The sequence below is a fragment of the Nelumbo lutea genome, chromosome 4 (genome assembly GCF_056320005.1).
Source record: "Nelumbo lutea isolate HS-2025 chromosome 4, American lotus-T2T, whole genome shotgun sequence".
Lineage (NCBI taxonomy): Eukaryota > Viridiplantae > Streptophyta > Magnoliopsida > Proteales > Nelumbonaceae > Nelumbo > Nelumbo lutea.
Genome location: NC_142687.1, coordinates 17,517,383 through 17,649,732, shown reverse-complemented (window position 1 = coordinate 17,649,732; position 132,350 = coordinate 17,517,383). Strand labels below are relative to the sequence as shown.

Genomic DNA, 132,350 nt, shown 5'->3' with positions numbered 1-132,350 from the left:
TTATCTATGCATGGTTTAAATTAATTACCTATTATTAATTAAAAGCTAAAATAGATCCAAAGTCCTATGCTAATGTGGAATTGGCGAAATGACTATTTTGAAAAATGATTAATGAATAATTAATAATGAATCTAAGTTTTAATTAACTATTATTAATTGTTCAATGGAAAATATAATAATTAATCAACAAAAATATTAAATAAAACATTAATATCTAATATACTTAACTGAATAGCAGCATTAATTCGGTTTTCGATTGAAATTTTCAATCAAATCGAACCAAAACCAAAAACCAAATTAAAAAAAAAAAAAAGTAAAAATCTAATGAAACTGATAGTTGAATTAACCGAACAGAATTAGCTTATTCTGTTACTAAATTGCAGCAATGTGCCAAGTCAGCATATAGCAGCTTAATATATAAATATAGATTATTTGAGTAATAAATATTAGGTTTTTGAAAATCTAATAATAAATATTACGTCACTTTTTTCTCTGTCAGACCATCACTAGGTCAACTTGTGATGACATCATTATATTATAAAAATTTCAATAACAAAATAATACAAAAAAGGAAACCTATTAAATGGGTTAAACAGGTGAACCGCCCATATAAACAGATGATTGACCGAATCAACAGCTTTCTTTCTGTAATATAATTGATTAGGAGGTTAAACTCGAATATTCAGGAGATAGTCACCGGGTAAGCACCAATTCAGCCGTCCAAGTGACCAGTTGAATGACGGTTGAAAACCTAACATCAAAGAATGTAATCGCGCTTGTAAAACCTAATATAATATATAGATATATTAATGGAACATTATCAACAAATATGTTAGAGTTAAACGACCTAACCTAATCCAATCGTTTTGGAGCTTTGGGCCCCTCCAATCTCCAAATGAATATAAGTGGTAGGTGTCATGTCCACCCATCTAATCTTGCACCCTCTTTTTAATTTGCTTATATTTTGTAAAAGTCACGTGTTATACATGTAACACGTATGTAAATAAATTTATGAGATGCATCGTCAAAATCAAGACAAACATCCGTTGTAGTATAGCATTACCTACTGTAAAAACAAGATTTCAGCACAAACACGTACAAAGAACTCGGCAAAGGTGAAGTGAAGTTCATTAATATTAAAAAAAGCCAAACGTACGTATAAATGTCAGCAATGACGCTAGCTAGGAGAAAGGGGCAGGGGAAGGGGCTGTTGATTGTGAAAACGCATTTGTTGTATTGAGTTGTGTAAGTCCAAGCTTTCTGATGATCTCATCAGCAATCAACTCATTTGCTCTATCTGACGGGTGATACTCGTCCCAGAAAACATATTTGCTTCTATCTTTGCACAATCTTGACACGGGGATACATGTAAGAGAGGGCCGAATCCGTCCAATTGTGCAACATGGGGAGTCTGAGTTGTCAAATCCTGAAAACATGCATGATCAACCTCATTAGAATATGTGAACCCTTGGCCTTATTCTGATCCGATCCAAGTCATGATCCGATTCGAAGCTCATAAAAAATAATAAAATGGGTCACTCATAATTGAAAAGACAAAATTGCACGTCATGGTTGAAGTTTAAACAACGAAACCCAAATTTTATAATTTTATTTTGGATCAATTATCTGTCTGTCCGTTTGAATATGGGCCCTCGATCTGTGATTCTGAGGAGCCCACTAAATAAGGGTATATATATATATATGATGTGCTTTAATTTATTATAAGAGGAAAGCAAAGTTGGTTATACCCACCGTATTTATCAGGATTACTAATCACATCATTCACCATGTCGTAAGCATCTCCAAATCTGAAGCTTGTGTTGGGGAGATTGCCCGAAAGATCCTGTAAAAGCTTCTCAGCAGCTTTGTTAAAGTTGATAGCCAGATTGTTGGTTTTCTCTTGGCAGTCCCCTGATGAAGTTAGGACACGTTGGAGGGGAATACAACCCATGGGTCCTAACCCAAACACTATCAATCGCCGAGCCCCTAAGCCATGCAGTAGCTGTACATATATAATATACATAACCAATTTAATTAATCATCCAAATTTCATAAAGCTTGCTTTCTTCTGTTCTGTTCTGTAAACAAACTAGATCTCTCTGATACAAATTAACTAGTAGTGTGCAGCATTAGTACGTACCTTGAGCTGTTGTTCCAGAGTCATCATTAAGTACTCATTGAAGCCATCGTCTGAGTACTTCCATGAATCCCTGTATACTGGCAGTAAGTAGTTGTTAATGAAGTCATTGCTCCCTAAAGCCACTATGTAGAAGGATTGTTGGAAGAACTTATCTGTTGCTTCAGCACCAATTTTATTCCTTATCAGCTCTTGTGTTCCTCGAAACAAATCTATCTGCTTGTAGAGTGAAAATCTTTGCAGCTGCGCGCAGCAAATTAAATTAAATGAAACCCATATATATATATATATATATATGTATATATAATTTGATGAGAAAGCATAGCTTTGTTAATTTGCTTTGCTAGCTAGCTAATTGAACTAATAACTAACAACAAGCGCATGTAGCTTAACTAGCTATGATATGATATTAAGTAAGAAGAGTTGTTTAATTTGGATCGATCATCGATCGATGGTGCATGCATGCAATACAATATATAATAACTTACAAAAAGGCCACCGGTTTCATTCAAGATGCCACCACCACCAGAGGCATAATTAACTCCGCTCTCTAGTATGATGTCTTCGTTTAAAGATGGATCGAGGAATGCAAGCGGCCTGGGGAGACCGATTTTGTCACCTAAAAACACAAAATTTTAGTTGAAGGACATACGACGATGCATGCAGTTAATTATATATATTGGAAACTAACAATTACGTACTTAATATATATATAAAGAGAGAGAGAGAGAGAGAGAGAGATTATGTACGTACCGATTATATCTGCAACTGTTCGACCATTAGAAAACCTGCCGTTGGGCAATCCGTTGCCGAAGTCGATCCCATACCATGGCAGACTTGGTCTTGCCAGGCTCCTAGTGAGGTACATGTTATTTCCCACATCCGACAGGGAATCCCCAAATATGAACTGAACGACGTTGCAAGAGGCTTGCCTAGAGCCAGCTACCACAATCATCAACACTACCAATAACATCCTCGCGTCTGAACACTCCATATCTTGATCGGTCTAGCTAGCTTGCACAAGCACGGTGACGACTGACGACTACGGTGCCTCCCCTATTAGAAATCATCCATGAGAAATCAGAATTAAGCTTGTGGTTCAATATATATATATATATATATATATATATATATATATATATAGCAAGAAATTAATTAATATATTTACTTTTCTGGAGGGGCCACGCAATGCAACCCAGCTAGTTGTTGCTGTTGTTGTAATCAGCAAGGAAAATTTTGAATTTGTAATGTGTAAGAGGGGTTGGGCGTTGGCATGAATTGTAGACCAGGAGGATGCATGTTTTGAGGGAGAAGAGGAGTGTGGGAGTGGAGGGCGTTGGATGAACAAATCCTTGCGAATTCAACCTACCGGTACCCAGGCAACATAACTCCTGCATTTATTTATATAATACCTTACGTTTTCGGCAATTGTTATATTTAAGTTGGCCAGCCATCTTTAATTGTTATTTGATATTTGTTATGCATGGCAATTATAAATTAACAAGAGAAGAGTTGAATCCAAGCTAACTCTGTTGCTTGACTGGTCACAACTTACAATCTCAGTTTGTCTGACCTAAACGATCCACCAATCCATGGGTCCCCGCTTCGGAGCTGCAGTTGGGTGACAAATAATCATTTTATATTTGGTTCTGTACTGTTATCATCTTCCTTTTTCCTTCAAAGATATGATCAATAAGAAGTGCCCATGTCATATCCATTAATCTTTTTATTTATTTTTTACTTGCTTAGCTATTCAATTGTGGGTTAATTTTCAACTTTTGAATCTTTAAACAAGGGAAACGCGGCAAATTTTGTGTCCGATACCCACCTAAGAATAGGTCTGTCACGTCGATGGATTCTAAAGTCCAAAACCCAATCCAACATTAATGTTTGAGTATATTTCTTTAAAACTTTTTTAATTTATCTTTATTTTAAAGATAGTAAATTAAGGTCCGATGCAAATTCAATATTTTGGGTTTGGATCGGATTCCACTACAATAAACTCTTTATGTAGCGGATAGGGGTGCTCATGGTTTGGTTTTAGTTTTTTTTTTTTTTTTAAACTAAATCAATCTTATCGGTTTTTTAAATATTCAAATCGAAATTGAACTGATGCAATCGGGTGGACCGATTAATCGCGGTTTGGTTTCTTAGTTTTTTTTATGCATTTAAAATAATAAAAAAAAACTAAAATTGTTGGTGGTTGCTATCGGTGCCGGACTGGTTGGTGTCGGTGGTTGCTGATGGAGCCGTAGAGAGGAGAGGTGTGAGAAAGAGAAAATGATCGCAGATGCTTCAAAACCACAGCCCACCGGTGTTGCTGCTTGGTGCTAGTGGTTGGCACGGGCCGCGCGGTAGTCTGAGAAGAGAACGGAGAGACTAGAGAGATTGAGAAGAGAACAGAAAGACTAGAGAGACAAGAAAAAAGACAAAGAGTGAGAGAAGCTGATAAGAGAAAAAAGGCTTGAGTGGTTCCAAGTTTCAAAGAGAGTCTGGCAATGGCAGACTAGCAGAGTTTCGAAGAGAGTGATTGGCAGTGGCAGTTTGGCACTAAGGAAAGTTTCAATTAAAAAAATTCAGAACTATTTAAATGTTATAATGACGGATTATATACTAAATTTAAAATATTTGTTCAAAACAAAAAATAACATATTTAATAATATTCATATTATTAATAATTCAATATTTTTACAAAATTCATCATGAAATTATGTAGTAACAATATAAATTATAATTTTATGAATTATTCAATAATAAAAATTTAACATTAAAAAATAAAACATTATTTAAATATTTCAATAACTAGAAATATTAAATAAAAACATTAAAAATAGTTAAATAATATAAAACATATTTAATATTATGCAATACCATTAAAATAAATAAAATTCAAATAATGAAAATTTTTAAAATTTTTACATATTATTTAAATATTTAACATGACAAAATTTTTAATAGTTAAAATAATGAAATTATGTAATAAATTTTAAAAAAATCTTAAAACTAGAAAAATAATTATAATAGATTTATATTAGAAATTATAATTACATAATTTAAACAAATAATTACATAATTTATTAAGATAAATTAGTATGATATTGGAAAAAGGAAATTGTTGGTTAGTTTATATTAGAAATTATAAGATAAATTAGTATACTTCTGCAAGTAAACAATTTAAAATAAAATAAATTATTTTCATAAAATTACAGTTTTGAACATTAAAGACAATTTAGTGTACTTTTAGAAATTTAACATGTGATTGATACTCAATATATCATTTTGATCAATTCTATCATCAAATTGAATATTGGGTTGACGGGGACAATGCTTTTAAAACTGGATCATACTAGGTGGTTAGATAAGAAGAATTGGGAATCGGACACTGTTTCACCTTAAAACCGATTTTTGTCAAAAAAAAAAGTTTATTTGGTTAGTGAACCGCTGACTTGGGTGGTCGAACCGTCAATCTGGACAACAACTTTTGGCCTTTTTTGTTTTTCTAATTTTTTATTTTATTTTTTTATCAGAGCAGGTCATCCATTCGAACCTAACAGCCAGATTATTCAACCCCATAACGGTTTCTATTCGGTTCAGTTTTAAAAACCTTGGGATAGGGGAGTGGGTGCCTTGCCTTGAGCTTGGTTTGGTGCACGGCATGGCCTGGCCCAAGGCCCGACCCATGGCACAGCATGGGTCCATGTGGGCTCGAGCCATGGGTTGTGCTAAACCGACCCCCAAAATTATCCTAGAGGAGGGAGGAATGGCCCGGGATGCCTCATGGGCTAGCACGACACGACTCACACTTAGGGGTGTAAACAGTATTCTAAAATCCAATTTCAATTTCAATATTCGATATAATCAAATCGAATTCGGATAATTCAAATATCTAATTGATCGAATTCCGATATCCTATTCATACCGAATAGTTAATCATATTCAAATTTGGATATGACCTGATTCGATTTGATAAATATCCGAATTCGATCGATTATTTAATTCTTATATAATATATAAAATATTTATAATATATATATATAACAATTAATTTATATAAATAAAATATTTATTTTATATATTTATTAATTATCTAAAATAATTAATTAATCGAATCAAATATTCAAATAATTAATTGGATTTGAATTTGGATATTAATTTTCAATATTCATCGGATATCAAATCGAATCGGATATTGCCTGATCCGATTCGAATTCGATTCGTTTACACCCATACTCGCACTTTGTGCGGGCCACATGCGGGTCGTGTCATGTCGACCCAGCACGACCTAATTTACACCTTTACTTGAACCCACCCAATACTGAGGACGGGGCAGGGAAATTCAAGGATTCTCCATCCTTGATGAGGAGTAGGGTGCCTTGCCCTTGAACTCACCCAATATTGAAGAGTGGTTACCTTGCTCTGAACCCACATGGCACTAGGGACGAGGGCGGGATGAAGTAGAGTGTATTGACTATGGGGCAGGGAAAGGGATGGGGTGCCTTGCTCTGAACCCATCCCGTTGTCATTCTTATATAATTGTTAATTATTAATGGAATTAATAAAAGTGTTAGCTTTTATAATTATTTTTATCTATTTTAAATTAATAAAAAATTTATTTAAAAATAATAAAAAGAATAAAAATATTTAAAATTACTATAATATATTAATAAAACTAAATTTATTAAAAATTATTGTTCATATTCAATTATCAATAATTATATTTTTTATAAATCAATATTAAATGAAAAATAAAATTATTAAATCTTTTAGATTTTTCGTATATCGCATGGGTCCCTACTATATATATATATAATATTATATAAACATATCGGTCAATTCGGTTGACCGCCATTTTTTTTAAATGATTAATCGAAACCCAACCGAAATTATCAAATTTTCAAGAATATCGAATCAAAACCGAACCAACCGGTTCGGTTAACCGATTTTTCAATTCGATCGATTCGGTTTTTCGATTTTTTCTCACCCGGCACTAAGAAAAACGCCGCTATATATTCATTTTTTAGCGGCAAAGAGAGAAATCCGCTGCTTAGGTATGATTAATTACAGTGGCGGATGCATGTTTGCCGCCGGATAAGAGATAGACCGAAAAATAAAAAAAGAGCCAGTCCGGCCCGCTAAATCTTCTCTCCCGCGCAAACGAATCCCATAACTTCTTTCGTCTTCCCTCAAATCGCACCAGTAAAAACGCTTTCACATTCTCTTCTGAGCACCACCATTTCCCTGTTTTCTTCGGCAGCTGAGAAGCATCAAACGAATTAAGCGGTACGCCACGATTTCTCTCTCCCCCTTTCATCTTCTTCCTCTCATTCCCCCCCTCTCTCTCTCTCTCTTTCACTTTTTTTCTTTCATTAGTCCCTTTTCCTACAGCAGACCATCAAACCTTCTCTTTGCCGATTCTAGGTTTTTTCCAACCCTCTCTCCCTCATCTCTTGTCACTCCTTCGGCAGCTGGGAACCGAACTGAACTCATCTCTGGCGAGGTAAGTTTTTATGCATATGCATTATTTTTTTGTTTGTTCCTATTGGTGGCGTAACAATGGAGTAACACCGTCCCATTGGATTCCGATTTGAAGAACCTGTTGGAGGCGAACTCCAATGGATAAGACCTAACCCTTCTCTATTTTGGTCTGTAAAAATTATTCTTAATTTCAGTACTTTTTAGCATAGATTGTTCTCCTTATTTTTAATGCCAAAATGTCTCATTACTCTGGCTAGGCAGAAACAGCTCCTTCATGTTTGTATTAATGCTTGTGTGAAATAGCTGCTTTTATTTAGAGGTTAGTTCAATGCCTAAAGAATATGCAACCTTAGAGGATGTTTTCCAATGACAATTGTTGTTTTGTTGTTTTCTTTTTCTTTTTGTTTTGTTGTTGTTGTTGTTGTTTGCAAGTCCTATAAGGAAAACAAAACTAGTTGGTTTGGATCTATTACAGATTTTTTTTCTTAAAAGAAAAAATAAACTTTTTCTATTTTTTATTTTGGGAATTAGAGGAGCATTACAGAGGAGATCGGACTCGGTCCTCACAATATTGATAGTGACATCCCTATAGAGTACATAGATTCCTGAACGTAAATAGAAAACAAAACTAATTAATCATGGAACATGGCTGATCTTGCCACATTAACAAGTTAGTGAATAAGCACTTTGTTGTTTGAACTTAAAAGAAAAATCAGGACATTTCATACCCACCCCCCTCCCCCCAAGAAAAAAAAATATGGACACCCATTAGTTTCAGAGATCCTTTAGTTTGGATTTATATTAAAAGAGCATTTCATAAACCCAAAAGAAAAATATCATTACCATGAACTTGCTTCAGTAATAGTTTTCTTAAACAAAACTCACACACCATCCCCCCACCCCCCCACATCCAAAAGGGATAGTAGTTAAATTCATGATGTGCCAAAGAGGTAGGTAAGTTACATAATAAGGTGATTCAAAGACAGCCAAGCAAGCAAAGAAAGAAAAATTAACAAACTAGCTAGCCCAAGTTAGCTAAAGGAAGCTAACTAAAAGAAAGAAAAATTAACAAACTAGCCCAAGTAAAGAAAGAAAAATTAACAAACTAACTAGTCCAAGTTAGCTAAAGGAGCTAACTAAAAGAAAGAAAAATTAACAAACTATAAGAGATTGATATGTAATATATTAATCCTATGAAATATATCTTATAATATAAGCAAGCAAAAGTTTAAACTGAACCAAGGACAGCCAAGCTTGGCCCTTGAGGTTTGCATAGGTAAATGGACTTGGATTGACAGTTGCACTTGATTTGCAAGCATGAGAATTGAACTAAGGCCAGGTCATGAGCATAGCTCAAGGATGAGCTAAGCTAGCTTGTGTTATATAGAATTCTGATTGTTTTGTTAGTGCTCTGGGTAATTTATTTTGCAAGCCTTTCTTTGGGAAGGGGATGTAAATTGTTTTGGCAAGGCAAGGACGGGGATGGGGAATGAAGTCCCCACCCCGTCCCTACCTCAATTATATATATACTAACATAAGGCATAAAAAACCTAAGGTTTTGATATATATATATATATATATCAAAACCTTAGGTTTTTTATGCCTTATGTTAGTTTTCTTAATATAATGACTCTAAGTGTTAGTAGACATGTTAGAAGTTATATTCTATTTTTCTAGATTGAATGAGACCTGATATAAAAAATTTGAACCTTTGCTAACTTGGGCTAGGGACCAACTGTTAATTCCATAGCCCAAGTAAAGATTGGTAAAGCATGGCTTCTATCTATTTGCATAGGTTGAGCAATAGTGATAACAAGTCAGATAATAAATATAAGTTTTAATAGATGAATTTATTGGCATAATGTGTCAAATTTTCTCCTTTTTATGTCAATAATTTCATCCATCATAAAAATTTTAGAAAATAAATTGTTTGCTTGTATTGAACAGTCTTTTCCTTTTCTCCTTTACTTTCTGTTGGTTAAGAATATTTTGAAATGCAATTAAGCAAAATTTGAACATGATGAATTATTCTAAGTAGATGTTCTGTTCAAAAGGGTCAAGCTAGCTTTTGGGCCTGAGTTGCTTGGCAATGGAATTATCCTAGCTACCTGATGGATTATGGATCCCTCCAACTTTTCATTCAACTGTGACCAATACAATCTTATTAGGGTCAAGTCATCACTAGATACTCAACCAAATTACTCATTACTTCTTTATTCAGCTTTCATTCATTCGAAATTTCATTGCTGATTAAGGTTGCATTAGGTGCTTAAAATGGAATCTAGGTTGAACCCAATGATGTAGCAAGATTGATTAGTAGAGACCAAATTGAACATTAGGATTATAGTGTTGGATAAGTTTGCATCTAGAGCAAGTTCAGGTGTATCTCAATTATGAAACCCCAAAAGAGCTCATGGGTTCCCTCCACCTGCTCAAAATTGGCCTTTAGTGGCTACACTTTTGGCCTTGTGGGGTTGAGGGTTTATGGCTTCAGAACTGGGAAAATATCTGTTTGTGGTACTTGTCCAACTGAAGAAAGGGAATTTGTACGGCTGAGAATAGCTTCAGTTTCCAAGACACTACCCCTCCCTTGGGTGGAATTGGAATCCCATTCCTATTCTTGTTGGAATGGCATTCCCCCATTTGAGGGAATGACCATTCCCTACCCCTCCCTTGGGAATGAAATCTTATTCCTGCTGTTTCCAATTCTCATTCTCATTCCTGTTTGAACCAAACAGCAGACTATGGGAGTAAATCATTCTGATTTTGAACTAGTTGGTGAACCATATCTAATAATAATAGGATGTCTAGATCACTGGATGTGTTTGGGTCCAGTTGGGAACAAAGTAGCTAGGTCTGGGCCATGCCCCTTCATCATGAGCCCAACCCAGTCCTAAAGTAGATACCCTTTCTTCTAATCTAAATGTTGACCCCTAATGTGGCTTGTGTACTGGTGAGTTGTCATTGGGCCAACATAGCCCATTGATGATGGAGATAGGTTATGTATATGTTTGGCATCGATGCTGTAGATACAGCACCATTTTCTTAGAAAACTGTGCTGCTGATGTGTGGGTTGGAAGCATTGCTTTCTGATTAAACGGTGTCTTTTTTTTTTTGGAAACGTTGCTGCCATGTGGATGCTCAGATTTCAGTTTTCAGATTTGAGCATGTTTTGTAGCATGCTCAAATGGTTTGACGGATTTCAGATTTGAGCATGTTTTGTAGCCTGCTCAAATGGTTTGACAGATTTCAGATTTCGGATTTGAGCATGTTTTGTAGCATGCTCAAATGGTTTGACAGATTTCAGATTTGAGCATGATTTGTAGCATGCTCAAATGGTTTGACAGATTTCAGATTTCAGATTTGATCATGTTTTTTAGCATGCTCAAATGGTTTGACAAATTTCAGATTAAATATGTCATATACCCATTTGGTTTGACAGATTTCAGGTTAATTCTATAATACAATGTGCTTGCAAAGTCCTTGGGCAGAGTTTGAGATAGCTTAGAGAAGGGAGAAAAAACAGTTGTACCTCAGCAGCAGAAAAAGCAGATTTCAGATTAAATCCATATGCCACCATTGTTTCTTTCTAGCTTGAAGTTGGACCACTTCTTTGGACTGAATAGTTTAAGTTGGACCAAGCAATGGCCCCTAGCTACCACTTTTAGTTGAATTGTTAGTTTGAGGATGCATTTTGCTTGATGGATAGGAAAACAGATATAGATCAAAATGAAACACTTACAGTGGTGCTACAGGAGGCATTCTCTCGGATGGGTTTTTGTAGTGTGCTTCTGTAAAATAAACACTTCTTGTTCTGATCATCAACTAACATAGCATACAACTGCTTGGCCGAACAGAAAACTGAGAGCCTTGGTCTCACAGATGATCCATTAAACTGTGTTGACACATGGGAAGCATTAAATGGATCATGAAACATAATCCAGTCACAAGAAACCAAGGCCAAGTGACCATGACATTAAAAATGACATGCATGCAAGCAGATGGTACAACTGTACAATGTAATTGGCCAAAATAGATTACCATGGGTGCCTTAAAGAACCAGTTTAATGGGTCCAAAATATCAAAATCAAGGGGTAGGGATAAGCATAAATATATTAAAAATAAGAGAACAAAAAAACAAAGATGCCTTCAATCTGATATTCTGAGCAATCAAACAACAAGAATACAATCAAAGAAGAAGGTGCCAACCGACTCAGTTGGTAAGGTCTCTGGCTGGTTGTACAACACACACCCAATCGAGGAAGATTTCTAGAATCATACAGCCTGTGATTATCAGAGTGAGGACAAGACTTACTTTCCTTTGTAATCTCCTGTTTCGGACTTTGGCATTTTCCTTCCTAGTATTTGCCTTTGCTTCAATTACCAAATGCTTGACAGAGTAATCTGAACAGTTATAAGGAAAATAAGGTCAACCAATAGGTAAACCAGAGGAAGAAACATTCAAAGGAGAAAGAAAAATATGTTACTTGATCTATGTAGTTCTTATATTCATTTGTTCTTTTGTGGATTTGCCACATATTTGAATAGAGATTGAAAATAGCATGACTTTTGTGAAATTGTCTGATTAAAATTCTGTAAAAATTCTGATATGCAAGCTTAAATAAAAGACACTCAAGAGTGAAGAACGAAATTGCTCAGGTCCACTTACTTTGATTTGGTATGGGGAGGCAGATAGGATTTGGACAGGCATGGAGGAAGCCCATGACCCCGGACTGTATCGGATTGACTGTCACAAGAGATATTTTGGTTTACTCCTTGAATGAAAGAACCCTCAAATGAGCTTGATGTTGAGAAGATAACTTGGAGTTGGTGTGGGTTTCTCCTCATCACTCTCATCACTATCACTGAGTTTAGCAATGAAGGCGTTGACCTTCTTCCGCATGGGACACTCACTTGTCCAATGCATTTCATTGCAAATGAAGCGAGGTGCATGAGGTGTGGTTGTAGTCGTGGGAGTTATTAGAGTAGAAATCTGTTGAATTAAAAAATATGAACAGAAAAAGTAGTTTCTTGAAGAGAGAAGGAGAAGAAGAGAATAAGAGATCTTGAAAAGAAAAGAGAGCAATAATCTGGCCGCCCCCTTCACTTATTCTTTATACCAAAATTATAAGAACAGTACAAAGACAACTATGCCCTTATAGGGCGGCATAACATAAAACACAAAAACATAATAAAATTTGGACTCACATAACTATTATGGTCCCCACCACCTATCTAACAACTAACATAAAACATCTACTCATAAAACAACACAAAACTGATTAATCTTTAACACTCTTCAAGTTGGGATTAAATGTCACACATTCCCAATTCGCATAGATCATGTTCAAACTTGTTCTTTGCCACCTCTTTAGTGAGGACATCAGCCAACTGTAACTCCGAAGAGACATATGGCAAGCAGATTTCTCCGGTTGTTACCATTTCTCTTATGATGTGTTTGTCAACTTCAATGTGCTTTGTCATGTCATGCTGAATTTGATTGTGGGCAATATTGATTGCAACCTGATTGTCACAGTACAACATCATAGGTTCCTCTGCTTTCACCCCAATCTCACTCAAAAGAGATATAACCCAAAGAGATCAAGTTTCCACCTATAAAGGTACACACCCCTGATGTAGACCTGTCATCTAAGCACCCTACCCAATTTGCATCTGCATAGGATTCTAGCTTCAGATTTTCATGATTTGAGAAAAGAATCCCTCTGCCAGGGTGCTTTTTCAGATATGCAAGTATTCTCTCAATAGCTTTCCAGTACTGAACCCAAGGTGCATGCATATACTGACTCACAACACTGACAACATAGGAAATATCTAATCGTGACAAACACAAATATAGCAGTTGGCCCACCATTCTTTGATATCTCCCCACATCTTTTACCAGCTCACCATTCACATTTAATTTTATGATTTGGATCAATAGGAGTGTCTGTTGGTTCGGTCCCCAGTTTCCCAGTCTCTCGTAGTAGGTCAAGTACATACTTTCTCTTACAGATGAAGATCCCATGCTTGAATCTTGCAGCTTCAATCCCAGGAAGTATTTGAGCTCACCAAGATCTTTGATCTCAAATTCTTATTGCAATGATTTTTTGAGATCATCAATCTCCTTCAGATCATTTCTTGTAACCACTATATCATCCACATACACAATCAGAATTGACACTAGAGCATCTCTCCTCTTTATAAAGAGGGTATGATCAGACTAGGTTTGAGTGTACCCAAAACGGATAAGTGCCCCTCTAAACTTGTCAAACCAAGCCCTAGGTGACTGTTTCAGGCCATATAATGATTTTCTGAGTTTGCACACCTTTCCTTTACCAACATTTTCATAAAAACCTGTTGGAATGTCCATATATACCTCCTCCTGTAAATCACCATTGAGGAAAGCATTTTTAACATCAAGCTGAAACAAGGGCCATGAATAGGTGGTTGCCAGAGATAAAAGAACACGAACTGAACTCATTATAACTATTGGTACAAAGGTTTCCTGATAATCAACACCATAGGTCTGAGTATACCCTTTTGCTACCAACCTTGCCTTGTACCTCTCAATCTTGCCATCAGCTCTGTACTTTACAATGAATACCCATCTACATCTGACTGTCTCCTTGTCTGGAGGGAGATCAACTATTTCCCAAGTTCGGTTTTTAACCAAGGCTTCCATCACTTCTTGCATGGTTGTTTTCCACTCAGATTTGGAAAGAGCCTCAGTAACATTCCTGGGTATAGACACAGAATCCAGGGAAAAAAAGAAAGCTCGGTAGGAGGGTGATAAGGCACTATAGGAAAGATGGTGTGAAATGCAATGGGTTGTACACTTTCTCTTCCCTTTGCAAAGTGCAATGGGAAGATCAAGGTCAGTGGGATCAGTTGCAGCAATGGTGTTAGGTACATGAACATTATCATTAGAAAACATAACAGACTCAGGCTCAAGGGGAATACCTGGAACTGTATCTATTGAATCTGGAGCTTCAGAAGGACTGATAGAGAGTGATGTGGGTTAAGGATGTGTGGAGTCAACCATCGTCTATCGGCACTGATATTTCTGTGAGGTTGCCCGTAGTGGCTCAGGTAATGAAACTGATGGAGGTGCTGATGGAACTGATGAAGGCACAAAAGAAATAAGAAGAGGAACAAACTGTAAGTTCTCCTCCCCAAAACTCTCCCCTTGAGGAGAACCACAAAAGAAGAAGAATGTGGATTCAAAACAGGTAACATCCATAGTGACAAATCTGCTCGACACAGGATCATAACAGCAATACCCCTTTTGGTTTTGAGCATACCCAAGGAAAACACATTTCTTGAGCCGAGGATCAAATTTCTTGCGATGGGGGCCAAGAATGTGAACAAATGAAACACAACAAAAAATCCTCAGAGTATGTGAAATATCTCTCAATCTGGAAAAAGAAGGCTAAATGCACCTTAAACCCCGAAGTCCGTGAAGGAACACAGTTAATCAAATGCATGGTTGTAAGAACTGCATCTCCCAAAAAAAGCACAGGAATTGAAGCACACCATAAGACTTCTTGCCACCTCTACAATGTGTCTGCTTTTCCTCTCAACTACTCCATTCTGTTGCGGTGAATATGTACAACTGCTCTGATGAATTATACCATGCTCCAAGAAATATGTGGTCAAGTCCTTTCTCAAAATACTCTTTGGCATTATCCAATCTAAAGGCCTTAGTTCTCACTCCAAATTGTGTGAGAACCATCTGGTGGAACTGTTATACTAAGTTAGGAACCTCATCTCGTGATCTCATCAAATATATCCAAGAATACCGTGTATAATCATCCACGAACAAGAGAAAATTACGGTATCCTCCCATGGAAGGAATATGATATGGCCCTCATACATTAGTGTGAACAATATTAAAAGCAAAAGTATTTCTTTTATTACTTGGTTTAAAAGAATGTCTACAATGCTTGCCTAACTGACAATTCTCACACTCTAAGGTGGATAACTGAACATACTCAAATAACTTTGGGAAAAGAAATTTCAATGAACTAAAAGAAAGATGTTCCAAGCGATTGTGCCAAAGCATAATCTGGTATTGACTCTAACCCACTACTACCGCAGCTACTAACATGATGGTTTTGATATCTTGGAATCTCATCCAAAAGGTAGACTCCATTCACCTCACGACCACTCCCAATCATTTTCTTTGACTCTAGATCCTACAAAACACAATTGCCAGGAAGAAAAGTCACTGAACAATTCAAATTTTTTGTCAAAGAACTAATAGAAAGTAGGTTGGTATGAAGTTTAGGGACATGTGAGATAGAAGATAAAGTAATACCATTTGTCACTCTAACTGTCCCCTTCCCAACAATGGGGATATGTGAACCATTTGTTGTAGAGATTCTGTCTTTACCAGAGCACAACTGATAGGAACTGAAAAAGGGTAGGGACATTAGTCATGTGCTCAAATGCTCCTAAGTCTATAATCCAGGGAGGTCCCTCCTTACCTAAAGTGGATGCAAGATTTGCAGTTGCATATAAACTACCTGTATGTGTAAAAGAGGTGGTGTAGTTGGCTCCTGTACTTTGCTGTCCATCTGGAAGGGTAGAGCTAGTTGTAACTTTCCTACTCATAAGTTGTTCAAACCTTTCCAATTCTGTTCTCACTACTGCTACTGCAATGGATTCCCAATTAGTTTGGCAAAGAGGGGCCGAAGAGTCTCCTATAGTGGCCACATTTGTATTACCCTATTTTTCTATACCAGTTTTTGATAAGTTGCTGCATCATTTACACTTTCCCATACCACAGTTTCTAAGTGATCTATTTCTTGCCAAAGGGTTTTTAGCATGGAAAAATACATGGCAAGGGGTTTTTCTCCCTATTCTATACTAATCACCTGATTCCTTAACTGATAGGCTGTGGCTACATTTTGCTTCTGAGAGTAGGTTTCAACCACCCCATCCCAAATCTCCTTAGCAATATTAGCCCATAGGAATTTTTTTCCAATATGAGGTAACATAGAATTACACAGCCAGGACAGTACAATGCAATTCTCTTGCACCCATCAGGAAGAATCTATATCAGGTTTCTTTTTTTATCAATAACAAATTCATTATATTCATTGAAACATCATACTAATTACAGGAAGGAAGACAAACACTCTTATCTTCCAAATACAACTTAAACCCTCCAAAAAGGGAAAAGGAAAAAGGAAACAGTTAAATTACAACTTAGCTCAAAACATTGCTTCCATTTCTATCCCTTGCTTAGCTAACCCACCAGCAAAAGAATTAGCTGATCTCTTAACCCAACTCATCCTGATTTCCATCCCCTGCACCAGCCATCTGAATTTCCTCTTCTCATTTTTATAATTCCATAAGCCGCAGTTGTCTTTAATCAGCCACCCTATCACCACCTTCAAGTCCCCTTCAATTAAGAGTTTTCTAACACTCATCTCCTTGGCTTTCTAAACTCCTTCCATAACTGCCAAGATCTCATCTCTAAGAGAATCCCCCACACCAATTGGGCCTGAGAACAGGGCAGAGATGATCCCGTTCTCATCCCGAAAAATACCTTCAATCCCTGATTGTCCAGGATTCCCCCTACAACTCCCATCAAAATTTAATTTGAAGCCAGCAGGTGGGGGAGTCTAAGACACCCTTATTAATGGTTTGATCTGTGTGCAATTTGCAATATCACCCCACTTTCTCAACATGTCATCCACTGTGTAGTCTGTAAATAGCTCTAGTGATTTTAGCCAATGTACAATCCTTATATGGATCACGACCTTCAATTCTTCAGCCCCTCTCTCCTTTTCTGAGAAGATCCTAGAATTTCTTTCTTCCCATAATGACCAGCATACTACAACCCTCAGTCCTCTCCACATAGTCCTCCTTTTCATGTGCCACTTGAAAAAAGAAGGGGAAAAAAAAGGCTCTGCAAGTCTGATGGAGGGTTCCACCTACACCCAAAGAGAGAAAAAGCCCATTCCCAAATTGACTTTGCAAATTGGCAAGACACCAGTAAGTGAACACCAGTCTCCCCATCCGCTTTGCCAAGAACACACAAATTCCTGCAAGTATTGGGTCTCTTCTTTTGGAGCAAATCCCAGTGTTGATTCTTTCCAAATAGGCTTTTCAACAAAAACCACCAACCCTAGGAGGAATTGGTCTGCACCAAACCTCCTTAATCGGGAAAGGGGAGGTTGCAGGACTGGTGGACTGGCAAAGGACTTTGAAGAAGGAAGCACAAGAAAAAGACCCCATGGGGGTAGGGGTCCAAATTCTAGAGTCCACCTTAGAACGCTCTAAGAAAACATTATCAAGAAGTTCGAGGCTCAAAATACTATCAAGATCTGAATCTCTCACAACCCTCCTCAGACCTGGGTTCCACCCAAACCCCGAACTGGAAGAGGAATGGGTGATGAAAGAAGAAATTGGCTCATATTTAAAATAAAAAACAGCATACAAAGAAGGAAACTGGTCCTTAAGAGGAGCATCCCCCACCCAAATTTGTTCCCAAAATTTTATGGAATTACCTTTATTCAAATCATACTTGACAAGAGGGGAGAAAACTGGAAGCAGATCATGAATGGCTTTCCAAGGCGAAGTGCTTGTGGTCCTTGCTCTGATTCTAGCGTCCCATCCATTTTGCTCTAACCCATGTATTCTTGCCACTATTCTAGCCCATAGCTTCTCCTGCTCCAAAGGAAACCTCCACAACCACTTCCCCGAAAGGGCCGAATTCCTTTTCCCAATGTTTCCAAGCCCCAAACCACCATAATTTTTACTCCTAGTCACCACCTTCCAGCTAACTCTATGGTCCCTCATCTCCTCCCCCGGCTCCCAAAGGAAGTCTCTCATCAACCTCTCCAACCTACTACAAACCTTCCCTAGAATCTTAAACACTGAAAGGAATTAAATGGGTATATTTGCTTAAGAATTTCCAATCCACCATGTCATAAGCCTTCTCCATACCTAGCTTACAAAACACTCCCTTCTTTTTATCCTTCTTGAAACTTTCCACACTCTCATTAGCAATGAGGATTTGATCTATAATCTGCCTTCCACTTACAAAGGCACCTTGATTGTGTTCAATTATGTCTGGCAATACCTTCTTCAACCTCAAAGATAACACCTTTGCTATAATCTTGTACAGGTTGTTTACCAGACTAATTGGTCTGAAGTCCTTTGGATGTGAAGCTCTTTTCTTTTGGGGAATCAAAGCTATAAAAGTGGAATTCACCCCCGGATTAACAATTCCTCTCCTATGAAATTCCTCAAAAACCATCAGAAGGTCCTCTTTCAAAATATCCCAACAATCTTGATAAAAAGCCATTATGAACCCATCCGACCCTGTAGCTTTGTTCTGTCCATAGAAAACACAACCTCCTTAATCTCTTCTAAGTCAAAGTTCTTTTCCAAACTCCTTCTATTATCCCCCCCTACATCTGGCCAATCCAAACCTTCTACTCACACCCTTCCATTTACAGGCCTTCTTAGAATGGATTTAAAGTGTTCTACACATGCCCCGACTATCTCCTCTTGTTGAGTTAACTCAGTTCCATCCACAACCAATTTGGAGATGAAATTTCTCCTTCTTCCATCTGCCAAAGAATGAAAGTACCTGGTATTCCTGTCTCCCTTTTGCAACCATTGACATCTAGATTTTTGCCTCCAACTTATTTCCTCCTTATGTAGGCAATCCTCTAATTGTCTTCTCAAGACCTTTCTTAGTTCATTGTCTTCCTCTCCAAATTCTCCCCTTCCTTCTTTAGAGTCAAGACTTTCAAGTTAGTCCACCAAATCTCTCTTTCTTTCTTTTATCCTCCCAAACTCCAAGATATTCCACTCCTTGATCTTTATTTTCAAGAATTGTAGTTTCTTATGAAATCTCATCCCCTCCCGTTCCACCAATGGGTTACACTCATTCCACCACTCCTTTACTCTATTGGTAAACCCGGGATGGAGTAACCACATTTTTTCAAATCTAAACGGGGCAGGTCCTCCACTCCACATATTTTCAAATCTATATCAAGTTTCTTCTCCTCCCTCGTGATGTATCCTAATTTTCCATGGGCACCAATAGCCATCTTGGCTGATTGTGCCCACTCTAAATAATTTGTACCATCAAGTTTTACTGTAGTAATGATTCCAGACCCAAAAATAACACTACTACCTCCAACACCAGTCCCATGGTACCGGTGGATTTCACCTCGGTACTCGAACTCTCCATCTTACTTCAAACAGTTCAACAATAAGAAAAAATAGATTGGAGATCTTCCAAAAGCAATTCAATATCATACACATAGAAACCAACCCTTTTCGGAAGAAGAAAACCCTATTCGGAGAGAAATTCGTCTCCTCCTCACGCCTCCCAACAGAGAGGAGTGAATCGATTACTCCAAGAGGCTCAGAAAAATCCAGAAACTCAACTGCCCTCTTTAGAATGACAAAAGAAAACTAACAATACCTAGGCGCCCAAGATCAAATAAAAAACAAAGAGTCCAACTTTTCTGGGACTCTTCCCCGTACTCCAGTTCTTCCTGATTTTGATGTCGAACAATAAATCACCTTCCTAATGACTAGATCCCACCAAAAAATCCAAGAACTGGGCAATCTATAGCAGATCAATCAACCCTTTGTTACTTCATGTAGTCGGCCGATCTAGGGCTGCATGAGAATGCTTCAAGAAACCTTAGCTGATGGCTCTGATACCAAGTAAAAATCTGCTAAATTCAAAAATATGAATATAAAAAGTAGTTCTTGAAGAGAGAAGGAGAAGAAAAGAAAAGAAGAAGAGATCTTGAAAAGAAAAGAGAGCAATAATCTGGCCGCCCCCTTCACTTATTATTATTTATACTAAAAATATAAGAGCAGTACAAAGACAACTATGCCCTTATAGGGCAGCATAACATAAAACAGCATAAATAAGACAAAAAAACATAATACAATTTGGACTCACATAACTACTGTGGTCCCCACCACCTATCTAACAACTAACATAAAACATCTACTCATAAAACAACACAAAATTGATTAATCTTCAACAATTAGCTTTTTGTGGCTTCTTTCCTTGTTGATAAACTGGCTTGTTGGGGTATGGCTGTTTTTCTTTGCCGGGAGTTGACTGCGGGTCTCCCCCACTCAAGCTTGTGGTACGCGGGTTAGGTGGGCAGTGGTCCGCTTCATCAGGCTTCTTCAAATCAACAAGTTGTTTGGCCACGACCATGGCGGTTGCAAGGTCTTTTACCCCTCGTCGTTGTAGCTCAAGCTCGGCCCATGGATTGAGCCCACCCATGAAGTTGAACAAGAGATCCTTGTCCGACATGTCTGAGATCTCAAGTGTCAAGGCTGAGAATTCTTGGACATAGTCATCCAATGAGTCCCTGTGCTTCAAGTTCTTCATCTTCCTTCATGCAAGGTACTCAACATTCTCAGGGTAAATTTGGCATTTGATCTCCCACTTAAAGTTGGCACAGATATTGATGGTGTGTGTGTCACGGTCAATGTCCTAACAACACCAATGCCACCATAACATTGCAATATTATTCAAATACATTGTAGTTGTATGTACCTGGATTTGCTCGTCATGGATGCCAGTGGCGGAGAAGTATTATTCAAGTTGCCACAAGAAATTGCCTAGCTCACGAGCATCCCAAACACCTGAGTATCATAGTTTTCGAGGCGCCAAGGCGAGGCTAGGCGACTAGGGGGCGCCTTGTCGCCTAGGCGTTGGATTTTTTATGTTAGAAACATAGATCCTAGGGTAGTTCCCTAGGTACCATAACCATATTTCTTTAATAATTATTCATGATTTTCATAAGAAAAGTATAAATTTCATATTAAAGTATAGAAAATCAACATATTCATGAGAAGAAAAGGAAGAAGGAAAATGAAATTCAAAAAATATAGGGGCTGAACCCTTATTTTTGTTATAGGGAAAGAAGAAAATAATTCAAAAGTGTGCTCATTAGATACAATTTTTAGTTCTTCCTTACTTATTGGTTCATGTTTTTAAGCCTTTGAGGGTTCAATACAGCATTTAGCAATGTTTGTGTTGATTAAACCCTAATAAATAAGAAAATAATAAAAAGAAATTAGTATATAAACACAAAATTATTATTTTAGTTTAATAATGTCTATTTTATAATTATAATCTCAAAAAAGAATGAATAAAAAAGTATTTTATACTAGGAAGTAAAAAATTGTTAGGCAATTAGGTGAGGCGAGCCTCAAAGGGCGCCTTGTCACCTAGGCATCGCCTTGACAACTATGCTGAGTATGGTGTCGGTTGTCGTATCTTGATGTACGCCGAGGCTGAAGTAGATGAGGCACAAGAGGAGTTGGCCATGGCCATTTTTATGAGTGCCGTCTCGTCCCTCATTTCATCCAGTTGTGCTTGAAACCAATCCATCAAGCCTTGGAGGTTGCTTTGGGAAGGTCCCTCTTCCGAGCATTGTAATGTGTCACAGATCTCCCTGAAGTCACCATTGAATCATCCTTCTAGCTCCACCACAGCATTCCCCATTGTCTCCATGTTGAGGTGGAGTTCTTCAACCCAGTCTTGGATCTCACCTACTATCGCCTCGCAAAGTAGGACGCGTGTCCATGCTTGAGAATGATCAACGGATTTGTCCTGCTTGCTTGTTTTTGTTGTGTGGCCCTTTGGGGCATGATCTTTGGAAGGTACATCAATTGGTGTTTCATCGGTAACGTGGCCTTTAGACAACCCAAGCAATATGTAGTCGACGATGTCGCGGTTGCTCTTCATCGTTTGTGCTAATTGAGGGGTGATCGACAGGGTCCAATATGTGAAGGAGCTCCTTCTCTAATACCAACTGTCACAAGGCTAGCCGTTGGGGCCCCATGCGGCACTCGGTGTGTGTCGAGTAAGCCTACGAAACAAAGAAATAGCACAACAAAGGCAACAAAGATGGCACGCGAATTAGAAAAAGGCATTGTTGTATTGCAATAGATGGCAAGCACAAGCACACAAGTTTGTGTCGAGAGGACCTCGTGCTTAACCTTTACATGGTCTTGGCATCACTCAATTACGTACCTCCCCTCAAAGAGTAAGTCAACTTTTGGTGCTCTAACAAAATATTACATTAAAATGTTGAAAAATCATACTATATAATTACAATAATGCCATGGGCATTACCCCATACAAGATACATGTGTAACCCCACCCAAGACACACTTGATGGGGCTCTGATGGCAAGTTGCCTAGCCTCGCCTTGGCGCCTTGAAAACTATGGCAAGTTGCCTAGCATCCATGATGAACAAATCCATGTACATACAGATACAATGTATTTGAATGATATTGTAATGTTATGGTGGCATAGGTGTTGTTAGGACATTGACCGCGACACATGCACCATCAATATCTGTGCCGACTTTAAGTGGGAGATCAAATGCCAAATTTACCCCGAGAACGTTGAGTATCTTGCATGAAGGTAGATGAAGAACTTGAAGCACAAGGACTCATTGGACGACTATGTCCAAGAATTCTCAGCCTTGACACTTAAGATCTCAGACATGTCGGACAAGGATCTCTTGTTCAACTTCATGGATGGGCTCAATCAATGGGCCGAGCTTGAGTTACAACGACAAGGGTGAAAGACCTTGCAACCGCCATGGTCGTAGCCGAACAACTTGTTGATTTGAAGAAGCTCGATGAAGTAGACCACTTGCCACCTAGCCCATGTACCACAAGCTTGAGTAGGGGAGACCCGTAGTCAACTCCCATAAAAGAAAAGCAGCCTTATCCCAACAAGCCGGCTTATCAACAACAAGGAAAGAAGCCACAGGAAACTAATAACTCCCACGGCTACAAATACACCAAGAGACCCACCACACCTCATGCACTTTGCTTCATTTGCAATGAAATGCATTAGATAAGTGAGTGTCCCATGCAGAAGAAGGTCAACGCCTTCATTGCCAAATTCAATGATAGTGAGGAGAGTGATGAGGAGAAACCTACACCAATGCCAAGAGTAGGCGCTCACTAGCTCATCAATGCCATGGTCAAGAAAGACGCCACACCCAAACGACCTAACAAAGCTCACAAGGGGCTAAAGTATGTAGACATCACCCTCAACAGGAGGCGACTCAAGCCTTGGTAGATGTTGGGGCCACCCACAATTTTATCTCACTCGCTGAGGCACAACGACCCGGTTTGACCACCACCAAACAAACAGCTTGGCTCAAGGCAGTCAACTTAGGGTCCAAGGCAGTAGAAGGCATGGCTCGTGGAGTAGAGCTCCAAGTTGGGCCATGGAAGGGAATCATCAACCTGTCTGTGGTATCTTTGGATGATTTTCAGGTTGCCCTTGAAATGGAGTTTCTCACACAGGTAGAAGCAGCCCTCATGCCACACATCGATAGTCTACCAAAAAAATATGCTTTTCAACAATGTTGCAATAATACTATCACACACATTCTTTTCAATATGCATCACATCCAAATTGTGGCGCAATAGATTGTCCTTCCAGTATGGCAACTCAAAAACTATGCTTTTTTTTTCTTCCAATTATGGTACTCTTTCTCATTATCATCATCACTACCATCATCATTATCATCACGTTGCCTCTTTTTACTAGTAATGCCAGAATTTTTTCCCCAAAATTGTTAATAATACCCTCCAATTGGACTAGAATCTCAAACTCATGCAATATAGGTGGTGCATCTCTTAATTCCACTTCGCCATTAAATGATCTCCTATCTTTTCGGAACCTATGGTCAAATGGTAGGAATCACCGATGACCCATGTAACAGAATTTAAGGCCATTGTCCAAGTACTTAGAATTAATGTGCTTGTTGCAATAAGGACAGGCATAACGCCCCTTAGTGCTCCATCCAGATAGATTGGCATACACAAGGAAGTCGTTAATAATCCATAACACAGCTGGCATGCAATGGAAATCTCATTGGTTAATGCATCATAGGTGTCCACCCCAATATTTCATAATTCCTTCAAGTCCTCTATCAAAGGTTGTAAGTATATATCAATGCTATCACCTAGTGCAGAAAGACCAGGGATAAGTAAGTAGAGGATGAAATATGGTTGTTTCATACACAACCATGGTGGTAAATTATATGGCACCAAAATAATAGGCCATGTGCTATGCGAAATACTCGTCGTCTTAAATGGATTGAAACCATCTGCTGCCAACCCAAGTCTAGCATTACGGCTATTTGAAGCAAAATCTGGATGATGAATGTCAAAAGTCTTCCAAGCTAGGGAGTCAGCAGGATGCCTTAACGCTTCATCTTTGGTGTGGCCCTCCTTATGCCATCGCATGAGAGAATATGTACTTTTTGACATGAATAGCCTTTGAAGCCTTGGTTTTAATGGAAAATAACGCAATATCTTTTGTGGAATTTTTTTATTCTTTGAAGATGGAGATGTCTCATCATCATCTTTCCATCTAGAAGCACCACATTTAGGACATGACTGGTCATTGATAGCCTCTTTCCAAAACAACATACAATTATTTTTACAAGCATCAATTTTATGATATTTGAGTCCCAAGTGAGCTATGATCTTTTTGGTCTCATAGAAGGAGTTTGGTAAAGATTCACCAATAGGGAGTGCCTCTTTCAACAACTCAAACAACATTGTGAATGATTTATTACTCCATCTAGAAAGGCACTTTATATGATATAATTGACTAATGAATGATAGTTTGGTGAACTTCTTGCAACCAGGATATAATTCCTTATTGGCACCTTCCAATAACTTAAAAAAACTTCTCAACATCATGGCCACATCTAGGTCCATCCTCCGTACCACCTCCTTTATCACCAGAGTAAGAGAACCCAACTGCATCATGCAATAACTCATGCATATCATCGTCTATACTTGAATCATCGTTCAATGTATTATCAGATTCAGGCATAATAAAAGCTCTCTCTTCTCCATGAAATGTCCAATGAGTGTAATGACTACTAAATGTAATGACTTGCTAGGTCACATGCTTCCGTTCTAGTAACCCAAAAGCAGTTATTACATTTAGCCATAGGATTCCTAAACCTAGCAAGTCGCCTTATCCATACCACCCAAGTTCATGCTCGGGCCTTGGAAGTGAAGTTCGTGGACCAGTTGAAGAATTCCCCTTCACTGCAAACAAGACTCAAGCCGTAGGCAGGAGTAGGTCTTTGAGGACAATGACCGAATTGAGTGGGGAGACTCTCATGAGTGACCACTTTTTTTCGCGCCATCAAGTGCCTTCACCATGCCCGCGACATGCCATCAGAGCGTCATCAAGTGTGTTTTGGGTGGGGTTACACATGTATTTTGTATGGGGGAATGCCCATGGCATTATTGTAATCATGTAGTATGATTTTTCAACATTTTGATGTAATCTTTTGTTAGAGCACCAAAAGCTTAACTTACTCTTTGAGGGGAGGTAGGTAGTTGAGTGGTGCCAAGACCGTGTAAAGGTTAAGCACGTGGGCCCCTCGACACAAACTTGTGTGTTTGTGCTTTCCATCTATTGCAGTACAATAGTACCTTTTTCTAATTCGTGTACCATCTTTGTTGCATTTGTTGTGCTATTTCTTTGTTTTGTAGGCTTACTCGACACACACGGAGTGCCGCACGGGGCCCCAACGGCTAGCCCTGTGATGCCCCTTCATTTCACGAAAAACGAACACACCTTTAATTCCGCTGATGGGCATTCGAAGATGGATGGGTGGGAGGAATTTTTTGTTGCCTCTCCACTGGCAAAGGTCTCTGTTTTGACATTATGTTTTATGAGAAGTGTGACTAATATTAGTTTCCTCAAACTCATGGATCTCTGTGGTATACAATTCCATTAACATGTTCAGCTTAAGACCCAAGAAAGTTCGGTGTCTGTGAGAAGGCTGAGATAAAGCCGAAGCCTGAATCGTGCAAAACATATTGGCTTAGACGGCGAGTCATGAAATATATGTCATCAGTAGTATAATGGTGGTGATTTCTCTTTGTCAACGTACTTATCTAAAATCTATTTAACCATTTTGGCTTGTGCAACGTAAAGTGTAGCAAAGTTGTTTCAGGTCTCTTACACTCGTTCAGTTCATTGGAAAAGGTTTCTCTTAAAGGTGTACTCATTGAATGTTCGATCAATTGCCTCAGAGAAACTTCATTAGAGTTTCTTTGTTCCATAATACGGGTTTACAATGGCCTTCTTTGATGAGGAATTTAGAAATAGCAACGCTTTTTTAAATGTATTTAAATTACCTTTTCTTTTGTATGCTTTGATATGTTGAAGTTAGCTGATCCATAGAGTATAACGAAGCTGTTCTTTCTGTGCAGTGATTTACACTATGATTCTTCTTGCATGAAGATGTGTTCATATGTGCTTTGGAGCTGTATACTAGTGGTTTAATATAATTCCTAAATCAAACTATCTTAACCTGCCAAAATGTCATTTTCAGGGAGGATCCAAGTTATCTTCTCAACATCAAGCTCATTTGAGGGTTCTTTCATTCAAGGAGTAAACCAAAATGTCTCTTGTGACAGTCAATCCGATACAGTTCGGGGTCATGGGCTTCCTCCATACCTGTCCAAATCCTATCTGCCTCCCCATACCAAATCAAAGTAAGTGGACCTGAGCAATTTCGTTCTTCACTCTTGGGTGTTTTTTATTTAAGCTTGCATATCAGAATTTTTACAGAGTTTTAATCAGACAACTTCACAAAAGTCATGCTATTTGCAATCTCTATTCAAATCTGTCGCAAATCCACAAAAGAACAAATGAATATAAGAACTACATAGATCAAGTAACATATTTTTCTTTCTCCTTTGAATGTTTCTTCCTCTGGTTTACCTATTGGTTGACCTTATTTTCCTTATAACTGTTCAGATTACCCTGTTAAGCATTTGGTAATTGAAGCAAAGGCAAATACTAGGAAGGAAAATGCCAAAGTCCGAAACAGGAGATTACAAAGGAAAGTAAGTCTTGTCCTCACTCTGATAATCACAGGCTGTATGATTCTAGAAATCTTCCTCGATTGGGTGTGTGGTACAACCAGCCAGAGACCTTACCAACTGAGTCGGTTGGCACCTTCTTCTTTGATTGTATTCTTGTTGTTTGGTTGCTCAGAATATCAGATTGAAGGCATCTTTGATTTTTTGTTCTCTTATTTTTAATATATTTATGCTTATCCCTACCCCTTGATTTTGATATTTTGGACCCATTAAACTGGTTCTGGCACCTGTGGTAATCTATTTTGACCAATTACATTGTACAGTTGTACCATCTGCTTGCATGCATGTCATTTTTAATGTCATGGTCACTTGGCCTTGGTTTCTTGTGACTGGATTATGTTTCATGATCCATTTAATGCTTCCCATGTGTCATCACAGTTTAATGGATCGTCTGTGAGACCAAGGCTCTCAGTTTTCTGTTCGGCCAAGCAGTTGTATGCTATGCTAGTTGATGACCAGAACAAGAAGTGTTTATTTTACGGAAGCACACTACAAAAACCCATCCGAGAGAATGCCTCCTCTAGCACCATTGTAAGTGTTTCATTTTGATCTCCATCTGTTTTCCTATCCATCAAGCAAAATGCATCCTCAAACTAACAATTCAACTAAAAGTGGTAGCTAGGGGCCATTGCTTGGTGCAATGGTAAAATCTCGGGCTGACAGGTGTGAGAAAGTCTGGTAGCTACCACTTTATGCAAAAAAAAAAAAAGAAATAAAAATAAAATGCCGAAAGGTTTGCTCCATATCCAGTTCACCTCTCCCGAGACCCTGGATAGTCAACGCTGGGTGGTTTCCCTTTTTATATATAATTGGTAAATGAAACTTTTTGTAAAGAAATGATAAACATAGGTTGGTTTACATATACCTACACTACTCGCATGATTATGTTTGGCAGCATCCTTAGTTAACCTGGAATAAAATATGTTCTACTAGATAAAACAACTTGAATTAAAATTTTGTCAAAGAATATCACTGAGAAATATCTTCAGAGAATACATCCAACAATGTAATTGATCCTTTCTTCCTTCACCTCTTCCCATAATGGTTCAAATTAAAGAGTAATTAAAAATTGATTACAGATCTGAGCTGTGCCCCAGGGACTGTGGTACCACAAATGCACGCATTTTAAGTTGAACTAACCACTTTTGGCAAGGTAGCATCAGATACTTCTCCTGGATCCCAGTTAAACGAAGGAACTTCATAAATGTGGACATATTCCTTCATCTTTATTTTGCTTAATCGTCCATATGCTTGCCACTACTATATATATCAATGACAAACGAATATTCTCCATTCGAAGGGATCTGTTACAAGCAAAACAGGGTCTAGTGGGGTGATGTTTCTGCCCCGTCTGCACAGGAGTATTTTATTTTCAATATTTATTGTACAGTTGTACTGCATAAATATTTGCACTCAAATTTGGAATAGAAGCTAATTCAATGATAAAAACTAGCTTTTGTGTTAAGGTCGTAAATTTTGTTGAATTGAGAATATTTAAGTTTTGGAAATGTCCATTTGTGGACGTGGGCACAAATTGCCAAGCCATGTTAAATCTTGTATGTTTTCTGTACTAATGTTTCTCCTTTTTCTTCTTTTTTCATGATTTTCTGGTTTCTGGCACAACAAGAAACGTAATGACGATGAGGTCTTTGTAACCTAATTCACTGTTAGGGGTTCGTTTAATTATTGATTTGGTTTACATGTTCGTGTGGACCCATGAAGCCTATCTTAATAGTTGTTGTAGCATTAGTGCATTACCATGTGGTTATCTCTTAACCCTCCTTTTGTTTCTCCTTTAACTTAGAGACACCTATGTAACACTATGCTATTGAATTCTCATCTTTTTCATATTTGATTTAATCTCAGGAAGCTGCTCAAAGAGTTGGCGAAGAACTAGTTAAAGCATGTATTGCTCACAACATTAATGAAATATCATCTTATGATCGCAATGGTTTTGCTCGAGGGGATAGGATCCAAGCTTTTGAGATTGCAATTTCCCGTCATGGATTCTTGCCACGCTAAGCTTTCACGGTTTCACCTAGATGTGCATGAAGTCTACGTATTTAGTGGATTTGCATTTCAATTAAGGCTCTGTTGTTGCTATGCAACATTGGACCCAGTACGAATGCTTTCATCTGCTGCAGATCTCTTCATCTCTAGAGGCCAAAGCAAGTAAGCAACCATTCACCTTCGCGTTGTTACCGGTCTTCCTTGCATTCATATTGTCTTGTTCCCAAAGCAAAGCTCTCTAGACTCCCAAACACAGTTGGGTTGGCGATTTCAAAAACAAATAAAAACAAAAAGCATCCTTTTCTAGAACACACCCCTTGACGAGTCATATGTTGTATTTACTAAGATTCAACTAGTGGCATGATCTATCTTTAACCATATAAGATATACAAAAATAATCAAATAGATATGATTGATTTAGGCTATAATTTCTTATCTTTATCCACACTTCCACTGGAGAATCCTTCGATTGAGTAGGGCAGCAGGCCGATCTTCTCTCAACTTCCGTGGTTCCGGACGCATATCACATTTGGGCTTGAACACCTGTGTTTAGCTGGGTTTCGATAGGGCTTGAAAACTAATTGCACGTATAATCTCTAATACATACATAATTTATATTATGAAACCAGAAAGGAATGATGCCTAATAAACTTGTAACCAATCAGTCAGCATCATAAAAGTGGTGACCAATAATCTGGTAGACTGGTACTCATCAAAATCAAAATTTAAAAGAAGGCGTCCGTTGGTCGAAGTTCTTTCAGTGTGATACCGTTCCATTATCCTGGCCTTGAATAAGATAGCTATTTTCCAAACTTTTTAAAATCGGAATTTTATTTTTTACTCACAAACGGCACTTCACGCCGGCCGCATAGCACATTCCACCGTGAGAACATTTCCCATAATAAAAGCAAACAAGTATGGGAGATGCTCCTTAGGTTGGTGTGAGGAGCATGTTGAGGAGCAGGCTGGATTAGAAAAAAAAGGTTAATTATCAATAAATAATGTATAAATATATTTTAGATATGTTATATGTATTATTTTATATTTAATTAATTTTTTTAAATCAGTTTTTAATTTTTATTTATAAAAAATATTAAAAACTGTAATTTGAGGCCAAAAAAGTTTTTTTTTTTTTTGTGAAAATAGCGGGTCAAGGCACCTATGACTTCTTGGGACAGAGATCTTGAAAAGTTATTCAAAATAAAAAAATCACCTGAATCAGACATCATAGTGCAAAGTCATAGCCATCGAAAGTTTTGTATACATTGAGTGTGCAACTTGCGATTCAGTCACCAGGTCGAATGGGTTAATGGTTGAACTCTCTGAGTTGAGTGGTTCTTGATTAAGTCAATGATTTTTGACCGTCTAGTGGGTCTTGAGTGAAATGGATCCGGAATCCTGATTGGGTGACGATTCCAACCAGCTGATTCAATGGGTTGAAAACATTGATAATACCCTTTTACTAAATGTTAAAATACGTAAAATCGTCAAAAATATCCTTATTTAGTCATCTTCCAAAACAGCAAGGGACCGGGTTGACTAGTCTTTTCAGAATTACTTTGGTCACTAAAAATGCTTATTAGCTTAGACGGGCAACTTCTGTTAATGGTAATGAAAAGTAATTTTTAGATAAAAGGGTCTGTCGAGGATGTGAAATGTAAAAAAAATGCACCGTGCATGCACTCACTACAAAGAGACATGATGATTCCTATGTGCATTAGCGTGGAATACTGAGTAATGCTTCACAACTAAGTTTGCTTCCCACGTATACACGGAACCACAGTAGAATAGAATTGATTCAGTGCTAATCCACTCGACTCGTTTCCTATTTTAACTAGAATTTAAATGCAACTTTTCTCATTTCCTCTTGCTAGTTGCTAATACTAATATAAGTGACCCAGAGCATGCACCGGCAGAGTAGAAGAGCCAAAACAATGATGCCAAATTGCCAATATCCAACAGGAAAGCGGAACAAAATAAGATGGGCTTCCTCAGATTAACTTACGGCGTTTGCTCCTTGTACATACGTCACTCCCATTAGTTGGGCTTAAACAGAGGCAAACACTTTTTCTTCGCACCATCATAATTGCCATCACCTGATGGATATATACGTCGACCATTATCATTTTAACGTTAAAATAGGGATTGGTCATTTAAATAGTAGGCACACTTCTAGAGTAGGTGCTCGACTGCTCGTCCTCTGATCTTGCCAAATGTGCCCCAGCTAAATAGCAGTTCCTGATTGGCTGATTCTCGTCTTGCTTTAGGTAGGCAAATCAGAAAATGGTGGGCTAGCCCCCCAACTCCGGTGAAGACGGGATTCCTTTCTAGTCTCTGCTACGACCAGGCAGAGAGCCACCAGAAAGCTAGCTGACACTTTTAATTTGTCTTTGGTCGTATTAGAGTTAGAGCTCCTCTTACCGTTTGCCATCACCAACGTTTTCAATCCGCCATTGATCCAGTTGGTCAAACTGTTTGAACCATCACTCAGTCAGGATTCTAGGTCTGCTTCAGTCAAGACGTGTCATATAGTAAAAAACCGTTGACTTGATTAAGAACCATTTGAACTGATCTATTTGACCGTTGAACCATTCAACCCAGTGACCAGGTGACCTGCAACCTGGAGGCAAAAACAGTTTCTCTGGGTCGGTTTTTAAAACATTGGTCATCACCCATCCATATAGCCGATTGCCCATTAAATTGCAAGTTGAAAGGCTAGAAGATTTCGCTCCCAAGGCCGTTGCATTTAGTGCTCCATGTTCGTTGTACAGCAACTCATAAGAGTTCAAATCAGCCCCCCACAATATCCCACAGCACATTCTTACCATATATTGGAAATATCACCCATTGATAGTACAAAAAATGATGAAACATCATCGAGAAATATTCCCAATACACGGTAGAAATATACTGTGGGATGTTGTAAAAAATTATCTTGTGGGGCTGATTTCAACTCAACTTATAAAAGTTACACTGGAACAGATAGAAGTAAATTATCAGAGTCCGGATCACCTGCCAAGAAAACACCTTCCAACCTTCTACCAACTTGATCTAACACCACACATATATATGATAGGTCCCATTTTTACGGTGGGTTCCAGTCTCATGGTGAAATGTGAGGTGTTGGATCAAGTTATTAAAGGGTTGGAAGGTGTTCTATTGGCAGAAGATCCCAACTCATTATCACAACGAGGATATAAAGAATGCATGACTTGTCACTGCATAAAATTTAGAAAGAATACGGGGTAACACGCCCCAAACATCCCATAAGCAAATTAAATCAAGCTCCTTACAATCAAAGAATACAGCTAAGCCTTTGATAAACGTGCAATAAAATAATTTCCCTAGCAGAAGGAGAATATACAATTATACACTATAGACTATTTGGCTATACTATACACAACCATCTCTCTCTCTCTTTTTAATTACAAGTGAAGTGCCAGCTCCTCTGTATCATTTGTATGAAAGCTGCAGCATCTAAAAACGAATTATAGAATCGTGTGTACTGTATAAGAAAGTCCTAATTATCCCCCTCCCCTCCTTCCCCTCCCCCCGGTGGTTCTATTAGCCTGTGTACAACTCGAGTTAGTTGGATCTTCTACTACGAGTCTACGATATGAGTTAATCCACCTAATGTTTTTACTCGCTCTAAAGCCCAACTACTAATGTAGCTCTCTGTTTATCGATCTCCACAGCATTTAGCTTCTTTTCCCTCTTGCAACTTCTGCCACAGGCATAACATCTCCCTGGGGCCTTGGTAGTGAGCAACGATGTAACCATGTTTGCACCCTTCATTGTAGATCCTCTCTTCCTTTTCGTACCTGACCTCCAATCCTCCCTTCTTCATCTCTGCAATCCAGATGCCCATTGCCACATCCTCCAGCTTAAACATCTGCCACATCAAGGAACTGTAATTTTAGGGTTTGATGTATAATTTGCAAATAATATGCAAGTACAAAAGGACCCAATTTAATATTTCCCAAGCAGGTCTAGATGATTATTTATCATTAATGTGTATGTCACCAAATATTTCCCATTACACTTCAACATGCAGGCATAGCCCAACAATGAAGCTTCAAAAACGCATGCAAGCACTAACAGATTCAAGGAGACAAATGATCCTATCCTCAACAAACCTTGGTTCTCTTGACATAACAAGGAAAAGATGTCCATAAATTGTCTTCTCTACTAAAACATAATTTATAATTGTCTGCAATGCCTTACCCAAGAGTCATCCCACCAATGAACAGTCAATAACATCAATCAAGCTAACTCAATATTATATATTTGTAAAAACTTTTGGGTGAAAACTGTTCTGCTCTACTGCTTTTGCCTTCAAGCAGTGATACTTATCACATGGAAAGGTACCAATAGCAAATTTAGACATCTGTTTCATGATGGATGAACGAGTATGCTCAAGCATTGGATATCTTCAGATATCTAAAAAATGAGGCAAAACATTACTCCTACTACTCCTACTGTTGAGACAAGCTACAAATGTATGCCAGTCCACATTCATGAGGTACCTCTTGGTAGCTTGTACCTTGTCCACATCAGCCCATGCTCATGTGCTTCCCATATTTTGATATGCATATTAGCCTCATTTTCTTGAACTTTTTAAATACAATATGAGTCCAGAATTACTATAAGATTTAAAAAATTTTATAGTTCCAACTCTCACTTATTTTGGTGGATTCACCGTTTTGACTTTCAATTCTTGCTTGAAAGCATGAAGGCAAGGGTTGGAGGTTTCCAACTACATGCATATTGCACATTTTGGATGAACCAAAGTCACATAAAATAATACAAATTCAAAGCACATTTAGTATACCTTTAAACGGCCTTTTTTGTGTCTCTTGTAGACTGATTTTGCTACGTCTTGTGACACAACATAACCAGGACCATGTGCCCAAGGGGGATAAGTTTCTTCTGGCCATTCCTTCACAAACACAGACAAGAGGGAAAGATAAGAATCATAAGATAAGGTATTTGAGTAACAAATAGATACAAGGAATAGTAACAAATGATGATTAACATTCAGTCAGATAGAAATCCGATTCAAAATCCTACAGGCAACCAGGTTAATACCAGACTCTTCTAGCATAACATTCGCAAGAATGGAATTATGAGAAAGAAAAGTTTATGGAGTCTTGTACAAGATAGCAGTGCCAACACATTTTAACTAGTAAATCCAATTGCAAATTTTGACACAACCATGTTAATGACTTCAGAAAGTTGAAAAGTCCTGGATTTCCAGAAGTCAAATTGGATTACTTCTCAGTCCATCACTAGATGTCTAATAATTAATCTCTAATTTTATCATTGTTGCTCTTTTATTCATATCCAACCAACATAAACATTAGATGTAGTGGAGAAACTTACCTCTGGGCTAATATACCATTTGCTGTCAGTATTCCGATGAGGTTTGGAATCTGTGTTTATTAGACCATAAAGTAACCCACTGGCCACATTGATCCTATTCAAAGAAGCAAGCACCTCATCCACACGGACAAATGCATCATCATCTGTCTTCATAACATACTTTGCTGAAACCACCTTTGTCTGTTATAGGAAAAAGCATGGACTCAAAATTAAATGAGATGAATCCAGCAAAACAAAGGCAAAATCCGTCAGTGTTACACAGGGACAACAACTTACACCAAAAATGCAGATTGCAATGGTTTTCCAGGTGATAAGGTTGTAGTAGTCAACGAAAGGCATTAGCTGAATGTCTCCATATGTCCGTGCTTCATTCCAGAGTTCCTCATTCACCATCTGGTTTTTATGCTGCAACATAAAAAGGTTACCAATGTTCAGTTTCAGACTAAAATCTTTAGTCAAACCCATATGGAACTGTCAATTTGTGCATGGTAAAAGAAACTTATATCTGGGTATATTTTTTAAGGAAAATACAAACACAGAAAAAGCTGCAAGAAGCTCAATATAGCATATAACTATTATAGAACAAGTTTCGATTACAATAATTCTCTAGTGGTAGTCAATGATCTTTATTACATAAAGATGGCAACCATTTCAAAATATCCATATAACATAGTAAAATAAACGAAGGTATAGCTGGCACTCACCAGACCCACAAAAAAACGAACTGCAACTGCTCCCAATCGCACTGCAGGATACTGCATCCAAGTTCTCCGAACAGCCATCCTACGCTTGAAATTATTTGCTGTGGAGAATACACCAATGAAGAGATCCAATGTTTTGTGGAGGGGCAGAGGTGCTGATTTGAGGGATTCTAAATCAACAATATGCTCTAAATTCTCTGAAGTGGGTAAACCACTAGCTAAGACAGAAATTAACTTCATGTCTCCAGCTATCCTTACTTCACTGACAAGCCATGGTTCTAGATTCTATAAAAAAGGCAATAAAGTAAGTCAGAGAGAGAGAGAGAGAGAGAGAGAGAGAGAGAGAGAGAGAGAGAGAGAGAGGTTACTTCACGATAAGCAAAAGATGTTATATGCTTGCCATCTACTGTCATGTGGATCCCCTCAGCTCCCACCCTGAGAGTAGAAACAGACATATAACCTTGCTTGAAGGGAAAGTATCGTCTGGGTTTAGATCCATCTTGTGCCATTGAGGACTGGCTTGAACCATTAGAATATCTGCTGGTTATAAACCTCCAGCTATCATTCTTACCCACCATCACATTGCACTGGTCCAACTCATCAACTGAAAGGAAAAGATATTGTGATAGATTATACAAAGGGAAAAGTAAAAACAAAAAAAAAAAAGCAAAGACAACATATACTGCATGGGAAGGAAGCACAGGATTAATAATGACGGATATTATTATTATAAGAAAATAACACCAAGAATAAAAAAAAGATCATAAAGTAGCCATAAATCCTCTTGGTAAATGCAAGGCAAGGAGGCTGGCGAACAGTCATAGAGCACACCAAATCAAACATGCATATACATGATGAAAGCCAGTTGGCTTAGCCCTGACATTTGTCAAAATAGTTTGTTTTGGTTGCCACTCTACTTGTATTAATACATATCAGACACTTGGGCTGTGTTTGGTTTGAAGGAAAAGGTAGGGAAAGGAAGGGCCAAACACAGCCTTAAGAAAAATGTACTATATGTGAGCACTTCCTATATAAATATTGCATAAATTTTTTTTATCACCAACAGAATTTTTTTTTATTAAAATAGAAGCTTTACAATACAGAGAGTAGCCTTGGCTACCCCATGGTCACAAGACAGAAGCACACCCTTTTCTTACAGTTAACAAATGAGCCCAAAAACAATTCCCTCTATTGACCCCTTGCTTAGCAAAATGATCGGCTAAGCTGTTTGCTGAGACTTTGTCATTATCTTTTGAATATCTTTTAAACTTCTTAATCTCACTCCTGAAATACCATGAGACTTTGTCATTATCTTTCAGCCAGCTTATGATTACCTTTGAATCGCCTTCAATCAATAACTTCCTAAGCCCTGTCTCCCATGCCTTTTGGACCTCAAATACAGATGCCTTTAGTTCTGCACCGGTGGAGTTCCCTTGCCCTATAGACCCAGAATACAAGAACACCAATTTTCCTTTGCCATTTCTTATTACTCCTCCCATTCCAGCAGCACCCAGATTGCCAATACAGCTTCCATCAAAATTCAATTTGAAGAAACCATCCATTGGAGGTTCCCATTTTACCATATGTTTCTTCTTTGCTGAAGATGATGCAACAATTGTACCCCACTGTTTGATAATATCACCAAAGGTGAAATCAAGAAACAGGTTTGTTGTCTTCACCCAATGTGTCACCTTTACCATTATGATTTCAATCAGAGCCTCTTTGCTTCTTTTTTTTTTTACTAAAGAAATTCTCTTGTTTCTTTCTTCCACAATGCCCAGACCACTACAGCTCTTGTGCACTTTCAAAGTAGTCTTTCCCTCTTCCATGGCCAGCTGAAAGTCAAGGGAACATGCAATCTATCCAAGCTGACAGGAGTATTCCACCTGCAACCAATCAGGGAAAAAAACCATTCCCAAAGACAAACAGCAAGAGGACAAGCATATTCACCATTTGATTCACACAGAACATACCAGTTTGGAGAAAGGCACCAACCAAGCCGCCTCCTTTGTAATAAATCATGTGTGTTGATTGCACCAGTTTGGAGAAAGGCACCCACCTTAGGGGGGATTGGATGACAATAAAGGAAGGGCATAGGAAGTAATAGAGGGGAGACCAACATTTTGAAAAAGTACACATGTAAAATTACCGGAGGAATTACCCATCCATAGTTGGCTATCCACTGCTGTTATCTAGAAAGACTCCATCCAACAAAAGAAGCAATTGAGACACAAGAGCCATCTTAGAATCCTTCACATTCCTAAGGAAACCCTAATTCCAACCAAACCCAGACTGAGAAGGGGAATGGACCAAGAAATATGAGATAGAAAACAAGGAAAAGACTCCATTTAAGGAGTTTCTCCTACCCAAAGATCCTCCCAAAATTTGATTTTGTTTCCTGAATTGGCATCATACCTGGCATGGGACAAAAAAACTGGAAGAATTTTGTGGATAGCCTTCCAAGGAGAAGCACTAGAGGCCCTATTGGAAATTCCAGCATCCCAGCCGTTCTATGAAAGCCCATGAATGCTTACTATCACTCTATTCCATCCCTTGGAAACCTCCAAAGCCATTTCCCTAACAGAGCCCAATTCTTTTCCTTTAATCTTCCTAGCCCAAGACCACCACACTCTTTCCTCCACACCACCTTCCATCTAATTAGATGATCTTTCTTATCCTCCCTAGGATCCCAAAGAAAGTCCCTCATTATTTTATCAATTTTTTCACTATGGCCTAAGGCATGCAAAAGACTGATAGATAATAAATTGGAAGATTATCCAACGTGGATTTAGTAAGATTTATCCTACCTACCAAAGAGATGCAATTTCTCTTCCAACCCACTAATTTCCTTCAAATTTCTCCACCACTGGATCCCAAAAAGATGACACTTCAGGATTTGCTCCCAAGAGAAGCCCCAAGTATTTAAATGGCCATTCACTTGAAGTACACCCTAGCTCCCTAGCGCAAATTTCAGTCTTAGATTGACTCAAATTGACTCCAATAATCAAACTCTTGCAAATATTTACCTTTAAATTTGTCACTCTCTCAAAGATATTCACCAACAATCTCAAATTTCTCGCATCATGCTCTCCCCCATTTTCACAAAAGACTATGATGTCATCTGCAAACTGTAGGTGCGTCACTCTTACCCTGTCTCTTCCTATCCTCCATCCCTTTATTAGCCCACTCTCATCCGTTTTTAAGATTAATCTACTAAACACCTCCACAATGAGAGTAAACAGGAAGGGGAAAGTGGGTCCCCTTGCCTCACTCCTCTTAGGGTACTTAAAAAATCCCCCACTCTTCCATTCACCATCACTGAAAACTGGCCAGTCTTCAAGCATCCTCTTATCCATTTGCACCACCTTGCACCAAAGCCCCATTTATCCATAGTTTCAAGCAAGAACTCCCAATCTACATAATCATAAGCCTTCTCTAAATCCAATTTACACGCAATTCCTTTCCTGCCTGACTTTTTAAAATCCTTAACACATTCATTGTCAATAAGAATTTGATAACTAATCTGCCTCTCTTAAACGAAAGCCCCTTGGAAATGAGAAATGATTGAAGGAAGAACCTTTTTCAATCGCTTAGATAGCACTTTAGCCAATATTGCATACATAATGGGAAACAAAATAAATTCAAGCATGCCACTTTGGAAACAAAAACTGCAATACCAACAAATGCACAAATGAAATAAATTTTCTTTTTTACTTATCAAAAAAAATCTAGAATACAAAGAATAGTATGAATTAGTAGTACAAATAGCAGAAACTAGGAATATTATAGCTTTTGCAATTAATGTTGTGTTTGGTAGGAGTGCAAATGCAAATACGTTCAGTACAAATACAAATATATATGGTTCATGAAATTGCAAACTCGGTTTGGTATTGCAATGATAAATTATGTATTCTTACCAAACATATTTGGTTGTGATGGGTACAAACACCGAATTCCAAGACTGAAATCTACCATTCTTACATTGATCAACTTTGCTCCCATTTTGAAAGAAAAACATGTCAAAAAAATTGTTGTCATTTTCAGTACAAAAACATAGTCTTACAAAATGCCTGCAAACTTAACTGGAGTATAAATTTGCTTCAGTTCAGCATTTGCACTCTTTTTTTTGGATCAATAACATCAATTTTGTTAATCTGACCAGAAAGTGGTAGTACAGAAGGTTCAAAACAGTTAACGTTCATGAGAGATAAAACCTTTAATCTCTCCTCCAAGAAGCTCCAATGCCCTTACAATTGTGCCCAAAACAATGAGTCTCTCTCCACCCCTTGCTTAGCTAATGTATCAGCTATGGCATTTGCACTCCGCTTAACCCACCCTGTCCTTACTTCCATTTCTCTAGTTAACCATCTGCATATACACAAGCAGAAGAGCATACCTTAAACTATCAAACAAAATCAAATTTGTCCAATGATCCCAAATACAGGTAGAGGAGTGGACGTAAATGAAGAATAGGGGTATGATATCCAACGACAGATTACTTAGTTTTTTTATCCAGATAAGGGTATGATATTTTAATCTTTATGAAATGCCAATTTTAGCACCTGAAAAGATGCCACAAATACCCCTTTAGAGTATTTACATGCTTTATTGATATATAAATAACAATCAGTTACATGATAAAATAATTAATTTCGTAATAGGACTGAAAAAAAAATTGTATACAATACCAGCAATGCTGGTCCAGCATAGGATTGCATTGAGACCTCAACAAAAGGTAGTTTCAACCAACAACTGGAAAAAAAGGAAAATATATTGTTTATCAGACAGGCAAAAAAAAAAGAACAAAAAGAAAAGAAAGAAAGAAAGTTTAAACTTTTAACTATCAAAAGGAATTGCTACACCAAAGCAATTCTAGGATAATATTACCAGATTTCATTCAATGATCATGAATGCTGGATTAATGGCACATCAAGAAAAAGCAGAAGAAACAAAGGGGTAGATGAAGAAAAGAGAGTCACCAATATTTCAAAAAACAGATTTATAAAATAGTTTGCACTGAACAAGAACAAAAGTGAAATTATAGAACTACAAATGCATATGGTGGAGCCTATTTAAAAATAGATATAGTTCAAGAGGAAAATTTAATACCAGAGATAATGCACACATATCCATACCTTTCTTATTATTGTCAGAAACAGGGGAGGGACATCGCTCCTCTTCATCCCAGTCATGAGCTATTGTCCATGTATTTTGTACAATTACAGGATCTTCAGTTATCTTATCACCATGAAGCCGAACATTGTAATGCAATATAATGGGAGGATCTGGCTCCCCTGGAAGCGGTGTCCCTGTTAAATCAATTCGAAAATTGCCAAGAAGGCCATTTGGAGTACCAATAATGGTAATAGAAGAACCTTGAATAAGGCCACAAGGAATCAGTATCTTGAAACCACTATCACCAAATTCAGTGGCATTCATTTTATACAAAGAATAAGGACATTGTTTCTCTTTTGCCTTTTGATGTGAACTTTCATTTGAATAACTATGCTTTTCTTCTTCAACTGAAACCATAAGACTATCCCATGCAACTCCAGCTTCTTTGACAGCTTCTATTGCATTAGGTAGAGTCCCAGCATTATTTATTAAATGGTTCAAATGTTTCCATGTATGTAATGAACTTTGCTCTTCAGTAGAGAAATTCCTCCAAGAAAAAAGACTGGAAACTAAGGCATCAGTAGAAACTACTTGTGAGGCATTATCAGGATTTAAAGTTGCAGGTGGAACTCCAGCATTAACCCATTCAAGGGAATTAGATGCATTTATAAAGAATGGGCTGGAAAGTAAACTTTCACCAATAGGATTTTTCATTACACCATACCTAAGAACCAGCAACATAAACAAGGAAGCAATCAGAAGACCTCCAGACCACTTCTTCATTTTATAGATTATGCTTCTTACTCAATGTGCCAAACTAAATATCACAGGAACTGAGTTCATGATTAGAGTAAGTGAATAATGTGTCACTTTCTATTCACTTGTACATTTCCTGAAATTTCACTTTTTTCAGCTAAACACAGATAGTTGAGTATGTTTGGAGCAAGAAAACCTTGTTCTTCAGTGGGAATGAACTAGACAAAAAGTTACATAACATCATTTCACTTCTTCAAAATTATGAACGGGCATCTTCAAAATTTTAATGTCTGCCATTCGATGCATACAGCTTCTACATTTTACAGGTAACCATCATCCAAAAAAATCCTTCCAGATGAGAGGACTTCCATGCTAAACCTACATCTCAATTTGACACTTCTCCAAAAAAAAGATGTATATAGTTCCACTGTGATAACCTGTAAACAAGAGGTCATTTGGGAAAAACAGATAAGTGCCACAAAAATGAAGGATAGTCTGTTAGTTAAACAATAGGATACCTGGTGCACATGCATCATTAATAAGAAGAAATCTACAAATAAGAACTAAAGAAATAAAGAATATAGCTGAATCCACTGGATTTGAGATTAGGGGAACTCCTCCAAAATAATATAAATATTTTGAAGATACAACTGCAAACTTAGATTAACAACTGATCTTCCTTTTTCCTACTGATCTTCCTTTCAAGCAATTGAATGAAGGTCAGAAACTTTGGCTTGAGAGACCCTTCAGAGAAGAGGAAATATAGACAGCAGTCAAGAAGTGAGAAAGCGATAAATCGCCTGGGCCGGATGGCCTTACAAAACTTTTTTACTTAAAATGCTAGGATATTGTGAAGAAAGACTTGCTGAAGGTGTTCCAGGCGTTTCATACAAATGCATTGCTGCAAAGAAGTTTGAATGCTACATTCATTACTCTCATTCCAAAGATTGAGGGGCCTGTGAACATTAAGGATTTTAGACCTATCAGTCTTCGGCACAGCTTCTATAAAATTTTGGTTGAAGTTTTGGCAGAAAGAATGAAAGGTGTGCTAGGCAGTGTAATTTCCAGTAACCAAAGTGCATTTGTTCTGGGAAGGCAGATGGTTGATTCAATTCTCATTGCAAATGAGTTGATGGACTCTAGAAGAAGAGAGGGTACCCCGGGTGTAATTTGTAAACTTGATATTGAGAAAGCATACGATCATGTCAACTGGAATTGCATGGATTTGGTGCTGGAAAAAATGAATTTTGGGCAGAAATGGAGAAACTGGATCAGAGTATGTGTTAAGACCCCAAAATTTTCTTCTAATTAATGGCCAATCGACAGGGTTTTCGGAAGTTCTAGAGGTTTGAGGCAGGGAGATCCTCTTTCCCCCTTGCTATTTATTTGTGTCATGGAAATTCTAACTCTTTTTAGTAAGAAGGCTGCAGATCATGGGCATTGGAATGGATTTGCTATCTCTCCTGGAAAGGAAAAGGTTAATATCCCCCAGTTTGCAGATGATACCTTGTGTTTTGCTGATACATCTCTGACTTAGTTGGAATCAGTGCTTGGGATTCTGAGTTGGTTTGAAGTGGTGTTTGGTTTCAAAGTTAATTTGAGTAAGAGTCAGATCATACCAGTGGGTCTTGTCCCAAACTTAGAAGAATATGCAGAAGTGATGACTTGCCAAACTGACTCTCTCCCGGATAAGTATTTGGGGCTGCCTCTAGGGGCTAAATATTCTTCCTCCGCGACTTCGGTTTCAATTATTGAGAGAATGGAGAGAAGATTGGCTTTTTGGAAAGCAAAATATCTATCATTCGGGGGCAGAGTGACACTGATTAAGAGTACTCTTTCTAACCTCCCTACTTACTTCCTCTCTCTCTTCCCCATCCCAATCAAAATAGCAAATAGGCTGGAGCAAATCCAGAGAAATTTTTTATGGAGGGGATGGGATGAGGAAAAGAAGATTCATATTGTAAAATGGGAACAAGTATGTTTCCCAAAGGAAATTGGTGGGCTGGGAATAAGAAATTTGAAGAAATTTAATTCTGTTCTTCTTAGTAAATGGTTATGGAGATTTGCTACTCAAAGAAATGCATGGTGGAGAAACCTTATTGCAGTAAAGTATGGGGTGGAGTGGGGTGATTGGAGATCTAAGTGGCCTCAATCAAGAGGGGCTAGTTCCCTTTGGGCAGGTATTTTGAAGAATCTTCCTATCTTCTTGGATGGTATCAGATTTAAGGTGGGAAATGGGGATAGAATTAAGTTTAGAAAGGATCCCTGGTGTTCAGAGGTGTATTTGGAAGAAGCTTTCCCCCTCCTGTTCCAAATCTCTGTGAATCAGGATTCTTCTATAGCTGAGAATTTTATTGCTTCTGGTGATTCCATTATTTGGACTCCGCTTTGCAGGAGAAGCTTGTTTGATTGGGAGGTGGAAGAGTATGCGGCACCGTTGGGGTTGCTTCAAAATCATATGGTTGATTTAAGCTTGGAGGATGAATGGAACTGGAAATGGAATGCAGATGGTTGTTTCTCTGTTAAATCCATGGTTCTTAAGCTGTATTGTCCAGGTCAGGAGGATTTCCTTGCTAGGCAGATTTGGAATTCATCTAGTCCCTCTAAGATTAATTTTCTGGTTTGGACTATGGCTCTTGATAAATGTTTGACTAGAGTTAATCTGGAGAGACGTGGCATTCAGATTCTGGATCTTTCATGTGGCTTGTGTGGTACTCTTGCAGAATCTATTGAGCACTTGTGTATCCATTGCCCAATTTCTTCGTATGTCTGGGGGCACTTCCTTAAGGCCTTGGAGATTAGTTGGGTAATGCCAAATTCAATGAAGGAGCTGCTGAACTGTTGGAGAATTGAGGGCCTTAGCAAGAAAGGAAAGCTTGTTTGGAATTCCATTCCGGCAGCAGTGCTCTGGTCCATTTGGACTGAGAGAAATAACAGAATTTTCTGTTGTAAAGAAAAAAGCCCAGATGAAATAGTGCAGAGAGCTGTGGGCAAGTTGTTCTCTTGGGTGTCGGTGATGGAGGAATTTAAACATCAGAATTTGCATTTTTTTGTTTTGTTCAGTCTTGGATGACATTGTAGTCTGATTTGGGCCCAAGCAACCTTTATGGCCTGGGTTTTGTTGTTATTTTTCTATGATGAATAAATTTCCTTACCTTTTTCCAAAAAAAAAGATTAACAACTCACCCTCTTCCAAAACCAATCCCAGTAAGAGATGCTAAACAGTACACAAACAAATGATTTACTACAGAAAGTCCATAATTCACCCAAATAATCTGAATAGAGGAAAGAGAATGTTTACGTTTTATTTTATTTTTGACAAACAAGTCAAAAGGAGAACCAACTTAGTGGAGGGTGGCATAAATGTTTCACGAGGAAAATAAAAATTTAACCGATAATTGATGGAAACTGAACACCTATTTGGGAAGACATCAAACGGATGGCAAAGCCACATTACTCTAAGTGAATAATTTAAAGATATCTTGAAACCCTAACTCAACAAACTTACAAGTGAAACTGAGAAGCTGAGTTATCCAGCAGATAAATTCACTTCATTTGAACATAATAATGAGGTAACCACTTTGGGCCGACCGGGAAGGAAAAGCACCTCTAAAATAAAGTTCAGAGGCTAAGGAAAATAAAAATATTTAATCAGGAGAAAGAGAATTGAAACACAACGAATAAAACAGTCCGCAAACCGTTCATTCCACAAAATCATGAATCCTTCAGTTTCTTACATCAAACAAATCTTGAGAAAAAAAGAAACGGGAAAAAACAAAAACTCAAACAAGCAACACAAAAGCAAGTAAGATTTGCAGCCAAAGAACGGATCTATATGCACTATACTAGAATTTAGTAAGCTGAACTTAAAACATCTAAATTAAGTGAGCAAGAAGGAGAAATTGAGAAGACGGCGAAGAAACACCAAATATAACTCCACGAATTACGAAATTTCACTCAAAAACAAAGCCGTTGAAGATTATGAAGTTCAGCTAACAGCTGTAAGCCCGTAATTTAAATGAGTTTTAGTAAAGTGTGAAGTACCTTGGCCTTCGTCGGGCGAGAGAGAGAGAGAGGGAGAATAGGGAAAGCAAGGAGATTGTTTGAAGCTGTCGAGAGGTAAAGATTCGACGTTCTTCTTTTGAACTTGAAGCCTACGCTAAGCGGCAGCGGTGGGAAGAAATAAAAATAACTGTTCTCTTTTCTAGACTTTATTTATAGTTTGTTAGAAATACGAACTTAGGAAGAAGCTTTTAAAACGAAAAAAAAAAAAACTGTTAGCTTCCCGATTCCTCTTGAGTTCACACCTGCGTCGCACATAGGGCGCCCCACAATGCCCCACAGCACATCTCAGCGTGCACTAGGAACACCCTCGTACTTGTCTGGAAGACGTTCTCAATACACGGTTAAGATGTGTTATACGGCGTTTGTGGAGCGCAGATGTGAATTCTTTCCTCTTTGGCTCTTGCAGGCTACCGCCGGCTGCGGAGAAATGAAAAGAAAATCCATCGGTCAAACTGCTTTATTTAATCTTTCATTGGTAAAATCCAAGAAGAACGCCATAGAAACACCTAAATGACAAAATTATCCTCATAGTTAAGTTCCGATTACGGAAGCAAAAGTCACCAACCCGGGTACCATACGGGCATTGCGGCAATAAGGCAGCATGTGTTTTCACATTCTTCTATCCTTTCGTAGGAGTCGATGACTATTCATTGCGGCAATAAAGCAGCATGTGTTTTCACATTCTTCGACCCAATGCTTTATTTCATGGTTGGTTCTCATTCGACATTAAAACTATTTTGATTGTTCCCAATAATCAAATACTTTTTGTTTTAAATAGAGTAAAGTACAATTAGATCAATTTATTTGGGAATCAACATTAATATTATCAATTAGAATAATTTATGGTTAACTTTGTTGGACCAATAAAATGAAGTATCATTTAGAAAATACCAAATTGGTAATATATGTACAATTACCCCTTCTATTACAAATAATTCGTGATTAGCGTGGATTTGGCTCTCCAATGACATTATGATAAATGGCATTCCAAAATAACTGGATGACACCTACACATCACTTAGGCGATGATTTGGAGTCTCAGATCGTGGTTTGTCTTTGCCCCGACCTGGCGACCTGTCTTTACTACCAATCTAGCAACTTCAACAATAACTTAGGCCGACTAGAAGCACCTCATCTAGGGCTGACTTGTAGCACATCATCACTGGCCGATGTGACCTCAACGCGAGGAGTGACTTCCCTCGAGGGCTTGACGTCCAGGAGGTGACCTGCGAGTTGTTCTCGCCGAACAATTCGGTATGCATATCTTGACACTCCCAAGTTTCTTGGAAGTTGGCCCACGTATCGAGTGTTTCGGAGGATGGGCAGTGTACGTGGCGGTTACCTCTGGGGATCTCAGACTGGTTAGGCGACCTCCCAGAAATCTCGGATGCGGTGCGTAAACCCCACGCCAAACAAAGCCTATATAAAGGCACTAACCTAATGACACAAAAAGGTACGCGCAATTATTTGCTCACTAGCTCTCTCTACACTCAAGCTTTCAACTCTCAACCAAGACAACACAATACTGATAAGCATTGGAGCGACCTCGTCGTGTTAGCCACCTCGGGTCCTCTAACAATGATTCATTGCAGTTTTCTCTAAAGAATTACCCATCTTGGCAATCAACCTAGCTCGACACCCAATCTACCCCCAGCTCGGCATCCAAGTCCTCATCCAGCAAAAATCCTCCACTTCGGCCTCTGAGTCATCGGCCACCTGAAAGTAGTCTGAACAACAGGGTGCTACCAAAAAACATGCTTCATCAATTGGCACCATCTATGGGAAACACTACAAGAAGCTAAGTTCTCACCTTCTAAAAGGCTCTCATCTTCTAGAAAACTAAAGATCTCACCTTTTAGAAATTAAAGTTCTCACTTTCTAATTTCCATTTTTATGAACTCAAAGGAACTTTTGAGCAGCACCAACACCCAGAGCGAATACCGATTACTGGGGGGAAAAACATCTATGATGAACCTAGAGAACTCTCTCGTGACAATCAGACAAGTTTAGGCCGAGCTCAGCATCCCTAGTGCCCCAGATAAATACCCTGCTACCGCATGTGAACGCCCCTCTCCCCGCGGTAGAGCCATCAGTAGTTCCCGTCGGGATCGAAGTGCGGCAGTTCCATGAGATGAAGCATGAATTTTCAGATGTGAGCATGGGAGCAGCTTGACGTATTCATGTCAATGCAGAATAGGCAGCAATAGAACGACCTTAACAACTAGCAGCTTGGCGACAGACACTTCGGAGTAAGGCTGTCCCCACAGGTCGAGCCAGTCATGGTTCCCATAGGAAGTTGATGGCCAACAGACTAAGCAATTCTGTTGACTTTATTTTAGCTCGGATAAGCCTCATCAGTCCTCATTGCGAGGTCTCCCCTACAGATTGAACCCTTCGTGGCTCTTGCAGGAGTTAGCGACCTACGAACTATGCAAACGCCCTTGTGAGTTAAGCCCCTCAAGGTTCCCAAGCGAGTCGGAAACCTACGGTTATTAGAGCTGCCCCCGAAGGTCAAGCTCCTTTTGGCTTCTCGGAGTGGACGACCAACGTCATTACGAGGCTGATGTAGCGCAGTCGTGGCCCCGACCTTCCGACTCGCACTCACAACAACATTATGCCCTTGCAAGGGGGGGGGGGGCAGAACATGTATGTTGTGGTTTCATAAGCACTCATCCAGGAAGGTAATCCCATGGGATGACGTAGAAGCAACTATATGAGAAGTTACTACAAAATGACCACCTGCTTAGGCGGAAAGGTTAGGCCACACGTTGGCTAAATAAGGATAAGGAGAGTGGATCGTGAGTTGCTCCCAGAACTTAAGGGCTAAAGTGCCGAGTTGATAAAAGACCTCAACACCACATGAGACCTAGTTGCTTTTTTGGCAAGGGCAAGACTAAGGATAAGGAGTGAGGACTTTAAGTCACTCCCTAAGCCTAAGGGCTATGGTGTCGAGTTGACAAAAGACCTTGGCACAATACAAGACCTAGCCACCTCTTCGGCATGGGCAGATAAGTCCTAGTCGCCTCTTCGGCATGGGAAAATAAGTCTTAGTTGCCTCTTTAGCATAGGTGTGCTAAGACCTAATCACCTCTTCGACACAGGCAAAATCAAGGATAAGGAGAGTGGACCGCAAGTCGCTCTTAGAGCCTAAGGGATAAGGTGCTGAGTTGATAAAAGACCTCGACACCACATGAGACCTAGTTGCTTCTTTGGCATGTGCAAGACCAAGGATAAGGAGAGAGGACTATAAGTCACTCTCTGAGCCTAAGGGCTATGGTATCGAGCTGACAAAAGACCTCAGCACAATACAAGACCTAGTCGCCTCTTTGGCATAGGCGTGCTAAGTCCCAGTCGCTTCTTCGGCATGGGCAGATAAGTCCTAGTCGCCTCTTCGACATAGGCATGCTAAGACCTAGTCGCCTCTTCGGCATAGGCAAAATCAAGGATTAAGAGAGTGGACCGCAAGTCGCTCCCAGAGCCTAAGGGCTAAGGTGACGAGCTAATAAAAGACATCGACACCACATAAGACCCAGTCGCCACTTTTGCATGGGCAAAATAAAAAGTAGTTCGCATTTAGCACGAGAAAGATACTAAAGGAAAGACTACTTCACTTTCAGCACTATGACAGACACAAACTTAATCGATCACTTCGATTTCAGGCTCCACATCGAACTCGCTAACTACTCTTTTGAGAACTAGCTCGAAGTCGAAGTCTACCTAGGTGGAGCGACCTGATAAAGCAATCACACAGAACCCCCTCTTGAGGATGGCATGATAAACTTCACTCTTGAGGTAATGGTTGGATTGCAGAACCCCTTGACGGTTTCATCCCTAATAAGGTAGATGTCCTTGAGGTACGTGCTCCACCTCTCTTTGAGTAGATGAATTCGCTCTCGTGCCCCGATAATCAAGACGGTGAGGTCCTATGTAAGGTTGCAAACACTTGGAATCTTCTAACTTGAGAAGCAAATTAGGCCGATGCTTACGACAACGAGTTTATTGAATCAGTCATTCCAGGCCAAAAGGAGCGATCTACTCCCTTTGTCGAGCTACTTTCACCTCGGGAGGGGGGGGCAATTGATGATGGTGGATTTTGCCCTCTAATGACATTGTGACACATGGCATCCTAAAACAATTGGACGACACCCAAATGCCATGTAGGTGATGATTTGGAGTCCTAGACTGTAGTTCGTCTTCGCCCCAACTTGGCGACTTGCCTTTACCACCAACCTAGCGACTTCGACCACAACTTAGGCTGGGTAGGAGCACCTCGTCTAGGGCCGACCTATAGAACCTTGTCACTGGTCGATGTGACCTCGACACGAGGAGCGACCTCCCTTGAGGGCTTGCCGACTTGACTGAGGTCCAAGAGGTGACTTGCGAGTTGTGCTTGCCGACAAATTCGGTATGCATATCCTGACACTCCCAAGTTTCTCGAAAGTTGGTTCACGTACCGAGTGTTCCGAAGGATGGCCAACATGCGTGGTTATTACCTCTAGGGATCTCAGATCGGTTAGGCGACCTCCTGGAAATCTCGGATGCGGTGCGTAAAGCCCATGCCAAACAAAGCCTATATAAAGGCACCAACCCCAACGACACGAAAAGGTACGCGCGATTATTTGCTCACTAGCTCTCTCTACACTTAAGCTTTCAACTCACAACCATGACAACACAATACTGACTTAAGCATCGGAGTGACCTCACCGGGTTAGCCACCCTGGGTATTTTAACATTGATTCCTTGCAGGTTTCTCTGAACAGCTACCTAGCTCGGCACCCAATCTACCCCCAGCTTGGCATCCAAGTCCTCATCCAGCAAAAATCCTCCACTTCGGCCTTTGAGTCATCTGCCACCTGGAAGTAGTTCGAACAACAGGGTGCTGCTAAAAAATATGCTTCATCAATTCCTATTTATATCATGAGTGATCTCAAACTACCAATCAATTGAATAATATGATGAATACATCAAATATTTGATGGAAGAGGAAGACATGAACATGAAAATTGTATTAAAATATAATTTTATTAAGTATGTATTTAGAAATGCGAGCATTTATTTGCTAAATGTTTGTACTTGATTTGTTTGTAAACCCGAGAAAAGCAATAGTAAACCCATTTATGGACACTTAAGTGCCACTAGGCACCATTAGACACCACATCAATAAAATAGTGAATAAACGCCTATTTGTTGGGGGAAACGCTAAAATGAAGCTTCCCCCAATAGTAGGCATACATATAAATCAAGGCATTCTTTTGCAATTCTCTATGTGTATGGATTCACATAATGGAAAAATACTAAATTGGTGCCTATGTGGTAGCATTTATTCAATAAATACTTGTGCTTCCAAATACCATGTAAATCACTTTCAAAAGGATGATTCAATTGGTAGATTAGTCCAAATAAACAACAAACGCTAAAGTTGGGGTTGAACTTAAATTTTCCTATTAGTGGAAACACCATGTTTGAGCAATATGAAAAGTGAACCGTGTTTAACGTATATATTTATATTTAATTATTTAAAAAAAGGTAACACTTAGTTATAGAACAATTAAGCTGGAGTTTGGTATCGATGTAGCTTTCAAAGAAACGGTACCAGCTCAGCATTGGAGATGCGTTTAACAAAAAAACACCTAAATCTTAAAAATCGTGTGAACTGTTTATTAAAAAAAAACACTAGTTTTAACGTTTTCATTTTCAAGACCGATTTTTCACTATTTGACTTTTATGACGCGTATTGGCACTAATGTGTAAAAAAAAAAGTACAAAACATTTAAATCAGATTTGTCTCGTTTTTCAAGACAAATTCGTATAAACGTTTTATCTTATAAACGCCATCGGTTCAAGGTGCCAAGTAGCTCAATTGGTAAGGTGGCTGGTTCAAGTGAAAACTGGGATTCAAACTCATTCTTCACCGAATATGGGCTACCCCTGTTATTTAGCATCATGGAAAATAGAAAAAAAGAAAAAGTAAAGAAAGAGGTACAAGGAAAGATTCTATAGTATGAAAATTTAAGGGTAAAGGAAAAAGCCTCATCCACTCATGGGAAGCAGGCTAACTGGGGGGTGTTGTGGTTTTAAAAAATCCTTTTTTGCTTTGAAGTATTTGTCAAGAATGCCTGAAATCCTTGAGCTATTGAGATAACCCCATAAAAAAAAAAAGGAAAAAGAAAACCCTATCGGTGGAAACTGTTTGGTGAAACAAACAAAAGAAAAAAATATCAACATATTGAAATTAAAGGATGGATGTCCTTTACAAGGATGGCAAAGGACAAACTTTCTTTTATAGTTGATGGAAGGGTGTGATATAGGTTCATCACTTGTCAAGTAGGCCAAATGGGCTGGATTCTGGAGGCCCAGCTCATGAATGGACTAGAGAATATGGAATTATCAAGTTGACAAGGCGAGATTGAAGATAGGAATACTCGGGATAAGTTGGCAGGTGGAAGGGGCATCAAAATTCAAAAACTCCACAAAAAAAAAAAAAAAAAAAGAATCAATCAATCAACAACTATGAAAGGCAAACACGCGTTTTAAAAGAGCTTTCCGATTTTGACTTTTGGAAAAGACTTAGACTATGGGAATGGGATCCCTTTCTGTTGCAACTTGCAACGGTAACAGCAGCCACACAGGTGGAGGAGGAAACTGGAGAATTGACTGGACAGTCTGGACCTCAATGCCGAAGAATATCCAAGCTTGAGCCACCGCCCATCCGAAGGGCAACGCTACGATGCATGAAAATATTCTGCTTGAAATTCATTCCGAATTTGGGCGGTTCTATTTGTTCCCCTTTTTTTTAATTTACATTTTACATGTTTTATTGTTTATCAACTCGAAGAAGCGAAGAACGAGTCATCTGTGAAAATTACATGTTTATTAGCAAGTGTCATGTTATTGAGGACAAGGTATAATTAGTTGTGGGTCTATTTTATGTAGATTCATCGCATGCAAGACGTACAAGTCATAGAAACCTTAGAATTGATTTTTTTTTTTATTTGACTTAGTCATTGAATTAGGGGACCTGCTATCCACATAGTAAGCCCCAAAAGCTAGTTTAGACTTCAGATTTGATTTGTGATTAAATTTTCATTTTTTTGACTATCAGAATTAACATACTTCTGATGTTGGGAATTCGCAAGATTATTTCATTATCCGATTTGTTTGTTACACAAAAACATACAGTAGAGTAGAATTCCTAAGAATTTTTTAATTATTTGGTAAGGTAAACCACCCTTCCCTAAGGAAAGGGCTCTGCAACATGTTTCCAAGTCCAAGCCATAACAAGCCCTTTGAAGTTTGAACTTTTCAATTTAAATAAACTAATAAAAAGGGGAGGGGGGGGGGATCCTCGGTCATTTTATATCAATATCATAGCATCAATGCCCATGGTTTTAATCTGGAAGGAGAAGTTTGGGAGTCGACCAAACTCCCCCTTTTATGAGCTATTTAGATACATTGCAGTAATTAAGTGGGTAAAGGCATGGTGGGCTCCGTAGACAACAATGGCCAGACGCCAGACAGCACATGTATTATTTGTTAAGACAAAGCGTAACTCCAACTTCATTGCATAGTTGCAGACTTGCAATGGGCATTTTGTCAACGTTAGGGAATTTTGATGTTACATTTCAACCTTTCAATGCGAAGGTAGTTGAACTACCATTTTATAGTAGCTTCTAAGCTAAGTCACCGGTTGTATACGTAACCCTTCAACTGCTTCCATTTATACAGGTAATCTTTTACTGTTAGGCATAGATGACGGTACTTGGTACTTTAACCAATAAAAAATGAGGTTAGAGACCAACTAAATAGATCCCCCTAGAATATGTTTATATATATATATATATCAAAACATATTTAAAGTATTATTTATAATTTAAAATTTTTATTTATTTTAAATAAATTTATTTTTCAAAAAAATACTATAATCTAAAAAATTTTTGAGAATTCAAGTCCTCGTAAGGAACCCATCCCCATTGGGGATTGGGGATGGAGGACAAATTTTATCTCCAATGGGGATCAAGGACGGGGATGGGGTTAATTTCAGAATTGGGGGTGGGGACAGGGAATATGATCCCCGCCCCATTGCCATTCCTACTAAAGAACCTTAATAGGTACTAGCTACATCCGAACAGGCATATATCTATACTACTTTAAAAAGTACAAATAGCCTTAATAATATTTCTATAATTTTTTGAGGACAAAATTTACCCCTCCATATTTAAATTTATTGATAAAAAAAGAGAGCAAATAGGGTAAGTGGTTATTGATATTAAATGACTTGAAAATAGGTAATTTTAAGATATTCAATGCATTCAATTTCCTCTCATTAAATCCAACATTTAAGGTATTAATTTGCATTCACCTTCATTGAATCATATATTTAGGGCATTTTTGTTTCTTCTCATCATTAAATTCTATTAATTAAATCCATATATAATAAAATTAATAATTTCAATAATATAAAAAGTTATACTTTTAAAATATACCTTAAAAAAAGTGTTTTCATTAGGTGGTGGTAAGAAATTAAATAATTTTGGGTCAAATGGGACAATCCATGTTGTCACAATTAAATAATAAAATTCACAAATAAATAAAATGCAGACAAAATATAGAAATTAAATAAAATGAGAACATTTTTAACATCATATATCCGACATATTAAACAAGAATAAGTATGATAAACAAGAAATGATTTTATTAATGATGGAATTGGAATGTAAAATTTAAAACTAATTGGAAATAAAACTATTTTCCTATTTTCACTCATTAAATATCATATCTAAGGTATATTCTCTCATTAAATCCTATATTTAAGATATACTTTTCTCATCATTAAATTCTACTAATTAAATCCATAACATTAACTTTAATAGTATAAAAATAAATATTTAAAAAAAGGAATTAAAAAAAAAAACCATTTTCTTTCCTCCCGGTGGTGGGTAAGCAATTCTATCATATGGGGCCAAATGAGTTAATGAATAATGTCATAGTTAAATAATAAAATAAATAAAAATACACTAAATATATAATAAAAATAAAAAAGAATTGGACATATCTCTAATATTGTGTATTCATTATACTAAACAAAAATAAGTATGAAATGTAAGAAGTATTCTTATTAATGTTGAAAATGGAATGCCAAATTTAAAATCAACTTAGAAATGAAATGATGACATAGCCAAATAATAAAATTTTTAAAAATAAAAATTACAAAGAATCCCAAAAATAAAAAATAGAGAAACATTTGTATACATACCTATTGTTATATATTTATAAAAAGTAAAATATTGGGTACATATCTAATATTATGCATTCATTATATTGAACAAAAATAAATATTATACATAAGAAATAATTTTATCAATGATTGAAATGTAATACAAAATTTAATGTTAATACAGAAATCAAACTATTTTTCATTTTGGATGGTGAGTTAGTGCTTTAGGTCAAATGAATTAATTGATGATATGATAGCTAAATAGTAAATCTTTAAAAAATTAAAAAAAGTACAAGTAATCAAAAGAATATATAAAAATTATATATTAATTATTTCAAACAAAAATTAAGTATGATAAGTAAAAATTATTTATATAGTGTAGATAAAATATATAACTTAAAACTAATCCGAAAGCAAAGCTGTTTTCTTATTTAGATGGTGGGTCAATGGTCCAACTTTTCAAAGAAACTCATGATATCATAATTGAATAATAAATATTAAAAAAAGATAGAATACAAAAAATGAAGAAGTGCATAATTTTGTCGAAAACATTTCTAATGTTCTATATTCATCATACTAGGTAAACATAATTTTTAAAATAAAAATTATTTTTGTTTATGGTAGAAATGGAATACAAAAGTTAATAATAATAATAATAATAATAATAATAATAATAATAATAATAATAATAATAATAATAATAATAATAATAATAAGTGTTATTATAATTTAAAATTTTCATATACAATACATGTGCACATTTATAACAAGCATTTAAGTTTAGTTTTAATCATATTATTACTTTTGTTAATTTTTAATTTCTATCTTAATTATGATGTATTTAAAATTCAAGTAATAAATATGAAGAAAACAATTATCAAGTACAATGCATGTGCTTAATTACTAATTTCTCTAAAAGTAGAGACACCATGAACTCATGGGTATTGTTCTCAACTTAAAGTATGAAAGTTCAATTACCTGATGAAAAGAAGTTTAGGTCAAATAATTAAAAATTGAAATTTAATTTGTATATTGTTGGTTGAACATTCGATATCCAATAAATACAATAAAAATGGAGAAAATTAATATATCATAATTTTTGGCCCAGTTGCTTTTGTTTGTAAGACGTCATCCATGTTCTTCAGTGCTCAACACGTAGGACAGTTTCTTTTTAAGAAACTTTGCTCTTCCGAACACTTGATTTAAAAGAGTATTAATTTTCTCACTGGTCACTGCTAAGCTCTCTTGATGGGTAATTGGGTATTCCAATTTCCAAACGGTCAAGTTGTAAACTGATAATAAGTCAGAAAGATTTTTTTTTTTTTTTGCATACAAAAACAGCTTCAATTTAAGAAAAAAGATGGGCCATTGGATTTAACTGTGTATTTACATAAATAAGCGAGAAGGATTGAAAACTAAGCAGCAGCCTCCAGATGTGAACCCAGTGCATCTGTTCTACCCATGAACTTGGTCCGGTGTGAATTGTGAAGAGATTAACTAAGTTTTTAACAATCAGAAAGATTGGGCCAGTAATTTTATGTTATTTTTTAATTAATATAATATTGCAGGATGTGCCTAAATTCAAATCTCATTTGTTAATATTCGCGGACCAATTCCTCTCCATTAGATTTAGATAGGACTATGATCGGATTTAGATATTGAAACTATTAACAATGAATATGATATCAAGGTTCAACTATATGATATGGAAAAGCTTACACAGTCCATCAACCGGTATTGTAAAGGGTGATCAATCATATGGTATTCATCAAAATTCAAAATTTATGGGATATTTTGTTTGATCAAAGTTCTTCCAATATAATACAACAAATTCTATGTAACGAGATCTGCAACACCCTTCTTCAACGTCGTACAAATATGATGGAGCCCAAGTATATATATATATATATATATATTCCCAGCAGGCCGAAGTTTTGTAGGGTTCAACTTGAGATGGGGTTGGGCTGGTCAGTTCAATCGGGCTTTAGAATTTTAACGTGCTCACGATCTCTTTCTTTCTTGGGGGGATTAAGGTGTTGGGCCGTTGGGGATAGAGCAGGGTGGACTTGAGGTCTACTGACTCTTCCCCTTTCATGGAGAGCCCACAGCTTTGATCATCTACCAGTATTTTAGAGCCTGTTTGGTGTGTTTTTTTGAGAAGATTTTTTAGTAGTTTTGATAGTTAAAAGACGTATTGAGTTTTTGTATGAAGATTTGAACAGTCTAAATCACACTTGGTAGATGCACGTCTTTCTGTGTCTTTCCTCCAAGAATAAAATGTAAAAGATGTAAAAAACTTCATTTGGAACTTCCCGAAATCAGTTCAAAATGGACTTTTTGCATCTTTTCAATGCTCCAGCTTTTGACAACTAGATTTTATGTGCATCAAATAGAAATAGACCAAAAACCAATCTACCCGATTTATAAACAACTGAAAAACTGCATAGAGAGACACACTAAATGGCCCCTTAATTAAGATGCATGAGTAAATCATTATATATACCACTTTTTTTTGTTTCTTTAAATGGGTAATTTTCATTGAATTTACTTACTCCAATATTACATACCATTTGTTTAAGCTTGTTTGCATCTCCAATAATCATCCATTGTCGCATAAGCGTAAACAAGCCAGTTTCATTAATAATTTAATGGTTAATATAGGAAGAACAAACTCTACTAGATATTTTATTTAACATGCAAAATGATAAAGTAAAAATTATATATATGTACGGACGTGACTATAAAGTCACAGTTCAGTGTGTGTAGAGGGCGCCCTTGCATGATCATGATCATGTCCAGTGAAAGAAGGGAATTCAATAGACGAATCGCATCTGCTCCTAGGATACACAGGGCACTTGATGAGGTCAGACCCAGATTTGTCCACACACAAATAGACCTGGTAAAGCTGACTGTTACCCGACCCGTCCACATTGCACTCTATTCCAGGAGTATATCCAGTTGCTTCGCTTATGGCTACCTTTATATCACGCAAATTGTAAAAATTCCCGTCCGGGTTGATTCCTGCATATATATATATATATATATATATATATGCAACATTTGCCAGTAAGTACAAGTACAACAATAATATTATTGAAAAGAAAACGATACCAAAATCGATGATCTAAATCAGCTCGTTATCAAGTCCTTAATTAATTAGCAGTAAATTAAAGAAGAGCACAGAAGAGAAATGAGTGAAATCAGCCTGAACCCAAGACAACCATTCCCCATATTTACAGCCGATATATGCAAGCTCTTGATGAGCAAGTATTCCTTGGACGACATTACCTGCTTCAGCGAGGATTTGGAGGAGGTCCACTTTTTTCTTAAGGTTGAGAGCTGTTTCGAAGTATCCATGTTGGTCAAGGACAGACTCTGAACAGGTTCCATGCTTATTCCATTCATGAGACCAGAACTTGAGCATATCCTTGTTCGGACAGGCAAGTGATGGCCAACTCCTCTGCATTCTGTCAGTTAAGTCTGTTATCTACATCAAGATTGGAGATATTAATTAATCAGCAACAGGGTAGATAAAAGGGGGTTTAATTAATTATTTAGTGAAAGCAAACCATCCTATTTGTTTCTACTCTAACTAAACTCGTATTCTTGCTCTTGTTTTGAAACCAAAATCCGGGATTTGATTTGATACTTTTGATTCCCTTGACTTTCGACTATGGTTTTGAAAACCGGATCACACCAGATGGTCAGACCAGTTGCTTCTGCAATTGGCCATGGCTCATTCGCTCTGAATCCTACTTTGAACCCTAAGGCTGTCCAATCAGGATTTGGATCGGATGGTCAGACCATTTGATCCAAAAATCAGTGGTCAAAGCGTTCCATTTCCTGTCCAATTTTCAAAACCATATATGCTTTCGACAGAGTTAAATTAAGCAGTTAGTGCAGCGGATTGTCCAGTTACATCAAGTCGAGGTTTTGTTTAACGAAAAGAGAAACCGATATGGTGTCGGTGAATAGTTAGGACCACGAGAGAAATATTTTTATGTAATCAATTTGCAATCACCTAATCCAATTAATAGTATCTCCCCAAATTCTTAATTCCAGTCCTGACTTTTCTTTTTTTTTTTTTTCAAATCAAGTTTTCTTGTATGTGGTTTTAAATTAATAGTTTTTTGTTCTTTTTTTTTGTTAATTTGGTCTGGGGCAAATCTTATCCCTTGTACTTGGCCAAGGCCAATCTATACCATTTTCTAGACGTTGCTTGAGTTAAAAGGTTGAAGCGCCCACAGGCTAACTAAATATCATTTAAGGCTGCATTGGGTATTTCTTGTTTTAATTACTTATCTCCTGTTTCTAGTTGAAATGCCCCCTATGACTATTAAATTTTTAAATGCAAAAAGGAAATAAGTCTTTAAAACAAACAATACCGAATGCAGCCTAAAGCTGTCAATTGATCAGAGATGGATCCCAGATCGTTTTCAATCAAGATTGTAAACTTTTATATATGTAGATATGGAGTTGGAAGCTAGGGTTGTCAAGCGATCGGCTGAAATGGAGAGGCCTAGATGGTTTATCCATTTACTACCTTAAATGGTTGAGCTGTCGATTGCCACTACCTATTCCATGGTTGAAGCAAATTGTATGTATTTATGTGTACGATTCCTATTTTCTTTCTTATAATTAAAATTAATATTATAAGCATGCTTGTTGCAATCTCTTTCTTGCCTTTAAAACAAGGAATTGTGTTTGTTTGTTGCCTCACGTCTAAAAGTAGAGTTGGAATTTTTCTCAAGTCTCCATGTTTTAATATAATTGGAAAGAATGGGATGCTCCTCTTAAATCATCTTTGCATTTAATTTTCATCTTTTTATTGGTAATTAATAAAATAGAAAGACATTAACTTTCTAAGCATATTACAAGATTTTCTTGGCTTTCATGGCTTAGGCTTACCATTGTTTTCTGTGGTGGAAGAATATATATTAATAGGTTGGGCTCGAACTGACCAGAAAACTCTATATATCGCCAATATTTTATCTAGCCAACCACACACTAACCAGTTGGTGTGGGTCAGATTGGTGCTTGGTAGGATCTCTCGGCTTCGTTGTAGTGGGGACCTGGGAATGGGGGTTGGGGGATGATGGGCTACCCTCCGTTGTGGCCCCTAGTACAAACTTATCTAGTAGGAAATTAAGGCCATTACTCAATTCTGGTTCGATATGGGGATGGGAGATAATACACTCAACCTTTCTCCAAGATATTCGCACAAAATGGATGCTTTTGGATTACAAGTGTCCAAAACTAGTCTTCTTGGGCTTGTCAGTTCGAAATTTTCTCACTGCACAGAGCATTAAGCAAATAAGCATTGATCCCTTAATAGGGATTGATCCAAGGTCGAGTTCTTGAATATAAATCTATTCAGAGAGGGCTAGTATTAGTATTTTAAATGAAAACACATTAATCTTAGCTGTTTATATGTCAGATAATATACACTCCTTCAAATTAAATGTTTATTTGATTACTTGTTCAACTTCAATTTCTTCTCACTAATTAGTCAGTAAGCTGGTAAATTATTCTCAACGGGAAGAAAGAAAGGGAGGAAGAGAAGAAAAGAATAATACCTCCGATGGATCAAAAGGGTTCTGCTGGGAATCACAGTTTGATGGGTACGATCCGTCGTTGTAATTGGGCCAAAGGCCATGAATGCTAAAATCAGCTGCTGGCTTTCCGGTTTTGGGGTAGCAACAACCTCTCCTTGTATCACAGTAGGACCCTGGCCACTTAAAAAGTAAGAAGAAAAAAGTACTTTGAGTTTGGAAAACAACCAAAACTGAAATAAATGGCTTAATGTTTACCAAAAATAAATAAATAAATAAATGGCTTAGTATATACTAAGCATGGTATTCTGTTGAATGAGAGAGCTCGAGGAAGTCACCTGTTGAACAAAATAGAAGAAATCAAAATCCCTTGAAGCACATAAAGCTGCTAAATGTTGTACTGCAAGAACCCCAATGAACCATCCATGAATGCCCCTCATGATCTCTCTCTCTCTCTCTTTTGCAATGCTTGAATAAGCTATACATACTTATAGGCACAAGTAGATGCGAATATCCCTCTTTCGGTTGTATTAGTTTATACTTTATGCAGGGTTGCGTATAACCTATAAATATGTACACGTCGGACCCTCCATAAATTAATACAAGGGATTGCTTTAGGTTCATGTCAATAGTTCTGAAAAAAATTTAATTTGTAGATCCAACTAAATTTTTGTTTATATAATCAGGACAGGGTCTTGGGGAAGGAGAATTGACCCCATTGGCTTGGTCAATCACAAAGAGGAATTTAAATCTGTGCCCACAAACGCTCCACAGTACATCCCAATCGTGTATTGGGACCGATAACAAGTACGAGAGATATTCGCTGAGATGTGCTATGGGGTGTTTGTGGAGCACCCGGGCGCAGATGTGAATTCCACAAAGAAAACCTACTTCTGACAATGTTTAGAGTTTTATGCATAGTTAATGGTCATTTATTAAAAAAAAACAAAAAAACAAAAAAACAGCTAATCATATTGTGCACTATTTTCATTAAATGTATCTATTGCTTGTTAGAATGGTTGTTGGGATTGGTGGGAGATAATCATGCAAATCGTTTAGGCAAAACGGAGATCATAATTTATCCTCATCATGAAATTGGTATTCACACTTGCAAAAGGACGAGAAGATGTTCCCAATGCAACGCTGTAAAAGTTGTGAGTGAAATATATCAGTGTTTCTTATGCCATATGGATAAGGTAAGAGTCCCATGCCTATAATGTTCATTTGTGATAGGTTTTTCTAGCATATGTTGTGCTCCAGCACATTTGATCCCTTGGAATGAGTTTTAATTAACATTGATAATATAGAGTACCCAAATACATGCATAATGTATCTATCTATAATATATAAAATGGATAATTGCTTTGGCTCCATGCAAGTCATGAAAGTTAAATTTAGGCCTTGTTCTTTTACAATTTTGTAAATTACTAGGCTAAGTGAATTTATTCAGGTAAATGTTTTTAGAGTAACATTTTATTTGGATAAATTCATTTACGAATGTTCTTTTCATTCCCAGGTAAGTAATATAATTACCTTTTTACCCATAAAAAGTTAATGTCAAAATGAATAAACTTATCCCATTATGTTATATTGTTATGTTTGGTTTTAGTGCAAATTTATTTGCATTGATGCAAAATTCTAATAATGCAAATGTTTTAGGTGTAAATTTTGATACATTTTTGTTTCAAATTTTACCTTACTTTATTTAGTTGTTCGTACAAATACAAATGAAGTAAAAAAAAAAAAGACCTAAAGCAGAATCAAGTAAAGTACAAAACAAAATCAAACCAAAATTTGCATTTTTTTTTCATTTGCACTCCCATACATTTGTACTAGTACAATTAAAATTGCACTACAACCAAACACAACCTTATGTTTTATAATTTTTCCCCCAAGTGAGGAACTTATCCATCTGGGAAATGGGCAAGTTTTACCTGAATAAATGAGGCTTTCCTTACCATGGGCCCCGGTTGTTAATGCAAAAAGAGTGTTGTAAAGTTGGTTAATGGGTATCCCCCCTCGTTATTTTCCGGTAAACAAATGGGGCCTTAAGGGTAAATTGTTAAAATCTCCCCCGATACTTTTGGTTGTTGCCGAAACCTCCCTTGCAGTTTGATAATTACAATCATCTCTCCTCAACTTTTCGACATAGTTGCAACTTGCAAATAAACTCCCTTTATTAGAATCTTATAAACAAAAGCATGAATATGTCCAAAATACACATACAATTAGTTTTGATCAAAACGTTTATTTTCCAATTTTCTCTTCATATGAATCGCTAGCCCAAACCCTTTCAATCTCTTTTTTGAAATTGATGTATTTTCCAAATTTTCCTTTTATATTAATTATTCAAATGTAAAGCTGCAACTTTGAATTATCTATTTTTTATTCCTTATAAAGTCTGTATTGTTTTTTGTTTTCTGTGGAAATTAGCTTCAATAATAATTGCATGGGTATATGAGATATTTTGTGCCTTTTTTAGAAGATTCTAATAAAAGGGATCTAACTACAACTGTGTCAATAAAATTTAAGAAAGGTTTCAGCAACAGTCAAAAGCTTCATGGGAGATTTCAACAATTTATCCTTAATAATAAGATGCTAACTTATATTTTTAATCTTTACCCTTAATTCGCTAATATGCATATATCACGTGTTTATACTAATACTATATAAAAAATACTTGCCTTTTCGTTTTGTATATATAGTTAAATCCAAATAACACATGTGATACTTAAAAACTATAAAAAAGTTAAATCTAATTACCACTACTTGCACCAATCTATAAAGTATATATCATCTCATGAGATGATCGCACTGTTAGTGACCACTTATTAAAATGTGACCCATTTGGCTTAGCTTTCAAATTAATTGCCATATAAACCTCTCTTTTGATATTATTATCATTGCCTATTGTTTAATCGGTCAATGTCAGGCAAAATGAATTAAAAACCTTGGAGCTTTCCACTGGACTGGTTTAGTGATAGGATAAGGAAAAACCAACTGAAAATAAGCAAACTTGATGCAACTAAGATAAGTATATATATATATATATATAAAAGGACGAAGGGAAGAACAAGGAAAACTTGGACTGGGGAGATGAGGAATGATTAAAGTACTAATAACTAAATATTTAATATTTTACATAAGAAATTAAAGAGCCAGATAAAAGCATATGGTGGAACAGGATTCATATGGCTAACACCTAGAGGCGGAGCCAAAATTTTTTTGTGAGGGGCCAAAAACCTAAAGTAGAACGGGAGTTTGGCCCCACTATGGATGGACCCATAGTGGGGCCAACCATTGGGGTGGGGAGTTTGGGAGGGGGAGGGGGAATTGATTTTACATGGAAAATTCTATTCGAAATGGAGAATTCTGGACCATAAGGGGGCCATGGCTCCCCTGGTAACACCCAAAAAGCTTTAAGTTATCGTGACTGCTATTTTAACGTACTTTAATCAATAACGGTTGTACGTATAAACAGGGGAAATTTGATTTGCATATGTTCAAATTTGTTTATAATTTCTCAAATAAGATGACATGAAACTTCCTCCACTTTATTTTTATTTATACATTTTATTATCAGCATCAGCACAGAGGTCTAGTTATGATCGAGGATATGCATGATATTTGAATTTAATATAACAACGGTTACAACGTCGAAAGAGAAACCCCTCTGGCCTCTGCCGTTCCTTGCTCAGAAGGAAGGGAATTCGATTCTCGAACTGCACCTGCTGCTCGGGAGTATTGGGCACTCGATGAAGTTGGAGGCCGATGTGTCCACGCACAAGTATATCTGATATAGCTGACTATTTCCGGACTTATCAACGTTGCACTCTATTCCAGGAGTGTATCCAATTCCTTGTGTTAAGGCTTCGTTAATACTGTCCAAACTATAAAAGCCTCCGTTGGGCTGGATTCCTGCAATATTTAGTGCCATTCATTTAGTACACAGACATGAACTCAGGAAAGGTAATCGAACTGGTTGGAGCCCAAGACCATTGAATCCAATGGTACGCCCATACACCAATCAAATCAAAACCATGTATGCTCGATGTAACTAGGTGTAACAATCACCCAAGCCCAACTCAATAGAAGTAGAAGCCTAGCCCATAACTAGTATGGGCCAGGCTGCAGCTGGCTGGAAAAGTAGGTTTCCATGGACCATGATTGAAATTGTAATATGTCAAAGTACGTACGTGTAGGTGATGAGGGATGTGTATCATGAATCATGATGAATGGGGGCAGACCCATTACCCATTACCTGCATTTCGTAGGATTTGGAGGAGGTCGGCTTTGTTCTGGAGATTGAGAGTTGCCTGGAAGTATCCGTGTTGATCGAGGACAGACTCTGAGCAAGTCCCATGCTTCTGCCATTCATGCGACCAGAACTTGAGACCATCACTGCTTGGGCAGCTAAGCGATGGCCAACTCCTCTGCATTCTACTGGTCAAGTCTGAGATCTGAGCACCACCAAATAAAGCGAGCAAGTTTAATTTAGACAAATTGGCATCAAAAGAAACCTCTGCTGTTACCGTTCTATTTTCACAGCGGCGAGAGAAGCAGATCCCGACGACGAAACCCCAAGTTGAATCTTGGATGGATGTTTTGCGTGAGTGAGCTGTATACTTTTGTGGTCGTGGGATTGTTTTTGGCAATTAATTTGCATTGTCATTGATTGGGTGTTGGTGTTGCCTACACAACCTTTACTTGCAAGATTTTCTTGTCGGCGCTTCGCTTCCTTTGCAAGGACAAGCATTGTGGGTTGTGGCTTTCAATTCAAGTATCTAACAGCCGGTCCATTAATGGACTCGCGTCAATACAACGACCATCCCAAAATTTACACTCTCACAGTTGCTGAAATTTGTAAGAGAAACTGGTTTTATCATCGCCTGCTCGGTTGGTCCCAGCCTCCCAGCTATCAGCCTCAGGGGTGTGTGTAGGGACTAGGGAGGGGTCGACTCCACACCACTAGATACATATAGTAATACTACTGACCTAATCCTATCTAATGGGCCCAGTCGAGGTCACATCAGCGCCCCATAATGCCCCACGGCACATTCCTACCTTGTATTAGGCTTATCTCCTGGTGATGGTACCGGCGATTATAAGACTTGGTGGGGAGATGTCCACAATACAAGATTGGGATCTCCTCCCACGAGAACTCTGCCGATCCACAATATATTATCCTTGTGAATTGGAAACATTTTTCCTTATATAATCGTTCTTTATGTATACTTGTAATAAACATGAACACCCGTGGGCAGGAGATCCGGACTACTTATTAAAGGCCCGTTTCTAAATTACCAACCCCGTGTAGTGTATGTTTAAACTTGAAAGGGCCTGAGCTGATGATTCGGATCTTTTGTTTTCTGTTGCTTTCGTCATCAAAGACAATCGTTTACGTTAGTGGTTATAGGCTTCCAGCCTTGGGCTAAAACCGACCGTTATTGCTGTGGCTCCACCTAAACTGGATGAAATGACATTAAGGTGGGGGCCACAGCAACACACCGTATGCTATGATTTCACGGAAGCCCTAGTCTAAAACCATAAAAAAAAAGTTGGAAATCTTAAGAAAGGTCAAGCGAAAACCAATACTGAATAGGATGGACGGACCACCAAAGCACAAACCCCATATATGGCTGTGTTCGTCAGTTCCAAATCCCCTATTCTAAATCTTAACCCACAAAGAAAAAAAAAAAAAAAAAGAAGGGAGAACAAGTCGGCAACCTCATCGATCAGATTCAAATTCTCAATATCTTCCACTCAAATTTTCAATATTGTCTAACCAAAAAATAGTTTTTTTTTTTTTTTTTTACCTCCGATGAATCCAAAGGGCTGTTGGGATCACAGTTGGATGGGTACGATCCGTCATTGTAATTGGGCCAAAGTCCATGAATGCTGAAATCCGATGCAGGCTTCCCTGTAGCTGGGTAGCAGCAACTTTGCTTTGTATCACAGTACGAACCTGGCCACTAAAATTAATAAGTAGAGAATAAGAAGATGATGACGATGAAGTAGAGGAAGCCATTGCATAATGAGCTTTTAGAGAGCGACCGAAACAAGTGGGATTATAGAAAAAAGGAGGGAGGAATTGGTTGATCTTCTTTCTTCAACAACAGAAACTACTCACCTGTTGAACAAAATAGAAGAAGTCGAAATCCTGTGAAACGCATAGCGCTGCCAAAAATTGTATTATGAGAATCTGAACGAGGATTGGGTGAATGGATTTCATGGTTTCTCTATTTTTCCTTCTTACTTTAAGGGCTTTGTTTGCCTTTGTTTTGCAGTTGTGGTGACTGGTGAGGCTGCAACCTCGTCGGGATTTCTCTATATTTATAGGCAAAAAGCAAGAGCAGGCCGGATTTGATCGGAATATTCAATAACTTTTATACTTGATATCGTAGTCTTGCGCGATGGGCCTGCAATGCTCTGTGTCGATTTGCCTCTGCTAATTAATTGGCAATAACGCCCTTCTTTATTTGCCTTGTTGTTTTCTGGAATAATCTAATTAACCCGGCCAACTCCACAGATCCACTCCACTCACCCAGAAGTGAGAAAGGGAAAATAGGAAAGAAAGGCATACTCTTACCAGTTGCTTACACGTGTTGATAAGAAGTGAGCAGTTACAAAACCAAGGTTTCCCTCCAAAACAAACACCTTTCACGTGCGCGTGCATGTTATTGGCATTATTCATTGTCTTTAAAGTTTTAACTTTTAAACCATGCAAGAACGAACGAGACTCAGACAGAGACATCCGGCTTTTAAGGAGAAGAGAGAAGCTGACTTGCGGTGAGTCCAAACTCCAAATCCAAACACACGGACGGAAGGAAGAATTTGGCTTGGGACTTGGGAGATATATGTAAAATTAAATTAATTAGCAAAATGTTCAACCTGCTAAATACTAGACTGCGCAGTTAGCGATGTTTACCAGTTACTAGTTAGTACGTGATAGTATAGACGGATAGGGCTTTCAATATTTTATTCAAACCCTAATATGGAATTTTTTATTGGTCGGAATTGGTTTCCAAATCATAATGCATTAGTTCTGTTATCATGTGCTGTACTCCCCTGTCTTTTTCCTTTAAGCCCCTTCATCGTTTGAACACGGCAACCAAAAAGAGCGCTGATGCCCCAAATGTGTCGGCCTTTTGCGATTTTTTTTTTTAATTAAAAATGAATGCCATGGCCAACTTTCTTTGTTTCCCGGAAATTTGGTTTTGTAGATCTAGGGAGAGAGAGAGACACGGAAGTAAGTGTAGGTATATACATCGATAGTAACCCGGACCCGTTTAGTGGCGAGAGAAGGGATTAGCTGGACAATTTTGATAGGTGTGTTAAGTGAGAGGATGTGAAACCAATTATTGTGGTGCATGTGGGCCATATGAACTCTATATGGAGGCATTGTCTATACTATCACGTAAGTGGGGTGTATTGGATTTCATTTTTGGAAAAATGTATTGAAAAATTGGGGTCACCGAAATTTAAAATAGAAGCTCTGAGGTGTATATGTTATTTGCCCCTACTCACTTTTATTGATTTTTCTGTTGGGATACTGGCAAATCCATTCTCAGGATACAAACTGAGTTTTGGGCGATAATTTGCAATTAGTAAAATTGAAGATTTTTCGAAGAAAAAACTCCTTAAATAATTTTTGAAGAGTCATGGAACATAGGGTTGTTCATGGGTCGGGTTGCGTCGGTTTACTAGTTTTTTTTTTCAACCAACTCGACTTGGTTGGGTTACCTAAAGAGTAAACCAAAACCAACTTGGTCGGTTTGGGTTGGCTCTAGAAATATATTTAAAACTGAAATATACATTTTAGAATATATATATACATACATATTAAACTGGAATATAAATATTATATATAATATTTTAGAATATATTTTTTGGAAATATATTTAAAACCAATATATATATATATATATATATATATATATACAAATATATCGGAATAATATTTCGGAAATATATATCTGATATATTTTAGAATATATATATATATATATATATATATTTTAGATATATTTATTATTTATAACTGAAATATCTATATTTAACATATATTTTTTCAGAATATGTATTTTTCAGATATATATTTATTATTTAAAACTGAAGTAACTATATTTAACAGATATTTTTCATATATTTTGGTTTTGATGCAAAACAGAAATATCTATATTTAATAGTTTTAAATATAATATATATATTTAAATTAAAACCAAAATATATATACAAAACTGAAGTTTTTTGTGCAAATATATCACAAATAACCAGATTTTTTTTCAAAGCTTAAACAAAACACAAATAAAATATATCAACTATTAACATGCATTAAATTTTAAAAATATTAAATAAAAAAATACTAACCTGTGAATGTGATGCTTGAGTCTTGAGAAGTTGAAACTTGAGAGTTGAGATTTGACAAGATATGAGAGCAAGTGAATGAGTGATGTTGAAATTTGAAAATCTTGAGGGTGCTTAAGCCTTGAGGAGGCAGATCAAGAAAGAAAGAGTCAAAGAAGAATGAAATTTGGAAGAAAACTAGGACTTGTAGTGCTTACAGAATAGAAAACCTTTAGTTTAGGAAAGAAATGACTCCTATTTGCCTATTTGGTGTAAAAGATGGTAGGATACCTTAGGGAGTAGAGAACCTCTCTTTTAATCTTTTCAAAAATGCAAGAAGCCAATCTTTCTAAAGGTATAGGGACTAGTGATTTTGCTTACTTTGCAATGCTTGTCATTAATGCCAATCCTAAAGACTAGAAAGAATAAATAACTAAGTTAGTAAGTAACTAAAAAATTAATGCTAAAAATAAGTAACTAAGTTAGTAAGTAACTAAAAAAAAAGTAGGATAGAGATAACCTACTTAGATAACTCGGTTCAGTCGGGCTGGGTTAGTAACAAACCGAACTATCGATTTATCCATCTTTACAATTTGAAATCGACTAGTGGTGAAGAAAAACTGGCCAACACAGTCGGGTCGGGCTGGGTTGGTCGGTTTGGCATTGTTTGTAAATAGCCCTAATAGAACATAGGAAGGTGCTGGTTCAGAAATAGTGCTTTTTAATCACACTTGATGGAATTATGTGTGAGACTGAGCAAAGCCGCCATTCGCAAGCCACGTTGGTGCAAGCAAAGTGCACCTCATTGTTACGCACATACATGCAATATGGGACAAGTTTTATAATTTTCTAAAGAGTGTAAATAAGCTCCTATTTAAAAACTTAAAACAAGTTTTGCTAATTTTCAATATGGGACAAGTTAAAAATTAGTTTTAATAAAAAAAAAACTATTTTTCAAAATATATATACAAATATATATTTTTATATAATTAATTAATCAAATTCCATTAAATTTAATCTTTAATGAGATTAAAATCCAACAATATGTTGTTGGACGCCATACATCTAAGGAAGGGTGTCTTTCCTCAATTCCTTTGCTTGTTACTGTTTAGCACAGAAATTGAACACGGCTGATGGTCCCAGACAGGCAGGCTCCCAGCTGCTGTGCAAGTGCATGTGTGCCCATTGAATAATACAACCCGTAATAAAATGTAAAACCAGGGGTTCACATGGACTAGTGCTTAGTTTGGTAATTAGGCAAGTTTGAAAGTTGAAGAATCTCCAGACTTTATTCATAAGATTTACATAATAAATATGTAAATCTTATAATTAACATAATACAGTTAAATCAGTACTCTTGGCTCATTTATTGAGTATGAATAAAGTTCATTAACCAAGTAAGCTGACTCAATTATACATTAATATTTAATAAGAATTTCTATCACCAAATAATTAATTGTATGGATGATGCGTGGAAGATTATATATTCAGACCTTCAGAGGATCAGGACCTATTATTTTCTTTTTCTCCAACGGGGGTAGCCCATCTTCAACTCAGGTGCATGTCAATATCAAAGTCATTGTTACAATCAATGTTTTTGAATTGATTCGGACGGTCAGACCGTTTAGTCCGAAAATTGTCCAAACAACTATTTCTATTTTACCTCTAACCTGTATCTAATGCCAGCACTTTGCCGTTGCCGTCGCGGATGGCATTGAACCATTTTCTTCCTCTTGTTCTTCTTCGCTCTTTCCTTTTCTTTCTCTTCTTTTCTTTTTTTTTTTTTTCATTTATTCTTTCTTTTTCTTTTTTTTTTTTTCTTTCTCAGTCAATGTCTCTTCTCCACTCTAATTCTCCTTTCTCAAATCTCATATTAAATATTTGCCCTAATCCTAATATACAAACTGTTCAAACCATTTGACCCAAACAGTCGAATCGCTGACCCAGAAACCTATACCTAGAACAATTCTATTTCCAGATCGATTTTTAAAACCTTGGTTACAACCAATAGGATACTGGATACCTTATCATCTAAACAGTTGCACGTTGCAGGATCAGGGCCTACTATAGGATCAGGCTCCTATCAAAAATCTGACTGCTAAGATGACATTAATTTCTTATCTAATTTCAGAACTTGGAGAAAATAAGTTTTGATAAAACTGATTTGTGACATTCAAGTGCCTGCACCAAACTACTAGGAGAGACATGGTGGGCTCCAGGGTTTACGGGGATGTGCCAACAACTCATCAGACTTCCTCGTGGCAGAACAAACTAATCTGGTCTGGGATGCACAACGCAAGATGTAGCGCTATCGGCAAGTTCAATTTTGCTCTGAATCCGGCAGCTTGGCTTCAAGACGTCCACTGGGTTGGGTGGACTTGGACTCGGGTCCAGGCAGGCAGGCAGATTGTTAGATCTTGGATGCGGACAAATCCTTATGCTATGTTTGGTTTGAAGGAAAATGTAGGGAAAGGAAGGTGGTGGTGTGCGATGTGATGCTCCCTATTGGCGAAGAGTTTGGACAGCAGACTAGGTAGGTCGTTAGGTTGAGCTATAAAGAAAGAGAGAAAAGATCAGAGTACTCGAGTTATTTTGCCTGGTGTGAGTATTCCGATGCTTAATTTAGTGAAATGAAGTTTTTAGAAAGCTAGAGAGAGAGAGAGAGAGCTTGAGTGCTAAATTGCACGTCCCTTTCTTAGAAAATGTGGGTGCCTGGTGTGAGCTTCATGCACCGCGTCCGAGATCCCCAGGACAATGTGACTAGGGCTGCAAATAAGTTGGATTAGATCCGATCTGAATTTCATATCAATCCGTTAAGAGGCGGATTTGGTTATCCCTCTTGATCCTAACAAATAAGATCGGATCAGAAAAGTCGATTCGTTAACTTAACGGATCGAATTTGGATATTGGTCGATCCAATCTGTTGTGACACGATTTGATTTGTTAATTATGAATATTATATATCATATATTATTTACATATTATATATGTATATTCTATATATTATATATTATATATTTTAATATATTACAATATTATATAAATAATATAATATATTATTTTATAAATATAATTCTAATCGAATTGGATTCAAATCGAATATCCAATAATATATTCAAATTCGAATTCGAATCATACTTTTGAAAATCTATTGGATCCGTATGGGTTCAGATCAACCAAATTTTTTTAATGGGTCGGATTGGTATGCCCTTAAGGAATCTGATCCAATTCATTTATAGCCCTAGACGTGACTTATCAGACTGAAGTCCTCGGAGGTAGTTTCGCATGTGGGCTAGGCTTTCGTGCCTTATTTGGTTGCCTCCAGAACGATCGGTGTGGGAGCTAACTTTTGAAGGACCTAGGAGTGATAAGGCCCATGCAGGTCGGCAAGCACGTCTCGTAGGTCGCCACCTGGACTTTAGTCAGGTCGATAAATCCTTCGGGGGAGGTTGCTCCTCAAGTTGATGTCCCTTGGACCGGTACTGATGAGGTTCCACAGGTCAGCCCTAGATGAGGTGTTGCTAGCCGCTCCCACTAGGTGTCTGAGTTGTGTACGAGTTGCTTGGACTAGTTCTGTGGTGTGCCTCCTTAACTTAGTGAGATTTGCAATTGTTCGTGTGACACTAAAGTGCTATGTGATGGTCTATTGTGCCATGTGTTATGATATCATTGGAGGACTAAATTAACTTTATGAAGATAGAAAAATCTATGCAAGGTTTATAAAGGTTTCCTTACTTTTTCCTTCAAACCAAACAAAGCCCTACCGTAGAATGCTAGGGTTGGCTTAGTGTGCACTCGATAGTCTCGATTTGAAGATTTTACACTACATTATTTCCAGGCTTCCGAGCAAGGTTGGGCCCGTTCAACTTTTTAGAAAATCCCAACCCAAGCCGGCCCAAGTTGAACTACTAGGTTGGGGCAACGCCCCAGGCCCAAGCCTTGGTGCCGTTATCCAACACGGGATAGATTAAATTCCACTGTGGCTGCAAGAAAAGCTCGCCCCAGAAAACTTTTAAAAATCTTGGGGCGTTGGGAAGAATCCTCAAGGCTGCTGGGCGTTGGCTTACTTGCAAAAAATTAAATGGTATAATCTGTAATAGCCTTTTCAGTGGAGCAAATGAGACAAAGTGATGAGGAAGTAGTTTGTTTTCAGCGAAGCAGTGGAGCTGGGTGGTGCGGCTGATGAATGATGAGGAAGGAAGCCTATTACACTTTACACATCGGGAGGAGGGAGGTCCTATTTGCGGGCAATGCACAAATAGAAATGTTCATGCATGTTTGGGCCTTTCCTTTCTTGGATGGTGAGGATTGAGGAGCAGACTAGGGAAATTTCCAAGGAGTTGGAAGAAGCAGCCATTAGACCAAGACCATCCGAAGATTATCTGAGAAAGAGGGTAAAGAGGCAGTTGATGATGTGGATGCAGATCTTTGTTATTTTAGGAGTTTCTCTTGGCAACAGAAAGTTGAGGAATCTAGTGGGTTTAAGGTGGTTCAAGAGGGTTATAAAGGTCCAAAGAGCGTCAAGGGCTGAGAGAGAGGGAGAGAGAGAGAGAGAGAGAGAGAGAGAGAGAGAGAGAGAGAGAGAGAGAGGTAATCAAGGGATGAAAACGGCTTAATCTCAGAAATTGGTGTGATTAGGAGGCTTAATTAACACAAGAGCTGTGAGTTGGTAGCTTTATTGAAGTTTGTCTGTAAATTAAATATTGTATGTTTTGGCTTGGCTGATTGTAAATCATGTACATCTCTTCTTTACCACTGTTGCTTGTTGTTTTAGGTGGGCCGGCTGTTTCTCTCAAGCCTGTTTGTAGATGCTGTTGGACTAGATTTTTTTCGAGTGGGTTAAGGTTGTGGGCTTTTTTATTGGAATGGCTCTGTTTTGTTGGGGTGGGTTTATGAGCCTCTTTTGTTGGGTCGGGCTCTTTTTTATCTTTTCATTTCAATAATTTTTTTTTTTTTTGCTTTACTTTCAGAAAGGGAAAAAAACAACAACAATAATGGAGTATGAGAGGAAGCATAATTGGCTCCACTTTCTCCTTAAAAAATCTTTATTTTTCCCTTTATTTGGTTTATTTTCCTTATATATATTTTCTACCATTTTTTCTTGTATCGCACGTGAAAAGCCTTTCCACGCTAATGGGGGGCAATGGAAACAGTATCAACGAAGTCAACAGACGTGTCTTGTGTCTTACTGTAGAGGTAGAGGATGCGATATAATTCTCCATTACCCCCTTTTTCTTATGTATACTTGCACAGTTTTGGTTAATGCACAGGATCACAAACAGATGTAGAAAAATCTAATATATTTGATGACTACGATCATGTGATCATCACCCAAATTGATTTACACCCAAAAAGAGGGAGATTCAAGCTTCTGAACAAAGAATTAGTAACTTAAGATTAAATTAGCAGAACAAAAGATCATTGGTGCATAATATGAAAGTAAGAATTTGATGGATATATACCATTTTGTTATAAGCGGGATGGGTAACATATTTTTTATGAGCTTGATAGAATGATACCAGTTACATTGAACTTTGCCCTCTTTTTTGAGTTTGAATCTCTCCACAGAGAGAATCATAAGACTCCGGCCACGTATTGGTGGTTGACGAAGTGGGTAAATCAATCATCCCCATAAGTTTTCTCTTTTTGTAATTGGCCTTGAAACAGGCTTGTCTAAGCTTCTTCGTCTTTTCCTCAAGTTGCATATCAGGCATTTCCTCCATCAACTTTCTCTCCTGCTCCAGTATCTCCACTGCATTCCTGAGCTTTTCTCGACTCACATCTCGGTTTTCTTTACCCAGTTCCTGATTTAACCATGCCATTAAGAACAAAAAAAGGTTAACGCAGCCACTGTTACGTGTGCATGAGAGAGAGAGAGAGAAACGCTAGAGCTTAAGTACCTGAACGTTCTTGATGAGGGTCTGCAAGCTAATCAATTTCCTATGAGGCCATCTCCGAATTCCTAATTCCCTACACCTTTTCTTCAAGAGTGTTAACCCAATGTTTAGTTCTTTGGCAGCTTGTGTGATGGGCATGTAGAAGTAACGGGATATGGTACTACGGGTCAACTCATTCGAACCTAAACTTTTTTCTTCCCTGACCCTCTTTGGCTTCTCTCTTATCAAACTCTCACCAGCCTCTTTACTATTATCATTATACAAAATAATCTCTTTCCCTGTTTCAACTTCAAATCCAAAATTCAGGTCGTCCCAGATTCCGATTCCATTTCTATAACCAATGTAGAAATCCTCTACAGATGATTAAAAAAAGGGACCAATTGAAAACAATCAAATATAATTACAGCAAGGCAAAAATCAATCGTAATGGTGAGATTGAAATGGATACTCACCTTGGCATAGAAATGGGTTTTCAAATTCCTCAATCGATGTGTAAATAGGATCAGTTGGGAAGCTCTCCATTAGAGGTATAGGTTCAAAGATACTCTCGGGGATGGGAAACTCCCATTGCCAACTTAGTGGAATGGGGTATCCACTTGAGAAAAAGACAAAGAAAATTCGTTAAAATTTGCCGGTTTGCGTCTTTTAAATAAAAGATATAAAATAGAGCTGCAGCTCACAAACTCAAAATCAGAAAGGTAATCTTACCTAAAGTCAAGAGGAGTCAAGTATTTTGAAAATGCATCTTCTTCACACGCCATTTTCTCATATCCACACCAGTTGAGTGTCTTGGTTACCATGCTGGAGTAAGATGCAAACATACACTGTGAGAGAGAGAGAGAGAGAGGTTCTCTGGTATTGCAGGAGAGATCTAGTTAGGACCCAAAAAATAGTGGAGGGGAGATTAAAAGGAGGAAAGGAGCGAGAAGTGTATCTATGACTTGGAGATCGTGCGCCGTCCAAGGATAAAAACTGCCATGCATTAGCTTGATTAATGATGGACGTGTGAGAGTTACAAGATTATAGAGAAGGAGAAATTTGAGGAAGTTAATGATGATGAGAGAGAGAGAGAGAGACGATTGGATTAAGTTAAACCGAAACAGCCACACCTCCTCCCATGCATGGGCCACCTCTCCATTATTTCTTCATTACTTGAGAGAGAGATTTATTTGAGACTGGGCAATCAACTCATTTTCATGGAGATTGGAGAGAACCACAGGTTTCAGGCGTGCACGTTAATTAGTAGGACAATTTGGAGCGTTATTAGGCCAAAAATCATCAGATTGGAATCCATAACTATAAGCACAACCATAGACTCTTCCAAAGCAGCTCGAGTCCACATTTCCGCCCCACACCACATCTCCGCCGGAGATGTTCCCAATACAAGGCGGGGATGTGAACTCCCAAAGCCTTTTTTAATGCAAATGACACAATGACACACACACACACGAGGCTCATCGGGAGTGGTAGAATACTGCAATGTGTATGTCAGTATGTGGGCGTGGGCGGCTCTTAATAATAAAGTAAAATATTAATACGCTAAGATCGTAAACCAAGGCTCTCTCCCCCGGTTCAGCTTGCAAAATCATGACAAGTACAACAACTACTTCTCGTCGGTAAGAGTTCCAAATGATGTTTTTAGTTTAATGCAGAGCCAATCAATCAACTGTACTCTATTTTGTTTTGGCATATATCGTGCTGCCCCTCGCAATTTGTAAATTGTAAAACACACGTCTGGACTGTCAAGTATAATCACCATTTCTCCTTCAATCTCAAGGTTTGGCCACTGGAGTAAGCATGCGTGAGTGAGTGATGCACCATCAGGACTCTATGAGTATCCAGTGCTTCTCTGATCTCTGCAACTGCAAGGAAGTGGAACCACTGGATCGGGAAGAGCTCAATAAGTTACACTCAACTCAACACCCATTTCTAAAGTAACTCAAACCATTTCGTAACACCGATTAGCTCAATGACAAGTGTATATTTAGGACACTAGAAATTATAACATAAATGAAAAATATTGCAACTAATTAATTTACTTATTTGAGTTGTATGGTAATATAGGATTTACATAACTTATAATAATTTATTTGATTATGAAGAAATTAACAGTGTCATAAGTAAGGTATATGGGTAGTATTTCAATTTTCAAAGAAATGAATAAGCCTTCAAATCATGAAGTAGCAGTGCTTTAAAACTGGCTCGTCAGAGTGAAATGATTATCGGAACTATCTATTGTAGTCTTTACTACTAGATTAGAACAAAAGAAATACGCCTTGTTGAGGAGGGAAAAATTTAAAAGGAACGGAAATGATCAGTTAAACATCAAAGTTAGGCACCACATATCAGAAAGCTAAGATTTTCTCAGTTCTTAGGGGACTAACAGTAACAGGCTATTCACTATTGATTGGAGGCGAAATCAAGGGCCACTACATTCTTCAATTCTTATGGGTAATATATGTACATAATTTCTGGGCAACTCAATGCCAAAGTAACGCCACCATCATCGTTTCTACATTGTAACACTACCACTAGTAAAAATATTAATGATTGCTATAATACCTAGCAAAAGATTAGCTTCTTCATTGAACATAAGTAGGGGTGATGGTGTGCCTTAATCCAAGTTTTAATTGAGAGAAATAAAGCGGAAATTAATGAAGGGGGCGGGGAGGAGGTTACACCTTACACGAGTGACGAGTGGTTGGAATTTGGAAATATCTCGTCTCTCGTCGTCTGTGCAAATGGTGGAGGTCTTTCCTTCCTTAAAATTATATTACCCATGAAATTATATTTTACCAAATCAACATCTGGTCCTACTTTTTAAAGGTTGAATATCTATATCAACAATTCACCATCTGGTTGTAGACTAGTAGTAGTGCAATTTAGAGTTGGAATACACATTATTGTACAATATACAAACTCTAAAATCATTAAATTACGCACTTGCAGTCATCCAATCAAGTTCAATTTTGGCCCCGGTGATTTCCTACAAGAGACCCAATGTTTCTCACATGTTAAATACATCATGGTTCAGGGCTCGAGCTAAAAGAAAAAGTAATTAGTTTGGCTCTAGCATTTTTCCATAATTACTCTTGAAGCTTCGCTCCTTCTTTTGTTCCCTCTTTTTTAGAGCTTTTCACAATCCAAGCCAAATGAATACCAAAAACAAAAATTACTCTTGGTTTTCCCTTCGCATATCTCTTGGATGCTGGCGTTCAGCATTTTCAAGATGGCATGCATATTTTTTGCTAATTCAAACTTGGGTGGCAGAGGAAAACCAGAGATGAGCTCATAACCATCCAGTCCATTCAACAGCAAGACCATGTCATCTGATTAACAAAGCAGGGGACTCTAACCTTTCTATCACTATGAGTAAGAAATGCATAGCTCCATAAAACCAATCCGAAACTTGACATGCATGACTTTTGCTGCAACATGTGTACATACATAAGACCGATCCAATGCAATTGTAATATCCATAATAATTTGCCATGGACCATGGTAATGCCCTTGCTTACAGAAAAAATCACACAAACTGTAGCTGTAGGTATTATATCAACAACAGAATGTACATTCTATAATGAAATTTTATATTACCAAAAATCCCCACAAGAGCACTTTCCTTGCTTAAAATGATGGAAGCGGTGGAGGTCTCGGAGAATTATTTCTCTATTGAAGATCATGGATATAAATTTTGCAGCAGAATGGCAATCCCCACAAACACGAAGGTTCTTCACCACTCGTATGGTTGTTCCCGGGGGAGTGTTAATTAGACCAAAGGCAATTGCCAACTTCTCACTGTGATATCTAAGAGTAGCTTCTTTTTCTTTCTCTGTCATATCTGCGTGAAACACCAGAGAGGTATCAGGCACATATCCAACCATCTCCAATTCTTCAACCAACTCATCCAGTACCCTATACAACCCTCTAGATTCGGGATGTTTCCCATCCCCTGAGAAGAATTCATGCACCACATTGTCCACCTCAACCGAGCTACACCCAGGTACCTTGGTGACTCCCCTGTCTTTCATCAACTTCCTCACATAATTTACATCCTCCCATCTCCCTGCTCTTGCACACATGTTTGATAAAATCACATAGTCCCCACCATGTGAGTCGTCTAATTCGAAAATACGCTTGATCACGCGCTTGCCCAACTCTACATTGCCATGGCTGCTACAGGAAGATAACAATGTTCGCCAGAGTATGGGAGTGGGCTTGATTGGCAAACCCTCAATGAACTGGTAAGCCTCTTCCAGTCGTCCAGCTCGGCCTAGCAAATCCACCATACAACCATAATGTTTGATCCCTGGAGCAACACCATAAAGACCATTCATGGCACGGAAATATTTGTAACCTTCCTCCACCAAACCTGTATGACTACACGCGTATAAGATACCAAGAAATGTAACTTCATCTGGTTGAACTCCTGCGCTTTTCATCTCCTCAAACATGGATATGGCTTTATTACCATGCCCATGAATAGCATAAGCCACGATCATTGTTGACCACGCTTGCGTATCTCTATATCGCATATTCTCAAACACAGAAACAGCATCCTCCAAGCTGCCGCACTTGGCAAACATGTCAATAAGGGCGGTGTTGACCTTCACGTATTCATTGAACCCATTCCTTTTGACATAGTCATCTATCCACTTTCCTAATTCCAGAGCGCCTAACAAAGCACATGATAAAAGTATGCTGAGCATTGTTACATCCGTGGGCTTGAGATTACTTGCTTGCAATTCTCTAAACAAGGACAATGCTTCGTTTGGTCGACTATTCCTAACATAACCTGTGATCATGGCATTGTAGGTGACAACGCACGGTTTTAGAATCCTGTCAAAGACTCGGCGAGCTGCAAGCACATCGCCGCACTCCGTGTACATGTTAATAAGAGTGGGATGGACATAGATGTTACGATAAAACCCAAGCTTTATAGCAAGGCAGTGGATTTGTTTGCCTTCTTCCAAGGATTTAGAGTTGGCACATGCCTTGAGAAGAGAAGGAAAAGTGTAGTCATCCGGGAGAAGCCCCGACCTAAGAATGTGAATGAAAAGGGCCACGGCTCGAATGGATGTGCCTGTTCCAGCGTATCCACGAGCCATGGTATTGAAGAGGACAATATCTGGTTCGGGAATTTGGTCGAAGAGGTGCTGGGCGTAATCCATGGTTGTAGAGGGATTAAGGGTGCAGAAATTGATGAGCTTGGTGATGACGGAGAGGTCGTGCTGGAGGTGGGATTTTATTGTAGCGGCATGGATTTGCTTCAGTTCTCTCAGGGAGCTGCATTTGGGCAAGAGGGAGAGGGGAGATGGGCGTGTGTCCTTTGAGATGTCTGTCTTAGATGTAGAACTAGAAGAGTAAAGAGGACCTAAACTTAGAGGGAGAGTCGCCACAGACATTATAATAGTTCAGTTCAAATCAACCAGCCAAAGAGGGAAAAGGGAGATGAAGATGAAGATGAGGAATCCGGCTCTGCCGTGACAAATGTTTACCAGAATTGGACAGCTGTTTGCTCATGGAACTCCAAATTCCACAAGTTCAAATAGTTGTCTAGCGCTGATAGGCATGAGGCAATGCAAAATTGGCTACAATATCCGCTGATCGAATATCCCAAGATAGAATATAAGGACCACTTATCGGAATCTCATGAATGATGATAGGATAGGAGTAGCCGAGTAGGGCTACATAGGGGTGTCAATCGAATTGGTTTGAAATCTCATAAAATCGGATTTAGACAGGTTCATTATAAGATTGAATTGGTTTGAATTAGATCTGAATCAAATTTTTAATAGTCTGATCATTAGGTTAAATTTTTATTTAATTTGAAATCAATTAAACTGAAAATAGCATAAAATTAATTTTATGAAAATGTTTTTATGGAAACATTTTTATAAAAGTAATTTTATGAAAAGTATTTTTATAAAAGCACTTATAAAAATACTTACGAAAGTATTTTTACAAAAGTACTTTTATAGAAGTAGTTTTATAAAAGCACGCTTATAAAATCATTTTAATAAAAGCATGTTTACAAAATCATTTTAATAAAAGCACTTTTACAAATGTACTTTTATGAAAACACTTTTATAAAATTATTTTTATATGAAAGCATTTTTATGAAATCACTTCTACAAAAAAAAAACTTTTACGGAAGTACTTTTATGAAAGAACTTTTATAAAAACACTTTTACGAAAGCACTTTTATGGAAGCACTTTTAGAAAATCACTTTTATAAAAGTGCTTTTAAAAACACTTCTACGAAAATACTTTTACGAAAGCACTTTTATGAAAGTACTTTTACAAAAGCACTTTGTTTTTGTAAAAGCATTTTTATGAAAATATCTTTATCAAAGTACTTTTACAAAAGTGTTTTTTCAATGCTAAAAGTGCTTTTATATAATTTTTGATATTTCATTCAGTTTGGATTGGATTGGTCCAATCCATTTACATTTTAATGGATTGGATTGGATTTGGACTTCTGTCCATTTATAAGTGGACTCACATTGGACTAGATCGGGTTGGACCAAATTTGTCCAATTGATACCTCTAGGGCTGCATGTCGGGTTGAGGCCAAGCCAAGTCTAAGTTATAAACCTCCAACCGGACCTATTCAATTCCAACTCTATTTCAATCTAATCCAAAATCAACTTTTTAGACTTGGATTGAGTCTAAGTGTCCAATCCAACTTTCTTTCTATTTCTCAAAATCCTATAAAATTTTTTAATTTCAAATTTTAATTCAATTTTTATTATACATTAATTTTGTGTTTTATTAGTATTTGTTTGTTGGTGTTTTTATCGATTCTTTTAATATAAAATAAAAAAAAAAAGTGTTTGAAATAATTATAATTTATTGTGAGTTACGATTTATGATAAATCTTTTATGGGCAAAAAGTTATGGGTGGCAAACAACAAAGAGGAGATGAAGAATAAAATATATAAAAAACATAAAATATGTTATTAGGGTTTCATTAGTACTAAGTGAAGTGATTATATTAAAGAAATACATAATAGTATATGATGGGAGCTATACAACTATCATACATATAAACAAATCAATATATAATATATCATATATATAACATATATTTATATATGACATGTATTATAGAGTCGAGTTTGGGTTATGTCAGGTTGTTCGAGGGTGTCAACTCTAACCCAACCCAGAGTAAAGTCGGATTCATGAATTTCAACCCTAACCGTAATCCAAGCATCAACCCATCCCAATCCAATTCAACATTTTTGAGTTGAGTTTGTATTGGGTTTGGGCCAACCTAGCCCAAGTTGCAGCCTTAGATGGGAGGATGCAAGCAATGGGATTAAACCCAAACTAAACTCACATGTGTATACATAACTCTCATGCAAAAAGGGTTCGTATAGGCTTGACAATGATATGGGAAAAATTTGACATCCAATCCAATTATCTCATATTCGGATAATATATTTATGTAACTGGATTGGATTTGAATTTTGCAATCTGCGTAAATTAATAATTGGATTGGATTTAGATTTGACTCCATATAGTCCAATTAAATCTGAATTCAATTATATTATAATACTTATTAATTTTAATATATATGTTTTATATAGTTATTTTAAAATTATAAAGATATATTTTTATATTATATATATTCAATGCGTTATATTTATATTAATTTGTTATATATAAAAATTGAAAAATAATTAAAAAAGGTCGACTTGTCAGGTCAGTTTAGATAGGGTAAACCCTTAGACCTTGGAATCAGTTTGGGTGGGGATCAATTTCAAGAATTTGGAACCATACCCTATAGTATAATAGATTGGGTAGAGTCAGTTCCATTCGGTTTCGGGTAGAACCTACCCATTTGCTCACCCTTAATACATGGGACATGTGTGAATATTTTGATATTGGCCCCATTTGGTGCGTCTTTCTACGAGGTCTTTCGGCTATTTACAAGTTGAGCATACTGTGCCGTAGTCTTTTTCATTTGGTTCGTAACAGATTTAGCTGCCAAAAGTCAATGTGCCGAAAAGACGTGAGAAGCCCATTTTGGGCTGATTTCGGGAAGCTCCATATGGAGATTTTTGCGTCTTTCTCACTTTATTCTCATGCGAAAAGACATAGAAAGATGCACGATAGGCAAATTATCTTCAGGCTACTCAGATCTTCATGCAAAAGCTCAATGCGTCTTTTGACTGTCAGAGCTACCAGAAGATCTTCCCAAAAAGACTTGCCAAACGGCCCTATTGTCTTTTAATTAGCATGTTCACCTAGTATACTTATCAGATCAAGACTCAAAAGCTATAGAGAGTTTATCATGGTTTTCAAAAACAGACTGGACTAGATGGTTGGACTGGAAAAACCGAGAACCGGTCAAGTGACTGGTTCCATTTTTCTCCAAAACTGGATTTTCTCCAAAAATCGTTGATTTTGGTCAGCAAACTACTGACCCGGGCGGTTAACCATTCAAACCGTTTGAACGGTTTTGACCATTTTTTATTTTTGATTTTTATTATTTTTTTTTGTTAGAACGGGCCGACCGTTCAACCTAGAAACCAAATCCTAACGGGTTCATTCTCCAGGTTAGTTTTAAAAACCTTGGAGTTTATTGGACCAAGATAGGATCTACAATATAAGAATTAGAAAAATAAATAAAATAAGCTTATCCAAGTCTAATAAGCCAATCTTTGCTCAAAGTTGGCCAAGTAAGCCTTTTGGGCTTAGGCCTTGGACCAAGCTTGAGCCAGCCTTGACTTGTGACTCCAAACACTTTATAAGGCAACCCATATCTTTCAAACGTTTGTTACATGTTATGGGTAGGGTGGCAACGAGTCGAGCTTTTCACGAGTTGCTCGAGCTCGGCTTGATTTCAGTCGAGCTCGAGCCCAATTCAGTGGATCGATTATTAAGAGCTTGGCTCGTGAAGTTTGCTAGTTGACTCGAATATATATACATACATATATATATATATATATATATATATATATATATATATATATATATATATAAAATAAAATTATAGAAAATAATATATAATAAAAATATTATAATTATTAATTATTATAATTCTTAAAATTTTAAATATAAAATAATTTTTTTATATATAAATTTTATTTTTATAATTTTTTTCTAAATATTTTTATAATAAAATATTTTTATAAAATATAAAATGAGCTGAGTCGAGCCAAGCTCAAGCTTATGAACTTTTGACTCGAGTCGAGCTCAAGCTTATGAACTTTTGACTCGAGCCGAGCTCAAGTTCAAGGTTCTAGCTCGAATCGAGCTTGAGCCTTGTAGAATAGTCTTGAGTTGAGCTCAAGCTTATGAACTTTTGACTCGAGTCGAGCTCGAGTTTAATGTTTTAGCTAAAATCGAGCTTGAGCCTTGTAGAATAGTCTTGAGCCGAGCTTGAGTTTGGTACTATTTGGCTCAGCTCGACTCGAATCCACCCCTAGTTATGGGGACCCAACCAGGCAACCATCTAAGGGCTTGGAAGGGGTGGACTGGATACAAATCTAAACTTTGGCATTCTTTTAATACAAAGTGAAACCCGTATTCTCATGCTGGTCAGCCTGAGATGTTATCATAATGGCCCTTGGTTCCATGTTATGGAATCTGTGTCTTTTAATTCTTTTTCTTATGATTTTTAGGTTGTATTTGGCATTCTTTATTGTAAAGACTTATCTCCTTTTTACAATTAAAATATCCTTATTTACATTGAATTTTTAATAGTAAAAAGGAAAGGGAAATTGTCAAAAACTCACCTTGAGTTTTTAGTATTTCTCTTAAACAACTTTTCAAAATGTCTAAAATTCAGCATGTCACAAACTTGACGTTAAAGAGACTAAGGGCTGTTAATATATTACCATTTTAACTTTCATATAAAAATATAAAATATATACATATATTTTAATATTTAGAAACGAAAAAAGGAAAAGTTCAAAAAATATTTTCAAATATAAAATAAAAAAAAACACAGAAATTACAAAAAAATATAAAAAATTATAGAAATTACACACAAAATAAGAAATTATTTTCAAATTATAGGAACTATAGAAATTGAAAAACAAAAGTAGAAAATGTAAAAAAATACAAAAATGTTAAGAAACAGAAATTATAAAAAATATTAGAAATTATAACAAAACACTAAAATAAAAAAAAAAAGGAAATTTGAAAAAGACCCTTTTCCTCTAACTCGCCATTCAAGAGTGATTTGGTCATAAAAATTGTTATTTATGTTGATATGAACACTTCTGTTAAGAAACATTAATGGTGCACTAACGGAAGGTGAGTTTTAGAAAATAAAAACTTACTGACATGGTGAGTTTTAGACGTTTTAAAAAATTGTGGTGAGTTTAAGAGAAATGTTGAAAACTCATGATGCATTTTAGACAATTTTCCAAAAAGAAATAAAGTCCTAAAAATAAGAAATGCCAAATGCAGCCTTAAACAGCCTACGTTATGGCATCCTCAGCCTCTTGGCTGAAAACCAGAACCCTATCTCAGATACTGAAAACTCCAACTTGTTCCTTTTTTTGGAAGAAAGCTTTGACTTGGATTAGACTAAATTCAAACCAAATTAAACTTAGTTAATAAACTCCAAGCTTTTCTTCTCTTGGGTTAGGGGCAAGGCGGGTTAGGTTTTCCCCTATGCATCTTTCAAGTTTCAGCAATATTGACAATAGTTAATAAAATTTTAAGATTATCGCCCCTCAGGCCACCTAAAATTAAAAATAAAAAAAATTCGAGACATCAAGATATGGCTATTTTTAGAAACGACAACTGAATTGATATAAAATGGGTTAGCTTAGGATTGAGTTATAGGGCAACCCATTTCATTTTTCTTCTCAATTCAAAACCCTTAAACCCACACGTACACACACTGTTGAATAATAGAAGGTGAAGGGGCAATAGAAATAGTATAATGTCATACAGAATTCATAATCAATCATGATAGTATGATACTACGCTTGCGACGGAAATAGAGTTCACTATTGTAATTGCCTATAACACAAAACCGTCCACAAGGAATCAAGATAATGCAACTACATTAGGGAAGATCATAGGCTGGGCCGGGTTATGACAGCAATATTAGAGGACTCAGGGCTGAGAATGAGAGAGAGAGCTTCCACAAGAGGTTATAAAATAGGATCCATTTCATGATCTCACCAATGGTCACCATGTAAGCATTTCTTATAAAATCTAACCCATTTCGTGATCCAATCTCTAAAATCTGTTACTTTTGAGTTTTGAAAAGAATATTGAACAATCTCACCTTACCACGTGTAATTAGAAAATTAGACTAGACCAGTGTTAGAATGAATTTGGATCTCATATAACACCGCAGCCACACATGGAGGACATCTCATCCTCCCACATAGTATTATGTACGGGAGATGTTCCCAGATAGTATATTGTGGGTAGACAAGGATAGAGATCTTATGGGCAGGAGATTTGGAATCGTTAGAAATGCCCTGTTTTTCTTTGTTACAATGTGAGGTTGAATACATGATTCTTGGTACAACCCTCCCACAAATGTCACAAATGTTATGTAATCTAGTGTTAGTTTTGCTTGTCTGTTTCTTTGTTATACATTCATTAAAAGTGTGCACATTGATTTCTTTGTGTTAATATGTGGGAATCTCTCATGTTGATTTGATTTAGGGGGCCTTTTACAGTGTGAATTGATTTTCTTGTTTTCAGTTCAAAAAAGAAATCAAACCCATCTTGTTTGAAAACAGATTGTTTCTTAAAACATGAACAAAAAAAACATGTTATTGGTTGTATGTGTGTGTTTTTGTTTTCTTGATGTGGCGATTCCAAAAACAAATTAAAAATTCATATTGTACAACACCCCCTTAGTGTTTCTTTTGATTTGATATCTCTTGCCATGTGGTCTACAGTTGTGGGTTTTTATTCTTTGTAATCATCATTAGCTTCATTAATTAGCTTTCTCACTACTGTTTCAAATCTTGTTCCTCTTCCTCTCTTGTCTGTTAATCTTGCAAATGAAGTAGGTTTTTTTCTCTCCTAGCTTCCTTGCTATGAGCGCACCACTTTTTTTTTGTTCTTGAGGTGATTTCCATTTTACTGATTTCTTTTGTTATTTTCTTTTTATTTAGTTAAATTTGCGTGGTCCTAGTAACTCGATTAATGCTTTTTGTGTAGCCTCCGCTGCTCATGGTAGGCTTTGTGGTTTGACATTAAAAATAAATTCATTCTTCCCATAGTAGTTTATGAACAAATAAACTCATTGGTTGGACCTAATCATCTCTTAGAGACTTAGACTTACCATTACCCGTATTTGCTTTGTCAGTATATAATTTATGAACAAATAAAATAACCTTCGTTTTCCTGTCTTGCCCATATAAGCAAAGCAGATGTTGCTTTAATTAAATACCCTTTCGTTTCTCATACTTTTGGTAAAATATATTTTAACAAAACTTAGCTTTGTTTTATCTATCAAATTCATTTATGACATGCTGCATTTCTCCCACAAATTATATGGCTTAATTAGGGCTTAATGGTTACAGCATATTGTCAGGATATGCACCAGTGACATTGATTGAAAGAGGCATATTAGACATTCTTGTTTTGGGACGTAAAGGATCTTTGGTTTAATTCATTTTGCTCTTTAATGGGACCTGAAGCTTTTGTTTTCATTTTCTTTTGGAATTTCCACATCAGAAAAATTTAAAAACGCATTTTTGAATTCTGTTTTTGTTTTCAAAGGAAAAAATTAATTGGTTTAACTATACATGCTTTTGGAATCAATAAAATATTGGTTTTTAAAACAAAAAACAAATTTTCTAGTATAGAGATTATATGATTTATGGAACATGATGTTAAATAAACAAATGAAAACATGTTTTTGAAAACAAAAAACACATACACAATTGAGAACAAGTTTCCTGTGTTTTTGTTTGGAGAAACAGACTATTTTCAAACAAGTTGATTTTGATTTATTTTTAGAACCAGCAAAAAAACAAACAAAAAAAAAAAACCAATTTAAGTTGTAGAACGCCCTAAAAATAATGTAATGGAGATTTTTTGGCTTTTATACATATAGTAGCAGGGTTGCCGGTGAGCATATTTAATGTTGGGAAGGAAGGGATTAGTCTCGGGGTGTAAGTGGAGCGAACTCAAAAAGGAAAACGGAATTCGATTCAATATCTGAACTTAGGAAACCAATGATCTGAATTTGATTCAATAATCGATAAGCCCCTGAAATGACCAACTGAATTTGCTTTTACTTTGGTTTTGGTGGTTGGGATGTTTTTTATGGAAGTCTCTTGTTGAATTTTAGCTCTGTTGGAGGCATAGCCCTCTTTTTGGTATCTTAGATTTGCAGCGTTTTGTAGAGCTCTCACAAGTTGTTTCTCTCGGGCTCAGAGTCAGAGTCAGTTTATTCTTCCATTGCAGATTGGTTTGTAGTTTGTTTTCGGGTTTATTTCTCCATTTACCTTGATTCCTTATTGGACTAACTTGTGATTCCGGGCTGTACTCTGAGCTTTTATTAATGAAACTTTGCCTTTATCGCATCATAAAAACGATTTGCTTTTGGCTAAATGTTGAAAAATTCAAACTCGATTTGAATTCAAACATCCAAGTTTGAACCAAATCTAATTGAATTGTTTTCGCTTTATATACCCTATATAAAATAAAATAAAGGAAAAGCTACTAGTAACACAATTTTATTAGAGAGAAATAAAGTGTATTTAGGTAATTTAATATGTAAATATTAATGTTGTGGTCCTTCCGAGATGTTTATCAAATTGAATCACGCCATATCTGACTTTGACCAATTATCATAAATTCAATTCAATTATGTCAAACTTTAGGTATAAAGGGATTATAGTTGATAAAGGCAACTTTTGGGCTCAATATCAATAAAAGTAATATTTTTAATAAAATTTTAAAAATATGTTAACTTTTTAAAAATAATATCAAATAAGGGTAAAAATACTGTTCATCTTCTTCCTCTTACAAACCGCTGCCCACCGCCGCCTCTAACAACCTCCGACAATGCTTCTGCCTACCTCCGCCGTCTTTGCCCATCTCTGACATTGCCTCCACCCACCTCCACCTCCACCTCCAGAGGTGGATAAACATAGAGTATCAAGAAATTAACATTCAAGCAATCTTCCCAAGAGAGTACCTTGAAGACTGACCATAGAGGTGATGGCCCCTTAGAGAACTATTAGAACATTTCAAAGGAGAAGGACTGACCTGCAGGAACAAATAATTACCAGAAAAAGGTCGTCCATATGACTTTTGCTTTCCTTCAACTTCTTCACAACCTTATTCCAGGAAAGTCTAGCATTAGTTAGTAGCATTGCTTTTCTTCTCAAGAATCATCTTAAGCCTGGGATTCTAATCCTCGACCTCTTCCTGTTGCCCAACTTTCTAAACCTGGAACAGCTTCTTGTTCTCCCTGATAGAGTATGATAGAGTCATACATTTGTCAAACTCTATCCTGTACACCTGTCAATTTCTATCATGTTCTAACTTATTGCATTCTTATCTTGTACATACCTGTATGATGAAGACTCCTGTATACATAGTATTCTTAAGTATCAATATAAATTCAAGTCCAAGAACTCACCGAAATCATCAATGTGAGATTACTAATTTCTGTGTTCTATGATATTACTATTTATAGTGTTCAATTTTATGGTATCAGAGCTCAAATTGTTAGCCTCTTTTGCAATTCAATCATGTCGATTGTATCTGCAAGCTCAGGCACTACTTAAGCTAGAGTTACAACCGTTGTGAACCTGAATCTATCAGCTACAACAAGCCATTTAATCTCCATCAAACTAGATCGCATGAACTACTTACTATGGCGATCTCAGTTTGTGGCTGCTCTTAAAGGTTTTAAAGCTATGGGTTACGTTGATGGGACTATCCAATGCCCACCTAAGACCATTGAGAAGGATGCTACTTATACCATGAATCCAAATTTCATTTTATGGGAACAATAGGACCAGTTGCTCCTCAGTTGGATCCTTGCTTCTCTCTCAGAAGGTGTTTTGGCCTAGGTTATTGGGTACACAACCTCAAGAAGCATATGAAATGCTCTGTCAAGGCTGTTTGCTTCAAAATCAATAGCTCGTGTGATGCAACTTAGATTTTAATTGACCCATTTGAAGAAGATGAATCAATCAATGGTTGATTAACTAGAAAAGGCTTGTTTGATCTCTTGTTACTACTTTCTTGCTGAAGGGAGCAGATCTATCATATGATGACATACATGCTATTCTTTTCAATCATGAGATTTGAATGCAACACACTAGATTTCTATTTGATCCAAATATCTCCCCAAGCTAATGTTGCAATGCAGAAGCAATCTCAATCATTCAAAACATATGGCTACAAGTCTAAGTCAAAGCCAGGTGAGCAGAAAGGTAAGAAACCTAATCTCTATCAAGGGGTTAGGTGCCAGATATGTCTAAAATTCAATCATACAGCTTACAAGTGCAGGCCTCGTTTTGATAAGAATTTTCGTCCTGATTCATCTCCATCTGCATACACTGCTGCAACTGGTCCAGTCATTGATAACAGTTGGTACCCAGATTCGGGTGCAAGCCACCATATGAATGTAGACTTGGCAAAATTTCATCTTCAATCTGAATATACTAGACCAGATCAATTCTTTATTTTGGAAGACATACTCCATGTTCCCAACATTACTAAGAACTTATTTTTATGGCTAAATTTTCTAAAGACAACAATGATTTCTTTGAATTTCACCCCAATGAGTTCTTTGTGAAGGACTGGGAGACGGGCATAGTGTTACTTTAGGGTCATAGTAAACACATCTTGTATGAGTTACAGGGGATTTCAAGTGGAGTTACAAATAATGTCCCTCCTCCTACTGCATTCCTTGGGGTGCGGACTTCTATTGATCGCTGGCATAAAAGGCTTGGGCATCCTGCTGCAAGGCTGATTCAATATGTCGTCACCTCCAATAATTTTCCTCTATCTTCTAATAAGCGGATGTCATTTTGTCATTCTTGCCCTCTTGGCAAGTCGCATAAACTACCATTCTCTTCTAGTTCTATTACATATACATCTCCACTCGAACTTATTTTTAGTGATGTATGGGGACCTTCTCCTATGAACTCCATTAATGGATTCATGTACTATATTGTCTTTGTTGATGGCTTTAGCAAATATTAGTGGATTTTTCCTCTTGTTCACAAATCATATGCACTTCCTTCATTTGTCAAATTTAAACAACAGGTTGAAAATCTTTTCAATATTAAAATTAAATGTCTTCAAACTGATGGTGGGGGAGAGTTCAGAAAATTTTAGTCTTACCTTGAGCACTGTGGCATTTCTCATCAACTCTCTTGTCCACATTCGCAAGAGCAAAATGGGATGGCTGAAAGACGCCATCGCCAAATTGTTGAAATAAAACCGACATTATTAGGAAAGTCCTTGGTGCCTCGAGATTACTGGTGGGAGGCCTTTCATGCAGCAGTGTTTCTGGCTAATAAACTTCCCACGCCAACACTCAACATGTAATCACCATTTGAACTATTGTTCAAACGTAAGCCTGATTATGAATTCTTAAATGTTTTTGAGTGTTTATGCTTCCCATGTCTTCAGCCCTATGCTTGTAATAAACTGGACTTTCGTTCATTAGCTTGTGTGTTCTTGGGATACTATGATAATTACAAAGGATATCGGTGCTTACATTTGCCCTCTCAAAGCATTTTTACATCTCGACATGTCCTATTTGATGAAGTTGTGTTTCCATTTGAATCTCATGAACCCAAACAATAGTCTTCACCTTTATGGTTCTCTCTTGGACCGCCTCCTATGGTAAGTCGTATCCCTTCACCACCATGTCCCATTACTACTGCTGCTCCTCCTATTGCACATTCTGCTGACCTGCCACTCTCCTTACCTCCCTCATCTGCATCACCTGATTTGGTACAATCATGCACCTAACCTTCACCAACTGATTATGCTTCATCTCCTTTACCTGAACCAGAAACTAGTACCAGTGAGCTTGTTTCTCCCTCCTCTACTAATGATGCTCTAGTGTTGCCCTCCTCTGCTCCTCTGAATCATCATCTAATGCAGAGCAGGAGAAAAAGTGGGATATTCAAACCTAAAACAAATATGGCTTCCAAGTATCCACTATCCTCTTTGTCTATTGAACCCACATCATTTGCTGAGGCCAATGCTAATCTAGAATGGCGAGCATTTATGCAGTCTAAAATATGATAGAGTATGATAGAGTCATACATTTGTCAAACTCTATCATGTACACCTGTCAATTTCTATCATGTTCTAACTTATTGCATTCTTATCTTGTACATACCTGTATGATGAAGACTCTTGTACACATTGTACTCTTAAGAATCAATATAAATTCAAGTCCAAGAACTCACCGAAATCATCAAGGTGAGATTACTAATTTTTGTGTTCTGCTTTACTCCCAAATGCTCTCTCATCTCTTTCTTCTTTTTCTTCTTGTACATCAAACCCACCTTCATTTCTGAATCTCTGATAAGAAAGTCTAATGGGTGAAGCCATTTTAATTGCAGACATGGTGGGGTGATTCCCGAGGATTTCAAGGAGAATCCAAACCAAATGTTGTTGACAATCGAGGAAAGATGAGTTGGGCTTCTTTTATCTTCACGGGTTCTGGTAATCTGGTTTACTTGTTCCTTCTTTATTTGCCCATAACCACAAGAGAGAGGTGGCATGCATAAGCTGTTGAGTGCATCAAATGCCAAAAAGGAGTTCTAGTAGATGTTTGTGGGTAGCCTGTTACTGGTGGTTGGCTGCTTTGGGCGGAGGCGGCGGTGTTGGGCAGACATGGAGGTGGAGATAGGTGGAGGCATTGCTGGAGGAGGGTGGAGGCATTGTCGGAAGTTGTTGGAGGTGACGGTGGGTGGTGGTTTGCAAGAGGAAGAAGATGAACAGTATTTTTGCCCTTATTTGATTTTATTTTAAAAAAGTTGACATATTTTTGAAATTTTATTAAAAGTATTACTTTTATTGATATTAGGACCCAAAAGTAGCCCTTCTCAGCTATAATCCCAATATAAAATCCGACTTTTGAATACTGTTTATACCCCTAAATCAATAGTCCGAATTTGATCAATTACCATACTAAAATTATCTAAAACTTGATTCAATTATGTCAAACTTTAAATATAAAATCGTATTTTCAAATACCGCTTACACCCCTAAATCAATCATCCCACATTATCACGAGCATTGCTCTTTCTTATGTTTCTGGACACCCTAATGAGTAAGCTGCCGCTAACAGGAGATCCCTTGAGGCAAAAACCCTCTTTCACTACAATGTTAAGTGCTTCCTCTTCCCCATTTCTGTCTGCTTTGGAGTTTGGGTCCACCCAAGATTGAGATGCATTTGAAACCACTGTCATTGAAGGGAGGAGAACCTGTGGAGATTGGCTTCAGTCGGTGCAAACCTGTTCTCACATTTTTGGAGCAGCCTCTTGCAACCTTAATTGGGAATATATCTCCCATAAAATAAAGCATAGAGATATTCCCAATGCAAGGCTGTTTGAACGGGCTTTGCACTGACTGAAGCCAAACTCGAACCCCCTAGGGTTTTATTTTCATAGGCTAACATCAATCTTTCTACTGCTCCATTCCAATTTGCAGTTATTGGTAAGTGTTCTTATGGATGATCATCTCTTGTTGATGTTATGGAGTTTTTAATCGGTACTTTTTTCCCTAAAGAACGGTCTAGTTGTTTTACGTTTTGTTGATGAATTTGAGTTCCTTAGGAATTGGATGAAAGAGTGCTTAAGTGCCAGGATTAGAGATTGCTGGGAGCCCTCTGTTGTTCCTATTTGGATCAATTTCCCCTAGTTGTTAGTTAACCTTTACAACTACATGTTTATTTGTTCAATATTGTAACCGAGGCTCAGTTTGGAAGGAGTAGAAATACAAATATGCAGAGTGCAAAACTTTGTATTTTGTATGTATTTGTACTCTTTCCAAACTAAGCGTAGAAACTTATGCGAATCACTACTACAAGGGTTTGTGTTGAATTTGATTTGATGCCAGATAAGCCTTCCAGTGCGTGGATTGGAATGGGAAGAGATGTTTTTTGGCAAAAGATTACCTATGCAAATCTTTCACTGTATTGCTTTTCTTGTTTCAAGCATGGGCATGAGGAGGCTTATCGTCGAGTTAAGGTAGAGAAGGAGAACAATGGAAGGAGACCATCAAAGAAACTAAGTTGTGGTTGAACAGGTGAATGCACATCAACAAAACCCTGGTACAGTTGTTCCTGCAATTAAGAATACTATAAGGAAACTAAACCCTTAGAGGCTAAGAGGAAACAGATTTATTAGAGAACAGGGAAGGAAGTTCCTCCAGGTGCTCAGTATCTTTGGAACTGAGTAATTTTCCAAGCGCTGATAGTAACCTGAATTTTCCTTAGGGTGTGGTGAGTGCAAAGTAGCCGATGGTGCAACCAAAGTGTCCTAATCGGGATCCTATTCCTAATGATCAGCCTACTGCTTTTGGGGACATATCAGGGCACATCTACACAAGTCCCACAACAATGTAAGATGAAATCAACAAAATGTCAATAAGGTCACAGGGAGTGAACAAGAAGATAAAATAGAGAAAGGTAATTAATTAGAAGTGTTTTTTTTTTTTTTTTTTAACAAAGAGTCACAAGAGACGATGGAAACAGAACAAGCAAACGATGAAAGAGTGTGGTGATGGCAAGCTGTATTTTCCTTGGCCAAAGATAAATCAAAGAAGCCATGACGATTGGGAGATTGGACTCCATAACAATAACAATGTGGACTTCCTTTTTTATAGATCTCATCATTACAGAGCTAAGGGTGTTTTTGATGATATATGCGTGATGATCTCTATTCACGTATCCACTCCTGCAAGCAAAGTTGATCCTACAAGTGAGAACTCAATTGAAACTGTTATGCCCAAGGACAAATGATTCAAATTAGGATTGTATGACAATAGAAAGCAAGAGGAAGAAAAAGAATTTTAAAGTTAGGAAGATCTAGGAGACATCTTAATTCAGGAAATGTTCATAGATACTCTAGACCAAACAAAGGCTACAACCCCTGTTATCCTTATGTTACTCGTTTTTCTTTTTTTTTTGGGATTTTAGTTTGCTTTCTTTTGTATCAAGCTTTGGCTCATAGTTTTGTTTGGAGGGTTAGGTCTTATGCCCTCCTCTTTTAATTTATTAATAAATTCTTCTTTTTCTTAAAAAAAAGGTTGTTAGGTGGATGTAATCATGCCAGAAGGACCAATTGGCCAGTTGAACAAAATTTTCTTGCCTCAACTTGTTAAAGTAATTCTCACTTCACAAATATAGGAAAATGGTATATTAACCATTTAACCACAAAGACAAAAATAAACAAAATTGGTACAAACTCCACAAATGGATATTTAATGTCAAGGAAGAAACTCTCTCTCCAGAAAGTAGTATTTCCCATAAAAGGGTGAGATGGCATACAAATGGAAAAAGGTGAGACCTAACGTTCTAAAAGTACTGGTCAATTGAATTCAAACCAGAAATGCAAAACTTAGTGGCAACTTTAAATTATTCTGTTTCTTTTACTAACAAACAAAAGAAAAAAATTTTAATGCTTTCTTTTTTGTCCGACCTCCTTTTCTAATGCAGAAAGAACTGCCGTGAACGATTTAATTTTTGTATCCGGTGGTTCGTCGTCATCAGAGAATATTCAGACCCACCATGCTGGCGGCGAGTGTAAGCTGGCCTGGCCACGATTTAAACAGCTTCCACCACGAGGTCCATTTGATTCACCATCTAATATATAAAATCGTCCATACACTTTTCTTTTATCATGCTTAGTTTTCTGTTATTCTAGGTGGACCACACGGTGAAGCGTTCTGGCTCTCTTTAGCATAAACAATCTTAAATAGTATTGCAAATGTTATTAATTTAGTTGTCCATGTTGGAAAATGAAAAATTATTCAAAGAATTCATCTAACAATTTAAGTTTTTAGGTTGGATGGTTCTTAACATGGAATCAAGTGGTCTAGTATTTGATTCTCGTCATCCTATTCAGGGACCTCAGGAACAGCTCAAGTTTTTAGGTTGGATGGTTCTCAACACATGATATAGGTTAACCTATTCTTGTCTACACTTTAAGTCCATTGAGATTTTGCCGGAAGAGGCATGTTAGAGAACGAAAGCCTATTCAGGGACCTCAGGAACAGCTCAAGCTTCTGGGTTTAATGGGTCCTTGAGAGTGCCAAATTCTAATTCAACTTGATATGGTTAAGGGTGATTATAATTGTCTCTATACGATCCAATATTGTAATTCAATTCATGTTTAAAATTTAAAATTTATCTATTAATTTTGTTCGTTGTGATTTTACTAAACAGTTTTTAAGAGAATCTGCTATCAATATATTTTGTTTATGATTAAGGGTGCAATTTGGGCCAGATTTAAGTTAGGTTTTTGTCAATATTTGATTAGGCCCGACCCAAAGCAGTGTAAAATGCTTAATCAGGCCAACCTGAATGTTTTATTTAATTTTTTGTTTCGTTGGACTACACAACAAAATCGAGTTATCTTCTTATTCATGATACAACTCTAAAGTTATTTTTAGTTGATATTATTAATCATATATACTATTTTGGTCATATTTAATTTAATTTCTTGATGCTATTCAACGTCCCATTGCTACCTGTTCGGGCTCAGTTTGGAAGGAATAGAAATACAAGTACCTATCTTGTATTTTATATTATTTTGTATGTATTTATATTGTACATCTTTGTATTTATATTTATACTTTTTTGAGATTAAACCTTTCTCTCAATTTGAAAAAAATATAAATACAAATACATACAAAATATTATAAAATATAAGATTTTGCACTCTATGTATTTATAATTGTGCACTTTCCAAAATAAACCTTAGGCTCCATTTAAAAAGAATACAAATACAAATATGTAAAATGCAAAATCTTATATTTTATATTATTTGTACTGTATACATTTATATTTATACTCCTTCGAAACTGAGCCTATTCCTGGTAAATTATATATTCCGTTTAGATTAGATTCTTGAGTGTATCCAAAGAGTCTATTTCATGGATACTGGATAAAAGTCTGACATAATGGAAAAGACTGGATTCTTTTAATCCATCCCTGATGAGAGTAATTATTGTAGATTCTGGCCATCTCTGGAAGGGGACAGGTGCCTAACAAAGTTAAAGGTATGTTGCATGGTTTAAGGGGACGAAACTCTTAGATTATTATTATTATTATTATTATTATTATTATTATTATTTAAGTTTTGAGGAATTAAGTGAAGACATATTAGAGTGAATTAACCTTTGGTCACATGTTATAATTTTTTATTTTGGTATTTGGTGCCCTACAGTTGATAACTTCCCTTCAACCCCTCTTTGCTGGTTGCGGGATTCAATATAATTCTGCATAAATGCTGGAAGAAAGAGGCAGCCCTCAATTGGTGTATATTAGTGGATTCAAAAGCTGATGCTTTACTGATGTCATATCAATACACGACTGATATTTATATGATTACCCCCGATTTAATTTTTATGTTCAACTCTTTGAACATTAATGCTTAAAAATATTGAGTGACATTTTATATAACAGGATGTCGGAACAGGATTTTAGTTTGATCAATATTTCAGCCAATTCATAAATCCGGTTTTGCTAAAAGCCAGCATTAGAATGCAATTATTAACCTAGCTAGAAAATACTGTACAGTGTACACTCAATATAAAAAGCTGGAAAGCGACCCACAAAGTTGGGTATCCCAAAATAGTGTACAACCATTTGGATTGAGAAGTCCCATTTTCCTTTTTTTTTTTTCTTTTTCTTTTTGTTAGGTTGAATGGATATCTACTCACCTTCACTATCTTATTCCCCAAAACAAAATGGAGCTGATACCCCATTTTAAGGAGCCACCCTTGTTCATCCTTTGTACCACAAAACAATGGGAGCGGTTGAAAGCCAGAGCGACCAGCTGCAACCACAGACCGGGACGTCTTTTCTTCGGACTTGTTTCAATGGAGTTAATGCCTTGTCAGGTCTCTCTCTCTCTCTCTCTCTCAACATACACATACCAACCCTATTCTCAGGTCATAGCCTACTTTTTCTTTAATTATATTTTTATTCTGTCTTTAAATTTCTCGTCATTTGCTTCTTTGGAAGTAGGAATTTTTTCTTAGAAAATTATTATCGATGGAAAACGGTTCTCATACAAAACAAAACATATAGCTTGCCTTTGCTTTTGGTGTAAAGGTACAAGTATATCGATTGGTTTAAATGTGGTGAACCGTTAAAGTGAAGGTGTAAATGTGTAATCAGGCGTGGAAACAATTACATTGATTATGGATGTAAAACTCCACTGTGAGTGGAGTGGAGTTTATATAATTTTTTATATAAATTAAACTTACATCGAAAACAAATAGGAACAGGCTAGGGTGTAAAATTTATCCTGGTTCTCATTTATACTGAAGACAAACACAGCAATAGGAAAAAGAAACGAAAGAAGAGAAACTAGAAAAGGAACATGTCTGATGACATGCAAGTATATCATGCATATTTGGGATTCGACCATGTACAAGTCTGTATATATATTGGCTCAACCAAAATCTGCATGAGATATGTTTTTATGATGCATGCCATCGGTTAAACCGGTTGGTGATGGTGCTAGTTTTTTTGTTTCTTTAAAGACAAATTCATTAGAAAAAAATATAGATCGATAGAAGGATAACATCCAGCAATAGATAGAGCAGAAAAACAGTTCAACTAAAAGAACAAACACAACAGACTCAAACTATATATAGACTCTACAGCCTTCAAGCAGATCAATTACATCCCTGATCCAAGCCGGAATAGCTAAAAGAAATTCTTTCCCTGCATAAATCCTCTATTTTCTGCATATTGAGCTAACATCAGAATCCTGTATCAATTTAAATTAATGCATCTTGAACAAAAGACCAGACTCCTTAATCATGCTGCTTTGGCTGTTTCACCTTTAATCATCATATATATCTAAGATCTGCTTGCAATCCCCTTCCAAAATAATTGTTGTTCACCCTGAAGCCTTAGTTTTGCAAAGCGGATCCCTTAAAATAAAACAGCTCTCATTTCAGCTTGGAGTGGAGTAGCAGCACCAATCTTGCCAAACTTTATTCCAATTTTCAAAAACTAACCTTCCCTACTTCTCCTTCATCCCAGACTTGGGTTGTATTTGGGATGATGATTTGAGACGACGACTGCATTCATATTATCGTCAAGCCTGAAGCAAAACTAAACACCGCAAAAGCTCGGATCTAGTTTGGTCGCGTCTGCTGGGGTTTTGAATCCTCAGCTGTTGGAATGCAATAAGCTAAAGCTTTCCCTGTAACAGCTTTCATTCTAAGCAGTATTTTTTTTTTTTGTTATTGGTACTCTACTACCAATTGTTAGGTGCTTTAACCAATATGCCTAGAACCGTTGGGAACTTCGAATAGATCAAGCCAAACCATTTAATCTTTAGGATCATAATAGATTGTTTCAATGTTCTTGCTGATTGACTAGTTGCTGAAGCTTTTTGTTTTTCTGTACTTTTTTTTTCTAGTTTTTAGTTAATCTCTTTGGTGGTTTTGTTCCTCCATATTGTATATTTGTGTTCTTGTAACATCATTACTATTTTCGTTATAGTTATGTTTGGTTTGAAGGAAAAGGTAAAGAAAAAAAAGGAAAATATAGGAAAAATTACCTTTTGTGTTGCTTGATTCACGGTTACAAAGAAAGAAAACCCTACCAATCTCTTTTTGAATATGACAATTTTTTTTTTATTTGAATCACAAAATGCAAATTAAATTAGGATGTTCTATCTTGTGTGTCAGACATACTATATATAACCACTGTGCCATGCTTACTTTAGTGGACCATAAAAGTAAGCACCATGTTGCCTAGTTGAAGAAGCTATAACTATAAGAAATTATAAAAGAAAGAAACATGGTTCACTCATGAATCTCTGGTAATGTCTTTAATTCGTAATGATTGTTAGAGTGTGAATGCATCTATATATGATATGAATCATGCAATCAATTCTCACATATTATGGTTCAAAAAAATGATAAAAACGGTCCATGCACTAATGTTTTTGAACTGCCGTTGGTCCGGACAGTTGGACCATTCGGCCTAGGAATTGTTTAGGCAACTGATTTTATTTTATCCAACACCCGGTTTTCGTCCAAAATCTATTGAATTGATCAACCATTGCGATTGAATAATTAACCCGTTTGATCCATTCAACAGGTTTGGCCATTGTTTATTTTAATTATTCTCATCGAAATGGATCATCCGCTTGAACTGAACGGTCAAATCCTTAAAAGAAAAATTGGTGGTTAGAATGGTTCTATTTCCAGATCAATTTTTAAAACCTTGCCATAAAGAGACCACAATGGGTGGTTCAAAAAGAAAATGGTGTGGTTATGCAACTATACCGCCCTTTTCTAGTCAAGCAACAAACATCATCTTAATTTCTACTTCGCAGCAGAACCTGGGAACCATGAAAACAGTGTTCAATACTTTATTAATAAAAAAAAAACTGAAACATAAAATAGAAAAATAAAGCTTACAAAAATTAAATCAAATATTTTTTTTTCTTGAGAACCCAAGTCGGCTCTCCCTTTATCATCTTCTTTCTTTACCTACGTATGGCCCAAGGTGCAGAACTAGAAAAAGAGAATAGCTTGAGTTTCAAAAGGAGATGAAAATATTGAAGCAGATTTGATCTCCAAAACATTTTCTTGGTAACCTCTGTGACATCTTCTTTTTCCTTTTCCTCCTTATAACCCACACCTCCCTCTCTCTTTTAGGCTTTCAAATCTCTGCACCCAGATGTCCATTTTTTCATGTCTTTCCTCAAAATTTATATAGGATTTTTAGGTATAAAGAAAAGAAATAAGGGAAACTGTTTGTAGGTTTAAACTTTTTGTGAGATTTTATTTTTCTTTTACGTTTTAGTTACTTGAACGTTTGATACCAATTTCTATTAGTTTTTCCCTCTCTTTTCTATTTTAGCTTCCTTTTCAAAGTATTTGAAACCATCTCATCGGTTCCTTAGATAGCATGCCCACGTGTTCCATATTGAGATAGCAAGCAGGAATAGTCTTCCCTGGTCTTTCGTTTAGGAGAGATTGCACTAAAATTATATAAATACAAATATATACAGTACAAATATATACAAAATAATACAAAATACAAGATTTTGAACTCTACATATTTGTATTTGTACTCCTTCCAAACTGAGCCTTGCTTTGTCTAAAGCCCACATGTAATAAGTTGCACTCAGAACCCATCTGAGAGTGCTTAAACTTTAATTGAGGACTATTAAAACAAGCATCATCAGAATATTGATTTCCTAGCTGAATCAAAGCATATTTGCCCTTTCAAAAAAAAAAAAATGTATATTTGGGCTTTATGGGTTTTTCACCAAACACAACTTTTAAGCTTTCCATGCGAGCCCACCTTGCAAGTAGAGGCCAGATTTAACATTTTATACTGATTTGGGCTTGGATTTCATGTCGGGCCTATTCAAATTTTGGCAAAAGCTAACTCAATCCCACCCAAGTTGCACCCCCCAACTTGCAAGGATAGAACCCACTGTGTTAAAACCCTCCAAACAAGCATTCAATATCAGGCTTGGTTCATCGAAGCCCGAATACAAAGTGTCCATAGTCTGGTCCTCTGTTCGATAGTAGCTATAGCCACCCGGTCTAGTTCATTGGAGAAGGCTAAATGACTAAGAAGACCCACACCAACAATCAAAGTAATCAGATATCTTTTACAACATTTCAGCTTTCAAAAAGTTCAAAGTAATGTTATCAACCTGGATGAACAATATCAATATGAATGGTTTTGATTTTAAAAATAAAAGACAACTACCCCATTAGCAAAAGCAATATAATTTTGCCTATGCGGAAGTTGTTTTTGTTTTAAAAACAAAACCATACATATTATTTGCTACTCCTAATGATTCAACTTTATTTATTTTTTTGTAAGATTTTATGTAATTTATAAACCACCCTTGTGACTAATTATGTAACAAATTATATTAGTTATGCAAGATTTGTAAGTCTTTAATGTATGTTAATTATCAAACTTGATTTTTAATGAATATGAACTCGAAGTGTTCACAAATAATTCCAACTTGATTAGGAGAGTTTGTGATAAGCTGAGCAAATTAAAATGCAGACTTGTCTCAAGCTCGGTTGTTCTTTTAATTATCAGGAGTTGGGATATTGTCGATTCCATATGCACTTGCTGAAGGGGGGTGGTTGAGCCTTGTACTTCTTTTGTTGATGGCAATCATTTGCTTCTACACTGGGCTGCTTCTACATAGATGTATGCAAGCACACCCGCGTATCAGAACCTATCCCGAAATAGGCGAACTTGCTTTTGGCTATAAAGGCAGAACCCTGGTAGCCCTCTTCATGTATATGGAATTGTATCTGGTTGCCATTGAATTTTTAATATTGGAAGGTGACAACTTAGAGAAGTTGTTTCCCAATACAAGTTTTAAAGTTGGAGGATTGAGAATTGGAGGAAAACAAGCTTTTGTTGTGGTCGCAGCCCTTATAATCTTGCCAACGACGTGGTTAAGGAGTTTGGGTGTGCTTGCCTATGTTTCTGCTGGTGGGGTCTTGGCTTCTATTATTGTGGTGTGTTCTGTTTTTTGGGCTGGTGCGATTGATGGCGTTGGGTTCAACGAAAGAGGGAAACTGTTTAATTGGATTGGAATGCCTACTTCTATCAGCTTGTATGCCTTCTGTTACTGTGGTCATGCGGTATTTCCCACTTTATGTTCTTCAATGAAAGACAGGAACCAATTCCCTAAGGTAAGAATTTCTACCTGTTGTTCTTAATTTGTTCAATTCTAGTTAAATATTTCTCTTAATTATCTCATTTCATATCCCTCCCTCTCTCTGTCTGTATGTATGTAGGTGTTGATAGTCTGCTTTATTATTTGCACCTTCAATTATGGATCAATGGCTGTTTTGGGATATCTGATGTATGGACAAGGTGTGAAATCCCAAGTGACCTTAAATCTACCAATTGGAAAAGTAAGCTCCCATATAGCAATCTATACTACATTAATCAATCCTTTAACTAAGTACGCGATTATGGTTATTCCCATTGCAATGGCAATTGAAGACTGGTATCCCTTCCGCAAAAGCAGACCCATCAGCGTCCTTATCAGAACGTCCATACTTATCACTAATGTCGTTGTGGCATTGACTATTCCATTTTTCGGATACCTAATGGCATTTATAGGTGCATTTCTTAGCGTCACGGCTTCTCTTTTGTTGCCATGTGTTTGCTATCTCAAGATTTCAAAGTCTTCCCGGAGTTTTGGATTAGAGTTGATTATCATTGTGGGGATTTTAGCATTGGGTTCCCTGGTTGCAGTCCTGGGGACTTTCATTTCTCTCAGGGAAATCATAAAACATATGTGAACTTGTCATCCGATAGATCAAGTATATATGTATTTGTTTTTTTTTCTTTTTTTTTATTTATAAAATACTAAACTTATTTATCAGTATCTATCTAATATAGACCCAATATAATATTGGGTGATCCTCCTGATTGTGTACAATTATCAAAATTCAAAGCTAGACAGAGCGTTGATATATATGAATAAAAACAATTTAGTAGGCGGGTTAGTATATATAAAACAAAGTTTAAGATGAAATCCATGAAATTTTTGATGAGGGAAAAGTGTAAAGTGCACCAGCTCCAGGCCAGCATCCACAGATTCTAGCTAGGCTAGTATCCTTCATACCGAATTCATTAGGAAATCCATTGTGGCACATGAACATATAATTTATTTATTTATTTGAGAAAAAGCCCGTAGAAAAACATTCATTCAACAAACTCGGTTGGTACATCTGAAATAAGGATAGCCTCCAAAAACCGGGGAGGATTTGTCCATGTAAAAATAGGTGACTGAAACAATGAACCACAGTATGTGCAGCAATAGTAGCTTGACGTGGTACACATCAAACCAAGATGGGAGAGAGGCGGTGAATTAAACTCGTACAGGCTTCAATATTGTGATGAATCCGCCATGGTGGAATTGATGATTCCAAATTGAACTACAGACTGAGCATCGCCTTCAAGAATGAAACCCTATATGGGGAGCTTCTTTATTTCTCTCCATAAATAATTCAATACATGAGCAAACATACATGAACCCCTACATCGTTGCATTACAAAGATTTTTGGGCTCAAATTCATCCACTGATAGCCTGATCTGATAGGGAATAAAAAGATACGCGATAGACCATCCCCATTAGAAGCCTAATCTTTAGGCCCATTTTTGTTAACTCAGTGGATCCTGGGGTACTTTGTCAAAATGGTATCCAATTCTTCTCATAAAAAACTAATCTATAACCATGTTGGTAATGACTCTCACCATAAGCAGTCATGAAATCTCCGATACAATAAGCGAGGCAAATTAATAAAAGAAAAGAAACGAGACATTTAATTACACCGCTACAGTTTCATATCATTACTAACACCTACCCTAAAGAAAGAAATTATAAAATCAAAACGAAAACAGCCAAATCATATCTTATCATATCATATCTTTCCCATATCATAGATTTTCCCATTATTATTTACATGGTACCAAGGGTCCGAATCTCGAATATAAAGTTGGAAAGTAATTGACAAAACTGGGTATGGCAAAAAAAAAAAAAAACTGTAGAACCATTTGAATTAAGAGTATCATTTTCTTTTTTATCTTTCAGGATTATTTAAATATTTTAATAAAATTCTCATTTTATTATATACTTAACTTTTGTTTAATATAATGAATATATATATATATATATATATATATATATATATATTTAAAATAATCTCATTCGATTTAAACCATATAAGTATTTAATCAAAATTGAACAAATTAAGAACAATAGCTAGCAAATCGAACTATTTCAGTTACAAAAGACATATAATCCATGCCATTTCTAAGAGAAGGAAAAAAAAAATTGCAAAATGCACCTCCCAACATCCACAAACTCTAGCCTGCAATCTTTCAGGGTGATTTTATCAGAAAATCTGTTGGCACATATAACCATATTATAATACATCTATCTATTTCACTCTCTATTCATGTGCTTACGTATTTAATTAATATTGATTCAGAATGCAACCCACATTTTCCAACTGCCTTGATGTAAATTTCATGAATGTGTCCTAGATGAAAAATTAAATTGCATAAAATTACAATTACAGAATGTGGTTTTCTGAAGTTAGTGAGATACCTCAACATTCAATTGGAGCTCTCCGGACAATACCTTATTGAATAGCATCCGACCAATAAACTTGTAATCAGTGCATTGCAACAGAAGAATTGGTTAATAAAAAGAATGATTGAGTAAATTGGATGGATAAACAGAAAGAGGATGACTTGGTTGAAGTTTGCAACTTCAATTGGTCCGCCTAGATTAGCCGGTGCACCTAAATAAAGAGTGAAAAAGTGCACCTCCCAAACTCAGTTGTAAGATGACAGTGATCAGAATATTCAAACAATTTAAGGCGTTATATAAATGAACTATGGACAATCAAAGTTGCAAATAAACAAAGCCATTCGGCTAAATATAACATAAAAAAGTGATTCCTACTTTTTTCTCATAGTCTTTCGTTTTAAAGCAAGATACAAAACCTAGTAATTATTATTCAATCTCAATTTCTAGACCAGTTTCCTCTTCTACTGCCGCGCCCACATCTTCCACCCACCTTCTGATGGCGTCCACCCTTACTTCCACACAAAACCTTGTTAACATCCGAATTCACTTTCATGCTTTCAGGTAATGGGAGTATGTGATCTATACACTTCCTGAAACTGAAGTCATCAACAGATTCATCCTGCCTTATGAGAAAGAAGCATCGCTTTTTCCACAGTGGATGGTAACGGACTTGGAAAGCGTCGACTCCTCCCCCTAGTTTCCTCTCTGCATCAGCATGGCCCTTCTCTAGCAAGTTCAACAACATCATGTGCTCATACTGCAGAACCATTATTATTGAGTGAATAATATAATTAGAATCGTCAAATGGCTACATTATTTGCACGACAGAAATTACATTGCTTGACAATCAACTACTTGGTGTTGCCATACTAATAAAAACAAAGAAATGAAAGTGAAAAAAAAAAAACCCTCGATGTGGTTGAAATCGAACCGAATTCCTAATTTCTTACTCAATGGCAACAACTATAGATATCAGAGGAAAAAAAGGATTTTGTTTTTTGGGTAGATTCTCTAAAATGTGATTGATAATGTGGCCACAACAAAGTTTCCAGCTTTCTAGCTTTAATTCAAATTTCATTGCTCATGGTGATACATACCACCAAGTGGCAGTAGGTGTTATTCGGTCTTCAGGTGAATTACAATCTTTCGTTATCTTAAATGTGTTCTTGATTCAAATCAGTCATCCTTAGTGCCTACTCTGAGACTCAAAGATATAACAGTCCTCTGGGTTGTCATGATCATTTTGAATATACATGGATCAAACCTCATACTGATCACATCATGCAAATTCTTTTCCATAATGTTCTAATTTTTCCACTTCACCAAAATCCTTTTTCCCTTTTTTAGTGTAAAACAGATAAAACATACAAGAGAAAAATAAAGTACTAGTTATATCACCTTTGTAAGAGTGGGAGTTTATAGAGGATTTCCGTGCTTCATTGGAGCAGTCAAGGAAAAAAAATGGGATAGCTTATACTACACTTCTTTAAGGAACTTAATGTAGGTGCTATTAGGCACCTATGCTTCCCTCCAGAAACCCCAAGCAAAATGTGGTACTCACGTTTCAAACTGAATCTCTTGTACCAAGTGCGTCTTTTGAATAATAATTAAAGTTGAAGCGCAAATATGGCACTGATGTGTAGTTGTAACATTTCCAAGATGCATTTACAGGGATCAAAATAATCTACATTCATTAAGATATTCATATGTGGTTGATTGGGATGATTGACTTCTAATCGAAGCAGAGATAAAGTGATAAAACTGATAAGGAATTCTGAAACTCCATAAAATCCATAATCGAAAATTTAATAAAAAAAATACCTGGTTGACGTTGACATTTGGAGGCCAGCAATGGAGGAACTTGTAGAAGTAATTAAACATCTCCTCCGATGAACTGAAATTCTTAGGACCGACACTAACAGGTTCTGTTTTCTTCTCTTCTTCTTTTTCTGCTTCTTTCACCTCCTCTTCTTCCTCGTTTTGTTGTAATTTGTCAAGGCATTCTTCTTCTACTAACTTTTCGATCTTCTGTTTCTTTGAAATCTCATCCTCTTCTTCTGATTCGCTGCCTTCTCTCGATCGCTTCGTATCGTCGTTTGAGATCTTCGTGGACGACTGATCTCCATTAAATTCTGGTTTTTTGCCTCCGCCCATCGGCTCTTGTTCGGAAACGTTAGACTTTGGATTGACTGCTCCGATTTCCAAAGGCATGTCTGTCATGTCTTGCGTTCAAAGCTCTGACCTCTGAGGGTTTCTGCTACTTCAGCCATCTCCCGTTTTAGAAATATTAGGGAAGACCCGTGCGACGCACGGCCTGGCGTGGCGCCCATGTTCTACAACCGGAGAGTGACCTACATTTCACTATTTCAGTTTCCTACTTAAAAGGAAACTAATTGTTTGTGGGTGAATTTAATTACCATTTCATTTTAATTGTTGTACATGACCTGATGGCCTCGTGGGACGTGGAGCACAGAACGGAGTAGCTCATACTCCACCTCCCGTCCCGGCCTCCCCCACCCCACCCCTCGTGGCAAACAGAATATTTTCCTTTTTTTCAAAGTGTCATTTACTAAGAAACGCCCTGTAATTTGTCATATTAATTAAACTACACCCTGTAGTTCGCATATTACTAAAATACTCTTGCAGTTTGCACCCGGTAATGCCCTGGTCTGGGCTGGTTCGAGGGTTTATGGCTCGTGGGCCATGTTGCCCACAATCCACATATATATATATATATTTAATTTTTTTATACTATTTTATTTCAATTTCATTTATTATACTATTATATTATTTTATTATTTCATATATTTTAAATTGTATTATACCATTTATTTTTATCTTGTTAATTTATTGGCTCGTGGCCAGGGCATTGTTGTAATCTATTTCAATTTTATTTTTTTATTTCATATATAAATAATTGTATACGTGAAAATTCATATTGAATAAAATTTTAAGTTTTTTCAGTGTATTGCCTACGTTGTTAATTTGTTTTAAATTTTCATTATTATTTTTTCTTTTTCTTTTAAATCATGTTGGCTCGGGCCTTGGGCCAAGCACGACCCGCTACTGTGCAAACAGCCCGTGGCCCACATTACACGTAAAAGGGCATGGTCTCACAATTTCTATCTCAAAAATATCCCTTGCAACTCTCATATTATGAGTTTATGACTTTAGAAACAAAACCCTCCCTGCATACAAAACTTGTTAATCTATCGAAGCTTGAGAAAATCGTGCAACTGAGGTTGAGGTTAGTGCTGTTTTTTTGTTATTTTCATTTCCCCCTTTTTATTGCCAAATCTCCATACAAACCTGAAATGTTAGGTTGTCTCTCCACCAATTCACAAATGACTTTGGATTAGTAGCATATTGAAATCAATTCCAAGCCATTGTTGGATAATTTACAGCATAAAGTCATGTTCTTTTACTAGTGAAGTATGAGTTCTATGGAAACAAAACTTTTACTTGCATAAGTTTTCGGCAAATTACTTTGGAAAGTTTTACCCACTTGGAGAGGTGGTTAAGTTAGTTATTCATGGAGATGAGAAATAATTTTCCAAAGTGTATAGGATTAAAATATCAGTTACATAGAAAAAAAAAAAGAAAACTTAGGGATCTTTCAGGAAATTTACTTACTTACCCATCTAGAAAAAGAACATAAATAAATGTACTTACCTGATAACAAATTTTCAAGTAACATTTATCCGAATAAGTGCATTTTCTCAAGTTACTTATTACCAAGCAAACTGGGTCTTAAAGATTTAACTGGTGTCATTTACCAAAGTAGCATGAAAGTAACTAAGGGTGAGCATTATTCGGTTAAAACCAAAAATTTTGGTTTCGATTTTTTCGGATCGGTTTTTAGGTAATACGGTTCGATTAGTTCGATTCTTAGGAATTTTGATTTTTAAAGTTAGAAATTCGGTTAATTGAAAAAACCGAATTAACCGAAATTCATTATATAATATGTAATATAAAGGCCTCATTCGCTTTTTGGTAAGTTACTTATCCAAGTAAATGTAGTTATTTGGGTAAAATTTTCATGGGAAACACTTACCCGGATAAATGCATTACCCATGTTCTTTTATTTCTCATGTAAATAAGGCAATGACCATTTTAGCCATAAAAATCCATTATTAAAAGAGGCATTTTTGTCCCATTCAAGTGTTGGCAACATTCCCCCTAGATGAGAAAGTTATTTACCCACCTAGGAGATGGGTATCATTCTTAGGAAAAAGGTGTTTAGTTCATAGGAATATTTTCCCATTTTGCCTATTTTTACCCATTCTTGTCCATTTTAGAATTTCATCTTGGGTAAGAATGAAAAAAAAATGAGAATTGAACCAAACATGACCTAAGTGTAAGCAATCGATGGTGGAAATGATTTCTTTCTGGCATCCAAAGTTCATTCTTGTGGGGCACATTATCTGTTGGTTTGATTTCTTTCCTTTGTCTCTAGCTTGTGGAGGCTCAACTTCTTTTATTTTTTCTTCACAAACTCAAAAGAACTCTCTGCAGTGTGTATCTTAAAATCAACTACAATTGAAATGTGTAAGGATGGAATTTGCGTAAATAAATCAGCTAAGTGGTAATACATACCAATTCACTATAACCCATGCAACAAACCTTTTTTTTTCATGAAATTGTCAACTATCAAATTTTTTAATTTTTCATGTAAAGAAGAGTATTAGTTTTGAAATAACGGATGGTCTCATATTCTCAATGTTCATGGAAGGCCGAGTTCAAATCAGCCCCCCACAACATCCCACAGCATATCCCCGCTATGTATTGGGAACATCTCCCGATGATGACATCATTGTTTATGGTATTAACACAGAGATGTTTCCAATACACGGCGGGGATGTGTTGTGGGACGTTGTGGGGGACAATCTTGTGAGGGGCTGATTTGATCTCTCAAAGGCCATCTAAAACAAATTTCAAAAGAAACATTTCCCTATTGTCGTTTGAATGCAATAAAATAATATGGTTATCACTTATAATCTTTCCTTCCTTCCTTTCTTTCCTTTCCTTTTTTTTTTTCTTTTTCTTCTTCCTTTCTTTCTTTCTTTTCTTCTTTTCTTCTTCTTTCTTTCTTTATTAACCGGCAACCACAACCTCTTTCTCATAAAAATAAAAGTCTAAAACACCAATACCAACATTTATCCTAATAATGTAAACCGTCCAAACCATTCGACCTAGACGGTCAAACCAATGACCCAAAAACCGGTGGCCACAACAGTTCCATTTCTGGGTCAGTTTTTAAAGCCTTGGATAAGAAGATCTAGTAGAGGTAGGATTGGTTAGGAATGTAACGATGAGTTCCCATATGAAAAATAAGAAACAATCTCTATATTATGAGGGGCTGAGTGATGCCCATTTACGCGTCAATCATCAAGAGCCCACACACCCAAGAATAACAAAACCACACTGGATTTCTTGCCTACTACTTCTATCCATGATTTCTATCATAAAATGCAATCACACATCACCATCTTGAATTGGGAGATATGTGGCTGCAATTCGTGGCAGATAGGCTAGAGTGTGAGTAGAAAAGTGAGTAAGAATTCTGGGTTTCAATAAAGCAACATGACACCATGACCAATGTGCTGAAAAGTTTGATTGATTCAGTTATATTGGATGGAGACTTTGACCCACTAATTCAGTTGGTTTGTAAACTGATTCGCTCTAGTATAGGCATGGACTCGATTTCCACAGCCACGAACTTTGGGAGGGGGTAACATACTTTGATGCCGATCAAATTGGATAGAGGTGTGTTCATATTCGATCAAATTATAAATAGATCAAACTAGCTAGAATCAGCCTTCACAACATTGCACGAAAGTAGGATTTGCATTCCTCGTACTACAATAAGAAGTTTATCAAAGTTCATAGTTTGTCAAGATCAAAAGAGTGTTAGCTGTACACGAGATTATCCATCTGAGTTGTAATTGGATAATGATTATCTCAGTCCTCACTGAACCTCATCATTATCTCATTATCTCTTGTAACCCTCACTGAACCTCAACATTATTTCATTATCTCTTGTAATCATTGTGTATATATACACCAAATGAATACAATCAGATCATTAGTTTTTGATCCCCAAATCATCCTAGTTCTATCTTGGTATCCGAGCTAAAAGCCCCATGGCCTCACCCTCTTCCTCAACCCAAACCTTCTCCCTCTCATTAGCTATTTCTCCCTTAGAAAATCTATCCAACCTCATTTTGATAAAGCTCAACAAACACAACTTTTTGTTCTGGAAAGCTCAATGCAAGCCATTGCTCGATGGCTTTGGATTGATGGGATATCTCAATGGCTCCAATAGATGTCCTGAATGCACAACCACCATAGAAAAAGATGGCGTAAGGACTTCAGCCATGAATCCAGATTATGTTCAGTGGCAAACTCATGATAAGTTGCTGTTGATCTAGTTACTAGCAACTCTATCTAAGAGTGCTCTTGCTCAAGTAGTAGGTTGCAGATCTTGTCATGAAGCCTGGAGCAGTTTCCACCATGTGTATGCTTCTACCTCAAGGGCTCACATCATGCAATTAAAAAATGATTTGCATCATATATAGAAGGGGTCGAAGACAATCTCAGAATACCTACAGAAAATCAAAGTGCTCACAGATTTTCTTTCTGTTGTTGGACAAACACTATTTACTGATGATATCATTTTATACACTACTGGAGGACTAGGACCTAACTACGACTCCCTAGTAATATCCATCACTACTTGTGCTGATCCCATCTCCCTTGAAGAACTCCATGGCTTGCTCCTTCAACACGAATTGCAACTAGAATGACATTGCATTTCATCAAAATTCAACATGGCCGCTAATGTTGCCACACATCATCCCTCCAACAAACCTTCTTAAAATAACAACTCTCCAAACAAGGGACGTGGTGGTGCTCCATCCCGAGGAGGTAGAAGTGGCAGTCGTGGTCATGGTAACCATCCCTCTTCTCAGTCACAACCTAAGATCACTTGTTAGGTCTGTGGTTGCTTGGGCCATTCTGCTATCTCATGCTATTACCGATTTGATCTTACTTATTAAGTTTCTAATTCTCTGTTACAATCCAAAGCTTTGATTGCTTCAAATACACAAGATTCTTCTGACACTAACTGGTACTCCGACACTGGAGCCACAAACCATCTGACATCAAACCTCAACAATCTTTCTTTTCATTCTGAATATCAAGGCAATGATAAGGTTGCAGAAGGGGACAATACAGGTTTGCATATACAACATATTGGAAGTTCACTCTGACATTCCAATTCTCATACATTCAAATTGAATAGACTCTTACATGTGTTTGAGATTAAACATAATCTACTCTCTATTATGCAATTTTGTGAAGACAATGATGTCTCATTTGAATTTGATGCTTTTGGTTTTATCATGAAGGACAAACAGCTGGGGACACCTCTTCTCACTGGACCAATTAAAGATGGTCTTTATCACTTATCTACTACCACTAATAAAGCTCAAAATAAGGGACCAATGGCCTTGGTGGGAGTTCGAACGACTGCAAATGGTTGGAATCAGAGACTAGGACATCCACACGTCTATTTGGTGCATGATATACTTCAGCGTCATCAACTACCTATCACTACCAAACCCACATTTAGTTTCTGTTCTTCTTGTTCTAAAGGAAAATATCATCGTCTTCTTTATGTTCCTTCTACAAGTGTCATTTCTGAACCACTTCAGTTAATTTATTTAGATTTGTGGGGCTTTGCCCCTATTGATTCTACTAATGGTCACCATTATTATATCTCATTCATAGATGCATATAGTAGATATACATGGATCTACCCCTTATACCTAAAATCTGAGGCACTCCATATCTTCATTTTATTTCGCACAATGGTTGAAAAACAATTCGACAGACCCAGTAAAATGTTTCAATCTGATGAAGGGGGTGAATTTCTGAAATTCAAATCCTACCTCAAAACTTCAGGTATCATCCAGCGATTCAGTTGCCCTCACTCTCATGCCCAAAATGGTGTTGTGGAATGAAAACACAGACACATTGTTGGCATCGGGCTGACCCTTCTTGCTCAAGCAAACCTACCTTGTTCCTTTTGGTTGGAAGCCTTTACCACCACTGTCTCCCTGATCAATTGACTCCCATCACGAAATATCGGCCATGTGTCCCCACTTGAGCTCTTATTTGGTAAGTCCCCAGATTACTGTTTACTAAGAGTTTTTAGTTGTGATTGCTATCCAAATCTCAAGCCTTACAACGAAGAGAAATTCAATTTTTGATCAGAATTGTGCACCTTTATTGGCTATACAGATGATCATAAGGGCTACCACTGTCTTCATGTTCCCACTCGCTGCATTTACACTTCTAGAGATGTGTTGTTTCATGAAAATTCATTCTCCTATGCAAGATTGGCATCCTCTCCAAAGGTTGAACAACGACCATCACCATCATTATTGGGCCCTCCTCCAGTAGTCCGCCATGCCTTGGCACCTCACCATGATAGTAATGATGCTACTGATAATCGCTCCACTGATCTGTCTTCCTTGGTTTCTCCTCCATCTGGTGCTGAATTGCCATCTCCATCTCATACAGAATTTGGTTTTCCTTCTAGTCCATCATTTGCAACTCATGAGGTTACTGCAACATTCTCTCAGCCACCTCTTCATTACGAGTCCACTGCCACAACATCCCATGCCACGCAGACCAAATCCAAATCTGGTTTTTATCGCCCAAATTCGAAATATGATATGTTTTCTCATACGATGGACGATGATGAACCTACATCATATACATGGGCAACAAGAGATCCTCAATGGCATGGAGCTATGAATGCTGAATTTGATGTCTTCTGCAAAATAATACCTGGTCTTTGGTTCCTCTTCCATCTAACGAACAAGCTATTGGCTGTCGGGGTTTACAAGATCGAACACATGTCTAATGGGTCTATTGAGCGCTTCAAGGCATGCCTTGTTGCTAAAGGCTATCACCAACAGGAAGGCATTGGTTTTGAAGACACCTTTAGTCCAGTTGTTAAACCAATCACTGTGCACTTAATCCTTGCCATGGTTGTTTCTCTCTCTTGGACCACTCATCAATTGGATGTAAGTAATGCTTTCCTCCATGGTCTCCTTGACGAAGAAGTCTACATGGTCCAACCGCTGATTTTTGCTTATTCTTCATATCCAAATCATGTTTGTAAGCTCCATCGCTCTCTCTATGGCCTTCGCCAATCTCCAAGAGCCTGGTTTACAACATTGCGAGATTCTCTTCTTCCTTAGGGATTCACAGAATCGAAAGCTGATGCTTCGCTCTTCATATATCAATCTAATTCTGGTGTATGTGGACGACATCATCATTAATGGTTCCAATGCTTCAATGATCTAGTCCATTATTGATTGCCTCTCCAATGAATTTTCTTTACGTGATCTCGGCCCACTTTACTCCTTTCTTGGCATTCAATGTACATAGACATCTACTGATCTTCATCTTTCTTAATCTCAATATGCTTATGAGATTCTAAAGCGCACAAAGATGACCGAAGGCAAGCCATGTTCCACACCGATGGCCATTAGTACCAAGCTTGTTGCAGATCCTTCCTCACCCTTTAAGGATCCCTCTCTGTTTTGTAGCACTGTAGGTGCCCTTCAATATCTTACAGCGACACGACCTGATCTAGCGTACTCCATGAACAAAGTATTACAATTTATGTCTCAGCCGCCTGTATCTCATTGGGTCGCTGTTAAGCGCATCCTGCGCTACGTCAAACACACCCTTCATTTGGGTCTCACTATTACCAAGAGTTCATCCTTTCAATTACATGGTTTTAGTGACTCCGGCTGGGTTGGTTGCCCTGACGATCGGCATTCCCATGGCGGGTATTGCATCTACTATGGACCTAACTTGGTGTCTTGGGCATCCAAGAAGCAGCCAATGGTTTCCCGCTCTAGTATAGAGGCAGAATACTGCTCTCTTGCTCATCTTGCTACGGAACTAACTTGGCTTCAGATGTTACTTCAAGGATTGGACATGCCTCCCTCCTCTCCTCCCATCATGTGGTGTGACAATACCAGGGCTACATACCTTGCCTCTAACCCCGCTCACCATGCCCGCAGCAAATACATTGCATTAGATTATCATTTTGTACGAGACAAGGTTCAATAAAAGCAACTTCAAGTGCGTTTTTTGTCCACTATCGATCAGACAACAAATATTTTCACCAAACGTCTTCATGTTAATCGGTTCAGTTCTCTTCGTGACAAGCTCACTGGAGCTCCCCCAGTTTCGCTTGAGGGGGGTGTTAGCTGTATACGAGATTATCTGAGTTGTAATTGGATAATGATTATCTCAGTAATGAATTTGTTAATGGATTATGCCTAGACAATATATCTTTACCAAAATTTGTTAATGGGTAATGCCTAACAAAATTTGTTAATAAAAATTTTAAATGCCTAGACAATATATCTTTACCAAACTTGTTTAATTAATAACCAAAAAAAAAAAAAAAAAACAACTTTGAAGAATTAAGTGGTACATTGCATTGCTAATATATTATAGTCCAAAACAAGGAAAGATAAATTGCAGAATGCCAAACACCACCCGGATGGTAACATATAAACCAACGCCACTTCACAGTTCACATGGTCTAATATATTGATCATGACGTATCCTGCTTCTTGGCAATATCTTCATACTTGTTGGACAAATTGAATATGGAGGAGTGCATAGCAAGTATTGTCAAAACATCTCTACTAATAAATTTATAAATGCCCTATTATTTGTTTTAGAGATGTGTAAGTACCTACGACTACAACTAACAGACCAATTAGTATAATCCCCATTATAAAGACAAACTCATACCCCCATCTCCGATAATTGCCAGATATCTTTAGGTAACACAAGCATGGCAGTATAATTGAAGCTGTGACGCTTAGAAATGCTCCAACCAGGGCCATCAAATATCCGAAAAATGGAACCATTAAGGCCACAATTGCGGTGCTCATCAACAACATAGTCCTTACCAGGAGGTTAATGCATCTCCTCTTGTAAGCATATGGCAGAGAATTCTCCACAGCTTCCCTTATAGGAGTAATCACTAATGCATATTTTGTAATGGGATTGAGGAGAGTGGTATATATTGCTACCTTTGAGCTAAGCTTTTCGTTTGGTAGGTTCAGTGTGACTTGAGATGCTACATTTGATCCATACATGAGATACCCCAAAACAGCGATTGATGCATAACCAATCGTAGAGAGAATAAAGCAGAGCACCATCACCTGCAATAGGGAGAAGGAAGATAAAATTCAGAAATGATCAATGTTTTCGCTGCTCTGAAATCTTCTGGACCCAATTGGTTTTAGTTTACCTTAGAGAATTGATGCTTGTGTCTCATAGAAGTATACAAGGTAGGAAACATTGGATGTGCACAATAACAGAAAGCATATAAACTAACAGCAGTGGGGATTCCACTCAAATTTAGAAGCCTTCCCTTTTCATGAAATCCTACTCCATCAATTGCACCGACCCAGGCAACAGAGCCAATGACAATAGCTGATGCCAAGACCCCACTGGCAGAGATGTATGAAAGAGTGCTCAAGTCTTCTAACCACACTGAAGGCAAAATTATGAGGGCAACGATTATAACAAAACTTTGTCTTCCACCAATTCTTAATCCCGCAACTTGTAATAATATTTCTGGAAACATATTATGTAAGTTGTCTCCTTCTAGTATCAAGAATCCTGTTGCAACCAAATACAACTCCAAATACATGAAAATTGAGATCACCATTCTTCCCTGGTGACCAAATGCACGCTCGCCAATGTCCGAATAAGTTTTGATATGTGAATCTACACCCATGCATCTTTTAAGCAGCAACCCTGTGTAGAATGTTGCACTTGCAATAGCAAAAAGAAGTATCAAGCTCAACCACCCTCCCTCTGATAGTGCATATGGAATTGATAGTATCCCAAGTCCTAAGAAATCAATAACAAGGTGATCATTTTGTTTCTATTTATCCACTTTATTTATATCTTTGACAGATAAAAAGAAAAGAAAAAAAAAAAAAAAACTAATGCCTATTTGCCTAACCAGCAATTCTAGCAGGCCAACTCTATTTTAGACATTTTTGTTCTCTTGTTAGAAGATTCTAAATAAACAACATCTACTTGCGAATTGCGATGTCCAAAAAAGTTGAAGAAGAAAAAGGTATAATTACAAAAGTATCAAACTTTAATTATACAAGTTTTTCATATGCCCAAGTCTCGAATATCTCACTTTCAAAAAAGGAATCTGGGGTGGGGCAGATGAAAAAGTTAACAATACGACAGCCAACATTTCAGTTTAAAGTCTTACATGTTTACACGTGTGGAGCCACTGTTCAACAATTCGCGAGAAATCGGATTCAGTCGGTGCAAAGCCAAGCCCCTTCCAACAGCCATTATAGCTGTAAAATCTTATAAAAGAAAATAAAGCACAAAATTATAGAAATGTTCCTGATGTGGAATATGCCCTACACTGACACTGACTGAAGCTGATTTCAATTTGCGGAACCATTTTAAAATACTAGGATGTAATCTCGTGAATCCCGCAACAAACGAACAGTGCTCACTGTTCGTCTTTTCCTGCCTTTCCTTCGACCACCGCACTAAATTTCCCTCTTTTTTAAGGCAAATATCTTAAAACTTTAGTGAATTTGATTCATTTTACTCTTATTATTTACATATGCTTACTACTGTAATATCTTTTTACGTATCCCTACTTTAATACTTGGGAGAGTGACGAATTAACCTGTCTTAGGTGGTGTGAATCGATAAGTGAGAGAATTCAGAAATAAGAATCATCCCTCCATCACCTATTCCCCTAAAGCCTTCAATATGGCAGATATTATGTTCGAAGACCCCTTCCCCTTTCGGGTGTTCACGGACATGGAGTTCAAGCTACCATTGGAGAGGAGGTACAAGGAGCACAACATGGTGGTCCACGGGTGGACAGATTTGATCTATGACAAACCAAGTTGGACGAGCCTAAACATGGGCGTCTTCCTCATCGAACAAGCTCTTCCCGAAAAACATCCACTTTGATGGATTTGATGGACTCTTTTCCTCCGGATGAAAATCAGAATGGCTCCCTATTTTGCTTTTAGATCTATCTCCAGCTTCCCCTCCCCTTCTTAGCATCCTTCAGAAACGACTCCATCACCTTCACAGCATGTCGCCTTCTCAACCCCCGTATCTCTTTCTCCATTCCTACATACTTATCGGTTATGTCGTTCAAATATCTAACACCTAAATCACTCAAATTTCATCAATTAATTATAGACGGCATCCGATGACAAACAACAAATGGGCTGGCAAAGGGAATGCTAAATATTGGTTTTAGATACACATGTTGGAATAAAAACAACCACTGCAACAGCCTTTAGGTGAGCTTCAAAGGATGCGCACCTTTACATTTTTACTTCAAATTGGGGACGAACAAGTAAGGCAACGACAGGTACACCTGTTCGTAGGACCTGCCCAGCCAGACTTTTTATATAATATAAAATATATAATTATTTTTTATAATTTCTAAACCCAAGTCCCTAACTCGATTAACCCTTTCCCTCCTTCATCAATACTTCTCGGTCACTCTTAGACTCTCAATCTATCTATAGCTCAATGAACCAACTGCCGCCACCAACGAGCTAGCAATCTCTGACAAGTCAACGTTAAGCATAAGCCACCAATGACAGGTGGCAACCTTTTTTTTCACTTTATCTTGAGAACTCAGGCACCGGTGCCACCAACAAACTAACAATCTCCAACAAGTCAATGTCGAGCATAAGCTAGCAGTGGAAGGTTTCAGCGATCTCGTCGTTTTTATCATTCTCCGGCAATGAGGGACTAGGCTAGTAAGGGTAGCCAGCGACGGCAAGTCTATCTATCTATCTCTCACCCTCTCTCTCTCTCCTGTGTGTGTCTTCCACCCTCCTCTGAAACGCTGGATCTAAAAATTGGGTGGTGATTCTTACCTGACTTACAGAAGAAAAATAAAAGGGTAATATTGGGTTTTAAAAAAAATTATAAGTCACGTGGTGTCACGTATGTATGGATTTTGATGGAATACTAACCACAAAGTAGAGCTAGTCAATTGTTAGAAACAATAGAGATGATTTAAGGCAATAATTAAACAATAAGAATAGAATTTGTCAATTAACTAAATGATAGGAATAATTTAAAAAATTTACCCCTTGTTTTGGCAGAAAACTTTCTTCTGCCAAAACTCTCTCTTTCTTCTCCCTCACATTTTTCTTTTGGAGTTGGGGGTTTCAGGGCATGTTATAACCAACCGGTGACCCTATGTTCATGCCATAATAAGCGACCGTGGTGGCAGCAGATGTGCTGCCATTCTGTACTTACACACTCGAAGGTGCATTCCTTGGGATACTTTTTTTCTTTGATAAATGATTGATTCGCCACCAGATCCCAATATGGTTTGTCAAGAAAAGTTCCAACACATTTTCTAAAATTCTTTTAGGGTCAGTTTGAAAGGAATAATATATACAACATAATATAAATTAGAAGGTTTTGTAGTCTACATATTTGTATTGATATTCATTTTAAACTGAAGCTTAGACTCAGTTTGGAAGGAGTAGAAATACAAATTTATAGAATACAAAACCTTATATTTTGTATGTATTTGCAGTGCACATATTTGTATTTGTGCTCTCTCTAAACTGAGCCTTAGGAACTTTCCCTCACTTATTTCTCTCTCTTAATTTCCATCAAACCGAATACAGTACGAGGGAAAATATCAGCCAAAGCTCTTAATCTCGCACTTGCACACGAATTCCAGGTCTCATTTTGCCCTTCAACTAGATCCGAGGTATTTTCGGTCAAAGAGCTGTGTGATGCGACGAGATTAATGGTGATGATGGTGTGTGCCACAAATTCAGCACAAGATCGATGTACCAGAAAACAACTAATTCAAAGATGAAAACAGGAGAAGAAAGAAGAAGAACCTGACAAAGCGTTGAGACCATTGAGGCAAGTCTTGAAGTAGGAAGTGGTGTCTGTAGCTTTGTGGTGGTGGTGAGTGTACTTCTGCTCCGCATGATGAGCTTCATCACCCACATCGTGATCGTTCTGGAGTTGTTCTTTGTCGGGCAACAAGGGTATGGAAAGAGAAAACTCATGACCACCAGCAGGCTGAACTCCTCCCATCTTCATCAGGAACAGAGAACAGGAACAATATTGAGAATCGTCGATTTGAAAGCAAAACTATTTGGGGTGGTGGGTGGTGCTTTTTATTTTTATTAGTCAACCGTGGTAGAGCCATCGTCTTAGATCTACCTAAATAGACTTCTTAGTAAAAGAAGGAGAAAGGAGGCTGAGCGGAAAACCGTACTTTTATACTTTATTTAAAAGGGCTATAAAGACTGTTCGAACTCGACCCTTCTGAATACGGCAATGTTTTCTTTCACCCGAAAAAGGAAAAAAAAAAGGTAAGTTGTTTTACTGTTGCTGAAACCTCCCTGATCATTTGATAATTTCCACCATTAACTCTCCTAAAACTTTCTTACATGATTACAAATAGATTCTAAAAAGATGCATGAAAATGTTCAAAATAGAAATATAGTTTTTTTTTTTTTTCTTTTCCGTGGGGCTATACAACACGGGGCAATCCATCCCTTTCACTTAACCCTCCAACTCTAGTGGCAGCAGCCAGCAGGATTTGATCCTGGGTTTCTATTCCATGAACTCAGAGAACCTGCGAACTGAACCACCATTAGTTGGGTCTCATGTATTTATTGTTTATCAAAATATTTGTTTTCCAATTTTTTTTTTCATATCAATTATTGTCCCAACTCCCAAGTCCTTTTAATATCTTTTTTGAAATCGATTTACTTTTTTAAATTTTCTTTCATATCAATCCCCGAAAGGTAAAACTATAATTTTAAATTCTTTTTTTTTTTTTTGCTTTTTATAAAATTTGTATTATTTTTATTAAAATCAGCCCAAAAATAACTGCATGATTATTTTAGGACTCTTATTAGAAAATTTGAGCTGTGTCCAAAGATACAAGCCTACAAGGAAAGTGATTGCAATTAAACAATTAAACTTGAGGGGAGATTTTAGTAAGTCAGAAAATTCAGGGACCAAGTGGAAACCGGATTCAGTCAGTGCAAAGTCTGTTGGAATACCCATTATAGCCTTTCATTGGGAATATCTCGCATGAAATAAAGCACAGAAGTGTGGAGATATTTCTAATGCAATGCAGTAAAAACTGTTTGAACGTTGTACGAACAGGCCTTGCACTGACTGAAGACAATCTCAACCAAGTATATGGATCATTGGCTTGTTCCAGTTCATCACATTACGTGAATGAGTTCCGACATTTATGTAGACACGCCATATATCTAGATTATTTTTGAGTTCATCTTCAGTCAATGCAAAGCCCGTTCAAACAGGCTTTACAGCCTTGTATTAGGAACATCTCCTTATTTCTGTATTTTATTTCACAGGGACCAATGTAAGATTGCAAGAGGCTGCATGAACAGTGTGATCACAGACCTGTATTGGCTGAACCCAATCTCATTATTTTTTCTCACAAAATTAGTCCTTGCACAGTTGCACTCCCCTCATTGGCTTCACAAGTGTGCATCAGAAACATTTTCCTAGGCCCGTCTTTTATTTCTTTTTTTAAATAATTATTAACCTCCTTACATTATTTTATAATTTTCAATTGTTTATTGAGAGAGGAACGTCTACATTAATTATATACGGAAGGAGTACTGTAGCTACCTGATCCGAATACACAACCTCAACTTCTATAAATGCAAGTTAAGAAACTCAAAGGGGTAATCGATGGTTGAAATATGTAGGAAATTAAGGGGGTGTTTTGTAATGTGGATGAGAAATTGGGTGGTGTGGACCGGTCCATACCACACCCTGTATCAAAGACCAGTCCATGCCACACTTTTTGATTCCAAGTATCTCATATACAGTTTATGAAGCAATCTACACAAGCGATCATAAATGTCTAACTTTTATAATTTATACGATAAATAACTAAAAAACATTAATTTTGACAAAAATGGTAATAAAATAATTTAAAAATATTTTTTTATTGATAAAAATGTTTAAACAATAATATTTAAACAAATAAAATAAAAAATTATTGCAAGATAAGCATAGCATCAAAATATTGGTCAAATGGCTTCTTGAAATGGTGTATGGATAAACCACCAATATTACAATTAGTACTTAAGCAAAAATAATAGGATGTGTTGAGGACCACCACGCAATCAAGGGTCGTGAGCTGTCACAAGTATAAAGAAACATTTCAATGAAATGATGTTTCTATATTGTCTTAGAGTCTGGATAATGGGTGGTTTTCCCATCATAAACCAGCCACAACTATAGTAATTGGTGAAAATAATTATCTTTAGAGATGATGGGTCATTGTCTGATTGCCCAAATTTCTGCAATGCAGTTGTAAGTGTTTCTAATAGAAGAAGAGTAGATGCACAGATGGATATCTAAGAATACCTCTTGCCATAAAACCCAAGGGTACCAGAGCAGAGCAAGCACTATCAGTTTATTTAATTGGACATGGATGGTGATGTAGCTAACCTAAATCATCCATGAGATGTTTCAAAGAAATTTCATATAAAAGCATTTTTCTTTCCAGAACTTCTTAAACCAAGGCCATCTTTCAGATCAAATTAAGTCCTAACCACCCAAGGTTGCTTTTTCCTCCTCACCAAAAGCACTATCTAATAACTAGTGTGAGTCATTCTTTGTCAATGCCGAGCTTTTCGAATGCATCTTCAAACAATACGTCGGCAGAACTCCCTATGTCGATTAGGATCCACCGTAGTTCAAAGTTGGCCACTTTGGTTGTGATGACCAAGGCATCGTCGTGCGGTGTCTAGACCCCTCGGAGGTCGTTGTTAGTGAAGGCGATAGATGTGTCGTGCCTCCTCCCGTGACCTCGGTCGTCGATCTCGCACAGTCGAGCATGTCTTTTCCGTCCCGAGCTACTTTCCTCTCCAGAGGCGGTTCCTCCTGATATCACGTGGATTACGACGGCTAGGGGGCCTCGGGGCAGGGGTTTCCGAGCTTAGTCCGCTCTTCGTTCCTCTTGGGTAGACTTCTCCTTTCTGTCTATGAAACCGTTGAGATAATCGCGCCTAGTTCGATCTTCGATATGGTTGTGTAGGTCAAAATAGTTCTCCGTATTGTGGTCATGGTCCTTGTGGAACTCGCAATATTTCTCGGTTCCTCTTGTTACTTTGCGTCTTCATCTTCTCGGGCCACCTAACATAGTTGCGATCGTGGATTTGCATCAGAATTTTAAACTGCAGAATATTAAGTGGCGTGAAATTCTGATAGGTCGACAAAGGGGTGCGAGGTCTATGGTCGGTCCGACGATCTTGTCTCTTGTGATCTTTGTCCGACCTCTCAGACTTCCACTCGTCGTTCTCTCTCATTTTTCTGTCAAGCTTCTCATCCTCGTCTGTCAAACTTTTTTAAGTATTTAATATAATGTGCTTATCATGTATGCCAACCTGATAGAGACTGGTCATTTACTCGTACGATTGAAACGTCTTAATTAGCTTTTTTTTGCCTTAATGCAAGTTGCATGAAAAATATGTGTTTGTATCAAGTTGCTGATCGGAAAGGAACCACTAATAAAAGATGGATGGAGGAGGTGTTGAAGATACCTTTAGTTCTTAACGTATCAAATAAAGACAAGTACGTAGAATTAACTAGCAGGATAAAGTTTCAACCCTGTCCTCAAAAGCCCTATCGCATCATCCACTGCTATTCACCCAATGGGAAATTCGCCAAATCTCATCTCATTAATTGACCTAATTCTCGGTTCATTTACTATCGCATTTTTTTCATATTTCACTGGTTTATATATATTAAAATAAAGCGGTAAAAAAATCAATCCTTCTCCTAAAATTAATGAGATGTAATTTTCAAAAACCTAAATAATCTTTTCTTCTAAAATTAATCCTAAACTATCTCCCATATTTTTTATCTATATCATGTTTGGATTAAAAAATTTAAGAATTATTTAAATATTTTAACAAAATTATATAATAACTTTAAGTATTTATTAAAAACACAAAAAATAATTTGAACGAAATTATGCACTAACAATTTAAATTATATTTTTCCGGATTATCAGTTTAAATATTTTTCAAATATTTAATAATATGTAAAATAAATAAAATTCAAATGACAAAAAATTTAAATATTTTATAGACTATTTAAATATTTATCATAACTAGATTTTAAATAGTTAAAACAATAGAATTATGTAATAAATTTAAAAAATTTCTTCAAAGTAGAAAGATAATTATAACATAATATTCAAATTAATAATAATTCAATATTACAAAATTAAATGAAATCATGTAATAATAATATAAATTATGATTTTATGGATAATTAAATTCAATAAATAATTAATATTTAAATATTTAAATATTTTACATATTATTTATGTATTTAAATAACAAAATATTTAACATAACTAGATTTTAAAGAAATTATGTAATAAATTAAAAAAAATCTGAAATATAGAAAAATAATTGTAACATAATATTGAAATAACAAATTTCACTTATATCAAGTAATAATTCAAGAAAATAACTTTCAAAAAATAATATTTATTAATAAGAATTTTAAACTCTTAATCTGTATTTATTATATAATTATATATATTAAAATTAATATTTATTGTATTTTAGCAATTATTTATTATTTTCGTGATAGATGTATTTTCAAAGATTATGTATAAATTTATTTTGTTTTTTATTTAACAGAAAATTTCAATAATTCTTGGAGATTAAACTACTATTATTGATTTTTTTTTAATTTAATTTATTGTATTTATTGTATTTCTGTTATAACTTATTGATTAATTAATATTTATTAGAGATTAAACTGTTATTAGCAATTATACTATTTATTGACTAAGTTAATATATTTTTAGTACTTATTGTATTTTTGTAATTTTTGAAATTATTGTAATTTTCATTACCAATATATTTTCAATAATGGTGTATTTTCGCTATAAATTTTCAATAGTTATTGGAGATTAAACTATTGTTAATTATCGGAGATAAGACTATTAATTTATCTAAAATTATGGGTGTTCATGATTTGGTTCAGTCCGGCCATAAGCTGTTTGGCCAACCAAATTTACCTGGTCAAGTTGGGGAGTTGGTTAGATGAAAACAACTGACCTTTTGTGAAAATCGACCCACTCAAATTGTAACAGTTTGGGTCGGTTTTCACAAAAGGTCAATCGGTTCAAAAGATTTAGACTTAAAAATTATATTAAATTTTAAAAATTATAGTGCAATTATTAAATAAATAAATTAAAAACTAGATTTATGAAATAAAACATTTTAGATTAAGAAACATGGGAAATTTTTAGTTTTTAATATTAAAAATTAAATTTAGAATATAAAATATGAATATAAAATTTTGCAATATTAGTATAAATTATGATTTTATGGATAATTAAATTCAATAAATAAATAATATTTTAAAATTTATACATTTTACATATTATTTAAGTATTTAAATAACTAAATATTTTAAATAAAAAAATATTTAACATAACTAGATTTTAAATAGTTAAAATAAAGAAATTATGTAATATATTTTAAAAATTGAAAAGTAGAAAAATAATTATAACATACTTTTGAAATTAATAATAATTTAATATTTTTACATAATATTGTAAATAACTAAGTTCACGTATATCAAGTAATAATTCAAGAAAATAACTTTCAAAAAAATTAATATTTATTAATAACAATTTTAAACTCTTAATCTATATTTATTATATAATTATATATACTAAAATTAATATTTATTGTATTTCAGTAATTATTTATTTATTTTTTGATAGATGTATTTTCAATGATTATGTATAAATTTATTTTGTTTTGTTATTTAACATAAAACTTTCAATACTTATTGGAGATTAAACTACTTCTATTGAATTTTTTAAATTTAATTTATTGTACTTTTTGTATTTTTGTTATAACTTATTGATTAATTAATATTTATTAGAGATTAAACTATTATTTGATATTATACTATTTTTTGACTAAGTTAATATATCTTTAGTACTTAGTGTATTTTTGTAATTATTGTATTTTTTATTACCAATATATTTTCAATAATTGTGTATTTTCACTATAAATTTTCAATAATTATTGGAAATTAAACTATTGTTATTTATCAGAGATAAGACTATTAATTTAGCTAAAATTGTGAGTGATCATGAGTTGGTTCAGTCCGGCTATAGGTTATTTGGCCAACCAAATTGACCTAGTCAGGTTGGGGAGTTGGTCAACAAAAACCGACTGACCTTTGTGAAAATCGATCCACTCAACTTGTATCGATTTGGGTCAGTTTTCACAAAAGGTCAGTCAGTCAAAAGGTTTAAACTGAAAATTTAAATTTAATTTTAAAAATTTCAATGCAATTATTAAAAATATATTTAAAAACTAAATTTATGAAATAAAATATTTTAGACTAAGAAATATGGAAAATTTTTCACTTTTTCATATTAAAAAATATATTTAAAATATAAGATATTATTATATATCCATAGTTAGGTTGTTCAATTTTGGTCAGTTTACAAATGGCCAAAATGAATCTAATCCAACTTGGTTTATTTGGAAAATTTTTGAACCAAACTCGACCTAAAATACTAGAAAATTGACAAACTCAGGTCGAGTTGATCAGGTTGGCCGATTTCATAAGTTTGATGGATAAAACTAACTGAAATTAATTAATGTTATTTTTGTATTATAAAAAATTCATTAAAAGTAGTATATAAAATATGAATAATTATTAATTATTTAAAAAGTTGAAAAATATAAAATACTCTTATGTGTTTCTATTAGGGTCATTACTGGAACACGCCTTATAGTTTACTTAAACCTACCTTATAATTTTCATTTTACTAAAACATCCCATATATTTTACAACTCATTTACTTAATCAACCTTTCACTAAGGATTGTTTGTTTTGCCATTAAGCCCATGATTTTTTTATTCCAAAAATACTCTTTACACTTTTTTTATACAGAAAACAAAATTGGCCAAATATAGTCAATAGAGCGGTTGCCTATGTCTTATTAAGGGCAAGAATGATATTTTTATTTCTATTTTCTTTTGATTAAATTTATTTAAAGGAGCATTAGTGTTAACACTATCATTTTCCACTATCATCTAATGGAAGATTGATTAAATCCGTAGCAAATTATAAGTGGTGTTTTAGTAAAATGCTAATTATAGGGTATATTTTAGTAAATCCATGAAACTATAAGGGCATTTTAGTAAATGACCATTTCTATTATTTATCTTTCGTTTAATAAATCCCATGCACCACACGAGTCCCCACTAGTATATAACTAATACCAGCCTAATTTTGAAGTTGGTCAATCCATTAATTGACCAATTTATTTCCCTTGTTATGTATTAGATTAAGATTATGATATTCTAAGATAACCTCTATCAGGATTAGGATAAGACTAGGATAATCACTCTTCTTAGAGTCCTTGTCTATCCTACTTGTTATATTTCATTAATCCTGTATAATTATAATTGTAATCAAAATCTAACTCTAATCAATATAAATACATACCTCTATCAGTCGAAAGACACACTGAATCCTAGAGTTTCTCTTCTAGTTATTATCTTCTTTCTATATTTTATTGTGTTTTAATTTGGTCTCAAAGCCTATGGCCACCAATCCAGAAAGCAAGCAATGCGACTTCCAGTATGGGTAGTAGTGAAGTTATGTCGAGTGGAAGTTCTTCAGTTCCTTCAATTCAGAATGTTCTACATTATCTCCCAATTAAATTTATGAGTGATAATTACCTACTCTGGCGAGCAGAGTTTCTACCTATGCTCCGACATCATCATCTAATAGAGATGGTAGAATGTTAGAAGAAACTGCCACCTCAGGAGATTGAAAATCCAAATGGAACCGGAACCATTCCAAATCCAGAATTCGAATTATGGTGTTATCTTGATCAGCTTGTGTTGAGTTGTTTAATTTCATCACTCACTGAAGGTGTAATGGCACAAGTAGTCGGGCTCTAAACTTGGGGAACATTGGCAAAAAGCTATTCATCCTACTCTAGGTCGAGGATTCTACAATTAAGAAGACAACTTCAGAGTTTGAAAAGATGATTTCAGTCCATCTCTACCTACATTCAATGAGTGAAATCAATTGCAGATAGTCTCTTCACTGTCTTCGAACTGATAACCAAATCTGATCTCGTTCTTTTTATTCTCGTTGGTCTTGATAGTGAATATGAATCGTTGGTTAGTGCTCTTACAAATCGTCTTTGGTGTTGATAGTCTTGGTATCCAAGACATTATGGGATCATTACTTGACCATGAAAATTAGCTCGAGGAACAATCTCGTTCTCTAAATGATGGATCTGTTAATGCTAATTTTGTTGGTATAAATAAAAAAAAAAAGAAAATCTTCACAGCAAGGAAACCCAATCAATAGTTCCTACCTAGTTTTAATAGTGGCCACGGCAAAGATAGGGGTTGAGGACCCTTTCCATTCAATCATCATCAATTTTATCAAAATAATTTTAATTAGTGGCAGCAGTTTCCCAATGGAGGTCATGGCAATAAAAGTCCTAATATTGTTTGTCAAATTTGCAATAAAAATGGTCATGGTGCATTGCAATGTCGGAAATCCAGGTATGCATTTGTTTTCCAAAATGATAATTCATCTAATGATCCTTCAGCATTCTATGGAGATTTGTAGACTCCTTAGTACCAATTCGTTAATCCCCATAATGGGAGCTCGATGTTTGACCCAAGTTAGTATTCGGATTCAGGTGCTACTCACCATATGACTCCAAACATTGAAAATGATGTGTAATGTGCAAGGTTTGCGTATACTTCACATTGGGAATTCTTCTCTACAATTCAATCAATTTAGTTTCAGTTTAAATGATATTTTTCATGTTCCTACTATTTGCAAAAATTTGCTTTATGTTAGTCGTTTCACTAGAGATAATGATGTGTATTTTGAATTCCATAGTGATTGTTGTTTTGTGAAGGATTTTACAGGGAGAAATATTCTGTGAGGGGTCAATAGAGATGGTCTATACTGCTTCTCGTCTTCCACCACTATCTCCACAAGATTTGATTAGAGAGTGAACCACAGTTCAAGGCTGACATTTATGGTTAGGACATGCAGATGTTTGGGTCGTGCGATATGTTATTTCTCAATTTGGTCTTCTTTACAATTCAGATAGGTCATTGAGCTCAGTTTGTGAATCTTGTCAAATGGGTAAGAGTCATAGGTTATCTTTGCAATTTTCTTCTTTTCAGTCTAGGAGTCCTTTAGAATTGATATTTTTAGATGTATGGAGACTGGCCCTAATTAAATCAAATAGTGGACATTGCTATTATGTTTTATATTTTGATGATTATACAAAACTTTCGTGAATTTATCCTATGAGTCAAAAATCAGAAGTGTTTGATATTTTTCTAAAATTTATGCGGCATGTGGAAGTGTTATTCAATGCCAAAATTTGATCTTTTCAATCTGAATGGGGAGGAGAGTATCACAAATTGTCCACATATTTGGACTCGTAAGGTATCACTCATCGCGTCACCTGTCCTCATACTCATGAACGGAAGCACCGACACATCATCTAATTGACCCTCTTTCTATTGGCCTCCTCGAATCTCCTGTCTTCCTTCTAGGCGTAGATGCAATAGAAACTGTAATCTTTTTAATTAATGGACTTCCTACTGCTTCTTTTCATGGTCGATCTCCATATGAGGTCCCCTTTCAATGATCATATGATTAGTCTATACTAAAATGTTCCAAATGTGCTTGCTATCACTTTCTTCAGCCATACAACAACCACAAGCTTATGTTTCAATCACTTCAATGTCTATTTCTTGGGACAATCACACTCATAAGGGGTATCACCATTTTCATCTAGCTTCTAGAAAATTATTTATTGCAAGACATGTTGTTTTTTATGAATCTTTATTTCCAAGTATTTTTGCATCGTATTCATCCTCGGAGGTCTCTTCCACCACTAGGACTTTTATTTCTACACCACCCCGGCATTTTGATTCCACAAATATTTCTCCCTCACCAGCAGCCATCGGTCTGTCATGTCCTATACATACTACACATTCCAATTCCTCTCTAGCTCTTTCTAGCATGGCCAAATCTACTCTGGTTCAACAATCTATTACTTTTGTAACTACTCTAGTTTGATTTTTCAACATTCTGGATATTCTTGATAATGCACCGGTGGTTCAAGCTCCGACTCGTTCCCATTCTATGATTAAATGTTCCATGATGGCACATTACCGGTTCGTTCTCATCAAGTTTCAAGGTTCCCTCTCCCCAACTCCATTATCTCTTTTCTTACTTCCTGAGAGGCAGAACCTCATTCTCACACTAAGGGCATGAAATCTCCTCATTGGCATGATGCTATGTAGAAAGAATATAATGCTCTAATTAGTAACGAGACTTGGGAACTTGTTCCTTACAATTCTAGTATAATGTGGTCAGCATTAAGTGGTTATTTAAAACAAAGAGACATTCAAATGGTACCCTCAACTACTACAAAGCCTGCCTTGTGGCACAAGGCTTTAATTAGATCCTAGGTCTTTATTTTTTTAACATGTTTAGTCCAATCGTCAAACCATTAACTATTCATACCATATTTGCCCTTGCTCTCTCTCACAACTGGTCGGTTCGCTAACTGGATATCAATAACGCTTTTTTACATGGCCTTCTGGATGAGGACATCTATGTTCAATAACCCAAAGGGTTTGAAGATCCTTCTTGCCCTAATCATGTCTACAAACTTCGCAAGGCTCTGTATGGTCTCAAGCGGGCTCCCAAAGCTTGGTATTCTTGCCTCAATAGTAGTCTTTTGCATATGGGTTTTCCGAATTCTACTGCTGATCCTTCTCTATTTATTTTTTTATTGTGGTGGCACTTAATTACTTATTCTCATTTACATTGATGACATTATTCTCACCAGGAACTCATCCACTGTGATATCACTTTTTGGCCTCTTTATCTAGTATTTTTCCATTGAAAGATTTGGGTACCTTACATTGTTTTCTTAGCATTGAGACTCAGTACAATTCTTTTGGTTTACATTTATCCCAATGAAAGTACATTGCTGAATTACTTCATCACACTCATCTTGATGGCATCAAACTCGCTCCACTCCTATGGCCACTTCAATGAAACTATCAAAGTCCCTCTGACATGCCTTTCTCTAATCCTATAGAATATCGGAGTGTGGCTGGTGCTCTCCAATGTCACTTTGACAAGGCCGAACATCTCCTTTGTTGTAAACAAGGTATGCCAGTTCCTCAATTGTCCAACCGATGAACACTGAGTGGATGAAATGGGTCCTTAGTATCTCAAAGCCACCATTGAATTCAGTCTTCAGTTTTGACCATCTCCTAATATTGTTCTCACTAGCTATTCTGATATCAATTGGCCAACCTGCCCTGATGATCAGCATTCTATTAGGGGGTATTCGGTTTATAATCTCATTTCATGGAGCTCTAAGAAGCAAGCTACCATTTCCCATTCAAGTACAGAATTTGAATTTCATGCTCTAGCTAACTCCATCATTGACGTGTTATTTTGATCTCTCCTTGTTGATTTGGGCTATTGTATATCAACTCCTATTGCTTGGTGTGATAACATTGGAGCTACCTATTTGGATGCTATTTTTCATGCTTACACTAAACACATAGAAGTCAATTATCATTTTCTTTGGGACTTGTCCACCAAGAAGCAACATCAAATTCGATACATTCCTTCTTCTGGTCAAGTTGTTGATCTGTTCACAAAGCCACTATCATTTTCTCAGTTTGACTTGCTTCGGTCCAAACTTCACGTTGCCCCATTCAGCTTAAGGGGGTGTATTAGATCAAGATTAGGATAATCCTAAGATAACCTCTATTAGGATTAGGATAAGACTAGGATAATCACTCTCCTTAGAGTCCTTATTTATCCTACTTGTTGTTATATTTCACTTATCCTGTATAGTCATAATTGTAATCAAACTCTAACTCTAGTCAATATAAATACATACTTAGGATCAGTCAAAAGACACATTGAATCCTAGAGTTTCTCTTCTATTTATTATCTTCTTCTTTCTATATATTATTGTGTTTTAACTTTGTGTCACTATTATGGATATCACCAAAAATGAATAAGGCCTTTATGTCATTAGAAGCAAAGCCAGGAAAAATAGCTTGCAATTCCACCCATCAGTTAAAGATCAACAAAGTGCAGACATAACAAGTTTCCTTATTGTTGTTGAAATCAAGTCTGAACAAATACAAAGGGTAGAGCAAGCAAAAAAGTGAAAAAAAAAACTACAATATGTGAACATTAATTGTTTTGACTGTCATGCTAGGGAA

At 36.7% G+C, this 132,350-nt stretch overlaps 10 protein-coding genes across 14 annotated transcripts; 2 read left to right on the top strand and 8 right to left on the bottom strand.

Moving 5' to 3' along the window:
- Positions 1-1,030: 1,030 nt before the first annotated feature.
- On the bottom strand, positions 1,031-3,225 carry LOC148854263 (GDSL esterase/lipase At1g74460-like). The gene is made up of 5 exons (XM_088985809.1): positions 2,891-3,225; positions 2,626-2,756; positions 2,141-2,380; positions 1,753-2,002; positions 1,031-1,426 (listed from the first exon to the last, which is right to left on the bottom strand). The coding sequence occupies exons 1-5, from the start codon at positions 3,129-3,131 to the stop codon at positions 1,182-1,184; spliced, it is 1,107 nt and encodes a 368-aa protein (XP_088841935.1). The 5' UTR covers positions 3,132-3,225; the 3' UTR covers positions 1,031-1,181.
- Positions 3,226-7,159: 3,934 nt separating this feature from the next.
- On the top strand, positions 7,160-30,007 carry LOC148854262 (Ribosomal L18p/L5e family protein). 2 transcript variants are annotated; one of them, XM_088985810.1, is made up of 7 exons: positions 7,172-7,417; positions 7,556-7,634; positions 26,169-26,326; positions 27,017-27,179; positions 27,445-27,533; positions 27,948-28,100; positions 29,436-30,007. In XM_088985810.1, exons 4-7 carry the CDS (start codon positions 27,086-27,088, stop codon positions 29,589-29,591), a joined length of 492 nt encoding a protein of 163 aa, XP_088841936.1. In that variant the 5' UTR covers positions 7,172-7,417; positions 7,556-7,634; positions 26,169-26,326; positions 27,017-27,085; the 3' UTR covers positions 29,592-30,007. The 2 variants fall into 2 exon arrangements, with proteins under 2 accessions (XP_088841937.1, XP_088841936.1); XM_088985811.1 differs by lacking the exon at positions 26,169-26,326 and having other exon boundaries at positions 7,160-7,417.
- Positions 30,008-32,807: 2,800 nt separating this feature from the next.
- On the bottom strand, positions 32,808-46,018 carry LOC148854261 (beta-1,3-galactosyltransferase GALT1-like). The gene is made up of 8 exons (XM_088985808.1): positions 45,578-46,018; positions 40,798-41,970; positions 36,031-36,266; positions 35,666-35,947; positions 35,238-35,366; positions 34,962-35,141; positions 34,411-34,518; positions 32,808-33,471 (listed from the first exon to the last, which is right to left on the bottom strand). The coding sequence occupies exons 2-8, from the start codon at positions 41,558-41,560 to the stop codon at positions 33,259-33,261; spliced, it is 1,911 nt and encodes a 636-aa protein (XP_088841934.1). The 5' UTR covers positions 41,561-41,970; positions 45,578-46,018; the 3' UTR covers positions 32,808-33,258.
- An 11,272-nt stretch (positions 46,019-57,290) lies between these two features.
- Positions 57,291-60,861, bottom strand: LOC148854260 (ribonuclease 1-like). The gene is made up of 4 exons (XM_088982925.1): positions 60,703-60,861; positions 60,389-60,547; positions 58,101-58,299; positions 57,291-57,833 (listed from the first exon to the last, which is right to left on the bottom strand). Exons 1-4 carry the CDS (start codon positions 60,802-60,804, stop codon positions 57,559-57,561), a joined length of 735 nt encoding a protein of 244 aa, XP_088839051.1. The 5' UTR covers positions 60,805-60,861; the 3' UTR covers positions 57,291-57,558.
- Positions 60,862-63,897: 3,036 nt separating this feature from the next.
- Positions 63,898-66,945, bottom strand: LOC148854259 (intracellular ribonuclease LX-like). Of its 2 annotated transcripts, none has more exons than XM_088941576.1 (4): positions 66,495-66,945; positions 66,181-66,336; positions 64,626-64,824; positions 63,898-64,282 (listed from the first exon to the last, which is right to left on the bottom strand). In XM_088941576.1, exons 1-4 carry the CDS (start codon positions 66,594-66,596, stop codon positions 64,059-64,061), a joined length of 681 nt encoding a protein of 226 aa, XP_088797702.1. In that variant the 5' UTR covers positions 66,597-66,945; the 3' UTR covers positions 63,898-64,058. The 2 variants fall into 2 exon arrangements, with proteins under 2 accessions (XP_088797702.1, XP_088797703.1); XM_088941577.1 differs by having other exon boundaries at positions 66,181-66,329; positions 66,495-66,899.
- A 6,121-nt stretch (positions 66,946-73,066) lies between these two features.
- LOC148854258 (protein RKD1-like) lies at positions 73,067-75,407 on the bottom strand. The gene is made up of 5 exons (XM_088984832.1): positions 75,316-75,407; positions 75,060-75,202; positions 74,611-74,960; positions 74,303-74,514; positions 73,067-73,136 (listed from the first exon to the last, which is right to left on the bottom strand). The coding sequence occupies exons 1-5, from the start codon at positions 75,405-75,407 to the stop codon at positions 73,067-73,069; spliced, it is 867 nt and encodes a 288-aa protein (XP_088840958.1).
- Positions 75,408-77,999: 2,592 nt separating this feature from the next.
- On the bottom strand, positions 78,000-80,293 carry OTP85 (Pentatricopeptide repeat (PPR) superfamily protein). Its single transcript, XM_088982751.1, has one exon. It carries the CDS (start codon positions 80,010-80,012, stop codon positions 78,201-78,203), a length of 1,812 nt encoding a protein of 603 aa, XP_088838877.1. The 5' UTR covers positions 80,013-80,293; the 3' UTR covers positions 78,000-78,200.
- Positions 80,294-96,983: 16,690 nt separating this feature from the next.
- LOC148854256 (amino acid transporter AVT1I-like) lies at positions 96,984-103,213 on the top strand. Of its 3 annotated transcripts, none has more exons than XM_088986114.1 (3): positions 96,984-97,659; positions 101,861-102,468; positions 102,574-103,213. In XM_088986114.1, exons 1-3 carry the CDS (start codon positions 97,566-97,568, stop codon positions 103,084-103,086), a joined length of 1,215 nt encoding a protein of 404 aa, XP_088842240.1. In that variant the 5' UTR covers positions 96,984-97,565; the 3' UTR covers positions 103,087-103,213. The 3 variants fall into 3 exon arrangements, with proteins under 3 accessions (XP_088842240.1, XP_088842241.1, XP_088842239.1); XM_088986115.1 differs by having other exon boundaries at positions 97,520-97,659; positions 101,825-102,468; XM_088986113.1 differs by having other exon boundaries at positions 97,534-97,710.
- Positions 103,214-105,158: 1,945 nt separating this feature from the next.
- Positions 105,159-107,283, bottom strand: LOC148854255 (uncharacterized). Its single transcript, XM_088982399.1, has 2 exons — positions 106,708-107,283; positions 105,159-105,643 (listed from the first exon to the last, which is right to left on the bottom strand). The coding sequence occupies exons 1-2, from the start codon at positions 107,104-107,106 to the stop codon at positions 105,323-105,325; spliced, it is 720 nt and encodes a 239-aa protein (XP_088838525.1). The 5' UTR covers positions 107,107-107,283; the 3' UTR covers positions 105,159-105,322.
- Positions 107,284-115,391: 8,108 nt separating this feature from the next.
- On the bottom strand, positions 115,392-120,202 carry LOC148854254 (amino acid transporter AVT1I-like). Its single transcript, XM_088982769.1, has 3 exons — positions 119,877-120,202; positions 116,243-116,850; positions 115,392-116,153 (listed from the first exon to the last, which is right to left on the bottom strand). Exons 1-3 carry the CDS (start codon positions 120,082-120,084, stop codon positions 115,638-115,640), a joined length of 1,332 nt encoding a protein of 443 aa, XP_088838895.1. The 5' UTR covers positions 120,085-120,202; the 3' UTR covers positions 115,392-115,637.
- Between the last annotated feature and the right edge of the window lie 12,148 nt (positions 120,203-132,350).

Excerpts from the sequence above, each read along its gene's own strand:
- LOC148854263 (XM_088985809.1), bottom strand. The coding sequence starts at position 3,131 with ATGGAGTGTTCAGACGCGAGGATGTTATTGGTAGTGTTGATGATTGTG. Across the intron at positions 2,381-2,625 it reads ATGAAACCGGTGGCCTTTTT|CTGCAAAGATTTTCACTCTA; the intron begins GTAAGTTATTAT and ends TGCTGCGCGCAG. Across the intron at positions 2,003-2,140 it reads CTCTGGAACAACAGCTCAAG|CTACTGCATGGCTTAGGGGC; the intron begins GTACGTACTAAT and ends ATATATGTACAG.
- LOC148854262 (XM_088985811.1), top strand. The coding sequence starts at position 27,086 with ATGTCTCTTGTGACAGTCAATCCGATACAGTTCGGGGTCATGGGCTTC. Across the intron at positions 27,180-27,444 it reads CCTCCCCATACCAAATCAAA|ATTACCCTGTTAAGCATTTG; the intron begins GTAAGTGGACCT and ends ATAACTGTTCAG. Across the intron at positions 28,101-29,435 it reads ATGCCTCCTCTAGCACCATT|GAAGCTGCTCAAAGAGTTGG; the intron begins GTAAGTGTTTCA and ends ATTTAATCTCAG.
- LOC148854261 (XM_088985808.1), bottom strand. The coding sequence starts at position 41,560 with ATGAAGAAGTGGTCTGGAGGTCTTCTGATTGCTTCCTTGTTTATGTTG. Across the intron at positions 34,519-34,961 it reads AATGGTATATTAGCCCAGAG|GAATGGCCAGAAGAAACTTA; the intron begins GTAAGTTTCTCC and ends GTGTTTGTGAAG. Across the intron at positions 33,472-34,410 it reads ACAAAAAAGGCCGTTTAAAG|ATGTTTAAGCTGGAGGATGT; the intron begins GTATACTAAATG and ends TTGATGTGGCAG.
- LOC148854260 (XM_088982925.1), bottom strand. The coding sequence starts at position 60,804 with ATGAGGGGCATTCATGGATGGTTCATTGGGGTTCTTGCAGTACAACAT. Across the intron at positions 60,548-60,702 it reads TCTTCTATTTTGTTCAACAG|TGGCCAGGGTCCTACTGTGA; the intron begins GTGACTTCCTCG and ends TTACTTTTTAAG. Across the intron at positions 58,300-60,388 it reads ACCCTTTTGATCCATCGGAG|ATAACAGACTTAACTGACAG; the intron begins GTATTATTCTTT and ends ATCTTGATGTAG.
- LOC148854259 (XM_088941576.1), bottom strand. The coding sequence starts at position 66,596 with ATGAAATCCATTCACCCAATCCTCGTTCAGATTCTCATAATACAATTT. Across the intron at positions 66,337-66,494 it reads TCTTCTATTTTGTTCAACAG|TGGCCAGGTTCGTACTGTGA; the intron begins GTGAGTAGTTTC and ends TATTAATTTTAG. Across the intron at positions 64,825-66,180 it reads GCCCTTTGGATTCATCGGAG|ATCTCAGACTTGACCAGTAG; the intron begins GTAAAAAAAAAA and ends GGTGGTGCTCAG.
- LOC148854258 (XM_088984832.1), bottom strand. The coding sequence starts at position 75,407 with ATGGTAACCAAGACACTCAACTGGTGTGGATATGAGAAAATGGCGTGT. Across the intron at positions 74,961-75,059 it reads AAACCCATTTCTATGCCAAG|AGGATTTCTACATTGGTTAT; the intron begins GTGAGTATCCAT and ends AATCATCTGTAG. Across the intron at positions 73,137-74,302 it reads ACTTCGTCAACCACCAATAC|ATCTGCATCCACATCATCAA; the intron begins GTGGCCGGAGTC and ends AAAATAACAAAG.
- OTP85 (XM_088982751.1), bottom strand. The coding sequence starts at position 80,012 with ATGTCTGTGGCGACTCTCCCTCTAAGTTTAGGTCCTCTTTACTCTTCT.
- LOC148854256 (XM_088986113.1), top strand. The coding sequence starts at position 97,566 with ATGGGAGCGGTTGAAAGCCAGAGCGACCAGCTGCAACCACAGACCGGG. Across the intron at positions 97,711-101,860 it reads CATACCAACCCTATTCTCAG|GAGTTGGGATATTGTCGATT; the intron begins GTCATAGCCTAC and ends TTTAATTATCAG. Across the intron at positions 102,469-102,573 it reads ACAGGAACCAATTCCCTAAG|GTGTTGATAGTCTGCTTTAT; the intron begins GTAAGAATTTCT and ends GTATGTATGTAG.
- LOC148854255 (XM_088982399.1), bottom strand. The coding sequence starts at position 107,106 with ATGACAGACATGCCTTTGGAAATCGGAGCAGTCAATCCAAAGTCTAAC. Across the intron at positions 105,644-106,707 it reads CAAATGTCAACGTCAACCAG|TATGAGCACATGATGTTGTT; the intron begins GTATTTTTTTTA and ends ATGGTTCTGCAG.
- LOC148854254 (XM_088982769.1), bottom strand. The coding sequence starts at position 120,084 with ATGAAGATGGGAGGAGTTCAGCCTGCTGGTGGTCATGAGTTTTCTCTT. Across the intron at positions 116,851-119,876 it reads TGGTCTCAACGCTTTGTCAG|GACTTGGGATACTATCAATT; the intron begins GTTCTTCTTCTT and ends TTGATTTCTTAG. Across the intron at positions 116,154-116,242 it reads ACAAGCATCAATTCTCTAAG|GTGATGGTGCTCTGCTTTAT; the intron begins GTAAACTAAAAC and ends TCCCTATTGCAG.